General features: G+C 39.0%; 1 protein-coding gene, 1 non-coding gene and 1 pseudogene across 3 annotated transcripts; 2 read left to right on the forward strand and 1 right to left on the reverse strand.

Moving 5' to 3' along the window:
* Positions 1-471: 471 nt before the first annotated feature.
* Positions 472-75,988, reverse strand: ABCD3 (ATP binding cassette subfamily D member 3). 2 transcript variants are annotated; one of them, XM_047084496.1, is made up of 23 exons: positions 75,827-75,988; positions 51,090-51,126; positions 44,148-44,246; positions 40,100-40,188; positions 33,066-33,135; positions 31,645-31,742; positions 31,177-31,300; positions 30,586-30,642; positions 28,477-28,619; positions 25,059-25,128; positions 22,924-22,993; positions 22,737-22,834; positions 22,533-22,624; positions 20,858-20,949; positions 20,701-20,776; positions 20,510-20,573; positions 14,532-14,609; positions 14,360-14,425; positions 14,174-14,263; positions 13,580-13,699; positions 7,018-7,122; positions 4,010-4,066; positions 472-2,047 (listed from the first exon to the last, which is right to left on the reverse strand). In XM_047084496.1, the coding sequence occupies exons 1-23, from the start codon at positions 75,934-75,936 to the stop codon at positions 1,970-1,972; spliced, it is 1,983 nt and encodes a 660-aa protein (XP_046940452.1). In that variant the 5' UTR covers positions 75,937-75,988; the 3' UTR covers positions 472-1,969. The 2 variants fall into 2 exon arrangements, with proteins under 2 accessions (XP_046940452.1, XP_046940453.1); XM_047084497.1 differs by lacking the exons at positions 40,100-40,188; positions 51,090-51,126; positions 75,827-75,988 and having other exon boundaries at positions 473-2,047; positions 44,148-44,232.
* Positions 59,949-60,059, forward strand: LOC124516780 (U6 spliceosomal RNA). Its single transcript, XR_006963177.1, has one exon. It is a non-coding gene; the product is annotated as a U6 spliceosomal RNA (small nuclear RNA).
* A 26,096-nt stretch (positions 75,989-102,084) lies between the features above and the next one.
* Positions 102,085-109,063, forward strand: LOC124514305 (poly(A) polymerase alpha-like; annotated as a pseudogene).
* Positions 109,064-144,179: the final 35,116 nt, after the last annotated feature.

Here is a 144,179-nt window from a genome sequence, read left to right on the forward strand (position 1 = left end):
ATGGTGAGGCGCTTTAAAATGTTTGTTAAATTTTAAAAGGAAGACAAAATTAAAAAAAAAAAAACAATGGTTTTTTGATGGTAAACATCCATTACAGAAGGGATTAGGAGGCAGCTATTAGTAGGTTTAGGGTAATCTTGAAATCTGAAAATCTAAAATTTCCTCCGTAACTTAAAATCTTTCCCAGGACTGATATCTTTTAAGGTCTCCTGGTTATGTGGCAGCATTTGTGAGGTACACTAAAGTTTGTAGTTTAACTTTTTTTTTTTTTTAAGTAATCTCTACATCCAACGTGGGGTTCAAACTCATGACCCCGAGGATCAAGAGTCACATGCTCTACTAACTGAGCCAGCCAGGTGCCCTGATACACTGAAGGTGTCATGGTGGTTTTTCTAAAAGAGAAATTCATTCTGTTAAAATCAAATTTAACAAAACTTTTTTAAAAGAGACATTGGGTGCTAAAAGAGATTTCTGAATGTCAATTTATTTTTGTGTTTTTCAAGTCAAGATTATATGAACTATGTTATGAACTACCCAGTTTTGAGATAGGAGAATAAAAAGAACAAGCAAAGGTTGTACAGGATATCTGATTCTTTTTAATCTGAACAGAAAATAAGTAAGTATACAAGTTTGCCAAAGAGAGTGGTAAAAACTGAAAGTTATGTATTATGGAATCAGTACATCAAGTTTTACTTTGGTAGCCGGTGATTCTCATAGTTAATTCTGCAAAAAACCAAAATCGGTTATACAGAAGTAAGAATATAAAACACCCCTTTCTAAACCCTAGTTTGATAAAACTGATTTCATATCTAGCTTATTGATAATATTCAGTTTCAGTTTTCCCTGTGCAAATAATACAAGTCATTAATGTGGTTTGGTGAGCTGAAATCAATTTCTCTTAGGATAGTTCAACATAATAACCCAAATATAAAAAAGCTATTCAAGATTCACAGAGATAAACCAGTGCCTAAGAAACATAATTCACCCATGTGCATAATCATTTATAACATATTTCTCCAACATAAAATCACGGTCAAAGACAGTGATAACATTGCATACTCAGTGCATTACTTCCTGTAGTGCATTCCTATGGCTCATCCAGAGTTTAATGCCGTGTAACCACCATACTTCTAATGAATGGGTTTCCACCATACACAAATCCATCCGATTCTTTTTAAAAATCTAACACTCTTAAAGACCTTGAGCTTGATATATAAGGACTTTGTGTTTTAATATCCCAAACACTGGGAAGATCAGGTGTGAAACACAGTAACCACCCCTTGTAAGCAAGACTGCACACAAATTTTTGTTATATCACCACAAAGAACCCTCAAAACAACTCAATACTGCAGATTGAGAGGGGCACATTTATGATTTAGCCAAAGAAAATTCAAATGGCTTTCCTGGAGTCAAATGTACCCCAAGACACATATACAAGGAATGAGTGTAGTGGTGGCAGCTAAAGAAATCTGCCACCGTGTAATAAATGCTATTATGCATTGATGTTGTACATTTTGATAATACACTGATTTGTTTCCCACTATCATGGAGCACAAGAAAATGAAACTCAAAACTATCTTGTTAGAACAGGATAAATGATGACCCCAGTTTTTAATAGGGTTCTTCACTGAAGGAAAAGATAGAGCCATCAAAGTCAAATTAGCTGACTTCAAATGGTTTACATCCCAGGATGAATCAGGTTACACTGATTTAAGCCCAATTTAATTTAGGCAGGTTTTTAACCACAAGAATAAGGACATTCTTAGTACATATTAATAATTAAACCAACATATACACAATTAGCAATCTCCTATATAATATTAATTGTAACAACTTGTTCTCAATCATTTCATAGCTAATTTGTTGCTTTGTTTAAAAACAAACAAGCTCAACTTTATTTTACAATGTACTGTAAATTCCTAAGTGTGTTCTGTAATGAATTCATTGAAGCAGTACAGCTCTCTGGATTCTAAGAGCCAAACTCAACTGTATCTTCTGTTATCTGTTTGAATTCATAATTGCCTCTCCCATCCATATGCAGGTAGTACTGTAGGAAAGAAGCAGGGGAGAAAAATCAATGACTAAGAGAATTTCCTTTTTGTCAGCAATTTATGTAGAGGTTATTATGCAAGAGTACGATTGGGAATTACTTTAAGCTTTACTAAAACCGTCAAAAGTTTTATACACAGAAAGGTAATAAGACTAAATGAAGACGTCTTATCTTTTTTAAAAATAGCAACAATATAATTCTGCTTGGAGTGGATATAGTACTTTCCTTTATGAGAACTAAAATACCAGAATTCCTTATTATCTTGAAGGAACCAAATGTATAAGCCTCCTACAAATCAGAATGCTTCTGTAACTCCACAAAAACAAGGATCTGATCTTGGTTGTGTAAAAACACACTGATAACAGGGCAGTCTTGAATACTTCCTTTATCTGGTTTCCTGGATCAGTGTGGGACCTCTAACTTAAGGCTTTTGTTAGTTCTTGGTCTTAGCAGAGGAGGAAAAGAGCTATACAGAGTTCCTATATACCCTATCCACTGAAGACACTTAGGACGGCAGTTACAAAGGCTTCTGTTTTATTTAGTGGCTTTTTATTTACAGAAAGGACTTGTTTTTCCGTCTTCTATGTTGTTATTTCTTAGCTATTGTGGCCTCTGACATCGTAACGTGTCACCCCTCCTTCACATAATCACTTCTTGATGTTTTGCTTGTGTGCACCACCAGAAAAAGAGGGGAAATCAAGCCCAAGTCCTCTCACAGCCCTCTGGCTGTAATGTTTACGAACCCCTGAGAAAACACAAAGGCCTGGACATTTTTTAAACTGCTTTGTTATTCACTTTCTCACTTCATTCATGAAAAAATGGTCAAATTATGTCATAAGATCATAAAAAGAATCTTTAAAAGTCAAGCAGCTATACAGAATTCCATTATTTTTCACAAAACACTTTCATAGAGGCTATCTCTCTGATCCTCATGGTCATCTAGGAGACAGGAAGGCAAGGATAAGAAACTTTATTAATGAAGGAAGCAACTGATGCCAGAAACAGTGGTGCTTAAACCCAGGTTTTCTGACTTTAAATCCCATGCTCTTCATTTGATCATTTGTACACGATCACATAAACCATAAGGTTCTTGGGGGTAAAGACAGTACTCTGTATCCCTCAAGGACATTTATGTAGCCCAGTACTTGGTGAAAACGCTGCTCCATGAGGTATGTATTTTAAGGCACAAGATACCCTATACCATTGTTCTAATTTTTCTCAAACCCGTTCTTCTACCTAAAATGTATCATTTAGAAGAAAAAGAAGGAAGAAAGAGAAAAAGAAAGTAGGGAGGGAGGGAAAATGAATCAACAGGGTTTAGTTTGGGGTGTGATCACCTTACATCAAGAGCTGAAAAGAAGTGCCACACCGAGAATGGCTCTGCTTAAGCACCAGAATAAATAGGGTATTGTACCAGTGCAAACCTCACGCCATCTCTGTGTAAATTATAGCGACTACTTAATGATTCTATTTTGTTACAGTGCAATGGTAAACACAGCCGACATTATTCAGTTTCCCCTTTATAGCCATGATCTCACTAAAAATGTCCCTAAACCTTCTGCCATCTAATCCTCGAGACTCTTTCCCCTCCTGCCAATACTGGGTAGTGAGAAAAACTTTACTTAGCAATAGCTGTGATAAGGGTGTGTAAATTTTAGTCAGTTATTATACAACAGTCATTTATAAAAACAGAGAACCACAAGTGGTTTTCTAGTATCTCTCAAATACAACGAAGGCTTGTTTATATGTATTAGAACTTTCAAAACTGACAACTACAATAATATTTAAGAAAAACCGACTTTATTTTATATACCTGAAATAGAATCACCTTTTGTACTTCAAGGTACGTATTTAAAAGGGAACATACACCAAGAAATCTAAAAGCATATAACCACCTGAATGCACATATTTAAATAAGATAAAATTCCCCTATACCATTCAATGTTAAGAAATACAAACCTCATGGTGTTTCCAAAGAGACTTTCTATGTGACACAGTAAAGAGGGTGATGCCGACCTAATAGAAAGAAAATGATTTAGGTTTACATCAATAACACAGAATCACAAATTAAAGTAGTATATATTTTTAAGCTATTAAAATGACTGTGTTCAGAAGCTATAGTTAAAAATCAATGTGAAAGAGAAAAAATTACAATGGACGCCGATGTTCAAGGTAACGCAAAGTACTGACCACTGACCACATAACAAAAACAAGTATCAATAAAGTCTTTAAAAATAAAAAAACAACAGGTACTAGCATTAAGTATACTATTTTGTATGGAGCAGAAAATATACATCCCAACACATTTCCTATTTTACTGTGAAAAATATATGAAAAGGGTACAAGAACAGTTAAAATAGCAAAAGGTCAAAATCAGGAAAATTAAGTCTATATAATATAGTGTTGTCTACAGTACATCTGTTTTTCAAATACAGGATCATAATCCTTTATTGGAACCCCTGTTTTGGAATAGGTCTTGGAATTCAGATTTTGGAAAAGTAGTAGTATCATCACCGGAGGGTTCTGGGAAAGAATTCTGTAATTAAACACATGAATGTTTCTGTGGCAGGATGTAAGAACACTGACATTGAGACGTCTAAGAGTTTAAATATCTTTTGTTAGTTCAGGCAAGGTTTGGCTACCCAGTTGAGCTTGCTGCAAAATAATGAAAAATCTTGTGGTTTTAAAAGGTTATTGGTTTTCATTTTTTTATTTTGTTTTTAATTTTTTTTGAGAGAGGAGCAAGAGAGCAGAGCAAGCGTGAGCATGAGTGGGGGAGAGGTAGAAGGGGAGGGAGAGAGGGAGGGAAGGAGAGAGGGAGTGAGGGAGAGAGAGAGAGAGAACGAGAGCAAGAGAGAGAGAATATCTTAAGCAGGCTCCACATCCAGCTCGGAGACCAACATGGGAGTGGGGCGGGGGGAGGCTCAATCCCACGACCCTGGGATCATGACCTGAGCTAAAATCAAGAGTCAGATGCTTAACCAACTGAGCCACCCAGGCGCCCCAAAAAGCTTATTGGTTTTTAAACTGTATACAAAGATTTAGACTGTAATAAAGATTAAAAACAAAACACTAATCAATATAACTACATATGCTCTGTATCAGTAGTTCTCAACTGGGGACGGGAGGATTTTTATCCCTTAGAGGACACTTGGCAATGTCGTGGAGACATTCTTGATTGTCACAACTGAGAGAGCTACTGGCATCTAATGAATGGAGGTCAGAGATGCTGCCAAATATCCTATAACGCAAAGGAGAGCCCCCCACAACTAAGGATTATCCAGCCCAAAATGTCAGAAGAGTGGTGACTGAGAAACTCTGCTCTAGATCATGGTTTCCTAAAATGGATCTCTCAAGGCTGACAGAGATAAATGCCAGAATATCCAGAAAATTCCATCATGAGTTCTAATTTTATTTTCATTTTGATAATTTTTTAAAAATTAGCCTAAGTACATTCCGGATCATTTCGACATGAGATTTAAGTGCCCAAGTCTGGATTTATACTTCTGCTGGTACCAAGTGATTACTTAAAGTGACAGCACTTAAAACTTCTAATGTGCCGTGACTTTGGATGTCACGTGGAAAGGTTCTCAAATTGGTCAGACACTGCATGACAAAATAAGTTACTAATAAAATACATTTCAGTGGTACAACATTTATTTAATCTTTGAGAGCTCACTTCAGAAATTATTTATTCTTATGATTCCACAATAATTGGATCAGATCTCAACTTAATGAAAGCATTCTTTTTGTTAGAATTGCTGAAGATACATAAACAAAATTCAAAATATAAGATCTGGACCTCAGACTGTATCTTTCCATAATTAAATCCTAAACCAGTGGTTTGGTTTCAGCAAAACAGTATTTAGAGGTCTCTTTAATGTTACCAAATTGAAACTCTGTTTTGTCTGTACTTAATTTGTGAATGTACTAGTTTTGTGGCTGTAAATCCACTCTAAGTTCAAGGGGCTCATACTTGATTTCATACTTATACATATTCAATTGCTGTTATAGTAGTATAAGTTAAATTATCAACTGGGAATCCCATAAGAATTTTTTTCTTTTAAATGGAATCTATGCTTTATAGGAGAATCACATCTTATGTGGGGACTTACAGCCTACAACTAGATGTAAGGGGAAGTCGCATGGTCAAAACTACCAGCCTCTAAATCATTGATCAAATGGACTATACCTATAAATACCTCCAATACCTATAAATCTGAAAGTTTATATGAACAAATACATAGAGAAATTATAAATGACTGAAACGGATTCAAGAATAGAAAACAAACCATTACAGAAGTAAAATCAGTAATGAAAATCTTCCTACAAAGATGAATGTAGCACATGCATTCCTTTGTCATCATGCCAATGCTTCTCAAACCTTAATGTGCATTTGAGAATTTTGTTAAAATGTGGACTCTGACTTGGTAGGGCCAGAGAGTCTGCATCCTAACAAGTTCCCGGGAGATGCTGCTGCTGCTGCTGGTACCAACACTGATGGGTAGGAATTCACATTGTAAATATGCGATATGACCTTTTATATGTACTATAAACCCCCAAAGAACAGCTACAAGTTGTTAAAAGACTCCTGTACTTCATTTACTTACACAATGCTGCGAATGGTTAGGATATACTGCTAGTAACCACTCAATAGCTACTTAAAGAAAGGGCTACCAAAAGAAACTTTGGTAAGAAAGTTGGAAGTAAGTTTAAATATACTATTAGATTTGAAACAAAGATACGGCTAAAGAATTATATACAGAAATCATTTACAATTCTTTTTCTTTTATTCATATCTACTAATTATCATTTGAAATCTTTATTACAGTGGATACATCCTTCTTTGATAGTAATTTTGTTACTTAATAACTTGAAATCTTCTCTTTGGACAGATATTTCGCTGGACACAGAGTACACAGAGAAGAATGACACAAACCCTAAAACTGAGAACCTAAAGTGCTTACCTTTCGACAATGACTGTAAATGTAGCCTTCCACATCCACACTCACAGCACTTGTGCATTCGTCCAAAATGGCAAACTGAGGTTTATGATAAAATAACCTTGCCATCTGAAGCACAGAAAGAAATATTTTGTGTAATCACAACATGCAAAAACTAGTAAGCTCAACTAGATTTACACTTAGTCTTGTAAAAGAAGTACAAAAATTATTTTAACTCAAAAAATGTTTTCCCAAAACAGAAACAATATCAAAAAACCTGTGTTTACTGTCTTCCCAAACAAAGGGGAAAATGTAACACATGGGAAATACTGTTAAGAGTTCATCAAAACATTTAAGCTGTGATGTGAAATGAAGTTGAGTTTTAAACTATCAGAGAAAGTTCTCTAAACAAGATTAGAGGGTATACATTGTAACCAAATCTTGGAATTCAGACTCTAGATGGTTCAAGTGCAAATATGTGTTTACTTCTAAATATTCTGTTACCTTAGTCATGGCAATTGATATTAAGCTGCCAATTACTATTTCCACCAATTATTTTTGAGTGCCCCCGTTTTATATCCCTGAGGTCAGTACTGGGTGTGCTCATTTTTTAAAGGCTCTGCAAATTTTGTAAGTAAAAATTAACATCAAGATCGTTACAGCTTCCATTTCTTTGATTGGCAAAAATGCTGAACATTTGCTCATTTATTTTCCATACATATTTTATTTTCTGGGAATTATTTACCCTGATCCTTTGTCTAACAGATATTCCAACTGGTCATCAGCCCCCAACAACGATCGCCATGTTGCAAGACCAATGGACACTTTTCCATCCTTACCCAATTTATCTTCTCTGCTACATGCAACTCAGAAGACCACTTCCTCCTCCTTGAGAAAGTAACAGTGAAACCATAGTCTTAACGTTTCTTCTCACTTCTTAGGCTGCTTCCTCAGTTTCTTTTCCAGCATTTTCTTTTCTGCTGGACCACTGAATGTTGGGGTTCCTCAGGGCCAATTCCTAAGTCCTCTCCTCTTTTTCCTACATTGTCTGAGTGATCTCATTGAATCTCATTATCTCAAGTATTATTTACATTTGTAAACTCTCAGTATGTATCTCTTGCCCATCCTTCTAATTACGAGACTGATATATAAATATTCCTCTTTGGGGGCGCCTGGGTGGCGCAGTCGGTTAAGCGTCCGACTTCAGCCAGGTCACGATCTCGCGGTCCGTGAGTTCGAGCCCCGCGTCGGGCTCTGGGCTGATGGCTCAGAGCCTGGAGCCTGTTTCCCATTCTGTGTCTCCCTCTCTCTCTGCCCCTCCCCCGTTCATGCTCTGTCTCTCTCTGTCCCAAAAATAAATAAACGTTGAAAAAAAAAAAAAATTAAAAAAAAAAAATATTCCTCTTTGATATTTCTACTTAGTTATCTGATTTTCCCCTTAAAATCCATTCATGTACTCCACCCCCATCTTAAACATTTCAGCAAATCACACTATCAAACAGCTGCTCAACCTAGAAGGCCATGAGTCCTCCTTGATCTTTCCCTTCTTCTCCTTCCTTCCACATTCCTACCCCTCATTTTTTTAGTCCATTCGAGTAAGTCCTTCAGTCTTTTGTAGTCCACTCACTTTACTGCATCTCCAAAATCATGCCCTCAGCCCAGAATACAATCCTCTCCTGCCTAGAGGACCAAAAATGGCCTAGTTCCTCTTTCACTCCTCTCCAATCCATTTTCCCTGTAACTAGAAGGATTCTTCAGAAATGTAAATCCAAGAATTTCACTCTTCTGCTTAAACCCCTTCAACAACTTCTCAATTCACTAAGAACAAAACCCAAACTCCTTAGCATGGCCCACAGACCCTGCATAATCGGATTCCTACTTACTTTCTAACCTCCACATTCTGGCCAAGGTATGACCAGGACACAGGTGTCTAAGGCCAGAGAGGCTTAGCACATGTCATTTTTCTTATGTCTCAAACACCGCACCGCACTCTGCTTCTCGCATCTTTGAAATTTCTGTTTAGACCACCTCCTCAAACCTACCCTGACCCCTGTCCCACAACCTAAGCAGGTCACTCCTTAACATCTCTGCAGTGCTTCATAGGTTTTGAACTGTGTGTTGTCTTGTTTCTTTGTCTACTCCTCTAGGCTAGTATATTTGCATAAGCAGAGATTATTTTAATCACTACTGTACACTCGATATTTGCATGAAGGAAACATTTAAATATTTGATAAATTAATGGCCAGAACATAAGCAGCTCTCTTGGGGTTTGTATCTATTTGATGAGGTGAGGAAGGGGAAGCATTAAGTATAGACTATGAAGAAGTTCAGCTGTGCAGAGAATGAAAGGTACAGACGACAGAGGTTAAGGCTGAGTTTGCCTTTTAGATCAGGGAGACCTGGAATGTCTTTCTGAAAGAGAAGGACCAGAAGAGATTGAATACAGGGTGTGTGTCTGCACATGTGCATAACCGAAGGAAAGAATATGATAAAGTCAGAGGAGAGAGGGTCCAAAAACATGGAGACACTGAACTTTTCTCAAGAGGAAGGATGACATAGCCTCCAGACAGAATGAGGGAGGTCAGGGCAGCCTAGTGCAAGCTCAATGAAGAGGATTGGTTATCTAAAGGCATTCCACAAATGCCCCTCCTCTGTGTCCCCATGGAAGTCTCTGCATACCTACCTCACCACACCCAGCACATCGTGTAGCGATTTTCTCACGTGTCTCTCTCCCACTCCGCCATCAGTACTTGATCCCACAGTACGAGATCGTGACGTGAATAAGTTCATGACCCCTGCAGCTGTACTGCCATCTGAGCTGGACACGCCACTGCCTATGCCTCGGTGGTCACCTTCACCCCCAGCCTTGTGTGGCAGCACACTTCACTGTGCTATAGCTCACCTTCCTCCAAACATGGGGTGCTCCGCAGTTCCTGCCCCAGGGGACTTGTGAGAATTGAATGGAGAGGGCTTAGCCTACCGCCTATCACCTATTAAGCACTCAATAAAAATGAGCTGTCATCTCACTGACATAACAGCTTCTCTTTCTCCTCTGAGGAGAAGTTGAGCTGTTCTGCAGAGAGACATGGAGTAGGCAATGGGGTAGAAAGCCTGAGATTGGTAGTTTATAAATGATACTCATGGAAAATAAGAGAGAGGGGCAAAAGTAAGTAAATGATCGCCCGACCATGCTGTGAGCCCCTGAAGACTGGAAGCCATGAAAGCGTGGCGGTACCAACCCCCGTCACTCTGATCTTTCAGCTGTGCTCAGGAGCCTATGTACACAAACGCCAATGCAAACAACTGCTCTTGGGCTGAGGTTGAGGTAATAAGAGGAAACAAAAAGTGGGAAAGGAAGTTAAAGGGAAGGGATCATTTGTTCATTCCTTTAAGAAATACTACCTGAGTACCTTCTATGTGTCAGGACCTGGATTATTAAGTTTGTACTGGACAGAAAGGAGGCAGAGTCAGAAGGAGACTTATCAATCATAAGAAAAGGGAGGGGTCAATATTCAAAATATCAGGGTGTCTGAAGCAAGGAGACAGTTGCCAATTAGGTAAAAGAAAAAGAATTGCAAAAATGGATTTAAAAAACACTAAAAATTTTATGACAATGGTATCTCTGGTAAGGGGATTTTGGCCCTTCTTTATACTTTTAAAAATATTCCAACTTTTCTATCATACATACTTTTTCATAATTAAAAAAAAAACTTTACTAAATAGGAAGAACAAGAATAGAGGAGTAGGAAAGATAACTATCAATCAGAGAAGTAAGATATTGCAACTTACGATACTGGGTAGAGCAACCCTGGCTGGTAATGGCTGGGCCCAAACAAGTGCAGGGGAGGTAAGGAAGATGTTACTTGAGACTGTGACAGACAGTGAGAGAAGAGAACTGGACAGACAGCCCACTTGGACACTGGAGGCTGTATCACATATTGGTCAAGAGCAAGAATTCTGGGGGCGCCTGGGAGGCTCAGTCAGTTAAGCATCTGACTTCAGCTCAGGTCATGATCTCACAGTTCATAGGTTTCAGCCCCATATCGGGCTCCACGAGGACAGTGTGGAGCCTGCTTGGTATTCTTTCTCTGCCCCGCTCCCACTCTCTCTCTCAAAAATAAATGAATAAACTTAAAAAAAAAAAAAAAAAAAAGAGCAAGAATTCTGGTGTCAGACCCACCTGCACTTGAATCTCCGTTCTGCCACTCAGTAGCCTGCAAGGCTTTCCCTTGTCTGTACCTTAACTGACAGGGTTGTCAGTAGAGTTAGATAGAGTTTGCCATGCAAAACCAATCCTTCCCTCGTGTTATCCCAGTGCACCTTCCTTACAGCTGTAACTGAAGACTGCCTTGTGTGTGAGATAGCTGAGAATATCTGTATCTCCTCACTCAATTATCAAGGGCAGGCACCTATCTCAGTGCCTGCACAGAGTAGATTCCCAGCTAATAGTGAACTCTGTGAAAATTATACCATAATTAAGGTTTTTTTCACTAAGATCATGGAATAATAATCTCATTTCCCTACATTTATACTGACTTTTTCAAGGAACTTTTAGAAATGTGTTCACCAGACCTCCCTTTATTCAAAGGTATTACTCCATTCCCTCAAATTTAAATGTGACTTTCCTTACCCAAAAGTTCTTTTGGTTCATCTGTTTATACCAACCATCACTCTTACAGATTCATTGTTTGGGGTGGTTAGACCTTTCAAGCTTATTACTCCTAAAAATCATAATTTTTATAACTTATAAAAATTATGTCCTCTCTTCCCTCGTTTACTTTGAAAATTTTCAAGCCTACCCAGAACTGTAGGAACAGTAAAGTGACCACACAAAAACTCTTCGCCCAACTTCACCAACATCAACATCTGTTGCATTAGCCTTCTCTCTCTCCCCACAAACCTCTTGAAGGTAGCAAAGCAATATGCTCGGTTTTAAATTTCACAGTCAGTTCTGCAAACACTGGTCTACACAGAACACACCTGCCAATGGCTTGGTCGTGCAGCCCTGTCATGGGTAAGCTCCTCCATTTCCCAACCAACTCTAGAGTGGCTCATCTGGTTTTATTTTATTTTTTAATTTTTTTTTCTAACATTTATTTTTGAGACAGAGAGACAGAGCATGAATGGGGGAGGGTCAGAGAGAGAGGGAGACACAGAATCTGAAACAGGCTCCAGGCTCTGAGCTGTCAGCACAGAGCCCGACGCAGGGCTCGAACTCACAGACTGTGAGATCATGACCTGAGGCGAAGTCCAACGCTTAGCCGACTGAGCCACCCAGGCGCTCCAGAGTGGCTCATCTGGTTTTACAGGGCTCCTTCTTTGGCCCTTGTCCTCTCCCTAACATATTCTCTCACTCCTCCAGACCTTGAACGTCTTATCTTCAAAGAAGAACTATCCCTTCTGTACCCTACACATAGAGTTCTTAGTTCAGCACATTTATTTTTCTTTCTCTGGATTTATACTGTGTCCATTTGTGAATCTTGGACATCTTCTTTGAAGTCATGGTAACAAGAATTTAAATTTGCTCTACTGACTTGCAGTTATTTCTATAGTCATCTACTAAATTGATTCCAGAAACCCCAATCACTTCAAATTCTCACTCCTACCACCCAATTTCCATTTTGAGTGTGGCTGACATCTCTTTTCTTTTGTTTATGACTCATTCTTCACTCTATCAATTAATCTTATGCTATAGCACTAGCCAGACAAATCACTATTAAGTTCATATAGAATGGGTATGTTTTGGGAAAAATAATATGCAGTATCAGGGAATAGGAGGCAACAGAAAAGGGAGAATAGAATCTAAAGATAATGAGTAAGCAATTCAGCAATAAGCCATTTCTTTTACTGTTTTTCCTTAGCCACAGTTCTAATTTCCACAAGGTTAACACACTGGAAAAAAAATTCCTCTGGATCTGTGCAAACTATGGTATGCAGGGTTAGAAAATGACTCTTTAAAAGTTATCCCTCTTAACAGAGTACTCAAGGTATCACTCTTAATATGCAGTGTCCTGTAGTCAAGTTTGATCAGGAATAAGTTTAGACAATCACAAAATTAAAAGTTCCTTGCAAACCCTTCTTCATATTAGGAAAATGTAAGAAATCTAAATAATTTTGGGTAGCAGATACTGAGCCCTGAAACCAGGACACACATAATGGTAGAGGGAAGGGCAGGAACAGAATAAAGTGGGAACAAAGTTAGAGTGGATGATTTCTACTACCTTCTGATATTTCAGAAAGAACAGCTTCAGTGAGAGGTCAACAGGAAAAAGATATAAGACATCTCGGACTACCATATAACCCAGGATCAATGTGATGGAAAGTTTCCCCAACTTTAATTAATCCCCAATGAATTAACAGTAATATAATTAGAAAATTTATGGATTTTTCAGACTTCTAAATGTACATGCAAGTTATATATTTTCAAGCATTTCTATTATCATTTAAACAAATCCATTCAACAATACTTGCTAAATAAAAGATTAAGATAAAACTGTGCGCCTTGATTAATCAAAATATTGGACTGTAAGAGTGACCCTAAGCAATCAGTTGCCCTGTCATGCAATGTAGTCCAAGAATAACTTACCGCCATTCTTTGTTTCTCTCCACCACTGAGGACATCCATCCAATCCTGAACACTGTCCCAGCCTCCTTCACGTTCAAGGATATGACCCAACTGGACATTATCTAAGTATTCCTTTAGTACCTTTCAGCAAAATGATTAAAGATTAAATCACACTTAATGTAAACCAACATTCTCTAGCTTGCTTTATTTTTTAAACTAGAATTGCTGTAATTCTACTGCCAATATTACTTAAAGGGGCACATTTCACAAAAGAATGTGGCACAAAGATAGCCCTAAATCCTCTACTTCCTATCTATGCTAACTTTGACATATGTGGTAGCTTAAAGAGAATAACACTATTGCATATAATTAAAAGATAAGGGCAATGAAAAAAAAAAAGTAATAGTTTAAAGACAAGGTTAAATTCACCAAACCATATTTAAGCAAAGTAGTTAACATCTTACCTCAACTTGGAAAGTTATAATTAATGACAAGGTTTTAGAAGGCTTTTCAGGCTAGGATAAACTACCTGGCAGTTAAAATGCTTAACTGATTAAGATAAAGAATCTGATATGGAGGATTTCCAGTAGGTCTAGTCCATAAGCATTTCCTTACTAGGTCAGATATCCCCTTCCTTTTCTGATCTTCTCTTCCATCGGGATATATCACTTGGTCTCGAAGTGTTCCAAGGGTCATATAAGGTCTCTGATAGTGGCAGAGCAAAAATGATTATAAGTGAATTCTTTAAAAATAAATGAAAAGATCTTTAAATCAAAGATTACAAAATAAACAAGGTCTTACCTGAGGAACATAGAATAACTTTCCTCTCTCAGGTTTAGTTAGACGTCCTCCAAAAAGAGGCCATAACTATAAAAGGAAAAGGAAGGGGGAGAGGAGCAATTATAAATTTCACCATGTAGTAGATTGTATGGCAAAACAAGACTACAATATCTTGAGGCCAATTTGTACTTACTTCGCCAAGAACACGGAAAAGTGAGCTCTTCCCACAGCCATTTGGACCACAAATTAAAACATTGGCCCCAGATCGAACCTGAAAATCAGTCCATGAATTAATAGGGAATATATACTCAGTGAACATTTCTTTTGAGTCGATTTGTTCTTTGCTAACGATAAGCTTTCTAGTTTGTCTATAAATGTGATAATAGGTAGAAGCAGTGGAGGGTTTGGTTGACCTTTCATTTTTGTTTACTGTCAATATTTACTCACTTTTTTCATTTAAAAGTCAATGACTGCAGCTTATAAATTTTGAGAATTCTTGAAAACAAGTATATGTGTATATGTTTTAAAAAAAAAGCAATCATACTATGTATGTTCTATATGTTATTATTTAATAATATATCACAAATATTCTAAGTCAGTATACTCAGATTCCTCCCATTCTATTTTTAAATGCCTACAGTGTATTCCATTCTAAGAATGCACCCTGATTTATTTAACTACCTCCTTTTTGTTAGGTCTTTTGCATTTTGCTTTGATCTTTTAGATAATACTGCAATGAACTGGAATCAGTGAGTGAATTTATGCATTGGTGAGAAATGTTTCTATACAGATCAGATTCTTAGAAGTATATATGCATTATTAATATTTACAAGTGCCACCAAATCGCTCTGCAATGATGTAAAGTTAAATGAAAAAAGCGTAATCAAGAGTGGTTAAGTTCTGAGCTTATGGTCTCATATAAGTGTTAATCAACCCTGTGAAGAATCAGAAACCTGGGTTAGAATTTCAGCTCACAACATTACAGAGCAATGTATCACAGCAGGAAAGGAGACAACAAAGGTAAGAGTTACTCTAGCTGTGGAACCTGCCTTTGACAAATTTTTTTAACTGTTGAGGCCTTATGTTCTTATTACTTAATTGAATGAATACTTATAGAATGCTCAGTGTCAGGTTCTGCTTTAGGTAATGGAGCTATACTAATGAATAAAAAACAAAACAAACAAAACCTGCCCGTACCAGTTTACATTCTAGTGGGAGAGACATAAAATAAAGAATACACACAATAAATGAGTAAACTAAATAGTATCCTAGAAAATAAGTGCTATGGAAAAAAATATATACCAAGGTAAGGAAATTTGGAAGCGGTTAGGGGAGGTTACGTTTTTAAGGTGGCCAGACCAGGACTCATTGGAAATGACAACTGGGCAACTTTGAAAGGAGTAAATTAGGAGTTTATCTAGAGGAAGACTGCTCTAGCCTAACCCTACCCACAAAAAGCTGGTTCAAAGGCACTGAAGCAGGAATGTACGTATCCTTGTCAAAAAACAGAAAAGATGTTGAGAAAACTGAGAGGGAGGAAGGAGTAGTAGGAAAAGAGCTGAGAGAAGTAAGAGGTTGGTGGAAAGCAGTGCAGGCAAATCCTACAGGGCACTGGGAGCCACTGAAAGGACTGCCTTTTACTCTGATGAAACACAGAGCCATCAGCATTAGCCACAACAGCCAAAGGTGGCAGCAACCCAGAAGGATGAAGGGATAAACAAAATGTAGACTATATGTACAATGGAATAGGATTCAGCCTTGAAAAGGAAGGACATTCTGACACGTGCTACAACATGGATGAAACTTCAAGAAATAAGCTAGACACAAAAGGACAACTGCTGTATGATTCCACTTATATGAGGTCCCTAGAATAGGCATATCCGTAAAGTAGAATAGTAGTTACCAGGGGTTGGGGAGAGTGGGAAATCAGGAATTATTGTTTAATGGGTCCAGAGTTTCTGTTGGTTACGATAAAAATTTGTGGAGATGGTTAGTGGTGATGGCTGCACAACACTGTAAATGAACTTAATGGCACTGAACTGTTTACAAAAAAATGGTTAAAAGAGTCAATTTTACGTTATGTGCATTTTGCCACAATAAAAAAATTTAATGGTAGAAAGGGATAAATTGTACGTTATGTATATTTTACCACAGTAACAAAAGAATGAGCTTCTTTCTAAAAATGGTTGAGAATGACTAGCCTACCACATAACTGATCTACAATAAAACACCACATCTTATGTACTTCAGTGTTAGAGAATGAACTATACTGAATGATTTTTCCAGAAAAATGAACTATCCCATTTTCCGAGAAGTTATTTTTAAAGAATCTTTTTGATGGACTTCCTAAGGAATTACCTATTACCTTTTCCTGTGAAACTGAATATAGTGAATATTTCTGATTATATATAATAATTTTACTTTACTATAATGGTGATTCCTTAGGAGCTCCTAAAGTTCAGGGCTGTTAATTAAATGGTTCCCCACTACTACGCTTTGAGTCATATCAATCATATAGACCTTCTTCTGTTCCTAACTGTTCATTGTGGTTTTCACTGATATCCAATACTTCTCCACTCTATTTGGTGCAATATGCCAGGAAATCCAAAAACCAAATTTATAATGACATGTAAAAATAATAATTAGACTTACAGACATCTGTAAGCACTCTCTTATGCTCAAATGTCTTGGATTCAGCCATAACTTTACCCCCATGGCTTTTGGTAATGGTGGGCAAACTTCCGATTATGACTCAGTCATGATAAGCCAGCGATAATTTTTCCATGGTAAAGATTTATAAAAATGTCCCCCCACCCCAGCTTAAATGAAGACTAAAACACAAGGGTAACTTTCACTTATGGCCTTTTATAGTTACGAAGTTCTTAATAACACTATAATTACTGAGGTTCCAGGATCGGTTCAAGGGGTCAACAAGTGCTCTGTACCACTATATTTTTACCAATAAAATATTCCCCCAGATATAAGACTTCATCAAAAACAGTTATACACATAAATATGATTTAAGTAAAAAAGAGAATATACAAAAGTATGCTGCTTATGAAGATTCACAGGCTTCTTCAAACATTATAAATGTGCCTTACTAAAAAAGTAAAAATCTGAGTAACTTACAAAGTACTATTTTAATGCCTACATTATAATCCACAAGTCTTTAATCTCTGAGGGTCTCTTCAGTCTACATCTGAATGGATAAATACATCTGTGGTGGGGGAGTTTATAAAGGAATGAGGGATAAAATCCCCTACCCTAAGGAGGTATATATTATCTTGTCATTAGGTGACCCAAAAGACAAAATAATCATAAAGCATTAAACATTTATTTTTTGGTGGCCAAGTCTGTTTTATTATGCCTCTTTTCAGGAGAAAGGAATCCTTATTTTCAAGTAAGCCAAATGGGTAGAAAATAACTAAAGGTTACAAAGAAGTAAAGGATGTTTGTTAAATAAAGGAAGGCTACATTAAGGAAAATGACAGAAATAAAGGAGAAAAAGCCAAGTCTAACTTAAAACACCTAACTCAGAGAGAGACAGAAGAGGAATATATTACACTAGGCCCAAAGAGCACAAGTCAAAGAAACAGTTTCCATTGGAAGAGAAAACAAAATAAGAATCAACAGGAGAGATCACAGGTCCTACGAAACATGGTCACAAAGTAAAACACAAGCAGGGGCATAACTAGGGACTCAGAAGACTTTCCAAGTGAAACCAAAATATGAGCAAAAAGTAATGGTCTTTCTGAGACTATAAAAGTGAAGCTATAGGGACTAGCCAGAAGTTTATTAAATCCAAACATAGGGACTTTAAAAAGAAGGGCTTCAGGACTAAAAGGAAAGTGACACCTTTAGCATGATACCCATGTGACAAAGTAGGTAATACCTCAGACAATAATCGGGATCTTTTCTATTCCGTGTATCTGTACGTAAAGATCCCAAATCCATTCTCACTATGCTTAATCAAGTATACATCTGTATTGTTGGTGTAATCTATTTCTGCATCAAGACAAAGTGAGGGAAAGTAGGAGAAAGGGCCAAGAGGATTCTTCACTGGAGAAATCCCATGGCCCTCCTTCACCCTGGTGTAACAAAAATGGGGTTCTGAGCTCTTCTTTATCCCTGAAATCAAGTCAGGTAGGTGGCTACCTACTATGCCAAGGGAGCACATCACAATGAATGACTGGCACACCAAGAATTAAATGAGACACTTCTGGGATACTTGGGAGTCATTCATTATTTACCAATTATATTTACACTTTCCCTATGTATTCTTGTGTTTCCTGGCTTGAAAATAAATATGGTAATATATAATACTCATTGTCAAATAAGTTCAAAGTACTTTGCATAGCTAACATTTTTCATTTTTATAGTTCCTTAAAGAGAAAGTGGGGATGTACTTAAAAAATATACATTACTAAGAGGAACAAAATCGAAGACTTGCTGAAGATTATAACAATTGCAAAACAAATCCAGTAATGATACTTATTTTATCAACTATCAGACATTTCTTTTTTATTATTATTTTAATGTTTATTTATTTTTGAGAGGGAGAGAGAGAGAAAGTGAAGGGCGGGGAGGGGCAGAGAGAGGGAGACACAGAATCTGAAGCAGGTTCCAGGCTCTGAGCTGAAAGCTCAGAGCCCAACGCAGGGCTTGAACTCATGGACCATGAGATCATGACCTGAGCCGCAGTCAGACACTTAACCGACTGAGCCACCCAGGGGCCCCAACTATCAGACATTTCTAAAGTGAAAGTAGTTGAAAAGACACTCCACATAAAACAAATTATAGAAGGCCACTCATGTAGGCATGTGGAGAAGAATTCTAGAGCTGTGCTGTCCAATATGGTAGCCACTAGGTCAGTCACATGTAGCTATTTAAGATCTAACTTATTGGGGCGCCTGGGTGGCTCAGTTGGTTGGGTGGCCGACTTCGGCTCAGGTCATGATCTCGAGGTCCGTGAGTTCGAGCCCCGCGTCGGGCTCTGTGCTGACAGCTCAGAGCCTGGAGCATGTTTCGGATTCTGTGTCTCCCTCTCTCTGACCCTCCCCCATTCATGCTCTGTCTCTATCTCAAAAATAAATAAAAGTTAAAAAAAAAAAATTAAAAAAAGAAAAAAAAGATCTAACTTATTAAAATTAAATTTTGGGGCGCCTGGGTGGCGCAGTCGGTTAAGCATCCGACTTCAGCCAGGTCACGATCTCGCGGTCCGTGAGTTCGAGCCCCGCGTCGGGCTCTGGGCTGATGGCTCGGAGCCTGGAGCCTGTTTCCGATTCTGTGTCTCCCTCTCTCTCTGCCCCTCCCCCGTTCATGCTCTGTCTCTCTCTGTCCCAAAAATAGATAAAAAACGTTGAAAAAAAAAATTTTTTTTAAATAAAATTAAATTTTAAGTGTGGCTACTATATTGGACAAAGCAAACATGGCACATTTCCATCACTGCAGACGGTTCAATGGGACAGTGTTGTTCTAGAGAAATGATATCTAGACCTGGGGAGACAGCCTCCATGATAGGAATTTGTTACTAATCAACAAGATTTTAGATCTAAACTATTCATAAAGTCGTAACAGACATATAACCTAATAGTTATAGTTCCTCAGGTCTGGGAATGTCTTATAAATCACAAAACTATGCATCTTTGCTTCTTCTTTTTAATGGCATCTGCTATATCCCCATTTGATTAACAGACCACACTGACTCAGCAGCACTATTCACTTGGCATGAGATGTTACTGCAGTGCTACTGTGCTGCTCTTCCATGTTTTCAGTTATAACAAATTCTGTATTTTGTTTGTATAGGTATAGACCCTCCTGCACGGTCAAAACAATACCAAACCATATTTTTTTTTAACTTAGAATAAAATTATATTGCATGCTTAAATATTCATTCCTCACTAGAGATTACAAGTAACTATACCTTCTATCGCTTTCTTGAGACAGACTTCATTTGCAAAAGATTTTTTCATAGTAATATAGGAAACTTTAAAGTTCCGACAATTAAGAAAAATAGATTTCTAAGTGTTTCAAAGACTTACTTTTTAAAACAATTTTGCGGATTCAGAGACTAAGACAAGCCTTACAGTTATTTTAAATATTCAGAAAACAGTTTTCCATTTCACATTCTGAATCTGATCTAAGCTTTTATACAATCATTTAAAAACTTACTTCAAAATTAAGGTCTCGAATCAAGATATCTCCATTTGGCGTTGCTAAAGGAACATGATCAAATCTACAGAGGAAATTGATAAAAAAAAATTAAAATTTTACATTAAATACTAAGCAAATGCAGCTGAAAGAGAAAGGCTATTATGCAGTTAGCAAATGTTTATGGTGCTAAAGAACTTTTCAATACATACTTTATAATGTTATCAGCATTGAAGATCTCTCCAGCACCAGGTATCAAGGGAATGACTTGTGTTCCTTCTTCAATACCTTAAGTGGAAAATAAGTATTAAAGCACCACATTATGTCAGCCAAAATTTAAACTATATGGCCCAGTGCATTCATATTTACCCCTTTCTTGTTGTGAGACCATGGTGCGTTCATATTTGCCTTGATTTAAATCCTTTAGTACTTGCATTAATTCTGTAATCCGAGCAGTAAAACTAAAAAAAAACACACACACAAAAAAGTCCTAATGAAAACTCCAAAGGCCATCATATCTCTATTATTTTTGTTATTTATTTGAGATGTAATGACATATGACATTGTGTAAGTTCAAAACTTATTCAAACTGAACTCAAGTTTCCAAAATTATAATTTAGTTTAAATGAAATAACCTAAAAGAAGTCGTCTTATCATCAGAAAGTAAGAGTGCTAATAGTGTATGCATGCTTTATTATGTTTCAGTAGGACAACAGGAACAGGATAAGGGAAGAGGTTTCATAGGATCCCCACCTCAACACATAGTTACTTCTTTTAACAGGTGAGACAAGAAAGTTGTATGCCACTAGAATTTTAAGGAAGTTTCTAGTAGATACTAGACTAGTAGACTAAGGACTAGTACTAGTGCATTCCTTAGACATAGGAAGTATGGACCGAGTTCCTGCTAGAATGAGCTACAATGCCAAGTATAGTTAGCTTCTCCGTCTGAGGAAGGCATTTATTACAAGTATGCCAAAATGCCTGCTACCTTCCTATAAACATGGACAAATACGGAAGATTTCTCTCTTTCCTACTTCAAAAGGGAGAAAAGATGAAGTGTTAATATTAGCTGGAAATCACTGTGGCAATAGAGAGAAATCAAAGCTAACGCCAAGACATTGAGGAAATAAAAATAACATGACGGTCAAAGAGAAAGCAATCTGCATCAAAGAATCAAAAGAGTGAAAATCAAGCAGAAACCTTCCAAAGGAACAGAAGCACCCCATCTACCATGAACCCATAAAGACATGAGAAAAGTTATTAACAAGCAGAAGAGTGTCCGCATTCTCAAGAGAAACAGACTCCTCATAGCAGTAGACAATCTCCTCTATCTTGCAATGAAGCCCTAAACTGCCATAGAAGATAAGGAAAAAGAAAGAAGAAACATGCGGATGGGTCACAGGTCTGGGAAGGATCCGATGTGATCCAATTTCTTCAGAAGTACTTTTGACATGATGGTGTTTTTTACACCATACCAAGCCCTTTATATTAGAGCTTAAAATACTGAAATATTTAATTCCATTTTATGGTCTAAGAACAATTTCACCTAACAGTATGACCATATTTACAACTGCAGCCACAGACACCACGAAGTGACTTTTTACTTTTTACCCATTAAAATCAACTTCATCTGTGTTTATCCTTTGCTAGGTTGCCAGTAACAAGACCTATGGGGAAAAAAAGTACAGAGGAGGACAAAAAAGTTCAAATGCGAAAATTCTCTTCATTAACTTAATTTTCTGTAAATTAAGAAAAGACTGCCATGACTTAACATTTCCCAACTTATCGAATACTAGTGTCTGTAGAGCACACAGCTTGAGAACCACTAATCTGGTTGAAGGCTCAAAACAGCTGTCTTAAGCAAACATGAAAAGTTTACTATCAGAGAAAAATCTTCTTTAAAGGTCCTAAATCAGCTTCCAGGAGTAGGAAACGGGACTTCAGTTGCCCCTTATCTTAACTTCAACTGGGCACAATCATTAAGTATTACACAGTTTTAAAACTTCTCTGCAACTGTTTGTTCATCATTACTAATCTTACTTACCCGGCCAATCTCGTCATCTCACGGCCAGCCAAAACTATCCGACCCAGAGCTTGAGACATTCGCAAAAGCATTCTTCCACTTTGGTAGTAATCCTTAAAAAGAAATAAATACTGGTTTTCACTTATGTTTCTAAGACTAAAAATCAGCTTTTGTTTTTATATTGAAATTTTCCATTTATTATGACAACGGTTACTAATACTTTACCTCTAGAAGTTCTGAATGTGTACTCTTGACATGTCGAGGATGAGACAAATCTAGGAAAGGACGACTGACAACCAGGTAACCGACGACAGTGGCAAGATCTGACACGAAACAGTTAGGATTGAAACATTAATAACACTTCATTTTTTCCACAAATCTCATTCCACTATCCATTTTAAAGCATACTTACATTTGGCAATTATGCTATCAATGAAGCCCATAGAAAACCGAAACAAAATGAAATTATGTAGGTGCTCCACCTGGCAGAAGCAAAAACAAAAACATATATATTTTGTACATATATAAAAATATGAATCTACCCTAAAAATAAAAAAATTATAAGATTTATTCCATGAATATTTAGAGTGCCTACGATCTCTGATTACACTGTACATCACATTTTCTTGAGCACAGTGCTGATCACAGAGTAGATGCCACACAAATACTCTATGAAACCATTTTTATGCAAACAGAATGGAAATCACATATAAATGATAATGTGGTATTATTTGCACATAATATTGTATTCAGAATATGGTCAGATACATATATGCTGAAAATGATCAATAACCAAAACAACAACAACAAAACAGAAGGATGAGCTAATTTAGGTAAAACACTAGCTGCTTAGATTGGCACTCAGTGCTTTGCTTTAGTTGGAGACATCTGGTCTATGCTTTCTCTAAGAATCATATTACACTCTATCTGAACCAAGTGCTAATGTAATCAATGCTGCGCAGCCCTAGTCTGTAGCTTTAATCTCAGTTAAATGCAGTACCTTAAAATAACAAATCTAAAAATGTTTTGTATTCTGCCTTTTTATCAGATTATTCAAGGCCCTGCATGATTTGGCACTGGGCTCTATCCTAAATTTAATCTAAGCTGCTCCTTCTCTCTGAGTTCCAGAAATACTGGTTCCTCAAACATGTTCCTGTCTTAAGGCTTTCCTTCTGTTGTTCTCTTGGCCAGGAATACCATCTTCCTTGATATTTCTATTCTGTGACTAACTTGCTCACTCCATGCACGTCAGGGTGGCTTACTCTTACTACCTCTTGTGAAAGTACAATGACTGGAACATTTATTCACCAAATGCCATGTGTTATATGCTATGCTCAATGCTGGAGATACAACAGTGAATAAAACAGACAAGGTCCCTGAGCTCATGGAGTTTACATCCTCATGAAAAAGACAAACTAGAAAACAAATAAGATAAATATAAATTGCAATATATGCTTTTAAAGAAACAGATCGTTAAATCGGGAAGGCCATTTCACATAGACTAACCAGAGAAGGCAAGGGCACAATAAGCTGTTAACTTTGGGGCTAAAATCTAAGGATAAGAATAAGCAAGCCATGTAAAGAGTGAGCTGGTGAACAGCAGCAGTTCCCTGGAAAATTACCCTAAATGCATTTTATCAGTAAGCACTATCAAAGTTCAGTCACGTTAAATATAAGCAAGGCAAAAATCCAATTTCTGAAATAAGGAATTTAAAAGGAGTTTCCTTAACCTTTTTAAATCACTTCAAATATACACTTAATTTCACAAACTTCCACTTAAATGTAAGCTCCTTACAGGCAGGATTTTGTATGTCACGTCCACAATATTACCAGCACCTGGAATAAGCATGGGCACCTAGATGGCACTCAGTATCTTTTAAATGAATGAATAAAATTCCTTGAATTCAAATTTTCCAAATGGCAAGAAAAGAACTGATGTATGTACAGTTTTCACTAGAAACAATGTTTGGAACCCTAAATCAAGGGTCAACCAACCATATGGCCCAAAGTACAAATGCAGCCTGCCACGTATTTTTGTAAATAAAGTATTATTGGAACACAGTCACACCCACTCATTTACAGAGTGTAGAGTTACTTTTGAAGGGCAGAACTGAATAGGTACAACACAGACCATACGGTCTAAGAAGCCTAAGGTACAGATCTACTATCTTGTCTTTTACAGAAACAGTTTGCCAACCCCAATTCTAAATAATAATCATCATAATAATATCTTCAAGAATGCTACAGAAACCAAAGAATTTATCTCTAAATAAGACGCCTGTGCATCTCTAAAAATACACTGACAATTATTTTAATAAATAAATAATGTTTGTAACGGGAGCCTTAATACACTAATAGGATAGTTTTTATTCTTATATTTTTTATGAAAATACAGCATAAAAATACTTCATAGCTGTTTAAAAATGAAAAGCTTAAGGATTAAAGATATATACCTATAGATTAAAGATATATACCTATAGATACAGATAATCACGGGCCAAAAATAATCTTTCCATAAATACACGAGCCTCAAGCATGTTATCTTACCAGTTTTCGGAAGACTGAGTGGATTGTCTGCTTTTCTCTCTTATTTCCATTGTAAAAGGCAATTTCTTCACTATTAAAGAAAATAATTTAGTAATTAATTTTAATATTATCTATGCCTGAAAAACAACTGAAATAGAGTATTTGATGACTGAATATTTTATTGATATGGACATTTAGGGGGTGCCTGGGTGGCTCAGCAGGTTAAGCATATGACTTCAGCTCAGGTCATGATCTCCTCACGGTTTGTGGGTTCGAGACCCGCATTGGGCTCTATGCTGATGGCTCAGAGCCTGGAGCCTGCTTCAGATTCTGTAGCTCCCTCTCTCTAGCCCTTCCCCACTCATGCTCTGTCTCTGTCTCTCAAATATAAATAAACATTAAAAAAAAACTTCAGTGGACACTTAAGATTATAGGCTTAATGGGTGTGTCTTGCCACAGTTCTGTGCTGGAGATCCTGCTCCAAGCTCAGCTGACCAGAGAGCACAGGAACACACACCTAACCGGATCACAGACTGAACTGCAGCCATATGTTGCATATGCCACCTGTAGCCTGGTTGGAAAATATGTGCCAGGTGAGTCCTCAGAAATTTAATTAATTTCTTTAATAAAAAATAAGAAGGAAGCTGCTATGATATATAGGAAAGCAGGGCTGGGACAGCCATTATAGATGACAAATGGAGTATAGACCCTACACACAGGAGGGAGAGGATAAATAACAGGTAGAAGAAGCTACTGAGCGATGCCATGACATGCAGCCTTTGAAAGACTGAAAAGCAAACCAACTCCAAATGATTTCACAGTGCCAGCTTCCAGGAGGCCCAGCTGAACAGTCATTCTTATTCTGGGAACCCCACCATTTCCTCACAACAACTCTCCTTTTCTTGAGCTGGACTGAATGGGTCCATAAGGGCCACAAGAATCTTGACTAGAAGAAAAAGGGCATTCTTACAGATGAAGAAAGGTTCAGTGCAGTTAAGAAAATCTGTTATCATACAGCTAGCAAGTCAAGCAGATAAGATTGTAAACCATACCTGACCCTCAAGTCTAGTCTTCCCATACATCAGTATGATGTAAACATTCCCAGAAAAGTAGCTCTTACAGCAGCAGAGAAAAGTAAAGATTTACATAGGAGTCTAGAGGGCAGAGTTGAAAAGCCTTCAATAAACACCCAATATTTCCTTAAAGTCTCTTTTTCCCTTAAAAATTTATGTGAATTGCATATTCTACTCCAAAATGTACCTGCATTTTTCCCATTATAAAAACAAGGTAGCTCTTGCCTCAGCCCCTTCAAGTAAAATTAACTTCGTATAAAAATTAATCACGTTTGACCTGTGTTTCACCATTTCCTTGACACAATCATATAGAGCCCCAGGGTATCAGAGTTCCAGTTTAAAAACAATTCTATACCTATAATTAGTTTCTCGCTTACTTCTACCTCCTCTGCACATTTAAGCCCATGGAGGAAGATAAAGTGAACATACCACTGAGTCATTTTAGCCCCAATCTAAAACCTGAAAGGGCAAAAACATCCTAGAATACTATGGCTGGGCATCTACCATTAATTCTCTTCCACATCCTTCTTCCTAAGAGAACTCCAATTTTCTTAGTTATCTATCTACAAGGAATGAGTTCCATTTGGTCTCAGGCAATCACTTTACTGTGACTGCTTCAGACATGGGTAAGTGATAATTCTGGTCAATGAGAGGTGAAACAAAGTCAGCCATGGGACTTCCGGGAAAGTTTTCCTGCTCTCGTGAAGAGATGGCCTGATTTCTGGACTTTTTACAGGGGAGGAGTGCTGGTGACATCTGGAACTGCTTCGCCATCTTGTAATCACAAGAAAACTTAGGCTGAGGAAAAGAGGAACGTACAAAGGAGGGCTGAGCCAAGAGAACATAAAAGAAGCCAGAGCCCTGATCATGCTGTGCCTGGAACAGGCATCTTATGAGTTCTTATGTCAAGTAGTAAATGTCCTTATTGTTACAGCCACCTGAATCAGGGTTTTCTGTTTCTTGTAAAAGAAAGCATTCTAGCTGATACCATCTTCCATTCACTTGGTAAATCACCTCTCTACTCAACCAATCATCTATTCCTCAGCCTCCCTACAGCACAAAATTCTATTTAACATTGGTACCATTTTAGCAATGCAAGGAAATAAAGGAAGAGGGAATTATTAAAAGAGTAATATTTTTAAAATATTTTTTAAGTTTATTTATTTTGAGAGAGAGAGAGAGAGAGAGAGAGAAAGCAGAGGAGGGGCAGAGAAAGAGAGGGACAAAGAGAGAATCCCAAGCAGGCTCCACACTGTTAGCGCAGAGCCTGACCAGGGCTCAAGCCCACGAACCGTGAGATCATAACCTGAACTGAAGTCAAGAGTCAGACGCTTAACCAACTGAGCCACCCAGGTGCCCCTAAAAAAAAGTATTCTGAATAAGTCTGTAAATGCTTATGGGGTACTAAATAAAGATCAGGATTCTCAAAATGAGGTAAGGTTGACAGATTAATATATACATACATTAATACATGAGAAAGTTTACTGAGTACAAACTACATATCAAAACCTGTGCTGGAAGCTTTGTATATATTTCATATTTAATCCTCACAACAGCCCTATATTATCTATCATAAACAAGAAAAGTGAAGCTATAACTAACTTGCCGAAAGTTGTATAATATATAACTGGTAAATGGAGGAGGCAGATTTTGAAACTAGTCAGGCTGGCTCCAAAGCCTAATACTTTTTCTTCCTATTTTGGAAACTATCTGGAAAATAGGAAAATAGAGACAGATGCAGGAAGACTGAATTACTAAGAATTCCCAACAGTCTCAAAAGTATTTGTGGATAAGCTGAGATAGAATTTTCCTTGAAGAAGTATTGTAAGTAAATCAGAATTTGAATTATATTTTGAGCATGTTTAAAGTGAAATGAACAGAAAATTAGTCAATAAAAGATATGAAGAGGTGAACCAAGGATACTACACAGTTAAGAAAAAGAATTAGAAATGTGGAAGATTACTCTTGTATAAAACTGATTATCTTTCATAATGTATATTTTCAAAAGAGGGAAATTCACAAACACAATTTTAGTAACACTGTCTACCACACTTTTTGGAGTTAACTTACATGACATCAATATTCATAAAAACACATTTTTAATACCGCTAAATTCCTTCATTTTTTAATGATTATTATTATTTTTTAATGTTTGTTTATTTTTGAGAGAGAGAGCGGGAGCAGAGGACGGGCAGAAAGAGAGGGGGACAGAGATCTAAAGCAGCCTCTGTGCTGACAGCACAGAGCCTGATGTGGGACTCGAACTCACGAACCATGAGATCATGACCTGAGCCAAAGTCGGACGCTTAACTGACTGGTCACCCCGGTGCCCCACAGCTAAATTCCTTTAATACATTGCTCCTTACCTGTTGGTGATGAGCCGGGAATTAACGTATCTATACTCTCCCTCATACTTTTGCTCAGTTACTGTCATCTTACCAATGGGTCTTCTAAGTCGAGTTAGGAATAGCCCAGAAACAACCAAGTAGGCCATCATACTTGCTGGGCCCTATTATTATTGGAAGAGAGAATATACAAAGTTTAAGGATATCATAATACATTCACCGGATGCAACATGTACAATTTCTATAATTAGCTCCAGTGGCTTTGAGAAAAACTGCTCTTTTGGTTAATTTTTTCCCCTTAACTCTTTTTTGAGAAAGGACACACTGGGCATTTCATCCTTTTAACTACTCATCAACTCTTCCTCCAACACTGTACGGTCTCCTGAATTTGTTCACCCAAAAATTCCTAATTGCAGTCTACACTCTTCCTATAGCATCTAAAACTCTTCTGATGAAACTCTTCCTGATATTCCCTTAAGATTCCACAGAAAGTCTCAGACCTCTTTTTTTTTGCCTTCTCCTGGAATGTTAATATTCCCTGAGGTTTCTTCCTTAGATCTCTTCTCCCAAATTTTTATCTCTACCCCCATCACTCTTAAGAATCCAAGACAATATCTCCAAGTAAGTACCATACACTTAACACCTCACTACTCTGTAGGGCCTCAAGCAAAGTCCCCCAAGCCAGCTCTAATTGCCCTTCCCTCTACATCTTGCCTGCAGCTGCCACAGCTTGTAACTTGGTGAGTCACCACATCACCCACTGACCAACCCAAGGGAGAAGCTTTAAGCTCACCTCTCCAAGTTCATCACAGGTACTCCCTCACTCCCACCTATATCGTATGTTCCGCCATGCTGAAAAAACAACTTCCTGAACACGCCATTCAATGAAGTTGTTCTTATGCCTGGCAAACCTGACATATCTAATGGATGCCTACTCATCCTCCTCAGAGCAGCTCAAATATCACCTCCAATTCTTCCGGACACTAAAGATTTTATTCAAACTTCTGTTACTGAACTTAGCACTCGACCTTATAATAATCTGAATATCTATTCTTCTATTAGATTGTAAACCTTCTTCAGCAGGAACTGTGTCTTATTCATCTTTTTTATCCTTACCACCTAACACAAGATGTGTGGACTATAATGTGTATTCAATATTTTTTTAAATTAAATATGATTGATTCAATGCAGTTCAACAATTACTGCAAGAATGGGCAAAGGAAAGAACTAAAACATAGTTTCTACCTTTGAGAACCAGAATTGGATAACAGGGATACATGGAAAGATTATTTAAGTATAAAAATGTACTAAGTACCATAAAAATATTGGAGCACACAGATGAGAGGCATTAGGCCTATTCACTTGCTTATAGTAAAAACAAACTAGAAGAATGATTAAACTTAGATCACCGGGTAGCAAAAAGTTAGTAAGGTAGATAAGAGAATTCAAATAAAAAACTACTTTCCCAGTATTCTGGAAAAAAAGCTAAATCCACTATAGAAATCATATATTCTCAACTACAAAATGTGTACACATACACGTGCACATATATATACAATGGCCACATTATTACATGGTTGTGTGATAAATATGTAACAATAATGTATTAAATGCCTAAAGTAATACTTCAATGAGAATACTCAGAGAAAATCTAAAGGTCATTCTTACCAACACGAGTATCAGAAAGACAGGGTAATAAGGCTCATGAGATAGTCAACCATTTACATTTTTATAAAATTATATATGATGTAATAAACAGTTATAGCCACTCTAAAGGTATTTCTGACATTTTAACATTCAAGTTTCATATTAAAATAGCTGCCTCCAAATCTCTTCTTATTTAGCCATTACTTTACAACAGTAAGTACATGTATGTCATTGTTAAAGCACTTCCGGTTATAAATGTCACAGAAACTTTCCAAGTATCTGCCTTAAGGAAAATTAAAACACCTTAGAATACTTTCTAAGTCTCTAGTACAGTATGAGTTTATGTACAGTATGAGTTTATAAACTAGACTTTATTAGGTACATGTCATAAAAGCACATTCTTTGAGATATATAAAAACTCCTACAAACACTCCAGCTATTTACAACACCATATTAGAGCAATTTAAAAGAGATTAAACTCACCTGAGCTCCTATCGCACTTGTTAACTTGAAGATATACAAAACTATGTCTAAAAATGGCTGTAACGTAAATATTAGAAGGTAAGGAATTAAAAAGAACTGGAATGCATAGATATATAGCTAACACAACAAATATAAAATACTATTCAACATTTAACACATACTTGTCAACACGCAGAGTTCCCACTATATATAATGTACTATAACAGTATGTAGATCAACAAATACATAAAAGAAACAGTTCTTAAAAACTTAAAATAGAGACAGCATGACCAATGTCTACTGACCATCAAGTGGGAAAAACATGTATCACCTTCCAATAACTAAGGAAGCTCTACTGTGATAATTAACCATGAGTAACTCAGTAGTTTCTCAATGTAGTGTAAAGACACTGAATACAAGGACCTAAGATGGAACCCCAAATCTAGTACCACCTTTTCTGGTTTCTATATATCTGCACCTATAAAACAAAAGGCTCTTTCTACTTGTAATATTGTTTAATTCTATTACTTTATCAAAACATCCATGTGTTGAAATAATTGAATGAACCTATAATTTTCTGATAGTTTAAAAAAAGAAAATAAAGAAACTTACCTTACTAAGATTTGAATACAGATCAACTACACTGTTACAAAACTTTTCTACATCTTGTGTAAGCAGCTGGTCTGGATTGGCTATTCTGTTGTCCAGATTTCCCATTTTATAATATGTGAAAGCTCTATAATAGCAGTAAAAAAATGACATTAAAACAAACAATCACATTTTAGCACATAGTGTAAATTCATAGACACAGAAAAGTCCGGAGCTAGAAGAGTCCCTAAAGATTGTCCTAACTGATTTTAGAAACAAGGAAGAACATCCAGAGAAGGATGACTTGTCGATTAACGGAAAGGCCCGTAGGAGAGTCTAAATTACTGAGGGCTTTCCTTGTATGCTTCTGGGTCCAAGAGCAATTCCCTTGAAAAACATATTCAATACAAAGGAAAAACCTCTATATCTCAATATCATAAGCATTTCTATTCAATTTAAGCATTTTTAATACAAAAATAGGTTATCACTTACTGGAGATACTCCTCATAGAGGTATTTAGTTAGTCTTATGCGGAAGCACAGTTTGAGCTCATTTAACCCAAACTTCAAGAAGTTATTAACCAGAGAGATCTGAAACAAACAGATATTACTGGTTTCACTACATTTCTACTTATAAAATTACAATTTATTTCTCTTTCATTGGGTATGTCCCTAAATCCTATGATTTTTATTACCAACAGTCCAAACTGATGTACTTCAGTTCTGTTTTACTTAGAGTTTACAAAGATACAAAGACAATATGCTAAACCAAATGCAATTGGCTATACTATCGTGATATATTATTAAAACCTAACTTGACACTCAATTTTAGAATATGTTAGTATCATCAATTATGAGAAGCACCTTGCTACTTTTTTTTGTAAACAAACAAAAAGCCTAATCTGTCACCTTTGTATCCAATGTAAAGGAGTCCTAACATTTGCGTTTATATTTTGTTTCCTACTACAAGCACTGACAACCCTAGACAATGAAATTCTATTTTCATTTGCATTTGTTAAAAAAAAGTACTCTAAGTTTCACACCAACTAATACCATTTCCAGAGTATTTCTAGAGTCATCTTTATTTCTCTTTTCCATCATTATATTAAAATTAATAAATTAATTCTTCCACAGTTCCAAACTCATTTATATGAATATTTTCTCAAGAAAACACTGGCTGCCTACTGAATCTCAATCTTTTACTGATATCTATACTACTTATCTCAATTTTTTAAAGGTCTAAAAGCCATGTATGTATATTCCTCAAGCTTTATTAAATCTCTGACATATTTTCTGATTAACTGGATTTTACAATCAAATTTTTCTCAGATATATTTATATTAAAATTCTTATAGTGACAATAAAGAACCAAGCTAAGAAAATCACTTATGATTTAAACCAAACACTGACCTTTATTTTTAATAAATAGATAATAAATTCCCATTTTAAACAAACAAACAAATAAATAAATAAATCCAATTTAACTTAAACTACATCAGTGGTTCAAGTTACTATAAATGGCCTAAAGCAATGGTTCTCAACCAGGGTGATTTTGCCACCGTGCCTACCCCCACCCCAGCCTCCATGGAACATATGGCAATGTCCTAGAGACATACTTGGTCATCAAAACTGGGGGAGGGGCACTACTACCATCAAGTGCAATGCTACTAAACATCAGAGATACCCTGGCCTAAAGGTTAAAAAAAAAAAAAAAATACACATCAATCCAATTTATTTTTCTATCTAGGATAAAGGTTTACATTGAAAGATTCTGCTCTAAGTTACAAAACTAAACTCGGAATAGGAACTTAGTATCATAAATCTTTAAAGTTAAGAAGTACAAACAAATCTTTGAAGATTTTAGTAAGATACAAATTTGTCCGTATGTAAAGACTTTTAAAGAATTACACTTACGAGAGGCATGGCAGCGATGAAGTTGAATAAGTATCTCTTGAAATCTTTCCTGCTACGACCAATGATACCACTGCAAACCACCACATGCAATGCATTAGTTGCAAAAGAAGCAATATTTCACACTAAAAACCCTGTAAAGCTCTAAAATTACTCTTGGAAATTTTTATTGACTCAAAAGAATCAATAAGAAAAAAAGGTGCTGAAAAACATTTTCTTGCAAAAACATGTTTCTAACTTTTGAAATTTAATCATTTTACATAGGCTGCCTGCAAATCCCTCTATAAATGGCAAAATCAAATACGAATAATTTCTTTAGTTCTTTCCTTAGTAAAAATGGCAATTTAAAAAAAAGGCTTAAACTGCCACAAAAGGAGCTTAGATGGCAAAACAATTAACTTTATAGAGTCAGGAATGGGTTATTATGGATGAAATTAGCTAGTATTTCTTTGTTTTTAAATATTTTAATACCATGATTCTCATTTGTATGAACTAATTGCAGAGACAGACTAATGACAGATCAGCAAACTCACTGCAAAAGGTCAAGAGTAAATATTTTAAGCTTTCGTGGGCAGGAAGGTCTCTGTTCCAACTACTCAATTCTGCAGTTGCAGAAGCAAAAACCAAGAATGAGACTGGCTGTGTCCTAATAAAATTTTCCAAAGCAGATGGCAGTGGGATTTGTCCTGTGGAGGCTTGTTTGCTGACCCCAGGACTAAATGATAAATCAGAAAGTAGATTAGTGGGGTTCCTCAGAGCCTCAGGATGGTTTTGCAGAGGCTTCAGAGGTGTTAACACACTTAAACTAAACCAACTCTTCTTTTATGTTCATTTGTTTTACATATTTATCTGTTCTAAAAATATCCATTAAGAACTTATTCAAAGTAAGGGTTCCACTACTTTTTTGAAAACTATCATATAAGTAAAGGATCTCTGAGTACCTTATGTCTGTGATCTACTAAAATAATAGAACTTCTTTGGTCACACACTCTTTTTCTCAAATAGCATTTATTAATATTCAAATATAAGTAAAATATATTTTGAAAAACAATGCACTAAATGATTTAACCTAGCTCCACGGGGACCTGGGTGGCTCAGTCGGTTAAGCATCTGACTCTTGATTTTTTGGCTTAGGTCATGATCTCAGTTTGTGGAATCAAGCCCAGAGTTGGGTTCCATGCTGACAGCACAGGGTCTGCTTGGGATTCTCTCTCTCTCTGCCCCTCCTCTGCTCTTTCAAAATAACTGAAAAAACAGGGGCGCCTGGGTGGCGCAGTCGGTTAAGCGTCCGACTTCAGCCAGGTCACGATCTCGCGGTCCGTGAGTTCGAGCCCCGCGTCGGGCTCTGGGCTGATGGCTCGGAGCCTGGAGCCTGTTTCCGGTTCTGTGTCTCCCTCTCTCTCTGCCCCTCCCCCGTTCATGCTCTGTCTCTCTCTGTCCCAAAAATAAATAAAAAAACGTTGAAAAAAAAAAGAACTGCAAAATAACTGAAAAAACAGAACAAAACAAAACCTAGCTCCACACCACAAAAAAATGATATGGTAATAATTTTATTTTTATGAGGGAATAGGTGAATGATGCCATGTAATGTTACCTGGTCTTTTAGAGCAAAAAAGTTGTATGGTCAAATAAATTTGGAAAATCTGGGCTAAACAAAGCTAGCAAATGTCTTTACAAAAGGTCTTCTCAAAGCTCTTACAGTATGACGTGTTGCACTGAAACTCTTTTGAGACAGTTCTATAGCGTGTAGCATCTCCTCTGTCATACATAGACAGGACATACTTAGGGAAATGCTCCTTTAGACTGATAAAAAATTAATAGTCCAAATTTGATAGAAGTGCTAAACAATTTGTTTTTTAATTTTATGTTGAACTAGAAAAAGCTAAAATAGAATCATATAAAAATGTTTGTAGAAACAAGAAAATTAAAGGGGCGTCTGGGTGGCTTAGTCAGTTAAGCATCCGACTTCAGCTCAGGTCATGATCTGACCGTTCGTGAGTTCGAGCCCTGCGTCGGGCTCTGTGCTGACAGCTCTGAGCCTGTTTCCGATTCTGTGTCTCCCTCTCTCTCTGCTCCTCCCCCACTCATGCTCTGTCTCTCTCTCTCTCTCAAAAATAAACATTAAAAAAATTTTTTTAAAAGAATATTAAAAACAAGAAGCAATTAAGACAGTACAAAAAGTTTAGAGGTTTAAGTTAAAATGACTTGAACCAAACTTTACATAAAACCAAAGTGCTTTAGCTTTAGCCCAAGCTGTGAAACACACAAGATTATAAAACTTGGTAAAGCACATGCTATCATTCAGCAATGGTTTACCATTGGAGTAGCAGCTATAAATTTAAAAAATGGTTTCTTGAATAAAGCCTTATTTCTGCTTATTATTCCGCTGCAAAGGAAAAATAATAATAAAGAATAATTTTACAGTTTATTTACATCATTATTACTTCCAAAACATTTAAGCCTTTTATAAATGATGATTTGGTGATTTTAAAATGCTGCCTGTAGCCTGGGTGAAAATAAAATATATCTTTATGATTCCACTACAGCAGCAACAAGGTATGAAGGATTCTCCTTCAAATCATGGAATTACCAGTCTCTACCTTAAAGAAGGAGTCTGTCCTGTTAAAATGTGCCCATACTCCAAAGCTTTTAGCCACTGCTAACAAATAAACATGTAAGGGATATTAAAATGTACATTACGGACCATCATGAGTCTTTTTGAGACTCTTTTTTTTTTTTTTTTTTTTTAGGAGAAATACATGAATCTAAACCTCCGTGGCAGAGGCAAAAAGGAAAAGACAGATAAACCAATTTACAATGTGGCATTAGTACCGAGTTAGAGGAATGTGTTATTTTTCAAATAAAACTTTCATATTATGAATTCACATTTAAAGATGTTAAATTTAACCAAAGATCAAAGATCTCATACATAGAAGCTCAAAAATATTTATCAAGCAGAAAATTAACAACTTTAAAATGACCATTTCACAATTGATGAATATGGGTTAAGAGTGTAAGGAAGCTCCTTGCACTGTTCTTGCAACTCTTCTGTACATTTAAATAGTATCAAAATAATATGTTATTTAGAAACCCTTAAGTAGTTTTGTTTTTCATTTTTTTTCTACATCTCAAAACTACATTTTAAAACTGAGTACCCAACAAATTGATTACTCTATCTAACAGAATTATAACCTGGCTTATGCCAGATAATAATCTTCCTCCTGTCCATCATCACCAAATAATGTACCACCTACTCTTGGCAATGCATTTTCTCCAGGGCATTAAGTCTGTGAGAAAACTAATATCAGTGTCTATTCAGTTAAAGTTGGAAATCCATAGTTTATAAGATATAAGAGTAAATATTATTTTAGATTACAAAACGTGAAATCACAAAATGTAAATAAAAGGGGGAAAAAAGTTTACGAAATAAACTACTTTTCCTATACTATACCAAGGTTGTGCAAGGTTATTTATAGATAATATGTAACTTTCTACACAGATAGCTAATAAGTTCATAGTGTATATAACCTGCACATTTTTTGCTGTTAAGTATTTAACAATGCTGTAATTGGTGAGACTGTATTTTTATTAATAGATATGGCATTTAGATAATAAAGTCATCAAAGGAAAAACTATAAATTCTACAATCATGTAAAAGGGTATAAATGTCTTCTCTACGTTATACAAAAGACTCAAATTACTTAGGCACACAGCCCATATAAACAGAACTTAGCAATGAAATTGATCCTCCAAAGCTGATATGCTAGCAGCAATGAATAAACACTTATGTTTATGACAAACTTCTTAGAATTTTTTACTGAATTCCTCACTAGAGTACACACACAAAAATGACCAGACTGTCTGTAAAACACTATTCGGGAAGACCAGACCGTCAATAAGCCCTCAACTTGGCTTCCTTCAGCCCTCACTTTTGCTAACATAAACAACAAAGATGAGAACAAAGGGCCAAGAAGGAAACAGAAACAATGCAGGGAGACAGGGAGAGAGTGAGAGTGACAGTGAGAGAGAAAAGACAGAGAGAGAGAGAGAGAGAGAGAGAGAGAAAGAGAAAGAAAAGGAAGGAAAGAAAGGAAGAAGGGAGGAAAGAAAAAAGGAAAGAAAGTCACACACTTGAAAGAATGACTGCTCTAAAAATGAACATCCATACAAAAAGATAACTCTTAAAAATAAAATTATGACAAATACAGATTCACTGGATGATACAGTAAAAGGAAATTTCCTTGAAAATGTCAGAGATGAAAACAGTAGAGAAATTATAAGAATCAGATGATCAGTCTAGGGTTCCAACACTCAAGTAATAAGGATTCCAGAAAAAAGGGAGAGAAAAAAATTTTTCAAAAGCACAAGAAAATATCTCAGAATGCAGAATGAGTTCCTCAAATTGAAAAAAGCTCACCTATGGGGTGCGTGGGTGGCTCAGTCAATTAAGCATCTGGCTCTTGGTTTCAGCTCAGGTCATGATCTCACAGTTTGTGAGTTCGAACCCTGCATCAGGCTCTGTGCTAACAGCGCTTGGGACCTGCTTGGAATTCTCCCTCTCTCTCTGCCCCTTGCCTGCTCGCTCTGTCTCTTTCAAAAATAAATAAATACATTTTAAAGAAAGAAAGAAAAGAACCCACCTAGTGGGACACCTGGGTGGCTCAGTCACTTAAGCATCTGACTAGATCTCAGCTCAGGTCTTGATCTCAGGGTTGTGAGTTCAAGACCCACCGTTAGACTCTGCGCTGGGCATGAAGCCTACCTGGGGAGGGGAGGGGAGAAAAAGGCCCACCTAGTGCCCAGAACAATGAAAAAAAAAAAAAAAAATTCACAGCAATATTCAGTAAAATTCCCAAATACCAGCAATACGTGAACAATAAAAAAAATGATAATAAAAGCTTCCATAGGGACTTAAAATAGATGTACTGCCAAGGAAGGGTAATCTGCACAAGAATGGGCCTCCACACCCAACATGGCAGCTAGACCAGCAGTGTTTAACCATGGGTGCAAATTAGAATCACTGGGATGTTTCAAAAAGTAATGACTAATTGAATCAGAATGTGTAGGGGTGAGCCCAGATATTATTCCTTCTCAAAATTCCCCAGATGATTCAAATCATCCTGCAACCAAGGTTGAGAACTGCCAAGCTCTACAGAAGACAACAAACAGGTGATGTTTTCAAAATTCTAACAAAAAATGAATTCCAAGTTGGAATGCATTAATAGCTAAATTATCAGTCAAGTTTAAGAGGAGAAGAAAGACTATCAGACCTACAAGGAAGGCCTCAAAAATTTACTTCCCTGGTATCCTTTCTCAGAAAAAGACTGCACCTGCCAAAATGAGAAAGTAAACTAAGGAAGAGGGAGACAAAATATTCAGAAAACAGGTTATTTAATGCAAAAGAGAAAGATAAAGGAAATTCCCAAGATCATGATAAAAGCAAATTCAAGAAGGACTGCTATTTAGTGAGCCTAAAGTGCAATCAATACTGAGTAGAGCAGGAAGACAAGAAATTGACAAGAGGTATGACGTGCAGTGGAAATAGAGATAAAAATCAAATCCTGGTGTGCAGGACCATATTACAACACTGTAAAGATTTTACAGTTTGTCAGGAAGTCTGAGCCGAATTAGTAAGAAGTAGGCAAAGAACTAAGGCAAACAAACAAAAACTTGTGATTTTTAAATGCCAGGAAAAACAAAAAGTTGTACATAAAAGAAACTACCAAAGTGCAGCATGTAGCTCAGCGGTAAACAGTCAAAATCACGTAAACAATAAATTCTGACTTAACAATAAATGAGGTAGAACATGAGAGGGTGAGCACGGGTAGGAGTATAAAAGAGCAAATTCTCATCTTCCAAAGTAGGAAATAAATGCATGTTCTCTAACACTGAAAAATCTAGGACAGTAACGTAAGTTACACTGAAACGCAGAGACAGAGATGAAATGGTAAAAACAAAAGAAAAGAACTGACTCTGGGAGCGACAGTTAAAGTGGAAGAATGGGGCACAGGACTGGTGTGTTTATGACTAAGTCCAGTTCATGTACTCCTTTTTAAGCTGTTCACGTACTACTCTGATTAAAAGAAAAAGGGGACTGACCACAGGTTTCAGGGATACCTGTGTCGACTACAAGAGCCCACACAATTACGCATGTTCTAAGACGTGTAGTTGGGGCTTTAGTCCTCTGCAAATGACTTTCTGTATTCTCCTAGAGAGATGAGTCAGAACAAGGGCACAAAGCATTCTTTCTCATCCTATAAATCCTGAGAAGCAAATCGAGAAAGAAAAAAAAAAAAAAATCAACCCTTATTTCAAAATTTGGGAACATTAAAAAATTTTAAGTACTGTCATTCAAAATGAACGTATTAATTTAGATTAATTAAGTACTTTAAGAAATTCTCCGATAAAATATTGCACACTAGGAAATAGAATTCCAAGAAAAATATTTTACTCTGATGTTCAAATTGGTATCATAAGGAGTAAAATCTTTATTAAGATAAATGTTAATATCCCAGCTGTTACTGTTTTTAAATTCAAAATGATCAAATGTAGTGATAATATGCAGAAAGACTATATTGAAAAAAACATAATAAAGCACTAACTTCAAAAATTGAAAATGTCTAAGAATTGTTTTCTTCCTTCCAGTAAACATTCTCAATGTGATTCCCTGAAATGCTCTGATCTTTTCCTCCAAATCATCTGATTAATTTCAAATATCCAACTTGGTGACTTTTTTAAACCCCTATTACAGCATTTAATACACTGCCTTTTAATTTGTTTATTTGTCCCGAGCCCTGTATAAACTGTCAGCTCTGCAGGGCTTGGTACAGAGTCTCTCCTGCTCACCAATATATCCCTATCACAGAGTAGCATGGTGCCTGGCACATGGGAAACACTCATTTAAGTAAACGAACAAATACATCACCTGAGTTAAATATTTATATGTAATTTAGAATCTATTTCTTGCTTAAGATAATGTTATATAGGAGACAAATTAGTATTTTATACATATAGGACGAAGGTGAATAGAAAAGTACCTTTCAATGAGTGTCCCATTTTGAATCATCCAAACATCACAGTATGTTCGAGACACCAGCATAACAGCAATAAGTATCAAGTAACCTGTCTAAAATAAACCAGGCACAGTAAATTAAATTAATGCATTTTTAAAGGTTAAAAGAAACATTACTTTGGTGAAGATTTTTGATTTCTAAATTCAAATCTTTATTCTAGCTTTAATACAGTAGCTGACATTTTACCTACAGGTAATTTTTAAATATAATTTTAAAAGAATTTAAAAATACAAATGAAAAAAGCCTTATAAATCATTCAATCTAACTGTCATCCAGAATTCAAAAGTGAATCCCAGGCAGGTCAAACGACTTCCCTTCATACAATTAGCCAATAACAGAAGGTAGCAGTAGAACTTAAATTACCTGAGGCACAGTGTATTATGATTGTCCTGTACTGTGAATATACAAGTGTAATAAAGAAAAAGGACAGTAACTTTTTAAAGTTAAAGTTACTGAGCCCCTGCCCTCAATTTAGTTATTTACACATAAAAAAGAAATAAAGTAAGATTTACATATAAAATAAGAAATAAAAAATAAGAAAACAGAGCATAGGAGACAAGTATATTTCCATCGCTTCATGTGGTAAGTGGCAGGACAGGAAGGCCTGGGGTGGCAAAAGAGGGTTATGACATTAGGAACAAATCAAACAGACCAAGGAAAACAAAGGAGAGAATGAGGATTATGAGTAAAGAAAGATGAAGGATTTAATGGGAAACAGAAAATAGATTAAAACCGTATGAATAATGGTATTGCATATCCAGCAGAATTTACCAGTATTAAGCTACTGTAAGCCTCTAAGTAGAACAAATGTGAAAAAGTGTCATTTAGGGGACATTACTTAAACAATGCTGTGGAAAACAGATCACCGAGGGGAAAAGATGAGAGACTGAGTGAGGAGTCAACTCTCTCTGCGAGATGAGAGCCTACCCTCCAACCTCCAACACACACACCATTCAAAGCTGACCCCACTTAAATCTTCTAAACTGGAAGAATAATGACAGTAACATAGAAGCTCAAGTCAGGGAAGAGGACATGTGGCAGCAGGGACATTTGTTGGATAATGTATTTAAAGTCAAAGATATGGAGTTGAGTGGCAACTGCAACTATTATTTATGTAAATTTTACAAAACAAATAGTTTTTTAAAAAGGTGAAGGTACTCAAAATACAGCACTTTACGTGAAGACGAGGCAGGGAGTCATAAACACAGAATAACGAAACCACAAGAAAAGACAATGTCAAAGAAAGTCTGTGTAACTGAGCAGTGAAAGCTGCTACCCCAACATCTGCCAGAAAGCAAAGATACCATCTTCCTACACTCTCCACCATCTGAAAGTTAGGTATGCAACTGGCAACAGAAGAATCTCTTCATTTCAATAAACACTATGGGCAGATGTCACTTTAACTGTAATGCTAACTTTTAATTCAGATCTTAAACACAATTTCGATCCTAAATTAATCACTGACATATAAAGGAAACACTAGACAAAGATAGTTTCTTTTTTCCTTCATTTTATGCTCTTGGCTTAATTTTTCCCTGAAATAAGTACCAACCTGACTTGGCTCACTTTAGCAAAATCTGGCAAACTTTGATTACTGACACTCCTGAAGCACCTTTCTACAAAGAAGTCCTTAGAATCACTACTATTCCCACGGTTAATGGGTCTGTGAACATGTCATAAACTAAAGATCTGCACTGATTTAGGCAGTCCTTTACCTCATCATATAGATCAACTTCCATATATTCATATGCAGTATTATCATTTCTCTATTTCCTAAATCAGTTAGTATCTCTATCCCTACTTCCAATCTCCTGTGATTTCTATGGGAGTTTACTTCACTTTGGTGAACTGGGGTTAAACGTGGATTTTTATATTTCTCAAAGATAGTGTGTAAAATGACTCTGCAGCATGGCTAGGCCTAGACAAAGCTGCGAGGTTGGCCAATTTAGGCCCTTCTTATCTTCCTTACTAATTAATTCCCGGAGACCCATCCAATGTCTCACATTCATTTTATGCTCAGCAAACCCTTTCTAAAAGGTCAAATAAGTACTGAACTGCTAACTCATAAGAGGGGAATATACAAATCTTTCCAGAGAAGTTTGTATTTTAAATAAGAATTCTTCAGTCAGGTGGTTGGAGAATGAGAAAACTTCACAAGAAGATACTGACCATGAAGCTACTTTTTATCAATATCTGTTTTTATTGGGGTAGAGGGCAGGATGTCATAGACATGAGGTCATGAAAGCACAAGAGCACAGAGCCTGACTACAAAATAGCAAAGAATATTCTAAGCAGATGATACTGAAAGACAGGTCAAAGTCAGGTTGTGACTTACCCTACAAAACATTTAAAAATAAAGAAAGGAGCAGATTTAAAAAGTGTCAGGGTGATCTCATTTTTATTAAAATATGTACTATACACCAAAATAACAACAGAAGTTCTGAGAGGCTAATAGGCACCAAGAAGAAAAAAATCTACCTGCATTTTCCAATTTTTCTTCAAGGAACATGTATTATCTCTATCTTATTTGGGGGAAAAAATGCTACTAAATTATTTTTTACAGTTGCGTAACGGTGGAATCCACAAGCCACCATGCCAAAGTGAAGTAGAAAGAGAGCAAGTCCAGTGTGACGAAGGAATGTGCATTCTCTTTGGGGATTACAGTGCACTGGGAACTTCCTATCTTTTTCTTGCTATTCACAGATTATAAGGCTAATGGTTTTTAAAATGTGAACAATGGAAAACACGTTTCAAGAAAATAAATTTGGCAGAGAAGATAAAAAGGGGAGCTTCTTTGAAGTGAAACTAACTAAAGAACACTACAATATCCAGGTTAAGAATATTCAGAATGAAAAATGATCCAATCCCAGTGACTGAAAAGATGAATTATGGGAAAGAGAGTGAAAGGTAATGATATTTCTAGTGGTACAGACGGTGACTAAAGATGGAGAACACAGCATTATCTTATTTTTTAATCATTAAAAATACTCCTCAAATAACGATAAAGGTAGTACTGATTAAAAGGGCAAAGGAAAAGATAATAAAAATTTATTCCTAGAACCAGCTCACTTCCTGAAACTACTGGGAGAATTCATGTATCATTTTGGGCATCTCAAAAACATATTTAATCAAACACAAAAGCATAACCCTCAAACATATTCCATCCATAAATCAATGTGACTTGTTAATGTCTCAATGATATAAAAATGTTTGTCTTTCTAAATGTAATCTTGTTTTTATTAACAGAATTTAGCTATAAGAAAACAATATGGGGGCACTTGGGTGGCTCAGTTGGTTAAGCATCTGACTCAACTTCAGCACAGCTCATGGTCTCACGGTCATGGGATTAAGCCCCGTACTAGGCTCCTCCAAGATTGTTTAGGATATTCATTCTTTCTCTTTCTCTTTCTCTTTCTCTCTCTCTCTCTCTCTCTCCCCCCCCTCCCTAGCTCAAGTGCACACGCACCCTCTCTTTCTCCCTCAAATTAATTAAAAATACAACAACACCATTTAAGGTAGCTGCAGTGAAGTACTCTATCTAGCATGTCACACAAAATATAATGAATATTTCATAAATAAGAGAAAACTATTTAAAAACTGGCACCAAACAACAAGAGTACTTACATGACAGGAGATGATTAAAAAAAAATTAAAATTTAGTAGTAGTCTTCACTACCTACACAGAAAACATCTGACCTGTAGAATAACAAAAGCTATTGGTCTGATTTCATGTAACCTCAAAAGTTAAACAATAGGGGCGCCTGGGTGGCGCAGTCGGTTAAGCGTCCGACTTCAGCCAGGTCACGATCTCGCAGTCCGTGAGTTCGAGCCCCGCGTCAGGCTCTGGGCTGATGGCTCGGAGCCTGGAGCCTGTTTCCGATTCTGTGTCTCCCTCTCTCTCTGCCCCTCCCCCGTTCATGCTCTGTCTCTCTCTGTCCCAAAAATAAATAAACGTTGAAAAAAAAAATTAAAAAAAAAAAAAAGTTAAACAATATAATTTCATAAGACTTACCTCTTTACAAAATGTTCTAGGGACCATGATTTTCAGAATCCGTGTGAGTCTTAAAAGAAACACCTTGTCCACCACAGCTCGCTCTTTTTTCCCCTCTTTCTACATTAAAACAAAAAAAGTTAAGATATTTATAACAAATAAGATTAAAGAACCACATTTCATCGAAGTCAGTAATAACAATTATCAAAATGGATATTGCATTCAGAGAGTGCAAACTTGCACTGCTCTTCAAACATGCTTTCAAGAAAATAAAACGTTATCAGAAACTGAATAAAGAAGTGAGAAGTTCTGGGCCACGGGAATACCCGGGAGAACACTGCAAGCAGAAGAAACAGCAAGTGTAAAATGCCAAGGTGAAAGCTCAATTTAGTTGCTTGAGGAACAACGAAATGGCAATCTGGCTGGAACTAGAAGCAAAGGATAGAAGCAGAAGATGAGATCAGAGACACAGCTAAGAAATGGTCAAGTACTTACTATTATCCACTTCCTGATTAACAGCAGAATGTTTTTAAAATCCTGAACAGGAATTTTCCTGGTATTAATTACCGGGAACTTTTAGTTTCCTATATTTATCATTTAGCATTTCCAACATGCAATCTACCAACTCACTCTCTCTTCCTCGTAAACTCTAAGACAAGGTACCTTTACTCCTACAGCTCACATTCTAACAGAAGAAATACAGATAAAAATAAACCAATAAATTGTTACAGGTACACTAAGCAGGACCAGAAGAAAAAGACAGATTCAGGTAGGATGAAAGCAAGAGCTCTTTGGGGAGGTGACATTTAAGCTGCGACATAAAGTGAAGCCATGTGATAACTTTGGGACAGGAGGGTAGTCAAGCACAGGGAACACCAAACACAAAAACCCAACACTGAGAATTAAAATTAGTGCGTACACCAAAGAGCAAGAGTGTAGAAATGCTAAAGCAAAGAGAATAAAAATGAGAAAAGCTGAAGAGGTTGACATGGCCTGCAAAAGACAGACCCCTGAGGCCACAGTAAGGACTTAGAGTTTATTGCCAGTGTAGTGGGAAACCACTGAAGAAACTTAAGAGCAGTGATTAATCTTACCATCCTCAGACATTTCTTCTTTTAAGTGTTCGCAAGGATAAAGAAAATGTAAGATGAACTGGGTATGGTAGAGGCTATTTACTTTATTACCCCTGGACTGTCTGGAAGAATATACAGGAGAAACTTCCTGCAGTAGGCAACACACACCAGAAGGATCCCATCCCCTCCCTAGACCCTTCCCCACTTCCCATAATCAAAGTTACTTATTTGTTAACTACTAGACTCTTGATAAACAATACCCATGGTATAGTAAATTCTATAGTTAAACTTTAGTGTAAATATGTTTCATCTAAGCTGATGAACCTGAAATGAATAGTTTGTATACTGAATTAGAATAATAATAATCTTCCATCTGTATGTCAGACACTGTGCTAAGTGCCTTATATTTATATAATCTTAACAGGCACTGACTGCATTACAGAACTGTAAACCAAGAAAGGAAGTCTGAAGGCACTGTATTTGTACAGTTACATCAGGAAGACTAAGATGGGTAACAATCAGCCTACCATGTTACTGCTAGAACAGAGCTTAGGTCTTTCAAACCTTATGAAGGTTGCAAAACTCATTCTACTGAATTAGAGGCCCAGTCTACTTCATTCACACATACATGCATTCATTCAATAAATACTCAGTCCCAGGCACTGTTCTGAATGATGTGGATACATCAGTAAGTAAAATAGACCAAACGTGCTACTTACAGTCTATTTGTTTTTTTTAATATATTTTTTAATGTTTTTATTTATTTTTGAGAGAGAGCGAGCGGGAATGGGTTAGGGGCGGGAGACTGAGAAAGAATCTGAAGCAGGCTCTGCACGGACAGCAGCAAGCCCAACGTGGGACTCAAATTCATGAACCGTGAGATCATGACCTGAGCCAAAGTGGGATGCTTAACCAACTGAGCCACTCAGACGCCCCCAGTCTATTTACTTTAGCTAGCTTACTCTTCTCAAGCTAAACCCTACAACTTCAACTGAAATCTCCCCTTTTACTTCCCCCAACTGACAAAATATAGGAAGAAAAAAATAAAGACAAGGCAATAGATATCAACTGCCTTTTAAAAAAAAAGTTAAAACTTATACTGTCACTGCCTCCCTACCACACCTCACTGCACATGTAGTCAATACCTTGAATAAATAGAGTAGTAATAAATTAAATGGCCATCTTCTGACTTAAACAGAGGATTACCTATTTCTAGTTGCTTTCAAAAAACGATCTAGGGAAAACAATGAGGACAGTTATAGAAAAGTTATAAGAAAGTCACATTGAAGCACTTTAAAATCTTAACAGCTACTTGGTATATAATTCTTCCTCCTCTTTTATTACTGCTCCTATTGTCACCACTCCTAACCCATAAGCTTTCTGAAAGCCTGACTTGATTTGCATTTCATTTCAAGCCATGAAGGAACTGCATATATACTTCCTAAAGTCATCACTGCATGTTTTGCAAAGAAACCCCTGGACTAGAAGGCTGGCTCAGAAAGGCTGAAGACGTACCAAAATGCTCTACCAGTCTTGACACGTAATAAAACTCATACCTGAAACCAATCTAAAGGAGAGCATCTACAGAGACAGTACATTTCATAAACACTACTAGCCCATCCTATGAATTCACTTCAATTTCACAATTGACTTTCCCCACCTGGAACTTCCCACTATTTCTTTAAAAATACAAAAAAACACTTTGATGTTACAAATTTAAAACTTAAAATTATAGAAAAAGCAAACCATTAGATAAAGACCATTTAAATAATGAAAGAAAAATGCAACCAGAAAATAATGTACCTAACACTCAGGAGGCAACTAGGTCAAAGGGCAAAAAGAAGTTCCAACTGATGTGCCAATCAACTTAGAAAGGTGAGATGAACTAGAATGAACTAAAATAGATGTTTGAAACAGCAAATAAAATAAAGGTCATATGGCGCTGACAAGAGTGTAAGCATTCCGGTATATTGTTGGGAAAGTGCAAATTGATACGACTATCATGTAATACCTATAATAGCAACTAACAAAATGTAAAATGTACACGGGCTGTAAAATGTAAAATAACTCAGCATATTTACTTTTAGGAACTTATCCTATTGGTGTTCCTGCACATATGCTTAAACACATAAATGAAAAACATCTGCACACCGTATATTATCATAAAATCAAAACCTAAATATGCATCAATAATGATATAGTATTTAAATTATAGAAAATTTATGCAATGAAAATTCTACACACCTGTAAAAAAGGAAGCAGCTCCTATTTATACAACAAAATACTACAGAGCAGTTACATTAACTAGATCTTCAGCTATCAACACAGACATTAACATTGAAACTAAAAAACATTAAGCTGAAAAAAAGTAGAATGATACATCCATGATTCAATTTATAGAATTTTTAATATGCAAAATAGTTCTACTTACACTAACATTTATGAAGATACACATACATACAAACACCCCATCAGTATAAAACATGCATGGGAATGCTAAATTCCCCATTTGAATTTATGGTTCCCCATAAACACAGTACTGTGTTTACCTTTATATATTTTGAGTTTTATGTCACGTATACTGCCATCAAAATTAAAGAAGTATTTTTAAATCAACTCAACTATGTCTTTATACTACTGTGTAACTCTATTAAATCTTCTTCTTAAATCTCATGTCTTGTGAAAATTGTACCATCCCACCAAACATTATAAAAAAATTTCAATGAAAAAAACATTCCCTTTTTAACTGCTTTCCCTCCTAAGTAACACATTAACTACAGAAAAATTAAAAAGTCTGAAGAGCAAAAATAAGGAGCCTATACCTATCATTTAGAGACATCAACTACCAGGCAAATATCCCACCAGATTTCATTTCAGCATATATGTATGTATGTGTATATGTGCTCACTTCCTATAAATTTTACAAATGTGGTATAAGTGTGCATACTGTATTATATCCCTTTGTCAACTATTTAATCTAACATAAAGTTATCTTGCTCACACTATACAATGAGCAAATAAGTATATGCTAAAAAAAAGTTATACAAAAATAGAAATTAAAGAATCAGTGAATGAATTTAGCTGTACTGACAAGTTTTAATGATGTCCTAGAACTTGATATGATACGATGCAGATGGTAGATATAACTAAGACAATTAAGGTTTGATTACTCAGATATAATTTAGATATGAGATTATGAAGATAGAAATATGCCAGACATTGAGATACACAAACCTTGTCCCATTCTTCACAGCCAGAGAAAAAGATCACAGAAACCAAAGAACAGCAATTTTGACATCAATCTCTGGAATATTCAGAGAATAGACATTATATGGAAGATCTGGGTACATTAAGAGACACTAATTACTAGAAGCCAGCATGAGTTTACTAGGAATAAGTCATGTCTAACTCTTCCCATTTTCTTCTTTGTTAAGAACATTTTACTAGTATATTAACTGACATGTATAATGTAAGCTCCACAAGGGTCAGGACTTATATTCATATCTGCTGTACACCCAGAGACAAGACCAATAACTAGGCATATATGAAGGGATCAATCAATATTTGTTGAGAGATCGACTTTATAAATGAATCAATAAACTTATCAAGAATTGATGTTCTTAGAAAATTACTGTGGCCCTTAATAAAGAAATATGAACCTGATTTTGCTATAGTTGGATATGGTCATAGCCAAATAAACCATAACCAAAAACAAGCAAACAAATAAAGATTAAGAGATGCTGGAGTAACCTCCTTGGTCCTAATTACATAGTCAATAATATCAGCAATTCTGAAGAACAATGAGAAGGCCAATTTAAATTACTGAAAATGGGGCACCTGGGTGGTCCAGGTCATGATCTCATGGGTCATGGGTTTGAGCCCCACATCAGGCTCTGTGCTGACAGCTCAGAGCCTGGGGCCTGCTTTGGATTCTGTGTCTCCCTGTCTCTCTGCCCCTCCCCCACTTGAGCTCTCTGTATCTCTCTCAAAAATAAACAAGTATGAAAAAAAAATTTTAGGGCGCCTGGGTGGCTCAGTCAGTGAAGTATCTGACTTCGGCTCAGGTCATGATCTCACAGTTTGTGAGTTTGAGTCCCACGTCAGGCTCTTTGCTGACAGCTCAGCGCCTAGAGCCTGCTTCAGATTCTGTGTCTCCCTCTCTTTCTGCCCCTCCCCCGCTCATGCTCTGTCTCTCTCTCTCTCTCTCTCTCTCTCTCTCAAAAATAAATAAATATTAAAATAAATAAATAAATAAAATTTTAATTATGGAGAATGCCTTCTACCGGACTTATCGGACGTAAGAATTACATTCAAAATTACACTAACAGTACAGACATACTATAGTATAGACTAATAGCACATATCCAATAAGCTGCCATGTATAGAAATAAATATTTATTTAAAATAAATCAACTAAGTTACCGTATGATCCAGCAATTCCACTCCTAGGTATTTACTCAAAAGAAATGAAAACACAGGTTCACACAAAAATTTGCACATGAATGTTCATAGCAGCATTATTCCTTATAACCTAAAAATGAAAACAACCTAAATTTCCCTCAACTGATAAATGGATAAATAAAATGTGGTAAATCTATGCAACAGAATATTATTTGGCAATAAAAAGGAATGAAATACTGATACATGCAACAACACAAATGAACCTTGAAAATGTCATGCTAAATAAAAGAAGCAGTCATAACATACCACATATTATATGATTCTTTTTACATAAAATTTCTGAAATAGGCAAATCACAGAAATAGAAAATAGATTAGTGATTACTGGGGTCTAAAAGAAGAGGTTAATGAGGAGTGATTGTTAATGGGTATGGAATTTCTTTTTGGGGAGATGACAATTTCCTAAAATTAGTCCACACAACTCTGCGAATATACTGAACTGTATCCTTGAATGGATAAATCTTGTAGTCTATAAATTACATCTCAATAAAGCTGTTATTAAAGAAGAAATTCAACTGATGAATACAGATGTAGGGAATCTGCCAACAGAGTTGTTCAACAGAAAGTAACTGAAGGAAGGACGCCTGGGTGGCTCAATCAGTTAAGTGTCCAACTTGGGCTCAGGTCATGATCTTGCAGTTCATGAGTTTGAGCCCTGCATTGGGCTCTGTGCTGACAGCTCAAAGCCTGAAACCTGTTTCAGACTGTGTTCCCTTCTCTCTCTCTGCTGCTCCCCCGCTCGCACTCTGTCTCTCTCTCAAAAATAAACAAACATTAAAATAATTTTTTTAAAGGATAAATGAAGGTTACAATCTACCAAAAACTCAATTCAATGTAAACAGCAGTTAGGAGCAAAGACATAAATGTAATTCTAGGCTGAATTTCAGCAATATGGCTTTCATATTAAGAGAGGTAATAGTGCTGATATATTCCATGCTAGTCAAGTGTTCTAGACTAAGAATAATGTCTAGAGAAACTAATCAGTGTAGGTCCAGAAGAATGTATATGGAATTGAAAAAGATTGGAAACCATGACAGATAGATAGAAGATAGATAAACTATCTTCAAACAATATGAAAGTCTATTAGAGAAAACAGAGCAGGCTTGTCCTGTATGGCTACAGAAGACAAAATAGAATCAATCACTAACAGGGTAGAGGGGAAAATTAATCTCATTATGGGCTGGAACTAATACAGTAATGGCTGCCTCCTAGGTGTTACTACTCCTCATCATATGAACAGATTCAAGTAAATACTGGAAGTCACCTATCAAGGAATCTTATTTCAAAAAGAATTCCTATAATAAACAGTGGATTGAATAATAAGTTCCCTTCTAATTCTAATATCATATTATTTTATCCTAATTCAAATTTATGTAACAAAATAAATGAAATACATGAAATCCCAAAGAGTAGGTTATTTAAAATTTTACCTCATTGTTCTGTAATGGTGGTTTTCCATTTTTCTTACTGCAGAGGAAAAAAGAAAAGAGAAAGAGCTTTATTTGCAAACTGTTGCCATCATAAAAATTATTTTAAGACATCAGAAGAATATACCAAATTCTCCAAGTGAGTTCCTTCTCTTTCATATCACACAAAGATAGAACATATTAAATATAATACTCCAGCTGCCCCTTACTAAGTATTATTTAGAGAAAATGCTCAATATGTTAACTACTACTATATCAAGCATTGGATTATTAATTTTTAATACACACACACTCATTTTCCCATGGAGAGGCAGAGTCTATTTCTCCATCTTTGAATCAAGGTTTGGCCATGCAAACTGCTTCCACCAATGGGATATTAGCAAATTAACACAAGCGAGGGCTTGCAAACTATTTGTGCACTGGGCTCTCTTGCTGCTAGGAATCTTCTCCCAGCCATGTGAGCAATCCCAGGTTAGTGGCCTAAAGGAGGAAGGACCATGTGCCATTCCATATTACAAATAGAAAACTGACTTGGTACATAAGTGGCATGGTTCATGCTACTCAAAAGCAATTAATCTGGTAATTACATCTAGGTCTGACCACTAATTTAGGTTACCTCCCTAAACAACATAATAATCAGGCTTAGGTTCTTTTTGTAACACACTATCATAGAACCCTATAATTCTGTACAACACTGATCACATTTTAAATCTCATTTAATGGATAATTCCTCTCTATAAATCAGTTCCATGAGATCAGGAGCTACTGCAGGTTGGTCGCTCCAAAGTAGACATGAGGTGCTGTTTGGGGTACAAAATGTTTACTGGGGATCAATACCTATGAAAGGAAAGCAAGGAAAGCAAGTCTGGACAAAACTCAAACTGTGATGCAGGCCCAATAAAATTTCAACCAACCAGGCAGGAAACCCTGTAGCAAGTACTGTCCATAAGAGTGCTCTGTGAAAGGTTGAAAAGACCAGGTCTTTTTACCTTTTCCTTGTTCAGTCTACAAATGCATGCTGGTCCAGAAAGGTCAATCACTTGGGGAAGGTGACTCTGTAACAAAGGCAGACTCTAAGATGCAGGTAGAAGGGGTCACTTGGTTATCCAACTCCTTATAGCTGGACAGTAAGCCCTTATTTGAGGGGAATGTGGGTAGCATACCTCCGTGTCTACAGGGGGCATATATTGTTCAATCCTCTATGTTCAACACTTAGTGGGGCTCCAACAATCTAAAATGAACACTTTCAGTTATAAGATACCAGATCACTGAACAAGGCTAGCAAGCCAAACTTAACTACAGTTTAGTAAATGCTCTTATTCTAAGAGTGCTTGGGTTTATTATTTTCTCTATTTTCAATTGTATTACAGGATTGCTATTCTGTTTTAAATTTTTTATGAGATTGTAAAACTGTTTTAGAAAATGCCTTTATATGTATGTTCAGGCAGGTGCAATTAATTATGAGCTCTCTTTTACAGGCTTTCTAAATTCCACTTTTTAAAACAATTCTTTAAGGGGTGTCTGGGTGGCTCAGTCGGTTGAGCATCCCACTCTTGATTTTGACTCAGGTCACGATCTCAGTTTTGTGAGTTCTAGCCTGGCGTCAGGCACTGACAGCATGGAGCCTGCTTGAGATTCTCCCCCTTTCTCTGCCCCTCCCCCACTCACACTCTCTGTCTCCAAATAAATAAACTTTTAAAAAAAGAATTATTTAATGTTTTCCATGAAAGTTCTCAATATTGAAGACACTAGCTACATAAATATATGTAGATCATTTAGGATAAGTTAGAATTTTATGATAAATTTTATGATAAATTAGAATTTATTAGAATTAGTATGCCAGAATCCTAATTATTGAGTTACATATTTTCACTTGAAATGTCATGCTACAGCCTGGAGAGAAGTTAATTTACTTCCAAAACATGATCTACTTACCAGTAGGCAGATTCAATTCTAACAAATATTCAGTATTTACCTTTTCTTGATTTTTATCTTATGAAACTAAAAAAGGCTCTACGACAGTCATGTCTTCTACTCTTGTGTATTCTTTGGCTACCAAAAAGATCAACTAACCAGCTAAATGCATTAAAATAAAGGTCAACGTGTTCAAAATATATTGCTGATTTTTACACTAATGGCAAGGTATCTGTAATAACTACAACAGTCACTAGTCAATAGTTGTTACATTTCAGAGTACAACCAAATTCATTTAAAGATAATGTTACATAAATTTTTTATAAAAATAGCTATATTTTCCCAAACAAAAAAGTTAGTTAGGAAAGTGGCACTGTCTTATATTTCGGAAAATCTTATTCATGTCTGACTTAATAGAAGAAAACTGGGTTCTCATATCAGAGTCATTCTTTCTATTGTGATACAGATAGTTGTCAAATGGGAGTACTTCATAATTTTCATAACTATAATGTTACAGTGCAGTATGAAATCAATGAACCTCTTTGTACCCTATACAATAAAATCCATTGGTCTATAGTACATTACTTTTAGTGGATATTTTATCCATGCAAAATTTTGTAATATGCATTTGAGTTTTGGAAAATACTGATTCACTGAGTTGTGTAGCAGACCTTCCAAATGTAATATATTTTATTATGCAATATTTTAAAAATTATATTTGTTAATACTGCCACCAATCTCATCAGAAAAGTTTTTTTTTTTAAATTTTAGAGACAGAGGGTAAGTGCAAGTGGCAGAGGGGCAGAGGCAGAGAGAGAGAGAGAGAGAGAGAGAGAGAGAGAATCTTAACCAGGCTCCATGCTCAGCGTGGAGCCAGACACAGGGGCTCAATCCCTTGACCCTGGGATCATAACCTAAGCCAAAATCAAGAGTCAGATGCTCAAATGACTGAGCCACCCAGGCACCCTTGGCATCTGACTCTTCATTTTGGCTCAGGTCATGATCCCAGGGTTGTGGGATCAAGTGCAGCATCCAGCTCCACCTATGGCCAATTGATTTAAGACAAAGGTGCTAAGATAATTGAATGGGGAAAGAATAATCTTTTTTTATGTAAATTTTTTAATGTTTATTTATTTTTGAGAGAAAAAGAAAGAGAGATAGAACACAAGTAGGGGAGGGACAAAGAGGGAGACAAAGGCTCCAGGTTCTGAACTGTCAGCACAGAGCCCAACGCAGGACTCAAACTCACAAACCACCAGATCATGACCTGAGCCAAAGTCAGATGCTTAACCAACTGAGCCACCCAGGTGCCCCAAGAACAATCTTTTTAACAAATGTACCAGATCAACTGGACAGCCATATGTAAAATAAATTAATCCTACCACTTATTGCACACCATATACAAAAAAGAATTGGAAGTGGAACACAGACCTAAATGTAAGAGCTAAAACTATGAAACTTCTAGAAGAAAACAGGAAAAAAACCTTAGTAACCCTGAGTTAAAACAAAGACTTCTTAGGGGCGCCTGGGTGGCGCAGTCGGTTAAGCGTCCGACTTCAGCCAGGTCACGATCTCGCGGTCCGTGAGTTCGAGCCCCGCGTCGGGCTCTGGGCTGATGGCTCGGAGCCTGGAGCCTGTTTCCGATTCTGTGTCTCCCTCTCTCTGCCCCTCCCCCGTTCATGCTCTGTCTCTCTCTGTCCCAAAAATAAATAAACGTGGAAAAAAAAAAATTTAAAAAAAAAAAAAAACAAAAAAAAAAACAAAGACTTCTTAGATAGGACACACAAAATACAAGCTGTACCAGAAAAAAAAAAAAAAAAAAATCAATAACTTGGATTTCATCAAAATTTTAAATGTCTGTTCTTCAAAAGATAAAGAAAATATTTATAAAGCATATTTCCAGAAGCACCTGGATGGCTCAGTTAACCATGCAACTCTTGATTTCGGCTCATGTGGTGATCTCAGGCTACTAGTGCAGAGCCTGCTTGGGATTCTCTCTCTGCTCCTCCCCACCTCATGTGCTCTCTCTCTCAGAATAAATAAACTTAAAAACAAAACAAAACATATATCCCAGAAAAAGGCATATTCAGAATACATAATAATCTTAAGTCAAATAAGAAGACAATTCCTTTAAGATTTAAACAGACACTGTGCCAAGGAAAATGTATGGATGGAAAATAAACACATGAATAATGCTCAAACGTTCCCTTAGTTCTTAGAGAAATGCAAATTAAATCACAGTGAGACACCACTACACTCATCCACTAGAATGGCTCAGATTAAAAAGACTGATCATACCAAGAATTATCAAGGATGTGGAACAACTGGAATCTTCCTATATACTGTTGATGGGAATATAAAATGATACAATCACTTTGGAAAACAGTTTCTTAAAAAGTTAAACAGGGGCGCCTGGGTGGCTCAGCTGGTTGAGGGTCCGACTTTGGCTCAGGTCATGATCTCATGTTCTGTGAGTTCAAGGCCCGCGTTGGGCTCTGTGCTGACAGCTCAGAGCCTGGAGCCTGCTTCAGATTCTGTGTCTCCCTCTCTCTCTGCCCCCCCCCCCCGCTCATGCTCTGTCTCAAAAAAAAATGTTAAACATACACATACCATACAACCTAGCCATTCCTATTTGCTCAAGAGAAATGAAAGCATACATCCATACATATACTCTACATAAATGTTCACAGCAGCTTTATTTTTAATGGTCAAAAACTGGAAACAATCCAAATGTCCATCAACAAGCAAGTGGTATATCCATAAAAGGTACTCAACAATTTAAAAAACAAACTATTGATACACACAACATGGATGAATCTCAACAGCAATATGCTGACAGAAAGTAGTTAGACAAAAAAGTATGTAACGTATGATTCCACTTAGGAAATTCTAGAGCAACTAAAACCAATCTGTAGTTACAGAAGGCAGATTAGTGGTTGCTTCAAGCTAAGAGCAAGGAGGAGACTGACTACAAAGGGTCACAAGGAACTTTGGGATGATGGAAATGTTCGTTACCTTGATTACAATAATTATTTCAGAGGTGTTACATGCCAAAACTCATCAAGTTGTATATTTTAAATATCAGCAGTTTACTGTCTATCAATAATGTTTCAATAAAGCCATAAAAAAAAATACTAACAGATACCTAGGAAAGATTCTTTCCTAAGAACATAAGAGAATAGTGCATTTTGTTTGTTCTTTATTTTTGGAGAGGTGAGGGAGGGGGAAATGGAGTTAATTGTTCCTTAATACTGCTGGCAAAACATATAAAATTAACAGGCAGGACGTTCCCTAAAGATGGGAAGAGACAACTAAAGACTAGGAAAAAGAAACTGTCAAGAATTAAAACAAAGAAGTTTTTAGATAAGAGCTTTCAAACTAAAAAAGGAAGAAAACAATTCTGAAAACCTTAATCAGAATTTATTTAACCAGAACAGTAATTTTGTCCCTAAAGCTTTTCTCACCTAGTTCATTCTTCCAGGCCAGTATTTCTCAGACTTGGGATAATGTATGAACCTCTTTTGAAGGAAAAAAAACAAATTCTTACAGATCCCACCATTGGCCTTAAATGAAACTGGTGCTTCCTTAAATATGTATAAGCATGAAATTAAGCATATACTACTTTTTTTCTTACAGTTCTTCTACAAATTTACCATTTAAATACAGGCAAAAATTTTAAGGTCAATAAAAATGGAATCAACATTCATTTAAAGTGATAGGTGAAATAATATTGCTACAATTCATTACCAGTGCTGGGGGTAAAAGAGTATAAAGAATTATTTATTCCAGTTAATGTCCAAGATTATTTTATATTATTTTTCTTTTGTAAACAATGAATTGGTTTTAAATCACTGCTTCATTAGTGTTGATGGAATAATCAATTTATTAGTATATTCCAAAATAAAATTCTAAAAATTAAATAATATTTAATGAATACTTCTAAACTTACTTTTCTACCCCAAATCTAGTCTTTCATCTTCTCATACTGAACCCGGGCCCTAACTCAGTGAATGTACCTTCATCTAAGCTACCACCCAAACCACAAACTTGGGAATTATTCTTAAGTATTCTCCCTTTCTCATACTCTTCATATCCAATCGCTCTCTTATGCTCTTCATTTCATCTGTACTTCCAGGACTTCAATTCAGGCCATCAAAATTTCTCACATGAAGTACTATACTCTTCCTACCTACTTTCTAAATGTTTCCTTATCATCTCTAAGCTCTTTCAATTAATTTCCATAGCCACATCAAATTGTGTGTGTGTGTGTGCGCGCGCGTGTGTGTGTGTGCGTGCGCATACATGCCATACACCCAAATGAGGTTAATTAGGGCCCGAAGGTGAAGACCTGAACATAGGCGGTGGCTATCAGAATGGAAAGAAAGATAGGGAAACTGCTAGAAATGACAGAGTGAGGGAATAGATCAGAGCTGGGACTACAGCCAACCCTTAACAATACAGGTTTGAACTGTGCGGGACCACTTACACACAGATTTTTTACAGTATGAGACTGTAAATGCATTTTTCTCTTATGATTTTCTGAGTAATAGTTTCTTTTCTCTAGCTTACTTCACTATAAGAATACAGTACATAATGCATATAATATACTAAATATGTGTTCATCAATATTTATGTTATCAGTAAGGCTTCTTCTGGTCAGTTAATAATAGGCTATTAGTAGTTAAATTTGGGGGAAGTCCAAAATTATACACAGATGGTCAAATGCGTGGGAGTTCAGTACTCCTAATCCCTACATTGTTCAAGGTTCGAATGAATATGGAAAAAAGTGGAGAAGAACATAGACTTTAAAAACTGTGTAAAGATAGAGGAAATAGTAGAAACCATCAGTTCCAAACTGATGCCATGAAAGGCAAAGATCATTTTCCTCAGGTTTCACAAACAACTACACCGTGAGTGACTGGAGGACAGTGATTCTGTTAGCCATAAAAAAAAAATAACGGTAGAAAAAGCATTCAGAGGGGCGCCTGGATGGCTCAGTCGGTCAAGCATCCAACTTCAGCTGAGGTCATGATCTCTCAGTTCCTGAGTTCATGCCATGCGTCAGGCTGTGTGTTGACAGCTTAGAGCCTGGAACCTGGTTCGGATTCTGTATCTCCCTCTCTCTCTCTGCTCCTCCTACGCTCATGCCCCAGAGTCTGTCTCCACCCCCCCTTCTCTCTCTGTCAAAAATAAATAAACATTAAAAAAAAAAAAAAAAAAGAAAAAGCAGTTAGGGAAATAAGTGGACTCACTGTAAACATGTTCGATTTCAAGTCCCCATAAGATAACTATATGGAATTGTCCAGAAGACAATTTTTAAAAATTTTACATTTGAAGTTCAAGAGTAGAGTTATTGATTTGAAAGGCATTGTTAACATGACAATAATGTGGACACATAATGATATGACTCCTCTGGGAAACAAAAAATATGGACTCTGAAATGCCAGTTTTGTGTTTATTAAAATGCTGTACTAAAAATTTTAGACTGGGGTGCCTGGGTGGCTCAGTTGGTTGAGCATCCGACTTCGGCTCAGGTCATGATCTCACGGTTTAAGTTCAGGCCCCGCATGGGGCTTTGTGCTGACAGCTCAGAGCCTGGAACCTGCTTCAGATTCTGTGCCTCCCTCTCTCTCAGCCCCTCCCTGCTCATGCTCTGTCTCTCCCTGTGTCTCAATAATAAATAAACATTAAAAAAAAAAAAAAATTTTAGACTGTGCTCTTAAGGAATTTGGTTTAAGTTGAACCTGAACGATACCTGAATGATAATGCCTCCAGGTACTGTAAAAAGCAAACTTTCCTCTTAAAAGAGAAGTATGTTTACTATAAGCCTCAAAACTATTCCTACAAGTAATTTTAGTTTTTTTTAAGTTTATTTATTTATTTATTTTGAGAGAGTGAGAGAGACAGAGCACATGAGTAGGGGGAGAGGCAGAGAGAGAGAATCCCAAGCAGGTTCCAAACTGTCAGCACAGAGCCCAACACAGGGCTTGAACCCACAAACTGTGAGATCATGACCTAAGCCAAAGTCAAGAGCTGGACTGTTTAACCAACTGAGCCACCTAGGCACAACCCTGTAAGTAATTTGAAATAAAATGTCCAGACCATAACCAAAGTAACCAAGAACACAGCAAACGGACTCCATAAACAGGAGCCAGAAGAAATTAAAGAAAACAGGAGACCCAAAAAGATTTCCGACGTTGAACTGCCAAACACATCCTAAAAGACAATGCAGACTGTCTTAAAAAAAATTTTTTTTAACGTTTTTTATTTTATTTTTGAGAGAGACAGAGACAGAGTGAGAGCTGGAGAGGGGCAAAGAGAGAGGGAGACAGAGAATCTGAAACAGGCTCCAGACTCTGAGCTGTCAGCACAGAGCCTGACATGGGGCTCAAATCCACGAACTGTGAGATCATGACCTGAGCTGAAGCTGGCTGCTTAACCGACTGAGCCACCCAGCCTCCCCCAGACTGTATATAAAGAAATACACAAAGGGGCGCCTGGGTGGCTCAGTTGGTTAAGTGTCCGACTTCGGCTCAGGTCATGATCTCACAGTTTGTGGTTCAAGCCCCGCGTTGGGCTCTGTGCTGACAGCTCAGAGCCTGGAGCCTACTTCAGGTTCTGTGTCTCCCTCTCTCTCTGCCCCTCCCCTGCTCATGCTCTGTCTCTCTGTCTCAAAAATAAATAAAAACATTAAAAAAAAAAAAAAGAAATACACAAAATAAAACAAAGATATCTACCAAACCAAGTAAATTATAAAAAGCAACACAAACCTAAGAGAACCAAATGACATTTAAAAAAAATAACACAGAAACAAATGAAATTAAATATTTAATAGTTTTAGCAGATTTCACACAGCTGAAGAGACTAGTTAATAATCTCGAGGCTAAATCAGAATTTACTATCCAGAGTGTAATAAAAAGTAAACAAAAAAAAATGGAAAACAAGAGAGCGCTCACGTGAGCAGCACATGTACTAAAATTGGAATAATACTGAGAAGGAAGATCAGCATGGTCCCCACACTAGGATGAAACACAAATTTATGAAGTGTTTTAAAAGAAAAAAAAAAAAAGTAAGAGACTGTGGTTATAACAAGACTATCTTAGTTGGTGTCCGGGAAGAATAAAGAGAACAAGGTATATGGCTGAGAATATTCCAAAATGGAAGATGAACCAATCCACAAAGTCAAAAAGGCCCTGGGAATCCTAAGCAGGGTAGATAAAAACATCCACACCTAACCAAATCATATTGAGCTCCGGAAAAGTCAAAGATAAAGATAAAACCCTAAAAGTTAGAGCTAGAGGAGAAAAAGACCCATTACCATCAAAGGGGCAACAGTTATAAACTGATAGCTGACTTCTCAATATTAATAATGGAAATCAGAAGATGGTGGAATCAAATCTTCAGTGGAAAGACAATCACTGCCAATCAAGAATTAAATATTCTAGGGGCACCTGGGTGGCTCAGTTGGTTAAGCATTTGACTCTTGGTGTAGGCTCAGGTCATGATCCCACAGTTTGTGGGATCAAGCCCTACATCAGGCTCTTCGCTGACAATGCAGAGCCTGCTTGGGATTCTCCCTCTCTGCCCCTCCCCTACTTGTGCTGTCTTTCTCTCTCCCAAAATAAATAAAGAATTAAATATTCAGGGGAAAAACACTTCCACGAATGAAAGCAAATAAAGATATTATCTGACAAAATGCATAAAGTTCATTATCAGTAGATTTGTACTAAAGATCATATTGCTGGTGGCGGGGAGAATGATTCTAGTTGGAAGGTGCAGATTGCAAAAATGAATGAAGACTAAAGAGTAGTAAATATAACTCTAAATGAAAATTACATAAAACAATAATAATGTCTTTTAGTACTTTAAAAAAAAGAAAAACAACACCACACCAAACGCATATAAATCAGGAGGAAACTAAGAGGAGCCACTGCTCTAAAGTCATTTTACTGCTTACAAGGATGATAAAGTATTATTAATGTTTAACCTTGAAAATTTTAATATATGTTAAAATTTCTAGGGTCACCAGTAAAAGAAAAAATTAAAATAAAGAATAATTTCCAAACTACTAGAAGGAATAAAAATAAAATAATGAAAAAAGAAATACTAACTACAAAGCAATTGTGCTGTTAATCAATAACACAAAGAAAAAATAGAAGAAAAATTTCCAAATGTCCTGAAATTCTGGTAAATTAAATATGAGACATATTCTTTGTGTTCCTCCTAAAAAGGAGGAATCTGTTTTCTCATCCTTGATTCTGGGCCGAGCTTATGACTTGCTCTAACCAAAAGAATGTGGCAAAAACCTTTCTTTTACTTTTGCCTCTTGGAATATTGACCTGAGACTACCACATGAGGAAACTGGTCAAGCCTACTGGATAATAAAAAGTTACTTAGATGAGAACCAAGGCACCTACTACCCAAGCCACCAGCCAGCAACATCAGCCAGAAAGAAGTAAAGCCATCTTGAATCTTCCTGTGCAGCCAATCCTCTAGTTGAATGCAGCCTCACAAGCAAACCCAGACAAAACGAGCCACCCACAGAATTGTGGCAAAAAGCCATTCAGTTGTGGGGTGGCTTTTTATGCAACAATAGATAACTGACATAAATAAAGAGATACACTTGGGAAAAGTCATGGGTCAACAAAATAAAAATATTTTTGAAATGTATAATAGACATATCAAATACATTTACAAAATGGTAAAGTTTATACATCAAAAAACCTGTGTGCTGCAATGCAAGCAGTGCTTAGAGAAGACTTTATAACCTTAACTGCACACTCTAGGGAAAACAAAGTCTGGAAATTCGTATCTCTCAGAACATTAGAAAAATAAAATTAACTGAAGAAAGTGTAAAGAATAAAAGAATACAGAAAGGAAAACAATAATGAAGAAACAGACACTAAATAGAGGTAAAGCAAAACTGAAAGCTGGATTTTTTTTTAAACTTCACACATTTTACAAACTTATGGCAAGACTAATCAAAAAAAAAAAAAAAGGCAATCATACACTGATCCAGATTAGAAGCAATCTTCATCAAAATCCCAACATGCTGCTCTTAAAATTTATATAGAAGTAATACATAGTGGAAAGAGTTGATAACTGAGGCACATTTTATATTTCATTTATAAGATCCACTACATTCATAAAATAGAGTTCTACCAAAGCATCTATAAAATAGCATTAAATATTTACTTGTGGTAAATCAATAGGTTCATAATGACACTTAAGAACAACTCATTGGTCACCTTCAGAGAACAAGGGAACTGACGGATTATTTTGAAAACTGGTAAATTAAGAAGCATGTATCTATCCTACCTTTCCTAATTGAATTGTACCACTGGGTAACCAAATAGTAAAGAAAAGTTTCTTATTATGGAAGCATTCCACCTTACAAATAAAGAATGACAATTCAAATATCACCATATTACAAGCCATAATAAATGCACTGATCAAGGCATCAGGCAACGATGGCTGCTAAAAATCACAAAAATAAACAACCAGACACTACATACATCTTGATGGAGAGTATCCCTCAACACCTAGAAGTATTCTTGTCCAAAAAAATAAAAAATAAACAAAATCTAAACTTTGATGAAGCTTTTAGATCCAACTACTAATTTACAGGAAATACAGAGAATGAAGAAAAATGTTTGCAATCAGTGCAATCTACAAACTGTAAGAAAGGGGCAAGACAAAAAGCAAGCAGGACATGTAGATTAAGAGAGACAAGAAAACACACAACAATGCTTAGGAATGCACCTTTGGGCAATAAAATTAAAAAAGAGACGTACAGATGCAATTACTATAGAAGTCAGGATAGCAATTATATAGCAAGGGAGAGGAATGGGCTGTGATTGGAAGGGGCACATGGAAGCCTTCTGGAGTGGCTGGCAAAGATTTATTTCTAGACCTGTGTGTAGGTACAAGGGTGTTTATCTTAAAAGCAAAAAGTCATTAAGTAATGTATGTGTTTTTATGCAGTTTTCTTTATCTGTAGGGTAATATACAATAAAAAGACATTAGAAATCTTAGACTATTTCGTGATGATTCCAGTATTTTAGTATCAACATTTCCCATAAAATTTTAACAATTAATTTTGCACTGAACCTCAGACTTTTTTTTTTTAACTCCTGAGTGACTACTGACTGACTATTCTTTTGAATCTAAGCCCACCTGAAGGATTTGATAAAAATGCTTTATTCTGTCTTTTACCTTCCACATGGCTAATTCAAACTGAAACACTCTCATAATCAGGTACCATTTTTACCTGACTCATCACTGGTAAAACGAAGATAGTAAAACAACTATCCCAAAAGACCATTTGTAAGGAATAAATGTAAAATACTTAGAACAATGCTGAAAATATGGTAAGTGCTCAATAAATAGTTAATAGTCATACCTCCAGCTTCATGTCTTCACAGTCTGTTCTCAAATCATAACTCCATTAACTCCATGCCCTTGCTCATGCTGTTTTCCCCACACAGAAGACATTCTACCCCTACCCCCCCCCCCACCCATTAGCAAAACACTAAAATCTCTTAAAGTCAGACTCAAATGTGAAGTCTCCCAGGGTAACAACAGATACCAAATTAGCTGAATATGCTTTGATGAGCTTTATTTTCAATTTTATACTAATTTAATTGCATTCATTCAAAGCTGTTAATCTAGCAAAAGGATTACTAATGCATGTTTCTAAACAAACAAAAAAAAACACTTAAGGGCCCCTGGGTGGCTCAGTCGGTTAAGCCTCAGACTTTTGGCTCAGGTCATGATCTCATGATTCATGAGTTCAAGCCCCGTGTCAGGCTCTGTCCTGACAGCTCAGCCAGAGCCTAGAGCCTGCTTCAGATTCCGTGTCTCCCTCTCTCTGCCTATACCCCACTTGCATGCTCTCTCTCTCTCAAAAATAAACATTTTATATAATAAATAAAAATAAACCATTTTTAAACACACTCACTATGGTTGTACTTAAGAAGACTTCAAATGCTCTTACTATGTACATTAGTTCCCACTGAAGAGCACAACCGTCACTTAGTAAAAGAATTTTATCCTTGCATTTATGCAAGGCTGGATCATTGACATAAATGCCTAAAACAAAAGTGATTTCTTCATAAAAAGACTGTCATAATGAGAGCAATGTTCTTAAGCAAGGGCCTGATGTGAAATTTTTTGTAGAAATGACTAGAAATGCCATTTTTAAACAACTCTAACATTCCATGCAAATCATTGCAAAAGAAATAACAATAGAGAAATACAGTACCCATTTTTATAAAATTCAATTTGGCATATATAATTGCAAAGAAAACTGTAAAGAGCCTATCTTTCTTCTTCATAATTCCAGCTTGTATTTTATTGTAATAGATTAGAAGGTAATGATATTCTTCAGGTCATGGATGAGAGTGACAATGATCGGGGGCGGGGGGGGGGGGTGGAATTACAATTTATCCAAATGGACAACATGGTATCAGTTATCAGAAATGGTAAATTCTGGGGTGCCTGGGTGGCGCAGTCGGTTAAGCGTCCGACTTCAGCCAGGTCACGATCTTGCGGTCCGTGAGTTCGAGCCCCGCGTCGGGCTCTGGGCTGATGGCTCAGAGCCTGGAGCCTGTTTCCGATTCTGTGTCTCCCTCTCTCTCTGCCCCTCCCCCGTTCATGCTCTGTCTCTCTCTGTCCCAAAAATAAATAAACGTTGAAAAAAAAAAAATTAAAAAAAAAAAAAAGAAATGGTAAATTCTAAGAACAAGCACAAGTTCACCAAAAAGTCATGTGGAACCAAATTCATTCCCTTCTCTGAAGGGATCATGAAAATTCTGTAACCTTTGTTTACTATGCTACAAAGCATTTGACGATGGCCCAAATCAGGAGTTCTCCACCTTTTCCACGCAAAAGAAACCAATGCCACATACAGCTCTAAGGTCTCATTTTCACAGCTCCATGACCAGAAAAGAAAGACCCTCCAGCAGTAACAACTTAAAGGACTTTAACTGGCCCAGTATGGATTAGATTCCTTGCCCTACTGTCAGAGTGCCAGGTCATTACTGGAAGGAAAGGTGTGAAAAGTGCTCGGTAAGTTGAAGATGAGAACCAATCCAACACCCAAAGAGTATCAATTAAAGAAAGGTTACAGAGGTATAAATCCACTGTTCTATACTTGGTCCTATCCAATAACTTAAATTTATTGAGAAAATATACAGAAGGAATATTAATTAAATGAGCAGGATCAAAAAGAAAAAATTTAGAGTAAGTGGTATGTCCAAAGATAAGCATAAATACCTGCACCCAGTTTTAATTAAAAAAAAAAAATCAAATACAACAACAGGTTAAGGAAGGCAAATGGAGGGAAAACAACTGTGTAAAGCTAAATATGAGTGAAGAGCATTGATGACTGTCACAAAAATAAATGTAATTCCCCTGATTTTAACAAAGCTTAGGATCACTAAGGAGATAACAAGCCATTCCACTCTGTGTCAGTCAGACCACACTTAAAATAATAAACTGAGTTTTAGACTTCTTCTTTAAGAGGTGGAGAAATGAGTATCATATTCAGAAAGCAGCAACGGAAAAAATACAGAGGCCTAGTAACTTAAATACCTTCCAAACTCTGAGAGTAAATGATTCTATCAATTCAAAAAGGCTTCTTGAGGAGATTTCCAGGGGCACCTTTGAGGAAATTTTTAGGAAGGCTCGACAGTTTTTGAGAACCCAATAGTGGCATGAACTAAGAAAAGTTCATAAGCTTTAATTGTATAATCGCATTTCTGGCAACTTATTCCAAGGAAATAATTCTGCAGAAACAGAAATGTTTACCTGCAAATATATCTAGTATTATCTAGAAAAATTACAGAAGCAAACTAGATGCCCAAAATAAATTATGATACAGTCACAGGAAAGAGTATTTATGTACTTCTTTAAAATTATAGTTATCGGGGCGCCTGGGTGGCGCAGTCGGTTGGGCGTCCGACTTCAGCCAGGTCACGATCTCGCGGTCCGTGAGTTCGAGCCCCGCGTCGGGCTCTGGGCTGATGGCTCAGAGCCTGGAGCCTGTTTCCGATTCTGTGTCTCCCTCTCTCTCTGCCCCTCCCCCGTTCATGCTCTGTCTCTCTCTGTCCCAAAAATAAATAAATGTTGAAAAAAAAAAAAAAAATTAAATTATAGTTATGAAGTTAATGATGAAACATAGGGAAGATGTCTACATGTTAAATGAAAACAGCAAAACACATACATTATAATTATGTAAAACTATATACATATAAATGAGAAATAAGAGGTAATAAAAACAATATGTATGTTATAGTGATGACATTATGGACAATTTAATTTTTTTAATTGTCTTTAATGTTTCCACTGTATTGTTCCACTGTATTGTAACTGTGAAAAACAGATTATAAAACAATAATACCATTTTTATAAATTTCTAAGACTTGTTTTACCAATGCATATAAAAGGGGTCAGCTCCTAAATGGCTCATAATATACTTAAAAAGACAACATTCATAGCAAGAAAAATTTGTTATTTAAGATAAAAGTAACCACAGCCCTAAGAAATGAGCATCTCAGAAACAGAGTCATTCAACAATTTTTATCTGAGCCTACTATATGCCAGACATAGTTCTAGCCACTGAGGTTGTATCAATAAACAAAACAGACAAAAATTGCTGCCCTCATGGAGCTTACATCCTAAAGGCAGAGACATATAATAAACAAGATAAATATGTAAAATAAATATCACATTTTGACTGATAAGGAAAAGCTGGGAAAGTGGACAGTGTGTGTATCAACAATGCTTTTGTAAACTGAATGGCATTGGAAGGTCTCCCTGAGAAGTTATCTGAAGAAAGACTGAAAAAGGGGAGGGAGTTAGCAGTGTGGTACCTGGGGAAGAGCATATCAGGCAAGGCAACAGCAAGTACAAAAAGCCTTGAAAACGAATGCCTGGCCAGTGATGCTAATGTGCCAGAAACTGAGAAGTGTAATTAATTAAAGAGTTTGTACTCAGTCCCTGCCCAATAGACCCCAGACAGCTCTACTGTTCTGAGAACACTGCTTCTGGACTTGACCTGCATTAGTTGGTTTCAGTACACAGATGCTTTTCTTGGCAAATTCCTTCAGGTCTTTCGCTTAACCACCATCTTTTTATTCTGAGGTTCTAAATGGGGCCTAAAAACTCCATTCATAGTTCATCCCAAGAGTCTTATGCAGCTCCAGCCCCTCACCTGACTCATACTTGAACTTTGCAAAACATTTAGTGGGCCTGTCAAACTGAGCAAAGGGAAGCCAGCCCCTTCTAGAGCTTGATTTGAAAGGAACAGATCTCAGGAAGGAAAGAAAGCTGAATTTGAAGTATGCAGGAAAGCTGTAAAGTTAGTGGGGAGGGAGTACAGGGAGTAGAAGCTAGAGATATGAGAATATCCAAAAGGTACAGAGAAGATCTAGCAACAGGCCACATGGCTGAGGCTCAGGGAAAAATAGTCAACAAACTTAAAACAGTGGAAATATCAAAGGAATTTATAAATAAAAGAATGTCTCCATTTTAAGCTGTTCGCTATGCTAAGATATAATTCCTGCCACCACTCCCAAATTTTCAATAAAACTCTACCACAATTACCTGCTTTGTGGCTGATGCTTTATAGGAATCAAGGCAGATACTAAAAAGACAGGTTCAAGAGACAAGATGAAAAAATAAAAAAGAGAGACCATGTAAATGGGATCTAAAACAGCTTTTGCAAAGTGAAGGAAACTATCAACAAAACAAAAAGGCAGCCTGCTGAATGGGAGAAGATACTTGCAAATGATATATCTGATAATATCCAAAATATATATATAAAAAAAAAAAAACTACAACTCAACAACCAAAAAAAAAAAAAAATTAAAAAAAAAAGACAAAAAACAAATAATCCAATTAAAAATGGGCAGAGGATCTGAATAGACATTTTTCCAAAGAAGACATACAAATGGCCAACAGACACATGAAAAGATGATCAACATCACTAATCAGGCAAATGCAAATCAAAACCACAAAGAGGGGCGCCTGGGTGGCTCAGTCAGTTGAGTGTCCAACTCTTGATTTTGGCTCAGGTCGTGGTCTCACAATTTATGTGTTCCGGTCCACATCTGGCTCTGTGCTGGGGGTGTGGAGCCTGCTTGGGGTTCCTTCTTTCTCTCTCAAAATAGATGGATAAACATTTAAAACAAACAAAAAACAACAACAAACCACAATGAAATACCACCTTATACCTGTCACTATGGCTAAAATCAAAACAACAAAAAATAACAAGTGTTGTCAAGGATGTGGAGAAAAGGGAACCCTCAAGCATTGTTGGTAGAATGTAAACTGGTATAACCACTGTGGAAAACAGTATGGAGGTTCCTCAAAATATTAGAAATAGAAATACCATATGATCCATTAATTCCACTACTGAGTATTTACCCAACAAAAACAAAAACACTAACTCAAAAATATACATGCAGGACGCCAGGGTGGCTCAGTTGGGTAAGCGTCCAACTTGGCTCAGGTCATGATCTTGTGGTTTGCGGGTTCAAGCCCCACGTCCAGTTCAGAGCTTGGAGCCTGCTTCAGATTCTGTCTCCCTCTCTCTCTGCCCCTCCCCTACTTGCGCTCTCTCTCAAAAATAAACATTAAAAAAAAAAAAGGATACATGCACCCCTATGTTTATTGCAGCATTATTTACAACAGCCAGATATGAACACAACCTAAGCACCCACTGATAGATGAATGGATAAAGTTGTGGTAAACACACACACACACACACACACACACACACACACGAGTATTACTCAGCCATAAAAAAGGAGATTTTACCATTTGAGACAAAATGGATGCACTCAGACAACAGTATGCTAAGTGAAATAAATCAGGGAAAGACAAAAACCATATGATTTTACTTATATGTGGGATCCCCAAAAAAACCACACAAATAAACAAAAAGCAGAAACAGACTCATACACAGAGAGATCTGATGGTAGCCAGAGGGATAGGGGTGGAGTGCGGGGGATGGGTAAAATGGGTGAAGGGGAGTGGAAAGTATAGGCTTCCAGTTATGGGATGAATAAGTCACAGGGATAAAAGGTACAGCACAGGGAATATAGTCAATGGTATTGTAACAGCATTGTACTGTGACAGTAGCTACACTTGTGATGCAAAGCATAACTAATAAACTTGTAAAATCACTATGTTGTAAAACAGTAACTAATGTAACACTGTATGTCAACTATACTTAGAGTTAAAATATATATATGTATATGTGTATACGTATATGACATATACATATTAGAGGTGCCTGGCTGGTTCAGTTGGAAGAGCATGCAACTTTTGATCTCAGAGTCATGGGTTTGAGCCCCTCATTGGGCATAGAGATTAATTACAAATAAGACCTTTAAAAAAAATAAATTAAAAAAAAAATGAAAATATATATTTTAAAATTAAAAAAATAAATAATAAAATAAAACAGAGCAGAGACAAAAAAGTGAAATAAGGTGTAATTAAGAAAAACACAATCTCCCTGAAACTCCTGAAAAATATTTGGGGGAGGAAACAGTGTTCCCACCATCTATATAGACTGGGCTCTGAAAAGGATAAAGGATCACTCTATAACCTGGTTTACTTAGCTATACCCTGATAGCTGACAACTAGTTCACACCCAGTCAAGCAATTAAAAATGCCTCACCTTTTGCACATGTGAAGCTGGAGAGATTCCCAGCCAGGCTTGCAGATGTCAGATATCACTGTGCTCCCAGCCTAATGACCTTTTGCAGAAGCCCCTCAATAAAATGGTTTGATCCAAAGGAAAAGGTATGCTAAATTCATGCTTCAGAAAGTTAAAAGAATCATTATTTAGATCATCCAGAGTTGCTGAATGATACTTCACGAAAAGGGTGACTCTAACCTAAACCTTAAAGGATAAGAGCTGAAAAATAGAAAATATAGAGATATTCCAAGGATGGTTAATATGAATAAAGCTTCAAAACCTAGAATGAGTGTGGCCTGTTCAGAGAACAGTGCAAAATTGCCTATTTGGAACACGGAGTACTCATTGGCAGGCAATGGCAGATAAGATTAGCCAGGTAAGGTGAGACCAGGTGAGGGAGGGCTCTGAAATTCAGGATGAGAAATCTGAACTTGACAAGCATTCATGGGAAGGGAAAGAAACTGCTTTGTTCTGTTTTTGTTTTTTGTGGGGTTTTTTTTGTTTGTTTGTTTGTTTTAAGATCATAAAATACTACAGCAGTGCAGACTGGTGTCTCTGTCTGCCCTCTAAAATTGGCTTATAATTTCCCACTCATGTAATTTCTACTCATGTTTTTACTGGTCCTACATCTCCAACTGTCTATCAGACAATTACACTTAAAAATTCTTCAACTACCCTATGTAATTTGTGTACCCCATAAAACACTTAATTGTCTATCCTGTAACATATGCAAACTAGGAATTTAAGAATGACACAGTACATGCCCTCAAGAGACTCAATATGATGCAGGCAGAAGCCAAGAAAACAAACTACTACAATACAGAGTGCAGAATGCTAACTACTAAAGTCGAGAAATGCTTAGAGTATCATTAGAGCAAAGGACAACATCAATTTGGAAATCAGGAAAAGACAGAAAACACCTAAGAGAAAGTGTTAACTGGACTGAGTTTTGAAAGAAAATAAACACCAAAGGGTAGGGGAGAAGTAGTGGGGATGACAGTTATTGCAATCAAACTGCAAAGGCTGAGCAAACTCTCCTACTCAGAACTGCTATTCCATTTGGCTGGATGAGGATAAGAAGCAGTACGAAAGAACCAGATCATGAACACGATTTTCTCATGATAAGAACTTTGCATTTTAGAGGGGCACCTAGGTGGCTCAGTTGGTTAAGCGTCCAACTTCATTTTTTTTTAATTTTTTTAATGTTTTATTTATTTTTGAGACAGAAAGAGACAGAGCATGAATGGGGGAGGGTCAGAGAGAGAGGGAGACACAGAATCTGAAACAGGCTCCAGGCTCAGAGCTGTCAGCACAGAGCCTGACGCGGGGCTCGAACTCACAGACCGTGAGATCATGACCTGAGCCGAAGTCGGACGCTTAACCGACTGAGCCACCCAGGTGCCTCTTAAGCCTCCAACTTCAGCTCAGGCCATGATCTCACAGTTCGTGGGTTCGAGCCCCAAGTCTGGCTCTGCACTGACCACATGGAGCCTGCTTGGGATTCTCTCTCTCCCTCTGCCTCTCACCCACTCGTTTTCTTTCTCTCTTTCTCTTTCTCTCTCTCTCTCTCAAAATAAACATCAAAAAATTTTTTTTTTAATTTTAAAAAAGAATTTTGTATTTTAGAAGAGCCAAAAGACTTTAATGAAGGAATAACATGATCATATTTGTGTTTCTTAAAAAGAGTTCTGGTGGCAGTGGAAGCTGGATTAAAAAGGAACCACAAAGCATCTTCATATCACAAAATGCAACAAAAATCTGATAAAGGCTGCTATTAACGTTCAATTTATCTGCAGTTATCCATTCCTACCCCCTTTCTGGGCTTAGCTCATATTCTTCATAAAACCTTCCCTAACTTTTCTCAAACACATTAATCTCCCCTTTCTCAGAACTTCTAAGGCATATCTGTCTGTACAATGCATTCTGTAACCACCTTACATTTTTAACTAACTTGCATTTAAATTTCTTCTCCCTAACAAAAATGTATCCTTTCTAAGATGTCATATATTTTTTGAAGTTTATTTATTTAGTTTGAGAGAGAAAGAGAGAGTGCAAGCAGGGGAGGGGCGGAGAGAAAGGGAGAGACAGAATCCCAAGCAGGCTCCACACTGTCAGCACAGAGTCTGACACCGGACTTGAACTCACAAACCATGGGATCATGACCTGCATCAAAATCAAGAGTCAGGGGCGCCTGGGTGGCGCAGTCGGTTAAGCGTCCGACTTCAGCCAGGTCACGATCTCGCGGTCCGTGAGTTCGAGCCCCGCGTCGGGCTCTGGGCTGATGGCTCAGAGCCTGGAGCCTGTTTCCGATTCTGTGTCTCCCTCTCTCTCTGCCCCTCCCCCGTTCATGCTCTCTCTCTCTGTCCCAAAAATAAATAAACGTTGAAAAAAAAAAATTAAAAAAAAAAAATCAAGAGTCAGATGCTTAACTGACTGAGCCACGCAGGCATCCCTGTCATACATTTTTTTAATGTGTGTGTAATACATACACACACACACACACACACACACACACACACACTCTCCATCCCACAACATTCTGAAACCCATTAACTTCCTTTCAACTGATTATGCGTTCTCCTTTATCCATAAAGATTCCACTATTCCCCATAAATAATAAATAAAATAAAATGTATGACTAAGCAAAATTAAGGTGAAAAAAGTTAGTATACTGTAGTGAGGAATGAACACAAGGCAACTTTCTAGGAAGATGAAAATGTTCTCATTTATGATAGGGGTATGTTACACTGTTGTACTGCATTTACGTAAAAAATGTATAAGCAAGATTTATACTGTTCAATATATATATTTACCTAAAAATCTATAAAAATAAGGAGTGGGAGGCAAGGGGCTATAGACAAAACATGAATGGCAGAATGTTGATGGTACTTCTTCAGTGAAGTGTATATATAGGTAGTTATTCTGCCTACTTTGAAAAAACTGCATTAACAAAACTAAAAAATAACTCAGGAAGTTAAATTACTTGTTCTCCTAATGTTTGGAATAATGTGACATTATAACTTTTAAAGTGGCTTTTCTAGCTCTATTACCTATTTGATTCTAAGGGATATCTTCTAAGACAAACTTATTATTAAAAGCACAGATGAGGGGCGCCTGGGTGGCTCAGTCGGTTGGGTGTCCGACTTCCGCTCAGGTCATGACCTCGCGGTCCCTGAGTTCGAGCCCCGCATCGGGCTCTGGGCTGACAGCTCGGAGCCTGGAACCTGTTTCAGATTCTGTGTCTCCCTCTCTCTCTGACCCTCCTCTGCTCATACTCTGTCTCTCTCTGTCTCAAAAATAAATAAATGTTAAAAAAAAAAAATTTTTTTTTAATAAAAAAAAAATAAAAGCACAGATGAAAAAAGGTCAAGCAGCCACAGGTTCCTTAATTAAGCACCAGATAGGAAAATAAATTAGCCCTGTTACAAACGATGCCCGAAAAGCCAGTAAAATATAAAGGCAGAATTTTCTAATCTTCTAATCTTCAAACTGTGCAGCCAAAGATAGCATGTGAGGGGCGCCTGGATGGCGCAGTCGGTTAAGCGTCCAACTTCAGCCAGGTCACGATCTCGCGGTCTGTGAGTTCGAGCCCCGCGTCGGGCTCTGGGCTGATGGCTCAGAGCCTGGAGCCTGTTTCCGATTCTGTGTCTCCCTCTCTCTCTGCCCCTCCCCCGTTCATGCTCTGTCTCTCTCTGTCCCCAAAATAAATAAACGTTGAAAAAAAAAAAAATTCAAAGATAGCATGTGAAAGATCTCCAAAAGTTTCTGGAAATATAACATCTACAAAAATAGACTCAATGCCATTCTTAATGGTTTTAAAGTAATTCACTTACTTTATCTCAGTAATTTAAACATCATGCTTATCTGCTCTTAATTTGCATTCTCCTCCCACAAAATATTTAATGTGGAAAATAAAGATTTTCCTTACTCATGCCAAAACACAAGGTTAACAATCTTCTGTTCAGTAAATTAACTGTTGCATAATTTAATCCCCCAAAAAGTTTACTAAGTTTCTCAAAAAAGATAGTTTTAACGCATTTTACAATAAAATGTAAACGATAAAAGCACCTAAAATTCAGTAAAACCATTTCTATTGTATTGTTTTGCTACTATTTCCCAGGAGATTATATTTAAAACTTTCCTTACTCGGGGCCCCTGGGTGTCTCAGTCGGTTAATTGTCCGACTTCGGCTCAGGTCATGATCTCACTGCACGTGGGCTCAAGCCCCGCCTCAGGCTCTGTGCTGACAGCTCAGAGCCTGGAGCCTGTTTCTGATTCTGTGTCTCCCTCTGTCTCTCTCTCTCTCTCTCTCAAAAAATAAGTAAATGTAAAATAAAATAACATAACATAAAATAAAATAAAACTTTCCTTACTCAATAATCTATGGTCTTATAAATCAGGAGCCACCTAAACTGTAACTGTAAAGGACATGAAGAGATGCTGAGATGCTGATAATATTCTTTTCTGGGTACAGATCTGAAGGCTGATTACATGCATGGGTGAGTTCTATCTGTAAAAATCTTGAAGCTCTCCACTTATGTGTACTTTTCTATATTACAGACAAACACATTACACATGTAATACTCTGATAAAACAAAGTAAGCCAGATCTGTTAGAGCTGTCCTCAAATCCCCTACCTGACACTAAAATACCTGTTCTATGCACTGAAACATTTCTCTAATAAAATTCAACGCTATTTTATAGCATTTAACATTTTGACATATTCCAGATAACAACTTCCATTTCAACTGGGAGCTCAGAAAGCATACAATCCAATAGAAAAAAAAAAACTGTTTATATTTTCCAGAATAAATCATTTTAAAAGCAAATTGAATAGAAGAAAAGTAAATTGGGGCTGTATTGTCTGGACAAAGATGCAGATCATTTTCAACTTTGTTAATCAAATTTAGAAAGGAAAAGAAAGACCATCACTTCAAACCTTAGTAAGATAGGGAAGACTTCTAGGAGAACGTTAGTAAACACTTCATGAAAGGAAGGTCACTTCTTAGTGATTTAGTCCTAAGTCTACTACTAGTCAGACATTTTAAGCAAAACAAAAACAAGAGGCAACAGTACCTGCCCAGGGAGATGAATGAAATAAAATACATGAGAGCGGTATGCCAAGATTTAACATGGAATATCCAATGAATGGCAAGAAAGCTTGGGAAGTAACCTTTCCTCATTCATTTGCTGAAGCCAAGCGTCTCCCAGCTAATAAAAAATTATGTCTGTAACCCCACAACAGTAACTCAATACTCTTTTCCTTCCTCTTATCTTACAATCGCCCAAAGTTAAAGCTAAACCTTAAGATTCTCTCGAGGAGAAAGCAGCGGAACATAATCAAAAAGGATCTGGATCCCCAGCTAAATCACACTTTGACCTTCCACCTCAAGAGCCAGGGGAGGGAAACTTGCTCTCCAAATACTACGGAACCACTTGAGCCTTTCCGGATGAAATGCCAGGGAGTTCACTGACCCACCTCCATGGGGAAACCACTTTACAAAAGTATCTTGCCAAATGGACCCAGGATAGTTGGCAGGAACCATCATCACGACTTTCAACAGCAACTACTAGGGAATGGTGTCAAACCCCAGCTAAGTGACTGAGACAACAGCCTCCAGCCTGGCGAGTACAATCCTCAGTCTCAAATCATACATACACGTCCACAAGGCAAACCCACGGTCTCTCAGGAAATGAGATGACAAAACTAGAACATACCCAGAAAGTTGGCACAGCAGGTGGGCTGGAGGCAACAGCCTCGCGGCCGGGGCACAAGAATGCCAGCGGGCGCTGGAGAAAGATTCACACTCCTGGAGGCAGTGAAAAGGCACAGAGAGCACTGGAAACGAGGCCCCGGGGCAGAGGCACAGGTTTGCTAGAGGGTGTGGGGAGTCACATCCCGGGGGCAGAGTGCGGGGCGCAGGGAACACTGGGGACAACGGCGCCGCAGGGAAACCCAGACACCCTGACATTGGAACCTGGCAGCAGCCGTGGCCGGCCTCTACGCTTGACCCCGCCGGGCAAAGGGACCCGCCACCCGGCGCCAGGAGAGAAGGGAGAGCGCGCGGGGCGCGCCCGCTCGGGCCCGGGAAGGCGGCGCGGCCAGGGGCCTTCTTACCCGTGCAGGCCGAGGGCGCGGCGCCTCTTGTGAAGCAGGCAGAGCAACAGGAGCGCGGCCCCGGCCAGCGTGGAGTTTCGCGCAGTCAAGTACTTGCTGAAGGCCGCCATAGCACCGCCAGTGCAAGCGAGCCGGGAACGGGGAAGCGGCGGCAGCGACGGCGGCGGCAGCGGATACCCTGCAGGAAGCGCGGGGCAGACTGGGAGGAGAGGGGCGCGCGGAGGGAGGGCGGGGCCGGCCGCGCAGGACCGCCCCCTAGCGCGCGCCGCCGCGTCGTCCGCGCGCTGGAGCCCACCACTGACTTCAGCTCGGCGGGAGCACGCGCCGGCGCCACGGAGGCCGGAACAGTCCTGGGATGCTTTCTGCGCACGCGCGGACCCCAGCAGGGTCGCCGGGATTGCCGGCGCGGAGACGCTGTGGGTCCTTGGTCTGGTGCTCGTTACTTCTCCCCGGCCTGGTTGCTTCCCTTGCCTCACCTCTACTCCCACCTCCGCGCACACCGACCTTTCCCAAGAACTGGAAAAGCGAGCCTGCCCTGCACCGGACCTGGTGGGACCTGTCACTCCACCTCCCCTTTTCCCCCCCTGCACGGTGAAGGGCCGTTACCACCCTCTTAAAGGAGCGCAGGAAGAAGGGGAATGGCCTCATCACAGAACATTTACACAAAACCGAAGGCACCGTAATTATTCAGACGAAAATAACCGTCGGAAACTCCGAAGAGATATAGGAAAATGTGGGAAGAATGACTACAAATCGAGAACCTTTTTACAAGCCAGTTTTTCTAAGCCAAGGGTTATAATCTCTAGGGGACTGTGGAATCAGTTTGGTAGATTGAGACCATCTGTGTGTCTATGTGTGTTGGAGAGAGATCGGTAAGGATAGACGACAGAAAAATCTCATAGTGCATCACATGTAAACGAGTTGTTTTGAGAAATTTTTATTCCAGTCTTGTATCCATGTGTCCCAAGCAGTGATAAAGTGTATTTCTTTAATGTGGGTCTGATCAAACAAAAAGTTTGAGAAACACTGTTCTTTGCAAAGGGACATTCAGAAATAACAATCGTGCGTTGTGGGAGCGTTGGCCTTACTCCCAGAATCAGAAGGGCATTACAGATTACAGCATTCTTCTGGCTGGCACTATGCTGCAGAAATCATTATCCCTAGCATTTAGACTGGCATATGTACAGTAACTTAGTGAATCCTTGTCTTCGGTTAAAGAAGCTGGAGTCAGAAAATAAATGCATAAAACCTTGCATAATAAAAACATATTGAAGTAGTCTACGTGTTAAAGCAGCCCACAAAACTTTTCCTAGGTGTTTTCCCAGTATAAACTGGGAGATAACCTAATACAGATTACAAGAATCACAAAGGGGGTGGGGGGGTTAACTGTTTACATTTTTCGAAGGTGGAGCTTTCTACTAAATTCTCCATTTGGCATGTAGACATTTTCATTACCTCATTCAACAATTAGTCAATTTGGTACGCACAGAGGATACAAAGATAAACAGATCACAATCCCTGTTCTCCAAAGGCTGGTAGAGGAGGAAAAAATATGAAAAAAAATATTTTTTTAAATCTTTTTTAATGTTTTATTTATTTTTGAGAAAGAGAGAGAGAGACAGAGTGTGAACAGGAGAGGGCAGACAGCATTGGAGACAGAATCGGAAGCAGGCTCTAGACCCTCAGCTGTCAGCACAGAGCCTGACATGGGGTTCGAACCCACAAACGGTGAGATCATGACCTGAGCTGATGTTGGATGCTTAACCGACTGAGACACCAGGTGCCCCTGAAAAAAATTATAAATATGTAAGTGTCACATTAAAGGTATGGACAAAGCACTATGACAGCATGAAAAAAGAAAATGTTTAGTTTTGACAAGGACTTTCAATTAGGGCTTGACAGAAAATGATTTTGTAGCTGAATCCTAAAGGACCAGAGAAAGAGCCATGCAAGAGGACAAGAGGGAATATTACTAATTCACCAATAAATTGCATAGTAACATAAAAGTGTTAGGAACCATAAGAGAAAGTGACATATTATCTTGAAGTTTGTAGCAATGAAGGAAGGGCATGCAAGTTTAGAGGAAAGATATATTTAGGAAATAGACTACAGATCAGAGGAAAGATAAAAATGACTCATTGGGCAAGATATTCTAAAAGGTACCCTTGTTCAAAAAGCATAAGCGATTCTAAAAAAATGAAATCAGTTAATGTGTGTTCAAATAATTTTAGCTGTTCATAAAGCCCATCAGGTAAAACCAACAAACCTGTAACCCAACAAAGTTAAGTTTATTAACTTGCTACAGAGAGGATGCCACACAGCAGAGGAATTACGGGTGTGTCTCCCAAAAAAAAGGAAGAAATGGGGGTCATTATACTATTAGAAGAAGGGAGTTTAGATAAAATCTAAATGAAACAGTATTTAATAGACTCAGAGCAAATCAGATCTGTATATAAAGAGTTAATAATCAGACCTGAGTTGAGAAGTCTACTCTGGGTTCTATTCCCTTAGTAACTTAAATTTAAGAGCAATGTAGAATGTTGTGTCCAAAAACCCCTTTTCTGAAACTCAGAGGCAGCTTCTCCAAGTCAAAGTGACTTACTTCGATGGTTTACATCTCCCTCTCTCTCACTAATATGAGTTTGAAACAACAGGGTTTCTGACAACTTGAGATTTTAGAGAACAAATTTCCTCAGTACATGCCCTCTGATAATTAACCAAAGCAATTTTTCAGGTCCACACTTTATAATAGTTAATAATTAAGAAAAATGTGATTTTATTGGAAGCTATCCAAGAGCTCTGATTTTTACATCTCCGTTAACAATCAGGCAATTTGGTATGCACAGGATAGCGGACAGAGAAAAGAAGGGCACAGGGAGTTAGAGAATCTGGAAAGCCTCTTGAAGAGTTGTTATGTTAGCCATACTCCATTATCCTCCCCAATGATCCTTGCTTTCCAGTATTCATGCCCTTGTGTAATCTCCCTCACATCAGGATTAGTCTTTGTGACAGAAAGAATGTGAAGGTGACAGCATGTGACTCCTGAGACCAGATCATAAAAGGCATTGTGGCTTCCACCTTGGTCTCTTGGATTGCTTGCTCTCAGGGAAACTACGAAGCACACTCAAACAACTCTAGAGAAGAATTATGGATTCCCACCAAGAGCCAGTACCTGCTTACCAGCCTTGGAAGCAGAATCTTCCACCCCCACGGGTGAATGCAGCCTTATGAACGATCCGGAGCCAGAACGCTCCACCAAGATTCTCCAAAATAACCCATAAAAACTGTGAGAGACAATAAATGTTTACCATTGTTTTATGCCACTAAGTTTGGGGGTAATTTGTCATGCAGCTGATGTGATTGGGGCCAAGCCTTGAAAAACAGATGGAAGGAAGGGGCTTTAGGAGAAGAACTGCCTGGGTGGCTCAGTGGATTAAGCGTCCGACTCTTGGTTTCAGCTCAGGCCATGACTTCACAGTTTGTAAGTTTGAGCCTTGCCTCAGGCTCTTGCGTTGATGGCACAGTGCCTGCTTGGGATTCTCTCTCTCTCCTTCTCTGTCTGCCCCTCTTACATCTCTCTCTCTCAAAATAAATAAACTTTTTTAAAAAGGAGAAGATATAACAGAAGCAAAGATACAAAGACAAGAAGGCACAAAGCAAGATGATTAAGTCTGGTGTTGGGTGGAGGTTCATGAAAGGGTGTGAAATAAGAAAAAAGCTTGAAATGTTTAATGGAGGTCAAGGTGGAAGATCTAAAACACCCATTCAACCAGGTAGAATTTTATTCTGCATGTAAGAGGGAGGAGTCCAGGTTTGGGGGAAGAGTTATGATCTCAGCTTTTATTTAAAAAGACCATGCCAGTGGCAGCGTGTAGGATGGATTGCAGGAAGAAATACCAAGCAGAGAATCCAGTCTGAACACTCTTGAAATAATCTAGGTGAAAGGTTGTAAGCACCTGAGTCAGGCAGCACAGAGCAAACAGGAAGGAAAATGCTTTGTGGGTTCAAATTGAATGGGGATGGTGAGATTGTTATTTAATGGAAAGGAAAGTTTTAAATTTACTTTGAGATTTCCTGGTTGAGTGCCTGAGAGGATGACATTAGTTACCTGAAGTCAGGAGCACAGAAGTGGAACATTCTTGCCAGGGAAGATAATGCAGATGACTGATTCCTCACTAGTTCCTAATCACCAAGGTAAATTCCAAATCCGCCTTGAAGCACCTTACACAAAGCTAGTTATGACATAAGCCCTGCCTACCTCTCTGAATTCCTACCCTGGCACTCCTCTCCTGGAAAAGACATAGTCCACCTCTGCCCTAGGAGATAAATACACACTGATATTCCTCCTCTGTGGTCTTCCCTAGAATATTCTATTCCTTCTACCTGAAATACCAACCCCATTCTCCCCTAATATCCTCACTCCCCACTCAGTTCATCCTTTAAAATAAAGCTTTGATGGTCTCCTCCTGCAAACTGTCTTTTCTGACCACATTCCCCAACTCCCCAACCTCCTGCCAAGTTAATCATTCCCTTTGTGCTACCTCTGTCTCATATATAATTCTATTAATGAATAGTTGCATGTTTTTTAAGAGAAACTAGCATTCATTTCTCTAACAAGGTAAACACCTCAAGTCACCAGGAAAAATTCATCATTTTCATCTTTGCTTAAAAAAGAATCACTTGTTGGTAAGTTGCATTGTTTGTAGGAATGCAAACTGGTGCAGCCACTGTGGAAAACAGTGTGGAGTTTCAACAAAAAGTTAAAAATAGAACTTAACTTATGGCAGAGTGCTGCCCTAAGTCATACGGATTAAAACCATATGCACTTACTATTGTGTTTTCTGTTATTTAGAGTAAATATATCCTCAGGTCCTATACAGTGTTAGCCAGAATCTCAGTAAGTGTTTGTTAAACTGAGCAAATTGATTTTGAGGAGCTAAAAGGAATACCTGGTGGAAATGCTCAGCAAGTAATCAAAAAATTAAGAACTAGTTTTTAGGAAAAAAGATCAGTACTAAACATTTATTTATATGAAAATATTTATTAACGACTTACTATATGCCAGGAACTGGGACCAGTGGTGATAAAAACAAAACAGTCTTCATGCAGAACAGTCTAGTAGGGGAACACATACTAATCAAATACTCATAAATATAAAATCCCAGATATAATAAACAGTTTTAGTTATACACTCAGAAAAAAATGTACATGGACTTAGAGGTCTTCATATACAAAAAAGAGAATATTTGGAACTGAAAAAGAATTAGAAAGAAGAATGGGCAGTTGGGAAGTGAAATATAATCCTGTAGAACACATATATTTGATCAATGGAGGAAAGAAAACAATCCAGGACAGTGAGAATAATTAAAGAGGCAATATGGGAATCTGGAGTCATGAGGATCACAGAAGTCACGATGGAAGAGTTTCCAGAAGGGTATAGGAATGGTGATTGAGATTGTCAGTAAGTATTGGATATCTATTTCTTTATGAAGCCTTTTCTGGACTCTGTTTTCCTTCCCTTGGTGTCCCCAAAGCACTCTGTTCAGATTTCTGTCACAGCTTCTATAATGCTTATTTATTTAAATGGAAGGAACCATCACAAGGGAAGAAACCAAGTCTTATTTTTCTCTAATCCCGAATCATCTGAAAAATGACTATGATCCATACATACTTCATTCTCCAAACAGAATAATTTCCAAATTGCTCAAAGAATGAACAAAAAGAAAAAAAAATTAAAGAAACCATAAAACTATGAGAAAAAAAGAGATGAAAGAATTCTTCATGAAATAATTATCTTATAATCTTGGTATGGGGAAGACCTTCACAAATATTAAAATCCAGAAGCTATTGAAGAAAAAAATTAATAAATTTGGCCTCTTAAAAATAATTTATTGAGGTACCTGAGTGTCTCAGTTGGTTAAGTGTCCATCTCTTGATCTCAGGGTCATGAGTTCAGCCCCACATTGGGCTCCATGCTTGGCATGAAGCCTACTTTAAAAAAGTTTTTTTCATGACAAAAACCACTGCAAACAGAGCAGAAAGAAAACTGTAGGAGAAAAATTGTACTTCATTTCATAGACCAGTGGTTATTTTCCTAAAAGTACCTTCAAATCTGTAAGAAAAAGGCCATAATCTGAATTTTAAAAATGGGTAAATAATATGAGAAATATAGTTCATATAATAAAAAATTAAAATTAATAGGAAAAGATGTTTTTCTCACACATAGAGAAAATAAAGCCTCACTTAGATACTACTCTCACCTATCAAAATGGCAAAGATCCAAAGTTTGATAACACATTATGTAATTTTTTATTAACATTTCTGGGAGGCATGTAAATTAGTACAAATTGTAGAACAATTGATCAATAGCTTAAAAATAGTTAGAAATGCACACATCCTATGACTCAGTAAATTACTTCAGGGAATTGACTCTTTAAATGTACTCTCAGGGGCGCCTGGGTGGCGCAGTCGGTTAAGCGTCCGACTTCAGCCAGGTCACGATCTTGCGGTCCATGAGTTCGAGCCCCGCGTCAGGCTCTGGGCTGATGGCTTGGAGCCTGGAGCCTGTTTCCGATGCTGTGTCTCCCTCTCTCTCTGCCCCTCCCCCGTTCATGCTCTGTCTCTCTGTCCCAAAAATAAATAAAAAACGTTGAAAAAAAATTTAAAAAAAAAATAAATGTACTCTCAGGCAGTGAAATATCATAGATATAAGGTACCTTTGTAAAAGCAAAGAATTAGGAACATTCTTTAAGTCCCACAAGTGGAGGACAGGTTAGATGAATGTGATGGAATGTTGATTATAGGTACTAACATGAAATGATCTCAAAATATAACATTAAGCAGAAGAAAGAGCCAGGAGCAGAATAGTATGTTAAATATGTTACCATTCATAAAAAGAGTAGAAAGGAAATAACATATACTTACTTGCTTATGGGAAAATATAATATCTTTAGAAGGATATTCATGAGGTTGATAATATTGACTGTAGGAAAGGTAACTGAGTGGGGGTAAGATGCAGAAAGAAATATTTACACTGAATAAATTGGTATCTTTAAGTTTTTAACCATGTAAATACATCATATATTACATTTAAGAAAAATTCTAATGAGGTGAAGTTCACATAACAAAATTAAATATTTTAATCTTTTTAAAAACTTTTTTAATGTTTATTTTTGAGAAAGAGAGAGAACAAGAGAGAGAGAGCTCAAGCAGGGAAGGGCCAGAGAAAGAGGGAGACACAGAATCCAAAAACAGGCTCCAGGCTCTGAGCTGTCAGCATAGATCCAACACCGGGCTTGAACATCATGACCTGAGCCAAAGGCGGATACTTAACCAACTGAGCCACCCAAGCACCCCTAAAATTAAGTCTTTTAAAGTCAACAATTCAGCGGCATTTAGAACACTCACAAGATTATTCAACTACCACCTCTGCCTAGATCTAAAATATTTTCATCGTTCCAAAAGAAAACCCCATACCTATTAAGCAGTTGCTCCCCACTCTCCCTTGATCCCAGCCCCAGCAACTACCAATCTGCTCTCCATCTCTATGGATTTATCTATTCCAGATATTTCAAATTAACGAAATCATCCATTGTGTGACATTTTGTGTCTGGATTATTTTACATAGCATAATGTTTTCAAGGTTTATCCACATTGTAGCATTTATTAGTACTTCAATCTTTTTATGGCTGAATAATAGTCTATGTTATGAATCAGCCACTTTTTTTTTCAACTTTTGTTTTGTTTTGTTTTGTTTTTTATTTATTTTTGGGACAGAGAGAGACAGAGCATGAACGGGGGAGGGGCAGAGAGAGAGGGAGACACAGAATCGGAAACAGGCTCCAGGCTCCGAGCCATCAGCCCAGAGCCTGACGCGGGGCTCGAACTCACGGACCGCGAGATCGTGACCTGGCTGAAGTTGGACGCTTAACCGACTGCGCCACCCAGGCGCCCCAGCCACTTTTTTTATTTACCCACTCATCAGCTAATGGACATTTGGACATTGTTAATAGTGCTGCTATGAACAGATATGTTGAAGTATTTGCTTGAACACCTGTTTTCAATTCTTTGGGATATATACCTAGAAATATAATTACTTGGACATATGGTAATTCTATGACAATTTTTTTTTTTACATAAGCTTTTCATGTAACGTGAGTCTTGAACTCACAACCCTGAGATCAAGAGTCACATACTCTACTGACTGAGCCAGCTAGATGTCCTATCTATGTTAAATTTTTTGAGGAGCCACCAAACTCCTTTTCACATCAACTCAATTATTTTATATTCCCACCAACAGTGAATGAGGGTTTCAACTTCTCCCTGTTCTCATCAACACCTATTATTTGTTTGTTTGTTTTTATTATAGCAATCTTAGTGAATGTGAATTGTGGTAATGATTTGCATCTCCCTAATGACCAATGATGCTGAGTATGTTTTCATGTGCTTGCTGGTCATTTGCGCACCTTCTCTGGAGAAATGTCTTTTCAAGTCAAGTAAAGTTCTTTATGTATTCTGGTCATTAGATCCTTATCAGATACATGATTTGCATATAGTTTTTTCCATTCTTTTTTTTTTTTTTTAATTTTTTTTTTCTTTTTTTTTTTTTTTTGCCAGTACTAGTTTTTATTTTTTTTTTATTTTTTTTATATGAAGTTTATTGACAAATTGGTTTCCATACAACACCCAGTGCTCATCCCAAAAGGTGCCCTCCTCAATACCCATCACCCACCCGCCCCTCCCTCCCACCCCCCATCAACCCTCAGTTTGTTCTCAGTTTTTAACAGTCTCTTATGCTTTGGCTCTCTCCCACTCTAACGTCCTTTTTTTTTTTTTTTTTTCCTTCCCCTCCCCCATGGGTTCCTGTTAAGTTTCTCAGGATCCACATAAGAGTGAAACCATATGGTATCTGTCTTTCTCGGTATGGCTTATTTCACTTAGCATCACACTCTCCAGTTCCATCCACGTTGCTACAAAAGGCCATATTTCATTTTTTCTCATTGCCACGTAGTATTCCATTGTGTATATAAACCACAATTTCTTTATCCATTCATCAGTTGATGGACATTTAGGCTCTTTCCATAATTTGGCTATTGTTGAGAGGGCTGCTATGAACATTGGGGTACAAGTGCCCCTATGCATCAGTACTCCTGTATCCCTTGGGTAGATTCCTAGCAGTGCTATTGCTGGGTCATAGGGTAGGTCTATTTTTAATTTTCTGAGGAACCTCCACACTGCTTTCCAGAGCGGCTGCACCAATTTGCATTCCCACCAACAGTGCAAGAGGGTTCCCGTTTCTCCACATCCTCTCCAGCATCTATAGTCTCCTGATTTGTTCATTTTGGCCACTCTGACTGGCGTGAGGTGATACCTGAGTGTGGTTTTGATTTGTATTTCCCTGATAAGGAGCGACGCTGAACATCTTTTCATGTGCCTGTTGGCCATCTGGATGTCTTCTTTAGAGAAGTGTCTATTCATGTTTTCTGCCCATTTCTTCACTGGGTTATTTGTTTTTCGTGTGTGGAGTTTGGTGAGCTCTTTATAGATTTTAGATACTAGCCCTTTGTCCGATATGTCATTTGCAAATATCTTTTCCCATTCTGTTGGTTGCCTTTTAGTTTTGTTGGTTGTTTCCTTGGTTGTGCAGAAGCTTTTTATCTTCATAAGGTCCCAGTAATTCACTTTTGCTTTTAATTCCCTTGCCTTTGGGGATGTGTCGAGTAAGAGATTGCTACGGCTGAGGTCAGAGAGGTCTTTTCCTGCTTTCTCCTCTAAGGTTCTGATGGTTTCCTGTCTCACATTTAGGTCCTTTATCCATTTTGAGTTTATTTTTGTAAATGGTGTGAGAAAGTGGTCTAGTTTCAACCTTCTGCATGTTGCTGTCCAGTTCTCCCAGCACCATTTGTTAAAGAGGCTGTCTTTTTTCCATTGGATGTTCTTTCCTGCTTTGTCAAAGATGAGTTGGCCATATGTTTGTGGGTCTAGTTCTGGGGTTTCTATTCTATTCCATTGGTCTGTGTGTCTGTTTTTGTGCCAATACCATGCTGTCTTGATGATGACAGCTTTGTAGTAGAGGCTGAAGTCTGGGATTGTGATGCCTCCTGCTTTGGTCTTCTTCTTCAAAATTCCTTTGGCTATTCGGGGCCTTTTGTGGTTCCATATGAATTTTAGGATTGCTTGTTCTAGTTTCGAGAAGAATGCTGGTGCAATTTTGATTGGGATTGCATTGAATGTGTAGATAGCTTTGGGTAGTATTGACATTTTGACAATATTTATTTTTCCAATCCATGAGCAGGGAATGTCTTTCCATTTCTTTAAATCTTCTTCAATTGCCTTCATAAGCTTTCTATAGTTTTCAGCATACAGATCCTTTACATCTTTGGTTAGATTTATTCCTAGGTATTTTATGCTTCTTGGTGCAATTGTGAATGGGATCAGTTTCTTTATTTGTCTTTCTGTTGCTTCATTGTTAGTGTATAAGAATGCAACTGATTTCTGTACATTGATTTTGTATCCTGCAACTTTGCTGAATTCATGTATCAGTTCTAGCAGACTTTTGGTGGAGTCTATCGGATTTTCCATGTATAATATCATGTCATCTGCAAAAAGCGAAAGCTTGACTTCATCTTTGCCAATTTGGATGCCTTTGATTTCCTTTTGTTGTCTGATTGCTGATGCTAGAACTTCCAGCACTATGTTAAACAACAACGGTGAGAGTGGGCATCCCTGTTGTGTTCCTGATCTCAGGGAAAAAGCTCTCAGTTTTTCCCCGTTGAGGATGATGTTAGCTGTGGGCTTTTCATAAATGGCTTTTATGATGTTTAAGTATGTTCCTTCTATCCCGACTTTCTCCAGGGTTTTTATTAAGAAAGGGTGCTGGATTTTGTCAAAGGCCTTTTCTGCATCGATTGACAGGATCATATGGTTCTTCTCTTTTTTTTTGTTAATGTGATGTATCACGTTGATTGATTTGCGAATGTTGAACCAGCCCTGCATCCCAGGAATGAATCCCACTTGATCATGGTGAATAATTCTTTTTATATGCTGTTGAATTCGATTTGCTAGTATCTTATTGAGAATTTTGGCATCCATATTCATCAGGGATATTGGCCTGTAGTTCTCTTTTTTTACTGGGTCTCTGTCTGGTTTAGGAATCAAAGTAATACTGGCTTCATAGAATGAGTCTGGAAGTTTTCCTTCCCTTTCTATTTCTTGGAATAGCTTGAGAAGGATAGGTATTATCTCTGCTTTAAACGTCTGGTAGAACTCCCCTGGGAAGCCATCTGGTCCTGGACTCTTATTTGTTGGGAGATTTTTGATAACCGATTCAATTTCTTCGCTGGTTATGGGTCTGTTCAAGCTTTCTATTTCCTCCTGATTGAGTTTTGGAAGAGTGTGGGTGTTCAGGAATTTGTCCATTTCTTCCAGGTTGTCCAATTTGTTGGCATATAATTTTTCATAGTATTCCCTGATAATTGCTTGTATCTCTGAGGGATTGGTTGTAATCATTCCATTTTCATTCAACGTTTATTTATCTTTTTGGGGACAGAGAGAGACAGAGCATGAACGGGGGAGGGGCAGAGAGAGAGGGAGACACAGAATCGGAAACAGGCTCCAGGCTCTGAGCCATCAGCCCAGAGCCTGACGCGGGGCTCGAACCCACGGACCGTGAGATCGTGACCTGGCTGAAGTCGGACGCTTAACCAACTGCGCCACCCAGGCGCCCCAGTTTTTTCCATTCTTTAGGCTGTCTTTTCACTTTCTTGATAATGTCCCTTAATGCACAAAAGTTTTTAATTTTGTTCAAGTCAAATTTATCTATTTTTTCCTTTGTTGCTTGTACTTTTAATGACATATCAAAGGATCCACTGCCAAATCTAAGGTTATGAAAATGTATCCCCTGTGTTTCTTCCTAAGTGTTTTATAGTTTTAGCTCTTACATTTGGATCTTTGATCCATTTGGAGTTAAGGTTTTTTAATTTTTTTAATTAAAAAAATTTTTTTAATGTTTATTTTTAAGAGAGAGAGAGACAGACTAAGTGCGAGGGAGGGACAGAGAGAGAGGGAGACACAGAATCCAAAATGGGATCCAGGCTCTGAGCTGTCAGCACAGAGTCCGATGCAGGGCTCGAACCCATGAACCACAAGATCATGACATGAGCCAAAGCCAGAAGTCAACCGACTGAGCCACCCAGTCACCCCTTTGTTTATTTTTGAGAGACAGACAGAACACGAGCAGGAGTGTGGAGCATAGAGAGAGGGAGACACCGAATCCGAAGCAGGCTCTAGGCTCTGAGCTGTCAGCACAGAGCCTGATGAGGGGCTCAAAGTCACAAACCTTGAGATCATGGCCTGAGCCAAAGGCAGACGCTTAACTGAATGAGACACCCAGGCACCCCTACAGTTAATTTTTGCATATGATATGAAGTATTTGTCTAATTTCATTCTCATTTCATTTGTCTCATTTGCATGTGGATCTCCAGTTATCCCAGAACTATTTTGAAACTGTTATATATTTAAAATGAAATTGAAATATAAAACAAATAGATAAACTTAGTCTTTTTTCCTTTTGGGATGGAGGGTGTCAAAGTTCTGGAGTCTAACACTTCACAAAGGCTTTGTAGAGGCCCCTCCATTTATCAGTCCTCTGCACTCACTGTGACTGGAGTGTCATTGTCTCAGCCTGCACAGTTCCCTTCAAGTCAGGAGATCTTGGATGAGGCTAGGTGTTCTGACCTAGCCTCCAGCTGGAGCTGGTACACTATACAGTTAAAGAACCCCTGTCTCCTGCAGTCTCTGGCAGGACCTTTTCATTCTCCTCAAACCCCAGGCTCCCTTTAAGCTTTGATGATCAAAAGTCATGCAGCCCTCGTACAGAGCCCAGCTGAGGTAATGATGCATAGAACTTGCTCCCTGAGTAGGAGAAGGGAAAGGGAAAACTGATGAGAGAAAAAAAAAACTGATATCTTAAGAAATTATCCTGCTACACGTGTATGGGGAATCTATAGGAAAAGGTGGGTGAATTCTTCTATAACCTATGTATCAGAAAAGGTGTTCTAACTATGACTAACAAATCCTGATGCAGCAAAAGAAAAAAAATAAAAAATATAAGTAATGAAAATTTTTAAGCTTTGATATGTCAAAAAACAGTGTAAGCAATGTCAAAAGATAAATGACAAACTAGAAGAACATATTTGCAAACTGTTTTGCAGATAATGGGCTAATCTCCCTAATTGATAAAGAATTTATAAAACTTGGGGGAAAAAACAAAGAAAAATGGACAAATGACAAAAAAAGACAATTCACAAAAAGAGATATAAAAAACGGCCTTTAGATATATTGAAAGATGTTCAACTCCACTCATAAGAGAAATGAAAAATAAACTCTACTGATATACATTTCTTACCTGTAACATCGGCAAAAATTGAAAAGCTTGACAATGTTACTCTGTGAGAAGACTATGGGGAAAACAGACACCCTCATACATCACTGTGAGAATGAAAAAAGTATGGGGAATTTGGCAATATGGAAACAAATACAAAACCATACATGCATATATGCCTCAACCCAGCAATCTTACTTCTAGGAATTTAGATACACAAGGAAGTAGGTACACTCCAGAAATTTAAACAAAACAAAACAAAACAAAAAAAAAACATATAGGCACAGGATTACTTCTTCTTGAAGCATGATTTGAAGTTATGAAATAATGGAAACTAATGAAAGATTTAAATATAGGATATGGATTGAAAAATCTTTGGCACAGACACACAATGAATTCTATGCAGCTGTAAAAAATAACAGAGCAGATGTCTAAAAACTGCAAGGAAGTTATTTCAGGAGGTACCCTTAAGATTTTAAAAAAAGCATAAGAGAGGAGCCTAGGTGGCTCAGTCAATTAAGCATCCAGCCCTTGGTTTTGTATTGGGTTATGATTGCAGCCCTTGGTTTTGTTTTGGGTTATGATTGCATGGCTCATGGGTTTGAGCCCCACATTGGGCTCCATGCGGACAGTGCAGAGTCTGCTTGGAATTCTCTCTCTCTCTCCCTCTCTCTGCCCCTCCCACCCCAAAATAAATAAATAAGCTTAAAAAAAAATAAAGCATAAGAGCTTAAACAGGTCCTACCTTTTACATACAAAAGAAGGGAAAATGGGATATATACATATATTTGCTTATCTTTACAAAAAGAAACGCTAACCAACAAACCAGATAATGAAATTGGTGGCATACAAAGTGTGGGAAGAAAGAGGATGGGAAGGGATGTGAAGGGAGTATCACTTTTCTGAGAATATCTTTTTGCAAAATTTTGGATCTTGAAAGCATATTTATGTCCTACACATTCAAAAATTAAATTCAAACGCTAAGAATGGGAGGAAAATAAAAAACTCTAAGCAAAAGAAAAGACACGAACCTAACTGTATTTCAAATGAATACCATAACCATACTGGAAGGAAAAAGATTAAGGAAGAAAAGAACCAAGGAAGGAAAGATGGAAGGAAGCCAAGTAACTTACAGATAAATGTTTGACTGTACACCCTTAGTCTTGGGCAAGGTGGGGAGTAGAAAAGAATTACAAGTGAATCTTGGACTCATTTTAGAGATTCGTTTATTATAGTAGTGTCAGCAAAGTGATTCTAAGTTACGTTAGAGTGTATTACAGGACTGAGCAACATACAGATGTTGTTGGGAGCTAGATATCTTGTGGAGAGAGGGAGCATACAAATAAGGAATGGAAGAAAATGAGAAAAGGATGCTGAGGGGATGGATTGGAATTGGAGATCTCAGGCATGAATTTATGACTTCTAAAATATGTATATGGTGTGTGTGTATAAGTATGTATGTGTGGGAGGCCGGACCCCGGTGCCAGGCTGAGACCGGGTCGAGCAACGGCTCCCTGTTGACTCAGCCAACCCGGTGGTTCCCCCTCCCATTCCCCCACTTGCAAAGGCATACGAAAGCCTTGTCAAGGCTGAGAAAGCTAATTCCTGAAGCCTGTGGTCTGTGGGTGTTGGCAGTAATGTTACCCCCCTTTTTGTACCCCAAGTCAAAGAGAAACAAACATGGGAACTGTGTTTTGCTAGCAATCTATCAACAAGGTCTTGTTGTGACCCGTTTAGAAAGTTCAAGGTACACAGAACTAAATGTTTTGGCTGGCAGCGATCGTGTGAAACCTATTTATTCTTAGAATGACCTGATCCATAAGAGTCTTGATATAAAAGATTGTGTACAGCAACAATAAAGCCATCACTTGGGCCATCAGCCCAGGGGACCCTCCTGTTCCCAAACTGGCTTCTCTTCTTTTCTTTCTTACATTCCCCTACCCTCAGGACCCTGATCTCAGTGTTTGTTGCGCTGGTCGTGACATGTATGTGTATGTTTTTGCAGGTGTACATGCGTATATATGTGTATACATTTGTGTATTTCTTAATTCTGTCCACTGAAAGGACCAAGAAGCAAAGATGCTGGTAGCAATGATCATGCCTAGTACCTATTAAAGATCTTGGTCTTTAATATCATTCTTCACTAAAATGAACGAGGGCCCCTCAAAGACATGGCTAATTCTAGGCATGGAACAAAGTGAGTACAAGTCGGAAAGCGCTACTTATGCCAGAAAATAAGAAGTGGTTAAAAAAAAAGATGAAGCATGTCACAAAAACACAAGAGCCTTCTTGAAGAGACTCCTCTTGGCCAAATCTGGGATAATTTGGGCACCAAAATAAGCACAGTAACGAATTATAAGCCAATGAAGAAACAGAAATTAATGAGTTCATATCTATAATAAATAAATAAGGAAGCAGAGGAGAGAGCTCTTAATTATAGTTCAATGCTGAGGACAAACTGGTAAATGTGGAGGAGTACACAAGTTGAAAGATTACCATTTTGCAATAATCATAGTAAAGATTGAATCAGGCAAAAACCACCAATGGATGCTAAATCCAGGAGGAAATTTTGATAAGGAACAGGATATTTTCATAATCCTAAATTATCTTCCCATAGACCACCTATTAATTACAACAGTAAAAAAATGGTGATTTTAGTGAATAAATTGGACAACATCTTGACTAAGCAATTCAAATCAACAACACCAGGGTGGGACAGATGGATATCTTATGCCTCTAAATGTGCTATTCTGAGGATACAACATCCCCTATGCAGTATTTTGGTCTAGAATGCATAATGTGAATCTAACCAGGAAGATACATCAGAACAACCCAAAATGAAGAACATTTTTTAAACAAGAGAGGGGTACTGCTGTTGTGAAAAATGTCAGTGTCATAAAAAGAAAGGCTTTAAAAACATTCCAGATTAAAGGAGGCTAAAAAGAGGTGACAATTAAAGCAGTAGATAACCCTAAACTGGATTTTGTTGTTTGTGGGATGAGGGACAGCAGAGGATTTCCTTAAAGATGTTATTGGGTCAATAATTGGGTTAGTAACTGATAAAATTGGAATATGATTGATGGCTTGGAGTATTATATCAATGTAAAATTCACTGAAATTGCTAACTATGTAAATGGTCCCTGAGTTACGATGGTTTGACTTACAATTCTTCAACTTTATGATGTAAAAGCAGTACACATTCAGTAGAAACTGTTCTTTGAGTTTTGAATTTTGATCTTCTCCTAGGCTAGTGATATGCGGTACAATCCTCTCTTGGGAGGCTGGGCAGTGGCCACCAAGGTTTCATCAGCCATGCGATCACAAGGGCAACGACAGATACACTGACAACCATTCTGTAACCATACAACCATTTTGGTTTTCACTTTCAGTACAGTACTCGATAAATTACGTAAGATTTTCAACAAATAGGCTTTGTGTGTGAGATGATGTTGCTCAGCTGTGGGCTAATGTGAGTGTTCTAAGCATGATCAAGGTAGGCTAGGCTAAGCTATAGTGTTCAGTAGGTCATGGGGTATTAAATGCATTTTCAATTTACAATATTTTCAACTTCTTTTTTGTTTTTTAATTTTTTTTATTTATTTATTTTTGAAAGAGAGAGCGAGCAGGAGTGGGGGAGGGGCAGAGAGAGAGGGAGACACAGAATCCGAAGCAGGCTCCAGGCTCCGAGCTGTCAGCACAGACCCCGACGTGGGGCTCCAACTCACGAACCATGAGATCATGACCTGAGGTGAAGTCAGACGCTTAACCGACTGAGCCACCCAGATGCCCCTACAATATTTTCAACTTCTGATGGGCTTATCAGAATGTAACCCCATTATAAGTCAAGGAATATCTGTACTGTGATTATATTAGAGAATATCCATATTTTAAGGAAACCTACACTGAACTTTGTAGGAGTAAAGGGCCATCATTTTGGGGTAAAGGGCCTTCACATGATTCAAGAACACACACACACACACACACACACACACACACACACACAAAATAGCACACACACAAATGATAAAACAAAAGTTAGATATTTACAATCAATAAATCTGGATAAAGGGTATATGTGTGATTTTGTGTCATTTTAATTTTTGTAACTTTGGTAGCTGCAAAAATAATTTTTGAAATTATTTCAATTATGAAATTATTTGAATAATTTTGAAATTATTTCAAAATAAGACTTTTTAAAAAAGAAAAATAGGGGCGCCTGGGTGGCGCAGTCGGTTGGGTGTCCGACTTCAGCCAGGTCACGATCTCACGGTCCGTGAGTTCAAGCCCCGCGTCAGGCTCTGGGCTGATGGCTCAGAGCCTGGAGCCTGTCTCCGATTCTGTGTCTCCCTCTGTCTCTGCCCCTCCCCCGTTCATGCTCTGTCTCTCTCTGTCCCAAAAATAAATAAACATTGAAAAAAAAATTAAAAAAAAAAAAAAGAAAAATATAGGGGCTCCTGGGTGGCTCAGTTGGCTAAGCTTCTGACTTCAACTCAGGTCACGATCTCACAGTTCATGAGTTTGAGCCCCACATCAGTCTCTCTGCTGACAGCTCAGAGCCTGCTTGGGATTCTCTCTCCCTCTCTCTGTGCCCCTCCCCCACACTCTCTCTGTCTCTGTCTCTCTCTCTCTCTCTCTCTCTCACACACACACACACACACACACTTCCTCTCTCTTTCTCTCTCTCTCTCAAAATAAATAAATAAACTTTAAAAAATAAACTCTTAAAAAAGAAAAAGGACAAAAGAAAGACTAATTCAAGAATATCTATAGCAGCCTTTCCCATAACAGCCTTAAACTGGAAAACTCCAGTGTCAACAACAGAATGTGTAAACAGATTATGGCATAGCCACATGATGGGACACCATTCAGCAGTAAAAAGGAAGAACTTCTGGTAAGTACAGCAACATGGATGAATCTCAAAAACACTGAATGAAAGAATACACACACACACACACACACACACACACAACACACTACTTGATTGAATGAATATGAAATGTAAGAACAGGCAAAATAAATTTATGATGGAAGTCAGAAAGTGGTTGGATTTAGAAGTGGGGTAAAACTGACTGGAAGATAGCATAAGGGAAATTTCTGATGATGAAAATGTTCCATATTTTGTTTGGGGTGGTGGTTTCATGGATATTTACAAATGCCAAAACTCATCAAACTGAACATTTTAGATCCGTGCCTTAAATTGTAACTCCAATTAAATGATGAATAAACAAACAAGCTATTTTTTTTAAAGGAGATATCTAAAGGTAAATTCAGGTTGAAAGAGAAGTTGCATCCACTTAAATGTCCTTGGAATTTGTTCCAGTGTTAAGGCTGTCATGTCCTGAGAAAGATGTGGAATATCTAAAAATATGAATGGGACATAATTTATTTTATGAAGACCTAGGGTATTTAAAAACATTCAAGGGAAATAATTTATCTTGCCATTCACTCAGATAAGCTTTAGAATATTTAAGAATGCCCTGTGAGATGTACAGTTAATTTCACACATAAAATAGTAAGTTTGTAATCCCGAAAAATGTATATATTTCTACACTTGGAAGGATTTCTGGATTTTGCTGCCTGGAGCTTTTGTTTCATATATGTAAGAAGTGGCAGATCTCCATGGAACTGGGGCCTGTTTGGGCACCATCCTCTCCTGGGGATGTTGTCCTGGTCTGCCGACGCTGGGCAACAATCAGGGCTCTAAGCACACGTTAGTGAGTTCCACCCAGTTCAGACATCTATCTTTAACAGAATAAAGGAGTTCTCTCTTTTTTTTTTTAAGGAGTTCTCTTTACTCAAGCAATAGAAGGATTAGTTCAAGGCAACTAAATTACACAATGGAAATAATGTAAGTTGAGATAGCTGTGCCATATTTCAAGTACATGTATTATAATCACAGTATAAATTTAGTGTTGCACAGCTCCCGTGCTCTAGATGCTGGTGGAGCCTTCAGCCAGGTAGCACTAGGGTGACTGATGTCCTGTGCCGGTCCTGTGGCAAGCAGCTCTATGTTTTTGGTCAGATTGGTTCTTCTCATTCACTCCTTGACTCCTTTCGCTCCAGAGTGCCACATTGGTCCTTTGGTGGGGTGGGTGGGGGAGGGGTGTGCTTCCGTTTTCACAGTTATACATATTCCAGAGTTTCTCATTCTCTTCAGTTCCTCCAAGTCCAGTTTCAAGGGCACAGATTTTATCAATGATTCTTTTATTGTTCTAGAATCTGTGCTTCTAATTGCTACTGCTTAAATCTTTGCAAAACAGGGACTTCCATAAGAGAATCTTTGCTGATGCCTTCTGTCTATGAGCTTCTCTACAAATCCCTATCACATACCTGCTGTGGCCAGAGTGGAAAGATTTTTTTTATAGTCCTCCATGGCATAACTTAGAAAATAAAAATCATCTGGATTTAGACACACACACAAGTGTCCCTTTGTCTACAGCAGCAGCAACTGACGTCAAAGCCGCCTACTTACTACCTCATGGGTGTTTTCAAGTTATCCGATTCACATTCATCTGCATTTGGGTGGCAGGTTGATCCGAGCTCATGCCTTGAAAAAACACCAGGATGTGGAAAGAACAATGGACTGGGAGCCTTGGGTGTGAGTTCCACCTCGTGTGTTGTCATAAATAACTGCATGACCTTAATTTCTGGTTCTCAACTTTCTCATATGGGAAATAAAGGGCTTCACACTGGTTACTTCTGAGATTGGGGCTTGGAACTATTACTACCATGAAAGACTTCAGATTTAAAGGTCCAAGACTGTGCCAAAAACATACCGATAGACAAGCTCTTACATCTTCACACATGCTAACTACTGAAGGAGGATTGTTTTTTATATTGTGGCTTTCTCTACCTGTAAACAGAAATGTGTATACAGTACTTTCATAACTTTTTTAAATACCAAAAATTATAAAATGGAAAAGTTTAGGACAAGTTGGTTCCTAACATTCTTTATCACTTAAAAATGCTTATTTTTGAGGGGCGCCTGGGTGGCGCAGTCGGTTAAGCGTCCGACTTCAGCCAGGTCACGATCTCACGGTCCGTGAGTTCGAGCCCCGCGTCAGGCTCTGCGCTGATGGCTCAGAGCCTGGAGCCTGTTTCCGATTCTGTGTCTCCCTCTCTCTCTGCCCCTCCCCCGTTCATGCTCTGTCTCTCTCTGTCCCAAAAATAAAATAAACGTTGAAAAAAAAAAATTTAAAAAAAAGCTTATTTTTGAAAACACTATCATAGGGTATTAGGGTAGGGGAAAGGAGTTCAGTACAAGGAGCAGCACAAGGGAATTTTATGATGACAAGACTATTCTATGTGGTACTGTGGTGGTGAATACATGACCCTCTGTGTTTGGTAAAACCCACTGAACTATACACCACAAAGAGTAAACTTTTTTCCTCTTTTACTGCATGCAATTTGAAAAGCTAACTCAGGATTGTTGGGGAATCCCAAGATAGAATGAAGACCAACCACAACAAATGAATCTAACTATATGAGAAAGTATGACATAACTGCATGGGAGTGGGGAGGAAGAGTTGACCTAAGTAATTTTTATTGGAAACTATAAGACTAAAGACAAAAAGAATGGACAAAAAAACACTGTAGTCTACTTAGTAACCATGTTTCACACGAGAGGACAGATTAGCAATTCTGATAACTGCTTTACAAGGATACCAGGGTTGAACAAATATGTAAATAAATTACAGATGATGGAAGTCATATGTCTTGCTGTCAGGGAGAGTAAATTACAAACAAGTAAAGACAGGAAGGCTAGAAAGAACCCTGTGGAGTTGAATGAGTCAAAGATATCAGTATGAACCCATGTAGATAGATGGATGGTACAGAAATAATAAGGAGTTTTCATTGGCCAAACTCGGAACAATTTGCACAACAAAAAGTAATAACAATAGTATTTGATTATGACCCAAGAACGGAATAAGTATCTATTAGTCCTTAATTGATATAAACAAATGATGAAACAAATAAATGGGGCAGAAGCAAATCCTTCCTTACAGAAAAATTCCAAAGTTCTGAATAATAAATATAGAAGGAACGAGGGCAATAGAAAAGTTACCAGTTGAGCACCACAGCAATAATTATTGTGGGCAAGATTTGGGATGAATGCTAAAATTAGTGGGTGAAACTTTAAGGAGGAACCGAATAGTTGCATAGCCTCAAAGCATCTCCCCCAAAACATTTATTAAATGTTTTGGTGTTTTTAATGTATGTTCACAAATGTTTTGATAATCCTACCTCTAGGAGGAGTCATTTATTTTCCCGGTTCTTGAGTGTTAACTGGATTTAGTAAGTGACTTCTAATGGACAGAGTATTAAAAGGGGGAGGGGGGAACCCAGTAATATTACAGTAGAGAAAACTGACAGACACATACCATCTTAACCAAGTGGTCAAGGTTTACAACACTGTAATAAGTTGATTAGCACATGTTGATATCATATATCCCTCATATGATGAAATGAGAAAGGCATTTCATCTCTGTGACATTCTAAAACACCCATAAACTCCAGTCTGGTCATTACAATACATCAGACAAACCCAAATTGAGGGACATTCTACAAAATATCTGGCTAGTGCTCCTCAAATGTGTCAAGTTCGTGAAAAACAAGGAAAGACTGAGAAACTGTCCCAGTTTGGAGGAGACAAGAGAGATATGGTAATCAAATGCAATGTGGTAACCTACTGAACCCTGGAGCAGAAAAAAAAAAGTAGGTGAAAGACTGGTGAAAGTTCAATGAAGTCTGAAGTTTAGTTAATAGTGCTGTACCAATGTTGATTCCTTAGGTTTGGTAAAGGTACCTACTTACATGCAATGTAATAACATTAAAAGAAGCTGCATGAAAACTATCTAGGTATATCTAACTTTCTTATACTTCACAGATCTTGCGTTTTTGCTTTTGTTTTTGTTTTTACAAATTGGAGGCTTGTGGCAACCCTGTTTTAAACAAATCTGCTGGCACCATTTTTCAAACTGCATTTGTTCACTTCATGTCTCTGTGTCACATTTTGGTAATTCTTACAATATTTCAAACTTTTCATTATTATTCCATTTGTTATGGTGATCTGTGATCAATGATCTCTGAAGAACAAAGCAATGATCTGTTACTATTGTAATTGTTCCGGGCTGCCACAAACCGCACCCATATAAGATAGCAGACTTAAGTGATAAATTTTGTGTGTGTTCTCACTGCGCCACCGATGGACCATTTCCCCATCTTTCTTCCCCTCCTCAGGCCTCCCTATTCCCTAAGACACAACAATATTGAAATTAGGCCAATTAATAACCCTACAGTGGCCTCCAAGTGTTCAAGTGAAGGAAAGAGTTACACATCTCTCACTTTAAATCAAAAGCTAACGATGACTAAGCTTAGTGAGGAAGGCACGTCAAAAGCTGAGACAGGCCAAAAGCTAGGCCTCTTGCACCAAACTGGTAGCCAAAGTTTGAATGCAAAAGAAAAGTTCTTGAAGGAAATTGAAAGTGCTACTCCAGCGAACACACGAATATAAGAAAACAAAACAGCCTTATTACTGATTTGGAGACAGTTTTAGTGGTCTGGATGGAAGAGCAAACCAGCCACATTTCGCTTAAGCCAAAGCCTAATCTAGAGCAAGGCTCTAACTCCTCAATTATATGAAGTCTGAGGGAGGTGAGGAAGGTGCAGAAGAAGAATTTGAAGCTAGTAGAGGTTGTGTCATGAGGCTTAAGGAAAGAAGCCATTTCCATAACATAGAAGTGCAAGGTGAAGGAGCAAGTGCTGATATAGAAGCTGAAGCAAGTTATCCAGAAGATCCAGCTAAGAGAATTCGTAAAGGTGGCTACACTACACAACATATTTTCAATGTACATGAAACAGCTGTCTATTGGAAGAAGCTGCCATGTAGGACTTTCATCACCAGAGAGGAGATGTCAACGCCTGGCCTCAAAGCTTCAAAAGATAGGCTGACTCTCTTGTCAGGGGCTGACACAGCTGCTAACTTTAAGTTGAAGCCATTGCTCACTTACCATTCTGAAAGTCCTAGGGCCTCAAGAATTTTGCTAAATTTGGTCTTCCTGTGCTCTGTAAATGGAACAATAAAGCCTAAATGACATACATCTGTTTACAACATGGTTTACTGAATATTTTAAACCCACTGTTGAGAACCACTTCTCACAAAAAATATTCTTTGTTAAATATTGCTGCACATTGACAATGAACCTGTCACCCAAGAGGTCTGTTGGAAATGCACAACAAGATTAATGTCACTAATGTCTGCTAACACAACATCCATTCTGCAGCCTATGGTTCAAGGAGTAACTTTGACTTTCAAGTCTTACTATGTAAGAAATACATTTCATAAGGCTATAGCTGCCTTATAGATAGAGGAATCATAGATAGTGATTCCTCTAAAGGATCTGGCAAAGTTCATTGAAAACCCTCTGGAAGGATTTCACCATTCTAGATGTGATTAAGAACACTCATATTCATGGGAAGAGGTCATGATATCAACATGTGCAGGAGTTTGGAAGAAGCTGATTCCCATCCTCGTGGATGACTTGGAGGGGCTCAGGACTGCAGTGGAGGAAGTAACTGCAGGTGGTGGAAATAGCAAGAGAACTAGAAGTGAAGCCTGAATATGTGACTGAATGGCTGCAATCTCATGATAAAACTTTCACGGATGAGGAGTTGTTTCTTATGGATGAGCAAACATAGTAGTTTCCTGTGATGGCATCTACTCCTGGGAAAGATGCTGTGAAGACCTTTTTGAAGTTGAAATGATAACAAAGGATTTAGAATGTTATATCAACTTAGCTGATTAAGCAAAGGCAAGGTTTGAGATGATTGATTCAAATTTTGAAAGAAGTTCTACTTTCAGTAAAGTGTTATCAAACAGCACTGCATGCTACAGAGAAATTGTGAAAGGAGGAGTTGACTGGTGCAATAAACTTCATTGTTGTCTCTTTTTTTGAGAGGGGGGGAGGATTATGTGTGTGTGCTAATGAGTGGGGGAGGGGCAGAAGGAGATGCGGAGACAGAATCTTAAGCAGGCTCCACTCCCAGCATAAAGCCCAATGCTCAAGGTGGGGCTCAATCTCAAGACTTTGATGCTTAACTGACTGAGCCACCCAGTTGCCCCACTGTTGTATTTTAAGAGATTACCACTGCCACCTACCATTCAGCAACCACCGCCCTGATCAGTCAGCAGCCATCAACATCGAGGCAAGACCCTCCACCAGCAAGAAGATTACAACTCACTGGTAGCTCTGATGATTGGTTAGCATTTTTTAGCAATATTTTTTAATCAAGGTATATACATTCTTTTTTTTTTTAGATGTAATGCTATTATACACTTAATAGACTGCCGTACAGTATAAACATAGCTTTTACATGCACTGGGAAACCAAAACATTCATTTGACTTGCTTTACTGTGATATTCACTTTATTTTGGTAGATCCAGAACCAAACCCTCAGGATCTCCAAGAAATGTACATATAAGAATTAATTCTCTAAACTATCTTTGTAACCCATCTCTGTGCTATCTTTCTAACTCATCTTTGTACTATCTTTTTTTTAATGTTTATTTTGAGAGAGAGAAAAAAAGCATGTGCACAGACGTGAGGGAGGGAGAGGCAGAGAGAAAGGCAGAGAGAGAATCCCAGGCAGGCTCCACTCCATCAGTGCAGAGCCCAGCATGGGCTTGATCCTGGGAACCATGAGATCATAACCTAAGCCAAAGTCAAGATTTGGATACTCAACCGACTGAGCCACCCAGGTGCCCAAATAGTGCACAGTGTAGTATCTTTGAAACATCTGTAAATCTAAATTGTTTAAAAGAAAAAAAAGTTTAGAAAAATGTTAGGATAAAATGCATTCAGTGTTGGGGCACCTGGGTGGCTCAGTCAGTTAAATGTCTGACTTCGCCTCGGGTCATGATCTTGGAGTTCATGAGTTCAAGCCCCGCATCAGGCTCTGTGCTGACAGAACAGAGCCCCAGCACAGAGCCTGGGGCCTGCTTTGGATTCTGTGTCCCCCTTTCTCTCTGCCCCTCCCCACTCTCTCTCTGTCTCTCTCTCTCTCTCAAAAATAAACATTAAAAATGTATTTTTTTAAATACATTTAGGGGGTGCCTGGGTGGCGCAGTCGGTTAAGCGTCCGACTTCAGCCAGGTCACGATCTCGCGGTCCGGGAGTTCGAGCCCCGCGTCAGGCTCTGGGCTGATGGCTCGGAGCCTGGAGCCTGTTTCCGATTCTGTGTCTCCCTCTCTCTCTGCCCCTCCCCCGTTCATGCTCTGTCTCTCTCTGTCCCAAAAATAAATAAAAACGTTGAAAAAAAAATTTTTTTTTAAATAAAAAAAATAAAAAAAAATAAATACATTTAGTGTTGCAGTTAAAAATATATTTGCCCAGTCAGGAGCCTTATTGTTGCATCCAGAGATCAAGTAAGAAACTAGTATAAATAAATAACTCTTTTTAAAAAAATGTAAATAGAGAATTATAGACCACAACACTCTTTTTTTCTTGAAATACCGGCCAACAACATCTTGAACCTATCAACAAAGCCCGGGCATACACCTTGCACATCATGTAAGACTAGAACTCATTATTTCGTCATTAGTTTCCAGTTCATATCTCTAAAAGAACCTCAAGAGATCATCTAGTCCTGGGCTGGGGAACCATTTCATCCCCATCCAGGCTCACAGACACATAGAAAACATTAGCATTAGTACAAAGCAACTTCATGCCATTTCAGTTGTTGGGAGTTTTTTTCATATAGCGAAATGTGTATCATTATATTTGTGTGACTTTAAAATTAAGAATTTACGTAAAATTGTTCCATAAATATGGGAAAAATCCACAGAAATTTGTTTCCTCATTAGGAACAGTTTAAGGAATGAGAGAGGTTGAAGTTGAGAAGCGAGATGAGGAGGAGCTGCCTGATACCCCTGCGGGGCCATTGACTTCATGGCTAAACCTGTCATGGCATCCTAGAGCACGAGGCTGGATGAGGGGTTCATGGGAAGTGGCCCAGCATGAGAAGCACCTGAGAGTAACTGCAGTCGGCGTCCCAGTGGAGGATGAGTGTCAAAGTTCGGTATCGAGACTTTGCTGTCAGGTCCAAGTGGTGAAAAAGGAAAAATTGAATTAACAACTAGAGCTTCCACCTACAGTGGCATATCCCGTTCTATTCTCACACGAGCTCTGTGAGGGAGGTACTGTTACTAGCCTCCGATTCTAACTGGGGAAATTGAAGTTAAGGGACACTAAGGAACTTGTCCCAGGTCTCACAGCTGGTGACTGGCGAAGCCGGCATTGGGACCCAGGTTTATAGGACTTCAGAGTTCTTAGCCACAACACAGAAAGAGTAAAATCTGAGCAGACGCAGGAACCACGGAGAGAAAGAAAGGCAGGAATAATGTGAGAAAGTTTAGCATTTACCTCAAGTATCTGAGAGTCACTTTTAATGGTTGCTGGAGTCGGTTTCCAGGTTTAAAGACCCAACAATGGAGCAAACAAGGAAATAGCAATGGAGACAAAGACATGAAAGTGTTCTCTCTCCCTCTCTCTGTCTCTCTCTCTCTCTCTCTCTCATATACACCCACACAAAGAGAAATATTAGACTCACGGAGGAAATGGAATTGGAGCCACTACATGTGACCACTCACATCTATGTCTCTTCTGGACTCTTCTGGGGCCAGTTTTCCATCTAGCTCTATCCTGTGTGGGCCTAGAACTCAGCAGAGTCAAGGCTGGTGGGCTAGTGATTAGGTGCCCTTTCACAGGTGTGGTATCTGGAAGTGGTCTGCTGCCCTCACACCTGCCCACTAATGATCGTGAGATACATTTGTTTCCCTGAGAAGTCTTCCCCGACTCTCCAGATTAGGTAGGGCCCTGGTATGTGCTCTGATATTGCCAAAGAGTTCTCCATGGCACATTTTACTGTATTAATTAATTAACCATTTGGTTTTTTTTTTAAGTTTATTTATTTATTTTTTTAATGTTTATTTATTTTTGAGAGAGAGAGAAGAGCGTGAGCTGGGGAGGGGCAGAGACAGAGAGGGAGACACAGAATCTGATACAGGCTCCAGGCTCTGAACTGTTAGCACAGAGCCTGACGCAGGGCTTGAACTCGGGAACCATGAGATCATGACCTGAGCCGAATTCGGATGCCTGACCAACTGAGCCACCCAGGTGCCCCTTTTTATTTATTTATTTTGAGAGAGAGCATGCATGCGAGTGGGGCAGGGGCAGAGAGCGAGGGAGAGAGAATCCCAAGCAGGCTCCACACTGTCAGCCCAGAGCCCCACCTGGGGCTCTATCTCACTAACCATAAGATCATGACCTGAGCAGAGATCAAGAGTTGGATGCTTAGGGGGCGCCTAGGTGGCTCAGTCAGTTAAGCGTCCAACTTCGGCTCAGGTCATGATCTCACAGTCTGTGGGTTCGAGCCCCGCATCGGGCTCTGTGCTGACAGCTCAGAGCCTGGAGCCTGTTTCAGATTCTGTGTCTCCCTCTTTCTCTGACCCTTCCTGTTCATGCTCTCTCTCTCTCTGTCTCAAAAATAAATAAATGTTAAAAAAAAAAAAAGAACAAAAAAAGAGTTGGATGCTTAGCCTACCGAGCCACCCAGGCGCACCTAACTAATTAACCATTTGAATGAATGTATCTGACCTCTGCCTTCCTTGCTTCTACCCAAGCTCTGTAAAGACAGGGATTTTTTTTTCTTTTTTTCAAACATCATACCTCCAGTTTTCAAGACAATACTTGACACATGGTAACGCTCAGTATTTGTGGATTGACAGTGTGCTACATGAGCATTGGGCTGCTTTCTGTCTATCTAACCATTGGCTGGAAGAGGCTCATCTCCTTCACCTTCTGTACTGTTACCAGATAGAAGTAGTACCCAGTCCTGAACACTGGCCTAACAGGTTGAAGTTCTTACCACCACCTCACTACTTTTCTACTAAGTCCCGTCTCTGAACCTGGATCCTGCTTTCCTCTAAAAATGGTGATCAAAGCATACTGATCAAGACTGATAATTGGATCCTGATGATGAAAACAACTCAGCTCAGAAGCTCTTGATTTGTCCTTCTGCCCTTGCTACCCTGGTATCAAATTGTCTCTTACCTGAGAACCATTTTCCTCCAAGGAGTTCCAACTGCCTCTTAGAGCACACATGTTATGAGTCACATAGATGCTAAGGGGCCAGAGGACCATACTGTGCTGGATATTGTCCATGTTAGATGGTAGCAACCATGTTCTATGCTAATTGACTATTTCTCTTCTTTTTAAAAGATCTACAGGGTTTTTTTTATTAAATATTTTAATTTTGGGGGCGCCTGGGTGGCTCAGTTGGTTGAGTGTCCAACTTTGGCTCAGGTCATGATCTCACGGTTTGTGAGTTCGAGCCCTACATCGGGCTCTGTGCTGACAGCTCAGAGCCTGGAGCCTGCTTGGGATTCTGTGTCTCCCTCCCTCTCTGCCCCTCCCCCTCTCATGCTCTGTCTCTTTCTGTCTCAGAAGTAAATAAAAACATTTTTAAAAATTTACAAAAAAAATAAATATTTTAATTTTTTTAATGTTTATTTATTTTTGAGAGAGACAGAATGTAAGCAGGGAAGGGGCAGAGAGAGATGAAGACCGAATCTGAAGCAGGCTTCAGACTCCGAACTGTCAGCACAGAGCCCAACGCGCAGGGCTCAAACTCACCAACCTTGAGATCGTGACCCAAGCCAAAGTCAGACACTCAACCGACTGAGCCACCCAAGTGCCCTAAAAGATCTACAGTTTTATATGAAGAGCACCGATGGCTGGTGGTGGCCAATGTCTTAGGTTTCAGGTGAGAATATTACTGCATTGTTAACACCCAGGAATGCTATACTAGCTGATGGGACTCTGGGTATGCACCCTGTTTGGGGGAAATGAATTTTTCACCTAGGGGAGAAAAAAAAAAAAGACTAATGGTGGATGCTGATGGGGAAAAGGGAAGAGGGTTGACTGAGGGCAGAGTCTTTATTTGCTCTTTCATATCCATTCACCATCTTTTCACACTCTGCTCTGTGCCCCTGACTTTTATCAACAGCATTAACCAGATTTCCAACTGGGACGGGCCAGAGACCAGAAAATGAGAGGGCAGCGAAAGTGTGATGGGTCGATTCCCTTGACTGCCTGTTTGTGAAGTGACAGGTTATGCATTCCTACACCTAAGGCCACAGCTCCCTCGCTCCCTGCTACTACTGCATTCTCACTGGTTTCAGCCATCCCTCCCTCTTCTTGCTTTCCCCAGTTTAGAGACCGTAGGCTTCCTGCTGTTGCCAGCCCTGTAGAACTCCTCCAGCCTGTATAGTTTCCCTATATCTTGTCACACATTGTAAGTAGTAATCTCATTAAATTTTCTTTAGTCATCTTTTTGAGGGTTCCATCTCTTTCCTGCCAGGCCCCTGACTGATCAAGCAATTAAAGGGGAGTGGGATGGCTCCAGGAAATGGAACACATAAATAACCTTCCTGCTAGGGAGAAATGGGGACACAGATCACTCATAGCATGGGACAGAAAGGTTAAAAGTGAGGCACTAGAAGACCAAGTGGGAATGGCATTTAATGGCAATGGTAGGTACAAAGATTGTGTGGATTGGGATGGCCATGTCTTACAACCCTGAAGAGCATATATAGAAAAAAAGGGTAAAATGTAAGGCATTTAAAGCCCAATGCAGGGCATGGGTGGATAATCAGAAAGCATCATGTTTTTAAAGTAATCCCTTGGATCCTATAGGCACGGGGCAGATGCAGCTGAGAATTAAACACAGAACCTAACTGTAAAAGTTGCAGAGTTTCAGTGTCCGTTAAATGCACAATACCATTAAGGCTCTTATGCTCAGTTAAGACACTAATAGGAAAGGAGTAGGAACCTAAGACTTTTAAGCAGAAGAGATGGGGCTGAGAACTTCAAATCCCCATAGCCTCTGAGTTTTCACTGCCAGCAGCAACATCACCTCCCCTTGCTCCAAGGGAACCAGACTCCCCCTGCATAAAAACCTACCAATGGCTTCAGTTTCCCACTCACTGTCCATCTAGTTGGTGGCAAAACCCAAGGAAGTCTCGGAGGATAACTGTGGAATTTTGCAAGCCTTAATTAGGTAATGATGTCATTTGCAGTCTGGCTCTACCATGCAGATACTGACCTAGAAAATGCTTTTATTCATTCGCTATTAGTAAAATTTCAATCTTAATATCTCACACATTATCACATTGGTCCATTACATTGGTTACATTGTGCTAATTCTGCCTGGTGAGTGGGAAAAAGAAAGCATTAGAAAAATAAAGCATCACAGATAGATGCTTTAATGAAAAACATGGGTGCTAAAGATGGAGCTAAATTCTGAGAGTTCAGGGCTCTGGCACACCAGTGAGTGTCTGTGGGTCCAATGTTAAGATATCACCTCAAAATGTTATAGACAAGTTGTACCTGGAATGTCCCACCACAAGGACAAGACCTTTTTGGACATACCATATTTAAGCATGGTTTTCTGACTCTTTTAGTAGTAGCACATGAGGCATCCAGTCCTGAGTGGCATCCAGATCAAGAAAAGGCTCCGCATTAGGTTCAGGCTACTTGGACCTTATGATCTCATAGGCCCAACGGTGTTGGAAATGTCTCTATCAGATGGATGTTGTAAGGAGCCTCCTGGTTAAGATAGATACACTTTCTTTCTGCAAATGAAACTATTCTGATTATATATATATATATATATATATATAGTCAATACACTTTATGAATTTTAAAACTCCACATACTCTTCCTTCTCCCTCTTTCACTTGACTGTCTTTCCAAATAAGTATATATTGAACATCTATCAGATTGTGCTAGGCATTCTAGTCTTTAAGTTCTTTTTTAAAAAAAGTTTATTTATTTATTTTGAGAGAGCAAGCAGAGGAGGGGCAGAAAGAGAGAGAGAATCCTACACAGGCTCTGAGCTGTCAGTGCGAGCCCAGAGGTGGGGCTTGATTCCACGAACCCTAAGATCATGACCTGAGCCAAAATCAAGAGTTGGTTGCCCAGCCAACTGAGTGACCCAGGTGCTCCTAGTCTTCAAGTTCTTTAGTCAAAGAATTATGACAACCATCTGGACTCTTAGAGACAGATTCTTTTCTCAAAGCAGCACAATTCTCTTTATAAAAACCAAATTTGCTTTGTTTTCAGGTTTTAGGCCAGAGTGCAACTATTTTTATCACAATTAAAAAGTGGTCCTCTTCTATCTGAGATTATCTTGTCTTTGGGAAAGATATATATGGAACAGGAACAGAGGGAAGGTACAATCACATGAGGTGATCAGGGGAGTTGCAGATGTCAAAGTCCAATCACTGACAAACCAGCAGTCTTTTCAATGTGAGATGGATAGAATGCTTCTGAGATTAAAGCAAAACATTAAACTGGATAGACTGCAGTAATAAGATCTCACTGTCTCAAAATAACAAATATAATTTCTTGCTGAGGTCTTTTTTTTTTTTTTTTTTTTTTTTTTTTTTTGTCCTGCTGTGGGCACTGTTCTCCTTACACAAAGACTCAGGCTGATGTAACTTCCACCATCTGGTACTTTGCATGTCACTGCGGCAGGAGGGAAGAAGCATAGCCAACGGTGCCCTGACTTTTAAAGGCTTCCACTTGCAACAAACACAAGTCATTTCCACTCCTGTCCCATTGGTTAAAGCTATGATTGACTTCAAGAGGGTGGAGAAATAGAATTCTGCCATATGCTTTCAAGGAGAAATATTGTACAACAGCACTACACAACATCACAAACCAACTCAACAACCCATTCAGCCCCTACTTCCCTCCAGGATTCTGAACGCAATCACCTAAATATAATACAAAATGTTTCTGTCAAGATAAAACATTACTCGCGTTACCGTGTTAGGACAAGGGGGAGGAAGGAGAAGCACTTAAAGTGGCGGGGGCCGTGCGGGAGTGAGGTTGGACCCAGACCTGTGGCGTCCCTACCTCCCTCTCTCCTGGGAGCTGGGGGATCCTGAGTTGGGCGGCTGCGGCGGCGGCGGGCGGCGTGGTGGGAGGTGGGGGGGGGGGGCGAGGTGAGGGGCGGGGTGGGGCGGAGAAGTGACCGGGCGCTGCGGCCCCTGGACCGCGTGCTGTTTCCAGGTAAAACCTCAGGAATCACAGCAAACACAGGGACCACAGAGGCGCGTGACATCACCTCTTAGCAGCCCCCAAAGAGACTGACTGCGAACTTACTCAGAAATTAATTGAGACTGTGAAGCCCTTTGGGGTTTTTGAAGAGGAAAAGGAACTGCAGCGCAGGATTTTAATTTGTGAAAATTAAATAATCTGGTAAAAGGGTGGATCCGAGGAATCAGTGAAAGCAAGAATCTTCCACAATCTGTAATTGAAAATGTTGGAGGAAAAATTGTTACATTGGGATCTCACAAGTTGAGTACATACAAAAGGCTGTTGAAGAAGCATCAAACTGTGTTTTGATCGAATAGAGATTTGTATTTGGTTTGCAGGTTTAGCACTGCAGGCTATTCCAGAAGACTTGGATTTATGAGACGACAATCTGCTTAAGAATTTAGATATAAGATGCATAAGAAGCCTTAACAGTTGCAGGGTAACCAATGAAATTTTACATCTAGTACCAAACATTGACAACTTCAGTTGTCTCTGAGAGCTATCAAACTGGGGGCCACAGCATCTATTCCAATATTTTAGGTTTCCTCGGAGATGTTTCCTGGACTATACTCATAGCAAGAATTTGTCAGCTTTATCCAAATGAAATAGCATCAACTCTTGTACATAAATTTTTCTTGGTATTTCCTAAATGGTATGTGTTTAGATTATATTAGTATAAAATTGATTGTAGATGTTGGAAAAAATATTAAAAATTATTCAGTCATTAAATATTATAATGATGGTTCCAAAATACACATAGGGGGTGAATTTATACACAGTGAAACTATAGGTGCTTTTTTCTTTTCTTCTAATTTTTTACTTTTCTGACTTGTGAATTTCCTAGAGTGACCAAGTAGCATCTTTTATAATGGAAACCACCAATAAACTTAATTGTGTAAAGTATGTTTATGAGACTATAATAACTTAGAAAAGATGCTTATGATTTTTTAGTGAAAAAATTAATACATACAATTGCATCTATGTTGATACATATATCTGTGGTCAGGGACAAAAGAAATAGATAAAATGTTAGACTGTCTGGGGGCGCCCGGGTGGCTCAGTTGGTTGGGCATCTGACTTAAGCTCGGGTCATGATCTCACGGTTTGTGAGTTCGAGCCCCACATCGGGCTCTGTGCTGACAGCTCGGAGCCTGGAGCCTACTTCGGGTTCTGTGTCTCCCTCTCTCTCTGCCCCTCCCCCACTTGTGCTCTGTGTCTTTCTCTCTCAAGGATGAATAAACATTAAAAAAAAATTTTTTTTTAATGTTAGACTGGCTGTATTTTGATGAATTTTAAAACTCCACAGCTTTTATTTATTTATTTATTTATTTATTTATTTATTTATTTATTTTAAAAAGTTTCACATGCTCCTCTGACTGAGCCAGCCAGGTGCCCCTTTTTTATTTTTAAATGTAAAATAAATAAGGGGTGCATGGGTTGCTCAGTCAGTTAAGCATCTGACTCTTGATCTCGGCTCAGGTCATGATCTCAGTTTGTGGGTTTTGAGCCCCGTGTTGAGTTCTGTGCTGGCTGTGCAGAGCCTGCTTAAGATTCTCTCTGCTCTTCCCTCACTTGTGTGCTCTGTCACTTTCTCTCTCTCTCTCTCTCTCCTTCTCTCTCTCAAAATAAATAAATAAACTTAAAAAAAAGAAAAGAATAGGGCAGAAAGTATGGAGGAAATGTTATTTTCAAGCTCTGCCTTTATTTCTGGAAAAGCATCCATCTATTATCCCCAGGGAGAGGACATCCTCTGTCAGGTATAGCAGGACAAACAGAGGGCCAAGAACAAGGAGACCTAGTTTGTAATTCTGACTCTATAGCTAACTGGTTTGGGATTTTGTTTTATTCATTTAACCTCCCTTGGCCTTGTATAGTCATCTGAGAAGTGAAGATATTGATCAAGATGATCTTTTTCATTTCCTCTGAGTTCCAAAATTCTTTAGGCCACATGAGGTACAAGGGTCCTAAATCCCTGTACTGTGGAACATGAATTGCCTTATAAAATAGTTGCTTCATTCTAGCCCCAGTGGCCAGCATGATAATGTTAGTACATAACAGGCATTTAATAAGTGCTTGATAATCAAAATTCAATTCACTGAATAGTCATGATCATCCTCCAGAGTAAGATGATCTTATAGAGGTTGAATTTACATGTTTAATAAGAGTACCAGGATCTGTCTGCTCCGAAGTTAAGGCACACTTTCTAATACATAAAGCAGACTAATTTCAACATAGAGTATCTGTTAAAATTCTTAGAGACTGGATCAACTTTAAAAACAAAACTAGAACATTGTTATGGTATTCTGAATTATGGAAAACATTTAGTCATTGACTGTTTTGTAAGACATAGTAATTGGTATTGTGTTATTTATTGAATAATTAGTACTTCGGCCTCCCGTTGGAAGGACTTACCTTTTAGCTGAGAAAAAGGTTGTGCATATGTTGTCTAATTTAAACTTGTCCAGGCACTCAATGTGCAGTAAGCCAATGGCTGAGACACTGGTTTTGAAGCCAAAGGAAGCTTTATTATCAGAAAGGCAGCCCAACAAGAAGACAGGGGATCATTGCCAAAGCTGCTTTGCTTTGTTGTGCTTAAGGACAGCTTATCCACATGAGAGGACTTCTTGAAACCTTAGAAGGAGGGCCTCAAACAATTTGGAAGTACGCATTCTTCTGGACAATGAGGCTATTTGGGGCCTGATAAGATCAGGTACTAGATAAGTTGGGAACAAAATGGTGTGTGGAGCTAAGTTAGTAATGCAACTAATACAACTATAGTTCTGCTTATGTTTTCAAAGCAGGTCAAGAAAGCAGGTGTCTGGCCTCACATTTGTGAACCATGAAAAATGCATATAAAACATATTACAAAAATACGCAAGATTATAAGGCAAATGCTGATTATCTTTGAACTCCTCACCCTTTGCAGATGCCAGTGATTAGATCCATGATTGATCGCCTATTAAACTGCTTTCACTAAAAGAAAAAACAATATTTACTTTGTACTATATATTACCCTGTAATTACCCTGTAATTACACTTACGTCTTTCCTTTGAATCGTAGGCCCACCTTTGTTCCAGATACTGTGTCAGTCCCCTCTTTGTTCCAAATTTCTTTTTTTTTTTTAATTTTTTTTTTTAACGTTTATTTATTTTTGAGACAGAGAGAGACAGAGCATGAACGGGGGTGGGGCAGAGAGAGAGGGAGACACAGAACCGGAAGCAGGCTCCAGGCTCTGAGCTGTCAGCACAGAGCCCGTCGCGGGGCTCGAACTCACGGACCTCGAGATCGTGACCTGAGCCGAAGTCGGACACTTAACCGACTGAGCCACCCAGGCGCCCCTGTTCCAAATTTCTTAAGGTAAGGGTTATTTCACCCCATCCCTATTCCAAGCAAAGAATTTAACTACCTGGGTAAGTTCTCGCCCAGGGTCAAGCCTTAGGGATCTGATTCCCTCTCATCAGGAAAATGCTTAAGATGGTGTCACAATTACTGGATTCTTTCTGTAGAGGGCCTAACTGTTCTCAAAACAGTAAATCCAAATAGCTTTGCTTAAACTGCTTGCAGTACAACTAAATTATTGAAAAGAATATTTTGGGGCAAATTCCGCAAATTCCTCAGTCCTGAATATTTTCAATTAAAATACAAATGATGCTTTTCTTCCCTAAGCTAGATTTAAAAATTTTTTTTTCAACGTTTATTTATTTTTGGGACAGAGAGAGACAGAGCATGAACGGGGGAGGGGCAGAGAGAGAGGGAGACACAGAATTGGAAACAGGCTGCATTGCAGGCTCTGAGCCATCAGCCCAGAGCCTGACGCGGGGCTCGAACTCACGGACCGCGAGATCGTGACCTGGCTGAAGTCGGACGCTTAACCGACTGCGCCACCCAGGCGCCCCCCCCAAGCTAGATTTTAAATCAGAAGATTTCAAAAAAATCATCACACACACAGAATTCTAAATTCACTAATTTTTTTTCATAGCCGCTCACCTGTTCACATACACAGACCAATCACAGCGTCTGCGCATGGTTGGGAATTACCACAGGTTGGAGGACTTTTTCAGTGCTACAGTGGAGGCAAGGCAACTGTGACTATCATTTCAATGAAAAGCACTAAAGATCCATTTCTAAGTTTTCTTTTTTCCTTAGCCAAAAATCTAAAACAATGCATCTAAGCTCCTCTGCTTACTCAAGGCCTTCTCCTTATCTGCCTGTATTGTGTCCTGACTTCAGGCTACATGTTCTGAATAAAATGTGACCAGTATGAACTCTGCTTCAAGGTGTACTTAGTCCTATAAGTTTGGTATCCTCTTTTTTGGGGGGAGTATTTAATAAACTTGAATATAAATATTTCCTTTGTTCTTATGTTAGAATTTTATATTCTTTTTTTTCCCTAAGATTTTATTTTTTAAAGTAATCTCTACACCAACTGAGCCACCCATGTGCCCCAGGATTTTATATCCTTTTATGAACTTCCCACATGGCACAAACCTGGCCAGAAGGTATATAGACCATCCCTGCCAATGTCAGTCCATTGGAGGAGAGCTAGCTTCTCACAGATCTACAATAAATGAAGTGGACTACCTTTTTCCATAGTGGCAACTGAGACCAGCTCTCTATTCACTAGCTCTTGACCTTTGTAGAAGAGAGCAACTTCTCCCGGTCTGGAGACATTTGAAAGATCACACCTGAGGCAGGTTTTTCTCTAGATAATACTTTTCTTCCTCAGGCTGACTACTACAGTAAGACTTCATAGCCCCCTGAGCAGAAATACCGTTCTTGTGCCAAGAAGAAGGGCTTATGAGCCCCAAAATTGTAGGACCTAGTTAACAGGAATATTTTAGGAATCTGGGGGACACATGTGCAGGGATCTTGAGCATACTGGATTGAGGATGGTGGTGGGAGGCAGGAATAGAAAGCTGGGTGGAGTATAGCTTATTGATATTGGGAGTACTTCTCCATGACTTGGAACTTGGTGTTCTGTCAAGGACACCAGTAATGTGTCCAACATGCTGCTGAGAAGGCTCTTTGAAGCTTGCACACTCTGATAGCCTAGGATAAATGAGATGGAGGTGCTGAAACTGACTTGGCATAGTGCTGAGGAAGGGGTCTGAAGATTGGGGGATATAAGAATATTAGAATGAGGTTATTATCTGTGATCAGAGAAACCGATACTTGACAGCGTTCCCCAGGAGGAACCAGAGGACCCTTCTCTCACTAACGCGGTGAGGAACACATTGCTAAGGGATACCAGTTAATTTGAGAAGCTCTGTGACAGCTGTCTTGTATAGGCTGGGGTTGACAGAAGATGTTGCCATGAAACTGAGATTCCTACTATCGAGGAAATGGTAGGATTCTGGAATGGCAGACACCAATGGCAGTGTTTACCTGTTAGAATAAAGGGGGCATACGTCCTAATGGGCAGCAAGGCTATAGTAAGTAGTACTCAGTATGCTTTGACCCTCAGGAATTAGCCAACAAACCATGGTGTTCCTAGGGGTGAGCCAGATGGAGAGCCAACCAGAATGTTACTTGACTTGTATAATAAAACAGAAAAATCGAGAGCTGGGGAACAGAAATCTTCACCAGCTCTTACTTCAGAGAAAAAGAGCCCTTTACCCAGTTTCTAAGTATGTCACTTCCCAGACCCAAAGCCCATTCATTGAGGGAGAGGCAGATCCCTTTGAGGAAAGACAATGCAATGCTACTGCAAATATATATGATAAACACTACCATGATCCTTTCCCAGAGGGATATAAGACTGTTCATCGGGTAAATATGCACTGGCAAAAAGGAATTGTCAGACTTTTTAAGAACTGTTGAATATAGGGACCAGGGCTATGTGTTCGTACTGAATCAAGAGACCTGAAGTACCTTTGTTATTCTCCGCTTAAAATGGGGTCATAGGGAGGCCAAGTGATAAATGGAGTCCTAGCTCAAATATGTCTCACTATGGGTTCAGCAGATCTGTTGGATCCACCCTGCGGTTATTTCTCTCATTTATGAGCGTATAGTTGGGACACATATAGTTAGTAGCTGACAGTGCCTTCACATTGGTCCCCCAACCTGCGAAGTAAGAATCTCTAGGTTTCTTCCTTCAGCCAAGTTAACAAATCAAAGTAATAATACATGCTGGCAGAATTGAGTACCAGTTACCCACGGTGATTGCCAAATCAATAATGCGTCATGGAATTTTAGGGTTATTTTTTTTCCTTTCCCTGTCTTATTCCTCCAGACTCTCACTCCTACTCCTTAGGATCCCTTCTTAAACAAACAACCTGCTTGCAAGACTGCTTTTTCGGAAACTCAGGCCAAGATGATTCTTCAGTGGCTGTATCTGTGTTACTCCACTTATTTAGAGGAACTGTACCTCTATCTTCTATGGCCACTTGATCCAAATGGAGCTGCATATTCTTAGGGAGCTTTCTTTCCTTGGCCACAGTGGTCAGTTATGGGATAAACAAAGTAGTTAGTTAAGACACACAAAATGAGCCAAGTAGAGTGCTTCTCCAAATTTTCTTTATGTGGAGCTATTGGAAAAAATAGCCTCCAAGGCTGGGCACTACTGGTAGAACAGAGAGTCTGACCAGATCTGCAAAAACTCACATTTGCCCAAGCCATCGTATCTGCCTCTCTTTTGGGTGAATTCCCTCAACCTTCTCTACCGTTTCCAAATTATCTTGAGTGTATCTTATTGGCAGAATTTAAATTGCATCCAGAAATGTAGTTCCTAACCTCCAGTCCCTTTAATGCCAGGGAAAGCACAGAAGAGGGTGGAAATAGATGCTGTTTTGCTAATAAGCAATATCAAACACAGGGGATAATGCATACTTCATAGGATTGGCGATAATTAAATGAGATTCCATACAATGACTGGGTCAGAGTAAGGATTAAATATATGATAACAATATTCAACTCAAAAAACAGGTAAAGTGATACTGCCATGGTGAAAAACTGTGATCTATCTGGACTGTTTATTATTAACACCTCTACGGGGATAGGATAACCATTCATTTCTACACATGTATAACATAAAAGATAGACTGAGACCATCTTTTCTGCCATTATATTACTTTATCTGTATTACTTAATCTATAGAACAACCATGTGAGATAGATACTGTTGCCTCCATTTTACAGATGCAGAAACAGGCTTTGCAGAACTATGTCATCTGCTCCAGTTTACATGGTCAATAAGTAGCAGAAACAGGCCTTGAACCTACTGTTTTTTGGCTACAAGGTTTGTAGTTTTTACTCTGTACCATAATGAATAAACAGAAGAGGAAATCCGGGAAGCATTTTGGAAGAAGCAAGATTTAGGTCTTTGAAGAATTCAACAGGTGACTATGGGGAAGGAAAAGACATTCCAGGTGGAGGACAAGCCTATAGAGAGGAAAGCCTAAAGCATACCTGGCTAGCGATGAGTGATTTGGGGCTACTGAATTCAGACATGCAGGGGAACATATTCCCGAAGAAGCCCAGTGAGGCCAGCAATTATGTCTGGTGTTGCTCACCATTAGGGCCCAGCAGAGCACCTTGCACATAGTGGACTTGATATTTTTGAATAAATTGAAGATGAGTCTGAAAACATGGCTGAGGTCAAGATTTAAAGGGCTTTGAATACAAGGTTTGAACTTCATTCTATATGGGATAGGAAGTCATATGAGGATTGCAAAGACAACAACCATACTGTGGAATCTATGGAAACACTTTCCTAGGCACCATGTGTAGGAGAGGACCAAAGGTGAAAGGAGATCTATGCATGAGGCCTGTGTGAGGGTAGTTGCTATGGTGGTAAGAGTAGAAAGAAGGGAAAAAATTCAAAAGGCATTTTGGAGATGGAATCAACAAGTTGACAAGAGATTTTAGAGAAACCTGGAGATTACACAGATTTCAAGTTTGATTGACTGAGAGGATGGTAATTACTCAAGGTGATTGCCACAGGAGGCAGAGTAGAATAGGAACGCTAGCTGGGGGTGTCTGGGGTCAAAAGATGACTTCTGCTCTGGATGGTTTGGTTTGGAGATGCATGTACACCAAGGGAAGATGTTCAGCAGGAAGCCAGCAGATGCTGCCCTTAGGGGATAAATCAGAAATACCTACTTGTGCATGATTCAGGTGGAAGATATAATTGAAACTGTGGGACTAGAATAAATAACCCCAGATCATCAAATGAGGAAGTGTAGATTGTGTAAACACCTGAGATCAAATTCTTGCTCTGTACATGGACTGTACTTTCAAATAAACGTGGTGATGAGGTGCCTAAGTGGCTCAGTTGGTTAAGCATCTGCCTCTTGATTTTGGCTCAGGTCATGACCTCACAGTTCATGAGATCAAGTCCCATGTGAGCTGATAGCACGGAGCCTGCTGGGGATTCTCTCTGCCTCTCTCTGCCCCTCCCCCGTTAATGCTCCCACTCTCTCTCTCTCAAAATAAATAAATAAATCTTAAAAAAAAAAGTATGATGAGCTGTAAGAGGGAAAGTTAAAGTCATTCCACACATTCTTTTTCCATAAACATCTGAGGAAGATCTTGTAAAAAATATAATATGCCAACATATACTTCACAAATCAGTATTTTACTAATAAGTTCTTCCCTAAAAATTATTTTAAAATGCAAAACATCTTTAGAAAAACTTAGCATACACCCAGAATAAATTGCTTACAAATTATTTTGCAGCTACCTTTGTATGAACATGGATTATCTACAAAAAGTGAATATCACATACCTTTGACAATGTCCAGCTGACACCTTCATCCATGCAAAATACAAGTTGCTATTTTCTCCTGTAACGTTTGATGAATACCTGATCCTATATTTGCATTGTGAATTGAGTATCTTAATTGGTAAGGCTTTGCAAAAGTAAACCAAAAACTGAGTTTGTGAAAAGGGTTCAAGAAATGGAATTGTTCTTCGTAATAGTAAAGTTTGGAAATCTTCAGGGAACCCTGAAGGGAAGGGGTGGAGTGAAAGGGAGAGCTGGGAGGAGCAAGAATGCAAGAGAGACAAGATAAGAGCCTGGTGTCATGCTTGGTGGAACAGAGGCTCCAAGAACTTATAAGAACAGAAATGACTAACTTTCAGTGTCTTTTTTTTTTTTTTTTTTTTTTTTTTTTTTTTTGCAGACCACCTCTTCTAGTCTCTGGCAAACCAACAGTGAGTAGTAGATGACATACACTATCACAACCACTCAAGGCCTATTGTTAAATAAAGGCTCAGAAAAATGAAGTAAGTGACCCATCCAAGGTGACAGTGGTAAGCAGTCGCATCAGTAGCATGCCCACACTGTCTTACCCAAGGGCTTGACAGACACATTTGGGAGGGCATCAGACTTTCCTTAAATTGTGAAATGGAGATTTAATCTTATCTTAACAGAATAAGTTTCACATAGAAAAAGGTTTTGGAATATAGAAGCAAAGGCAAATAATTTATCTGAGCACATCTACTGAGAAGAAAATGTTAGAGAATCAAAGAATGAGTTACACTTCAGAATAATCATTACAGACTGAGATGCTTAACTCTGAAAATTAAATCAAATGGAAATGTTACTCACTGAAAACCTTACTTGTTCCAGTGAATTTCTTTAATGGTTAAAGATTTGATTGGTTACTTAGAAAACCCAAATAGTTATATTTATAATCTTTATCATGACTCCAAAGTATTAAATGTATAAAATATTATTATGGACATCCTACAGCATTTGACTGCCTTTGATGAGTTGACCATATTCCAAACTGTGATATTATTATTTGTGTACTTACATTTTCTCTTCCACTGGTTTGAAGTTCAGCTTTGCATTTCTTCAAACTGCCTCGTCTATAGTAAGTGATGAGTATGCGCTGAATTGAATCGACAGTCTTCCCAGGGCTAGTTACATATAATAGAAGAGAATAAAATCTAAGATATCTTAGTAATTTAACATTTGCTTTGAAAAGGATAAACCTGTGTTTATGAAACTTTTAGGCTTTTATTGTTTCTATTATCAAATTAAAATATAGTTTAGGATCTCTTGAATTGATATCGCACCTTTGTCCTGAGGAACTCATTGCTCACCATGGACTTCAAGGCCATCATTTAAGTCATAGATGGCCATCGCCAATCCCACAAAGATTTCTACCCAGGCTCTGGCCCACAGGGAGGTATTCTGCTTGGAAAGGAGAAGGACCTCCTGCAGAGAGAGGCAGGGGGAGGCCTGGGTGAGGAGAGAGAGATTGATTATAAAAGTAACTTCTGCACTTCTAAAAATTCCTCACTTTCTTAAAATTTGAAAACTACAGATATATATTACATGTGAAGAGACAATGAATATAGCTTCTGTCATTTTGGTGAATATCCTTCTAGTCCTTTTTTTCCTGAAATTTTTTCTTTCTTCATTTTTTCTTTTTCTTCTTTTTTTAAGTAGTCTCCACACCCGTCATGGAGCCCAACATGGGGTTTGAGTGCACAACCTGGACATCAAGACCTAAGCTGACATCAGGAGTTGGATGCTTAAACGACTGAGCCACCCAGGTGCCCCAGAACTTTTTTCTTAATTGTGATTATGCACTATAAATGCTATTGGAATCTGTGTGTGTGTGTGTGTGTGTGTGTGTGTGTGTGTGTATTTCCCCACTGTTTATGAAAATTTCCAGATAAATGCTTAGCAACATAGGTAAATGTCTCCTGAAGTTGGATTAGGGTGACATTTCTCAACTTGTGGGTAATGATTGCTCCAAGATTCATAACTTACACATAGGGGTGCTGAAATATAATGGTTTTGGAAGATTATTATAAATATTTTCCATGGCCAGGAAAATAGAATCCAGAATGCCTTTGTGCCATCAGGCACTTTTTTTGTTAAAACTTGCCATTTTAGTCATTTTTAAGTGCACAGTTCAGTGGCATTAAGTACATTCACATTGCTATGCAGTCATCACCACTATCCATCTCCAGAACTTTCTCCTCATCTCAAACTGAAACTCTGTACCCCACAAAAAATAATCCCCTTTCTCTCCTTCCTCCAGCTCCTGGTAGCTACTATTCTACTTTCTGTCTCCATGTATTGGACTATTCTAGTTACCTCGTTTAAGTGGAATCACACAGTATTTGTCCTTTTGTGTCTGGTTTCTTTCATTTAGCATAATGTCTCAAGGTTCATCCACATTGCAGCATGTGACAGAATTTTGTTCTTTTGAAGGGCTGAATAATATTCCTTTGTATGTATCTATGACATTCTGTTTGTCTATTCAGCTTTTGACGGGCGTTTGGTTGCTCAAGCACTTTCCTAGGAGTTAATTTAACCTGTGGGGTCTATCTCCATTTTCAGATGAAGAAACTGAGGCTGAGATAACTTACCCAGTAAGTGATGAACTTGAATCCAGAAGCCTAAGCAACAGCCTGAAGTCTTAACCGTTATGCTGTGCTCTTCCTATGTTTTTGAGTGAGGGTACAGGAAGTTCCATTCTGTACTACGGGGGAGGAAACCCCCCACAGGCTGGAAACCCCCACAGGCTGGATTGGGATAGGAGGGCTTTGCGGCAGCTGTGGCTCTGGCTCTGACCCTCAAAGGAAATGAAAGATTTAAATAAACTGTGGGCTGCAAGAACCGAGGTGTAAAAGGGCAGGGACAGGATTTGCTTTGAGGGGAATGGTTATGTGAGGGCCTGTTGGACCAGACGTTTTCCAGGGAGGTCGTGTGCCAAGCAAAACACCTGTCGAGAAAGTTAAGGCGAACAGCGACCCAATCAGTTCCCCATAGCCTGTGCCACAGGACACAGTCTTGTCAGGACTGAGCTTCCTTCAACTCGGCCATCGGATTAAAGGTTAAAACCGAATGTGTGTTTCCCCCCAAAACCTGTAGCACGTTAAACTTGTTAAATCAAATGATACCTTAAGTGACCGAGAAGGATCGGCTATTTAAAGAAACACGTCATTTCTTGTTAAAGCAATGTGGAGTACAGACTGTTTTCTCACGTTATACTCCACCAAGTCATTCATCAACACCGTGGAAAGACAATCCATCTCTTCACGGCTTTACCTCCTCTGCTGAGGGTGAATAGGTGAAGACAACAAGAAACGTGAGCAGTTAAGAATTAAACTACTGTTTAAATGGTAGCACTTGAGGCTTTAAGATCGTGAGGTGCTTGAGAGCAAAAACCCCTGTCTTGTTTTCCTCTATCCCCCTCGGAGCCTAGCACAAAGTAGCCACCCAGACTTTGCAAATACAGTCTCCTGAACAGCAGGGAACCAAACGGCAGGGACCGCTTGGAGTGAAGAGGAAACAGACTCCTGGACTGGACCCAGTCACCTTGGTGGGGTGACCACTGGCAAATTATTAAACGTTCTGGGCATCGGTATCCTTATTTGAAAAATGGAAATCATAATGCCTAGTTGAGTTAAATAAATCAGTTCACATTTAAAAACTCATTTTTAAGAGCCCTTATTAAGAACCGTGGGGTTGACCCCATTTCAAGATAATCATAAGTGGCATTGGAGAATTTGGAGACTTCTATCCTAAGATTCATTTCAGAGATTTCAGTCAGAAAATAGCAATATCAAGAGGCATCTGGTAAGTGATGGTTTGTCCAGTGAAGTAAGAACTTGCCCTTTGTACCTTAAATGCTTGTCCTTCTCAGGTGCCTGGCATAGTCATATCAGCCTGTCACTCCATGGGACAAAGTTCATGTCCTTGTTTTAGCTGTCTTTCCTCACAGTCTGTGTATTAAAACAAACATATGTACCAATGTCAGTGCTCCAGAATATGTAAGAAAAAAATTGATAGAACTGCAAGGAGAAATAGACAGGTTTACAGTTACAGATGGAAATTTCAAGGTTCCTTTCTTTTTTTTTTTTAATGATTTTTGAGAGAGAGAGAGAGACAGAATGTGAGTGGGGGAGGGGTAGAGAGAGAGAAAGAGACACAGAATCCGAAGTAGGCTCCAGGCTCTAAGCTGTCAGCACAGAGCCCAACATGGGGCTCGAACTCATGAACCATGAGATCATGACCTAAGCCAAAGTTGGATGCTCAACCGACTGAGCCACCCAGGTGTCCCAAGGCCCCCTTCTTAACAATTGATAGAACAACTAGACAGAAAATTAGTAAGGATACAGAAGAACTCAACAAGAGCATCAGCCAATAAGATCTAAGAGACATTGATACGACACTCCGCTCAACAAGAGTAGAACACATATTTTTGACAAGTACTTGTGAAACATATGCCAAGATAGACTGTATCCTAGGCTATAAGACAAATCTAAACTGAAATCACACAAAGTGTCTCTCCAAAAACAATGGAGTCAAACTAGAAATCAATAAAGATGACAAGAAAATTTCCAAACACTTGAAAACCAAACAACACACTTAGGTAAGACACAAGTCAAAGAAGAAGTTGCAAGAGAAACAAACAAAAATACATTGATTGAACTGAATGAAAATGGAAATACAGCATATCAAAATTTGGGTACATGGCTCAAACAGTGCTGAGAAGGAAATATATAGCACCAAAAACATACATTAGAAAAAAGGAAAAGTCTTATATTAATAATCTAAGCTTCCACCTCGAGAACCTAGAGATGAAAGAACAAAATAAACCCAAAGCAAGTAGAATAAAATAAATAATAAGGGTAAAAGCAGAAATCAATGAAATTGAAAACAGAAAAACAATAGAAAAAATAAATAAAACAAAGAGCTGGTTCTTTGAAAAGATCAGTAAAATTGACATACCTCAAGCAACACTGACAAGAAAGAAAGAAAGAAAGAAAGAAAGAAAGAAAGACATAAATTACCAATATCAAGAATGAAACAGGAGATATCATTAAAGACCCTACAGACATCAAAGGGATAATAAGAAAATATCATGAACAACTCTACATACATAAATTTGACAACTTAGATGAAATGGACCAATTCCTCAAAAAGCTCAAACAACCATAAATTAGTCAATGTGAAATAGACCATTTGAATAGCTCATAACTATTAAGGAAATTGGCTTTGTAATCTTGAAACCCCCCCAAATGAAATCTCTAAGTCTATATGGTTTCACTAGATAACTCTACCCAACATTTAAAGAACAATTAACACTCATTCTATATAATCACTTTCAGAAAATAGAAGAGGAGAGAGTATTTTCTAATTCATTTTATAAAGACAACATTGTCCTGATACCAAAACCAAATTAAAATGGTACAAAAAAGGAGAACCAAAGACTAACATCTCTCTTAAATATGGATACAAAAAGTTTAATAAAGTATCAGCGAATTGAATTCAGCAAAGAATTACACAGCATGACCAATTGCAATAAGTGGGGTTTCTTCCAGGGATGCAAAGCTGATCCAACATTCAAAACTCAGTTAACATAACCCATTACATCAAGGACTAAAGAAGAAAAAAAATCACATTATCTTGTCAATAGACACAAAGAAAGCATTTGACAAAACCCAACATCTATTCGTGATAAAAACTCTCACACACCAGGAAAAGAGAACTTTTTCAAGTTGAATTTTTTTTAATCTACAAAAAACCTACAAGTAAAAACTAGAAACTTTCTTACTAAGATAAGGAATAAGGTAAAGATGTCCCCTCTCACCATTTCTTTTCAATATCACACTTTAAGTCCTGGCTAATGCAATAGGACAAGAAGATAAAATAAAGGGTATACATATTGGAAAGGAAAAAATAAAACTGTTTTTTTTTCATTTATGACATGATTATCCATGCAGAAAATCTGAAAGGATCAATAAAAATCTCCTGGAACTAATAAATAATTACAGCAAGGTTACAGGATGCAAAGTTAATATATAAAAGTCAGTTGCTTTCCCATACACCAACAACAAACAAATGGAATTTACAATTAAAAGCACAAAGATCATTTACATTAGAATAAAAAAATTGTTAGGAGATATTTATATATTTCTTAAAATTTTTTTTTTAAATTTTAGAGACAGAGAATGCAAGTGGGGGAGAGAGGCAGAGGGAGAGACAGAGAATCCTAAGCAGGCTCCATATTCAGCATGGAGCCCAATGCAGAGCTCAATCCCAAGACCCTGGGATCATGACCTGAGCTGAAATCAAGAGTCTGATGCTCAACTCACTGAGCCTTCCAGGCTCCCCAGAACCAATTTTTTAAATATTTAGGTATAAATATAACAAAATATGTACATGATCTATATGAAGTAAACTAAAAAACTCTCATGAAAGAAATTTTTAAAAAACTAAATAAACGGAGAGATATTCCATACTCATGGGTAAGAAGACTCGATATTGTCAAGATGTCAATTCTTCTCTACTTCATCTGTAGATTTAATGAAATCCTAATGAAATTTCCAGCAAGTTATTTTGTGGATCTCAACAAACTGATTCTGAAATTTATATAAAGAGGTGAATGACCTAGAAGAGTCAATACAATATTAAAGGAGAATAACAAAATTATCCAACTTCTAGACTTACTATAAAGTAACAGTAATCAAGACAGGGTAGTGCTGGAGAAAAAAAAAAGTAAGGTAAATGAAACAAAATAGTTCAGAAATAGACCCACATAAATATAGCCAATCAACTCTTGAAAAATGAGGCATGGCAATACAATGGGGATAAGATAGTTTTTCAGAATTAACGCTGGAAAAACTGGACATCCACATACAAGCAACAAATGTATCTACACACAGACCTTATACCCAACAAAAAGTTAACTGAAAGTGGAGCACACAACTGAATATAAAATGCAAAGCTATAAAACACCTAGAAGATAACATGGGAGAAAATCTAGGTGACCTTGAATTTGGCAATGACTATTTTAGACCAAAGTCCTGAACCATCAAAGAAATAATTGATAAGCTGGACTTCACTAAGATTAAAAGCTTCTGTTCTGCAAAAGACATTGTCAAGAGAATGAGAAGACAAAGGCCTAGAGCAGGAGAAAATATTTGCAAAAGATATATCTGATGGGGACTGTTATCTAAAATATAGAAAGAACACTTAAAACTCAACAATAAGACAATGAACAATCCAGTTAAAAAAATGGGCAAAAGATCTGCACAGACACCCTCCACCAAAGAAGATATACGGTTGGCAAATAAGGACATGAAAATATGTACAACATATCCTTAGGGAGCTGCAAATTCCAACAACGAGATACCTCTATACACCTATTAGAGTGGCCCAAATCCAAAAAACTGACATCAAATGTTGCCAGCATATGCAGCAACAGAAACTCCTCAGAATGGTTATGTACCTGGGCCCTGGAAGCAGGCAGCCTAGATCAAATCCTGACTCTAGCACTTAAGAAATGTGCAACCTTGACCAGGTCATCAGCCTCTCAGAAGCACAGACTCCCCATGTGCAAATGGAAATGGTAATAACTATATTCTCATAGACTTGTTGCAATTTTGAAGCTACACTGAATTTTCACAAACAACACACCCATGTTAACCAGCCCCTCGGTTGTAAAACAGAACATTTCACTGACTTTTGACATCCTCCTGGTGCTCCCTTTCCGTCATGATGCCCCAAAGTACTTACCATCCTGATGTCTAATGGCATAGATTAGCTTTCTCTGCTTTGTACTTCTTGTCAATGAGTCATGCAGAATGTACTATTTTACATCTGGTATCTTTCCGAAACCCAATATCCTGAGATTGATCTATTGCACGTAATTGTAAATTGCTCACTCACATCATTATGTAGTATTTCATTGTGTGAGTATTCCATAATGTATTCAGCATTCAGTTCTTGTTAAGCATTTAGGTTCATAGAGTTGTCTTAGGGACTAAGTCTAATAGAATGCACAGCCTTTCATCGTTGTTCTCCGTCTTTTTTTCTGATACCTATGATCATTTCTCTCTCTCTCTCTCTCTCTCTCTCTCTGGTCTAGAGAAAAGAGTACTTGGATTTTTAAAATATAAAATAAATACTTTCTTCACACATTGAAAAATCCCAACCCTCTATTAGCATTCTCTTCTTCAACTATCCATGTGAAAAGGAGACCTCTCAAGACTCTGACCTTTATCTTCAAAGTCCAGTGTGAATTACAAAAGAGACTTTCTAGTTTTTTGAGCTCCAAATTCAGATCAGTTTGAACCATCTGCTACATTTAAGATCTTTTTTAAAGGAGGCTTCGGATGTTTATAATACAAAAGCTTTTAGGGGAAAAAAGCCAAGTTCTCCACATGTAGCTCTAAGGAAATCTTGTAACATTTAAGAATCTCTCAAAGGTGAACTCTTCCTATCTCCATTTCCCTCAAGGGCACACCCCTTGTGGTTCGGAGAAAATGTGGAAATGAGTTACTCAACATTTCTGTCGTAAAAATGTTAAGCAATAGAGCACTCCTGATTTAATCAGACAGATCCACCCACTGATACCCTCTGTCCCCAGCCTTAGAACACCTTTCACTTTTGCCCTCATTTCTCCAGTGATTTAAAAAAAAAATTATTTTGGCAATTTATCTGAAACATTACCGATAATAGTGATGGAGAGAGGTGGGGCAGGGACAGTGGGCTGCAGAAGTGTCCAGTGCAAAGTCCAGATTTCCCCTTAATCACAGGCTGGGAAGAATGTGACCAGTAGCCAGAACAGTCAATGAGGAGAGGAGAAGGGACTTCCAAGACAAAAGGAAGGGGAGCAAAGGTAATTGCTATCTGGTAATTGCCCCATGTCATACATGGTGAGTAACTGTGCTGTGTGCATGTGTGTAGATATATGTGTGCGTGTGTGTGTATGTGTATATATGTGTGTGTGTATATCCCTGAGACAGGCTTGAGAAGCTGCTTGTCTGTTTCCTCGACGGGAGTAGGGCAAATATAAGAGCTCCCAGTTACTGCCAGTCAGTAATTGGCATTATTTGGTCAATACTGCAGATGCCCTTTGAACACGTTGGTCATATCAAGGTGCTTAAAACTGTTAAATAAGAAGTCATGCATTAACTTTGGGCTGCCTTCCTAGGTGTTCAAATAAGAGATCAAGTTAGATATTAATGTTGAATCTCTTCTTCTGGGCAAGCAGTGGGCCCTGAAGGTGGACATGGGAGGATGAAACTGGCTTGCAGCTGTGAGCTTGGAGGTCAAAGGGGTCCAAAGCCTAAGTGTCAGTTGAGGTAGCCTTGAGAAGCAAAGAACAGTTAGTATCAGTTGAAATGCTTTAGACCGCAAGTAACAGCATAGTGAGAAGTGCTAGATTAGTGGTTATATCTGTAGCTTCTGAGCCAGATCTGGGTTCACATCCTAGCTTTGTCATTTAAGTAGCTGTGTGACCTGGGCAGGATATTTACGCTGTCTGTATCTAGGTTTCCTTGTCTTCCAAGTGAAGAAAATAATAAACACATAGGTTTGTTATAAGCCTTAACTACACACGTTCATTCAAGGTACTTAGAAGAGTGCCCAGAACTTAGTTCACTGTATGCTAACAAGTAATAGAATCACATACTCAAGAAGACTTAAACATTTAGGAAATGCATTATCTCCCAAGGGAGAGTGGGATTCACAGTTGATTAAACATCACGACATTATGGTCGTCTCTCTGTTCTGCCATCCTGAATGGTGCCTTATTTGCAAGCTGGGATCAAATGGCTACAGAAGCTCCAAACCTCCCGACTGGAAATAGGATGTGCTTCTTTCTGTGGCTATCTTTTAATAGAGAAAGGTAACTTTCTGAGAAGCTCTTCCTCAGATTTCCTCTAAGATCTCACTGGCCAGAATAGATCTCCTGGCAAAGAGAATGAATGTGTTGCTGTTATACCACTCAATTCCACGTCTGAAGCTGGGGACAGGGTTCGCTTCCCCTGGATGCTTTGAAATATGTCTGAATGGTATTGGGCTCCCACAGGAGCTCCAACTGAAAGGATGGGGGAATGATAGACAATGGATACTAGAGAGCCAACCAACAATGGCCACTATAACTAACATGGACAAAGAGAAGAAACGGGCTGCAGGGGTGAGATAGGATGGCACAAGAGAGAGCAAGAGGCAGAGCCTGGAGCGATCCATTGAGGTCATTTTACCCCTGGGAGAGGGCTGTTTAAAGAGCACGGGCAACCCACAAATGGGGAGAAAGCTGTGAAGGACACCAAACATCACCCTACTCCTTCATTAGTTCTTCCTTTGTGGGTGGAGAGGAACAGGATTATCCTAGATTTACTTGATGGAAAGCTTTAATCCATTAGGTACAAAACAAATAGGACAGATTAATGTCGAAAACTGTGAAGAGTGGTATTTTACCCCACTCACAAGTTAAGAAGTTAACCCGCTACAATTTCATGGATCCTAGCAGAAGACCTGAGACTCCAGGGTCAAAGGCTGAGGACTTTCTTACTCGCAAAGTAAATACCAAAGCATGAGTATTTGTGCTTCAATTCCCACAGGGTGACACAGAAAGGGCCAGGTGACACATGTACATATAAAGGGAAGGAGCCCTGAACTTAGAGAAACCAAATATTTCATAATAAAAAGAAGTTACCCTGCCGGCTCTTTGCTCTGAAAGTAAACTTTATCTTTATTATATTAGAAGATAAGCACATCTATCTACACTCTCTTATACTCTGGAAACTTTTCTGATGGGTCTACCACTCCATTGGCTACTCTAATGAATCTGACCAACAGAGGCTGAGACCAAATCTGTTCAATTTGTACAGTACAACATCTAATTAGTCTACTATCAGTAGGACTCAAACCAGTAGGCTGAAACCAACCTGTAGAATTCACCCCAACCATGCCTCCCAGGGTTCCAGATCCAGGCAGTTGAACAAATCCCATATATCATCAGGTTCTACCTTAGAAAGTCAGGGGATTTTCTCCTTATATTTCTGTATTGGTGTTTCCACTTGGCCTGAGACATTAATTCAGGTACTACAGGATGTATCTGTGATGGCACCGGCTCTGCTTGGCCCTCCAGGAGGAAGTTTAGGGCAATTCTCTCATCTGTAGCAACCTTACCTGCTGAGTTGAGGCCCACTTGAATGCTTCCCGGGGATGAGGCACTAGCACTGATCACCTCAACCACAGTCAGGGACTAATTTTTTGTACCACTTTTTCTAATCGGATGAGTCCTGATATAGGGATAGGTATACACAGGGTGCACAAAAATAACAAGTCAGTTATCTCTTGGGGAATCTCTCCTGAGAACCAAGGGTGGCATCTTTTGGGAGAGATCTCTTAGTTGTGAGGGCTTCGTGATTTACTAGTGTTGCTTCCCTAACCACTTGAAGATTTCTTATGACCATGGCAAAGCTGCAAATCATTGTGTTTTCAGAAGGCAGGGAGCTTAATGTCCTAGTTCCACAAAGCAAGTATAGTCCCAAGGGCATATGTACATCATGACCATGAAATGAAAGTGTTGTTTATAGTTGTGGGAGTTGCTAAGTAGGACCTATATCATTTAAAGGGAGACATTGACAGAACATCCAACATTACCTCTTGGCCAGCTGGTAAACCTTGAACTTCCCCGGCTGAGTTTAAATAATTGAGTTTAGTCTTTCTTTATAGAAGGACTGCCTGAGGGCAGTTGGGGGGCATTTATCTATAATAGATATCTATTATCTATTATTGATGGTTGTAAGAATAGGGGTGAAGATATCTGGATGTGTTAACAGGTATTATCTTTGTGGGAGGTGCAGGAGCTAGGACCATCCTCTGCCTCTTCTGATTGACTCCCCTGTAAAGGTAAGGTGACTAGTGGTCAAATCACAATCAGAGTCATCAGGCAGATGATGACAAAATCAGGCAGTCAGTCAAATCAAAAGCCCTTGGGGGGGAAAAAAAGTCCTTGCAATGGTTTGGGAGAATCTCACCAGAGGTTTTCCTTCATGAGGAAGACTCCAGAGGTGATTTGGAAAAACAAAGATCATTCAGATCTCTCTCTCTCTCTGTCTGTCTATCATGTGTCTCAGGGTCTGAGATGCTCCCATCCCAGGTGCTACTGTTGCCTGTCCTCCATTGCCTCAAATTTCTGCATCCACTTTCGGCGTTGATCATTTCACCTTTGCTTCAATCACCCCCTAATCATACTCAGACCTTTTATTCAGAAAAAAAAAGTAACTTGGACATTTTAACAAAAGTTACACAGACCCATTGCGGCCTCCACATTGGCCTGTGATAGGGGATTGATGATGGTGTCCTCAACCAAATGGCAACTATCCTTATGATCTGGGACCGTGTCAGTCCAGCCAGAGAATCCAGGTGGCTGAACCAGAGTTAAGTCTGAATCTCCCAGGCCCCATTTTGACGGGGCTGCCATCTGGAGGATGTGCCAACCATGCTGGCCTGGAGTCGCTGTTAGGGGAGAGAAAGACATACCATGCCCAGGAATGGTCATGGAGAAATCTCAGATTTTCAAAATAAGTCCCTATCACCTCATCCCTTGTGTCCTGATCATTACCCAGAAAGCAGCTAGGAGGAAATGATCCCTTTCCGAGGACAGCTGTATTCAGTGACCAAACCTGATTTACTTATGTGCGTGGACTAGGATAAGGGGATGGGAGCAGAATCAGAAATTTTGAAGGTCGATGCCAGATGCCTGTGGACATTATGGATCCTGGAAGGTCCATAAAACATCCGTACTAACATCAGCTGAGGCAACGGTAGAGGGAAGAGGAAGGGTTCAGGGGGACACAGGACGAAAGAGCTTCTCCTGGCCAGTAAGGCTTTATATTTACTTTTACTTTCAAGCAGTATGGTGTCTGCTCATGGCTCAACCAAATGAGCTTGCCGTGCTTTTGGCTGGTTCAACAATTTAAATTGGGTGAAAATCCTCATGGCTAATACCACCCGTTTCAGCCTTAGGAACCCCTTGACTCAGTAGCCATGCCACTTTATATTCTGGCTGGTGTTGCTGGGTTTGCACCTTTTTGCTGACTTGGGCATGGCTCACACGGCAGCAACTTTTTTTTTTTTTTTAAAGGAATCTACCTCAATCTGGGGCATTTGCTGCCCATTATCAAAATAACATCTCTTGAGACTTCATCTAGTTCCAGTGTAAGTTTTGGCGGGGTGAGAACTGACCATAAGAGTTTATGTAGAATTCTTCGGGTCAGTTTCTCATTCTCCAGCAGATCACCTGCAGCAGCATTGTAAATCCAATCCCAGGAACTCTTACGAGTTCAAATATTAGATTTCTTCTGTGGCTTCCCATGGAAGCTGTCTCAGGGATATCTCCCCCAAAGAAACATGATAATGGCTGGGACCCACTGCAAAGCCGCTGAGACCCTTTGCTCTTGTCTGAACGAATCTGAGGGTGGAATGATAGACCATAGGAGGGACTAATGATCCAGTTGTTGCCATTCTTCTAGAAAAAGGCCCGGGACGCCTGGGTGGCTCAGTCGGTTAAGCGTCCGACTTCGGCTCAGGTCATGATCTCACGGTCTGTGAGTTTGAGCCCCGTGTAGGGCCCTGTGCTGACAGCTCAGAGCCTGGAGTCTGCGTCAGATTCTGTGTCTCCCACTCTCTCTGCCCCTTCCCCCACTCGCACTCTGTCTCCATCTCTCAAAAATGAATAAACGTTAAAAGAAATTTTTTTAAAAAAAGGCCCAAAACTCCTGCTCATCCAGGATTAATATTAGCACTAGTTGTTACAGCAGGGCAGACCTGAAGCTGCCTGCCAAACTGGTGAGGGTCTCCCTACACCGAGATGAATTAGCAATGCTCCAAGCCCCACTTCACACAGCTGACTTTGAACCTACCTCCTAGTCCTCAGCTTGCTTCAATTCCTCCTTATAATTGGCAAAAACATGGAGAACCATGCCTCATTGATCAAAAACTTGGTCAACATGTTCACTGCCAATTCCCAGAGACTTCCCTCGAAAATCTGCTAATTAGCTTCTTTGTCTACATCCCCTCTTGGTACCAAGATTGTCAAGAACTGTGAAGAGTCTGAGATTTTACCATCCTATAATCTGAGTTAGCCTGCCACAGTTTCATGGATATTGGGAGAAAACAGAAGACTCTTGGATCATAGACAAAGGACCTCATTATAGCAGTAGGAGTAGCCAAATATCAGTACTTGTGTCAGTGTCCCAAGCCCCAGCTCCCACAGGGCAATGCGAAGAGAGGCAGATAACACCTGGGGATGCGGTGGATTGTGTTCCAAGAGTCTAGGGAAGCCTCTGTCCAGCTAATTACCTCTTCATGAATCTGTTAGTCCAGCTCAGCCTACCAGCATCTAGCTTTATGCAACACACACACAGACACACACAGACACACACACACACACACACACACACACACACTGATATCTTCTCCTTTCAACAATGTAACACAGCCTGTTTTACCTGTCTAACCCATGCCCAGATCCCATCCCCCTTTCCTTTGGCATTCTTCCCTCATGAACAGTCAGCCAAGTCCAATTCTGACTTTACATTTATATCCTTAAATAGTAAAGAACTGATTTAAAAGGTCAGGTAAAGAGAAAGACTTTGTGTTTGCTCTTAAAAGACAGGTAATCCTTTCTATGACATCCCATTAATCACATACTTCCCAGGACAGGGAGCTTCTGTGTTCCAAAGTGTCCCGTTCCATTGTTGTAGTAACAACTGTTAGAATCTGACTGTTGGGCCTGTCGTCCTTTAAGGAGACAGAGTGAAATGGACCTCTTTCTTTTGTCTCCCATCTGCCTTCCCCTCCCTAAGACATGTAGCCAAGACTTCCTCCCTCCTTTTCCCCCAAACTGAGGGTAAGCGTAGCCCCTGGTTAAAAATGAAACCCCATCTTTTCACAAAAGGTGCTTTCAAAGCTGCTGTGGGGTTGTATGGCTAAAGGAGTGGCCCTTTATGGTCCATTTTTTACTCTGTGAAGCCTGAAGGGACACAATCGGAAAACAGGAGATCGAGAACCGAAATGAATACATTCGAGAATGGGAAAAATGAAAAAGGGTCTGCAGCTTCTGCAGGTCGAGCTTCTTCAAAAGGGACTAGACTCGGGCTGCCCATCCTAGACTCTTCCATGGGGTTTGGAGTACCTCCGCACACAGTTCTGGGGGACTTTTGCAAAGGCAAGATTGTTCCATTGATGTACTGCTGGAGCTCCTCTTTCACTTCACTCTGCTAAGGAAAGTTTAACACTAGAGGTAACAAAATAATTCTAGGGGCAAGACTGACCATGTGGACAGGGAACAACATTTCTCTGGGAGGTTCAGGAGAGGAATCCAGAGAGGAGGGGTTAGATGGTTAGAAGAAAGATACCAGGATAAGGAGTGATGTTAGTGACCAGGTGTGCCCACAAGGAACTCCCTATGAATAACCGAACCTCCTACATGTACTTTGGGAAAAATCGTATTAGACCCTCAGTGTAAGTCTCCTTCCTCCACCATCCCATATTATAATCATTTCCACCTCAATTGCAATGCACCCTCTCTTTCCTCCCACCCCCAAAGCCAAAGTCTGATTAACCGTACAGGCTCATGTAATGGTATCTTAGAAAGTAAAGGGAGTATATGATAAACAAAGCGTGGCGTGCCCCACATTCACTCCTCCACCGGTACAAGTAGAGGAGCCTTTTTGGTAGGGGACCATGCCTAAGAATTCCAGGCAGGATGCAGCCATGAGCAGAGGAGGAAGCACATGACATTGAGGAACAGCATCTAGTAGACAAGTCAGGTGGAGTACAGACAAAACCTTTCCATATACTTGAAGAGGAAAGTAAACTTTTAAGGAGGGCAAGATGATATTTGGGGCACAAATGGATTAGGATCCGACATTTCATCCCACCCCAAAGTGGAGAAGTGAGTTGCAATGGATTTGTCAAGGTCAAGGCCACATTCTCTAGGGTGGGGCCTTGGGTGAGGATATAAAAATATTTACACAGAAATCATCTTTTTGTTTAACGTTCATTTATTTTTGAGAGATAGAGAGAGTGCAAATGGGGAAGGGGCAGGGGGAGGGGACCAAGGATTTGAAGCAGGCTCTGCTTTGACAGCAGCAAGCCATATGTGGGGCTCAAACTCACGAACCTTGAGATCATGACCTGAGCCAAAGTCAGAAGCTCTACTGACTGAGCCATGCAGGCGCCCCTACACAGAAATCATCTTAAATAAAACTATTGAAACTGAATAAAGGAATCCTCCTAAAATGGACCCAAGGCCAAAAGGAATTCTCAAGCCCCATCACTCATGGTCAATTGCAGACCCTAACAGGAAGAGATTTATACACTTTCCCAACAGGAAGGAGCCGATTTTACTACTCCAGCAGGAGTAGAAAGCAAAGGGAGTATTTCTTCTTGCCTGGTAGCAAACTCAGCCAATAAGAAAATGCCACAACTCAGCCAATGAGAAACCATCACCAGCCTGAACTCATGCTTTCCTTAATTGGACTCTCGCTCAAAGCAGCCCCTTCCAATGTTTACCTTTCCTCTATAATGTTTCTCTCCTTTGATCTCTGCACTTGCCTATGGTTTGCCATGGCATACATGTCCTGAAATGAAATTCCTCTGCTATTCCCAAATAAACCCATTTTATTCATAAAGTAACTGACTGTTTTCACTGTTTTTTTTAATGTTTATTTACTTTTGAAAGAGAGAAAGACAGAGTGTGGAGTGGGGGAGGAGCAGAAAGGGAAGGAGACACAATCTGAAGGAGGCTCCAGGCTCTGAGCTGTCAGCACAGAGCCTGATGTGGCGCTCGAACTCACGAACCGCAGGATCATGACCTGAGCCAAAGTCGGGCGCCCAACTGACTGAGCCACCCCGGCACCCCACAGCTGTTTCACTTTTAAGGATGATACTAAAAAATAATAAACCAAGATAGATGCTTCCACATCAAGTGACAAAGAGTTATGACCTCAACATACAGAATGCCTACAATTCAGTGAGAAAAGACAACATAATAGAAAATCTAAAATAATAGCACACTCCAGATAAAGCAAGGAGGCTTCATTTACAAAAGACTATTTGTATAGTTGTGTGTATAGGACAGCCACAGTTACCTGAGGCTATTGGCAGCCAATCAGGAATCATTTCTATGTGTGAAAATAGGAGAGAAAAATTACAGGAGCCTAGAAGAAGAGAGGGTCACCTGAGAAGAACAATGACCTTTTTTCAAAGCCAGTCAGAGTAAATACTTGGAGTTTATTTTCTTCCCACCGCTAATCTCCTGCCAGGTTCTCCACTGGCTAACCCCAGCAGGGAGCCTTAGAGCACTGGGGCATTGCTAATGAAGGACAGAGAAGTCAAACTTCTAGGAGACAGTAGGGCAGAGTAGGAAGACTGTGAATCCTCAAGCAGCAGACAGAAGGCACCCAGCACAGAAGGAGAAAATATGAATATGCAATTACAGGAAAAGAAATACTAAGAGTATAATGGCCATGTGAGACTAGGTCAAATTTCCCCAGCCATTTATTTTTTTAAGTTTATTTATTTATTTTGAGAGAAAGAGGGAGAGTGCAAGAGCAGGGAAGGGGCAGAGAGAAGACGAGACTGAGAAGCCCAAGCAGGCTCCATACAGTGAGCTCAGAGCCCAACACCTGGCAGATCCCAGGAACCATGAGATGATGACCTGAGCTGAAATCAAGAGTTGGACGTTCAACCAACTGAGCCACCCAGGCTCCCTCACCAGCCATTTAAAGATCAGATTCCTAAGTGAGACTTCCTGAGAGTACCTGGTCTACTACTTAATTATGTACTCTTGATTAGGTCTTGTTCTCATCATTGGGGTAATAAATGGGGTCATAATAACACATCATAGAGTTACCCTAAGTATCAAATGGGAAAAGGTATGTCAAGCACTGAGCCAGGGCTTGACATGGGGTAAGCAGTCAATACATGAAACCTTTTTCTCCCCCTTTCAAATTGGTAAATGATAAAGATCTATAATACTTGGTATTGGCGAGGTTATGGGGTAAAAAACATATTTTATTGGTAGTACAAATCGGTATATAACTTTTGGGAGGGTAACTTGACAGTATTATAACTTAAAATAAGAGTAAACAATTCTATGTGTAATAATTTATCATACACAACTTCTTTTAGTAATGCGTAGGGACATATGTCTAAAGGTGTTCAGTGCCATACTGCAGTTGGGAAAGGTTGGAAACAACCTAAATTTACGTAATGAAACTCTACGTACCCATTTGTGTCAGTTATCTATTGCTGTGTAACAAATTACCTTTGGAAACTTCAGAAACTTAGCCTCTTAAAAACAAGAATTTATTATCTCATAGGTCATGCAGGCAGGAATCCCTGCGTGGCCTAGCTGGATACCCCAGATCAAGATCTTATAAGGTTGTATTTCTACTGACCAAGGCTGTGATCTCATCTGGTGGCTCAGTAGAGGGAAGGAATGTAGAGATAGAGATATGCATCTTTTATTCCTGCATTGGATTCCCCATCTGGTTCAGACCGGCATAGATATCCTCTCTTCCCATTGGAGTGGTAAGACTCACAACAAGGGTTTGCACTTTGGGGTGGAAGCAAACAGAGGAGGCCTTCTGTTTGCCTTGATGCTAGCTCCTCCAGGACAGTCTGCCTTGGGTTAAGACCCCTTTTCTTTTGAGAGGAAGCACAGTGATCTAAAGCTGAAGTCTGAGCTAATCACAAGGTCTTGCCTTTCCTTGCTTTGTTCTCTGTGAATGTATTTCCCCCTAGTACCTTAGGAGAAGGGATTGGCACCTACAGCAGAATTAAGAATATCTTGTATTCCAGCAGGTGTTAGCCAAATCCATGTCTAAACACATCATACTGTTCAAATATGAGGCCACATCTATCATGAAGTTGTTGTCCCTATCTCTTATCATTTTCCCTCAAATGAGGTGTTGTTTTTGTTTTTAAGTGTATTTATTCATTTTGAGAGAGACAGAGACAGTGTGAGTGGGGGAGGGGCAGAGAGAGAGGGAGACAGGGCATCCCAAGCAGGCTCCACACTGCTAGCACAGAGCCTGACGCATGGCTCGAACCCCTGAAACTGTGAGATCATGACCAGAGCTGAAACCAAGAGTCAGACGCTTAACCGACTGGGCCACCCAGGTGCCCCAACGTCGGTTTTATAGCCATGATCATTTAGTTGACTTTAAAGTCATTGTATGGTGCTCCCTAAATATTTGACGAATGAATTTATTGATTCAATAATAAACATTCTAATTGATCAGTGTCCTTAAATCATCACTAGGGCACAATAGCATTTTAAGGGCAGTGTATCAGCTAGGATGCTTTGGATTGCACAAAAAAGAAAAACTGACATCAAGCTGACTTAAACAATAATGGGATTCATCAGTTCACGAAACAAGGAATCCAGAAGTTGTAGAGATGCAATGGCTTCAGAAGGAGAGATTCACATGGTGGTGGAGGCCCTGGCTCTACTTGTCTATTATGCTCTCTGCACAGCTTTCAGACTTGGTCCTCAGGCTGGAGTCTCTCCTGAGAGCAAAGTACCTACAGCTGTTGACTGTAAGGCAAGTCATGCCCACCCACAGAACAGAGCTTCCTTTTCCCTGACCACCAAGCCAAAGGAGTGTTACCTGTATCAGACCAACTTGAGCCACCTTCCCAGCCCTGAACCAACCACTGCTTGAGCTGTTTGACTTGGACTTGGGGAAGTGCCCCTTTAAGCCAATGACTGATGGCAAGAGGATGGGGCTTCTAGGCCAGTCAAATCCTCCCTCCACTCTATCCCGGTACGGAGAGGTGGGAAGACCTCACCCAGATCCCATGGCTGGGAAATATAGATACTGCTAGGGTAAGAAGAAATGGAACTTGACTCTTCCATTATGTATTCAGCTGGTGTTGACTCAGTCCTGACTAGACACTCTTCCACACCCAGGGAATACAACAGAGAACAAATGGACAAAGTCACTGCTGTCATGGAGGGGAGATGAAAAAGTAGCACAGAGGTAAGTCAGGGAGGGTAAGAATTCCCGGGATCACAGAGAGCTGCTGTTCTACAGAGGGTTGTTGAAGAGATGGGTGGGTCAGAAAAGGTGACATCTGAGACGTAATTTGGAGGAAATGAGGGAGAGTGAAGAATACAGGGAGCCACTAAGTCAGCACAAGGCCTGAGGTGGGAGAGGGCATGTCCTGTGTGATTCACAACCACGAGGGCTGTGTGGAGCCTGCTAAGCCATGGCAAGGACTGTGAGAATGGGGCTAGGGATGACATCAGCCAGGTCTGGTTGTTAACTGTGGTGGCCTCACTGTTGGTTGCTCTGACCCTGCTGTCTCTACTTATTCCCTACCACAGAGCTCATCTCCATGAAAGGCTGCAAATACCAGATGCCTGCCTTGCCTGCCTTTCAGTCAACGCATGAACGAGTCGTTCAAAAATCCCCACAACGGTTCCATAAGTTGTAGTTTATGGCCAGATAGATGGGAAAAGGGAGAGACCGCAAGTCATGAGCCAGTCAGGAGGCTTTCACTGGATTCTAGAACAGAGGTAAGGTATGTCTGAAGAGCAGTAATGGTCATAGGACAAGAGATATGGGTTGAGCGAGGCAGAGATGACAGACATGCAAGTGACAGGTTCTGGGAACTGGATGTGAGCAGAAAGGGAGAGAGGAGTCAGCTGAGGAGGTGGTGAGTGGGAGAGTGACAGAACCTTCTGGAGCAAGGGCCACAGTGTGGCTAGAAAAAAATGAATCTGGTGAGGTGGTGGCTGTGAGGTGGTGGCCATTAGTTCGACATGGAGTACATCAACATGCAGGGGAAGGGAAAAGATTCCCATCTTGAGAGACTATCTAAAAGGCAAGAATAGAAACTCACCAGACTCGTTCACAGATCTGGTCTATGTATAGGTTATTCATTCTACCCCCCCACTTCCTCCACCTCCCCCCCACCACCCCATGCTCTTTGCCTGGAAAACTCCTATTTATTCTTCTACACTCAGATTAATTCCCAACTCCTCAGTGAAGCTTCCTTATCCTACCCCGACACAGAATTTGTTCCTTTCCTATGTTCCCAGAGCCTTTTGTGGACACCTGCATCCTATCATTTGCCACACACAATGCATTGTCATTTCCCTGCTCCCTCCCTCTTCAGTGTTAGACTGCAGGTGCCCTCCCTAGAGACCAGCTTAATGCTTTTTGTATTCCTGGCATTTAATACTGTGCCTAGAAGATATAATAGGTAATCACCAAATGAGTGATGAATGAACGAGTGAATAAATGAATGAAATATTGATCATAGAAAAAAAGGTAGAGGTTAAAAGTGTTAGCAGAGAGTGATGAAATTTTGAAACATTTAAGTTAGGATATTTTGACATCCATGGAGAATGGTGGAGTAGATGAGGTTATCCTTGGAAACTCTTAGATTCTATATGTGGAAGGAGGAGATCTAAATCTGAGCTGACATCAGATATGAAGAGGGATTATAGTCATTACCTGAGAATAGCTCAAGAAGGGTGCTGAGAAGTGAGTGAAATATTTGATGAAGGTGAAAGCCAGAGCCCGCAGAGAACCTGAAGGTCAGGAAATCAGGAGAATTAGTCTTTAGGATTTTCTGTAAACATAGCAGTCACATTTTATGATGCAATCATGGCAATGCAATCATGGAAATCTTACATACTCAACATTGGTTTTTCCATAGGACTCAATGTAAGGGGGGGTGTTCATTCTCGGCTGTCAGGTGTATAAACGTGATAGTTTTGTGTCATTTTTCAGGGGGGGTTGATCTTGCAGCCAGGCCAATGGCATTTTTTTCATTGTTTCCATTCTTCTCCCCCTTTCTGAGGACAATTTGAGAAGATTAAAGTTATGCTGGCTATAATCCTTGTATTTTCTCATTTTATTGCAATGATTTCATAGTATATTCTATCTCAGTTGTTCTCAACCCAGAAGAATCTGAGCCTCTCTGCTGCCTCCACCACCACCAAAATGGAAACATTTTGATCATCACAACTGGCATCTAATGGGTAGAGGAGATCAGGGATGCTGCTAAATATCCTACAATGCACAGGAGAGCCCTGTGTGTCAATAGTGCCCCAATGTCAATAGTGCCAAAGTCAAGAAACCCTTAGAGTCTCCCCTATATAAACAGCACAGACATTATGGCACTTGTTTGGCTGGCCAGCTTCAAAATTTTGTGGTTCTTCATAAATGCAGAAAAGGTAGAGGGATTTCCTTTATTTCCATTTTGGAGACTTTGTTGACAGCTAATATTGCACTTCAAATTTTATCACACCTTTAGTCCACGTTCACATCAAGGGTGGATTTTCAGTCACTTTTTTTCAAGACTAACACTAACATCACCAATTTAACAAGCACTTAGGTGACATTGCTGAAGGGCTATAACAACAGGAAAAGTTAACGCAGAATGACAATAGTCACTAAAATCACGCCCAGAGTCTTAGTAGAGTTAGAGGAGGTGTGAAGTAGGGGTTGGGGACACAGCCTCTGAGGGAATGATCTGGCCACATCTCAGCTCTGGCACTTTCTTGTCAGTCACTGGCCTCTGGCAATTGCCTTTCTGGGCTTCAGTTTTCTCAGTGGGGGATAAGATTATCACAGAGTCCTTCCTCTTAGAGTTGTGAAAATTAACTACTGACACACATAAAGAGATTAGAGAGCACAATAAGGTGCCCAGGATGGCAGGCGCTTCTCTTTACCAAAGTGGGCCTGCTTGCATGACCATCGCACTGATCAGCTTTAAAATTCTGTGGTTCTTGACAGATGTTAACATGTTGGAGCAAGTCCCTTTTTATTTCCATCTTTGAGGTGAAAATGAGACATGGTCGTTCTCATATTGTGCTTCAAAGTCACACAAAGAGATCAGTGAGTGTGGCTGCGCTGTAAGTCTTCAGGGAATAATAGTTATAATAGCAGGAGCAAAAGTGTTCCCCGTATGTGAGACAAGGGGCATTATTCGGTAGCTGTTGTTTTCTTCAGTTCCACGATGCGCCACAAGAGAGTTCCAGAAGACCGTTTTAAAAAACTTAAAGAGGGCTGCTTTTGGTTCTGTTTAAATTGTACCATAAATGGTCACAAGACGGTGCCAAAAGATTCCTTTTGAAAACTTGATTGGTCAGTTCCTTCTTTGGTTGTTTAAATTAGACCAAAAAAATAGTACATGAGTATATTTAATTGGAACAAAAATACAACACATGGGGTTAAGTACAAACATTTCAATTCAACATACACCATATTTTTTTTTCTTTGTTCTAGATTCTAGTCATAGAAAAACTCCTGGAAAAATTTTTCTGTTTCCATTAATCTATTGAAGATTTAATGAAAAACTTTTCAAAAAACATTACACTTCACTGGTGGTGATTTAGCACCCCCGTCGCATAGAAAAAAAATGGGGTTCCTGAGATCTGCTATAAACAGCCCCAGTGCCCTGCTTTGACAGATTACTGTGAAGGCAGAGTTGCCGTGGTGACTCCGGGTTTCTCTTCCAAGTTCATACCTGAGCAAATGAGAGCCAGTGCGGGGAGCATAGCAGCATGGCTTTCTGGGGTGCTGGGCTCTGTTAAAGGAAAGCTCCAAATAGGATTTTCAATCACAAAAATTAACAGCACACAGGGTCTTTTTTCCCAGTCCCTGTCTCCTCCCTGGAGGGGAGGGGTGGGGGAAGGGGTGGAGCCTGAGGAGCCTCTTACCTTAGCGCTCCAAACCCCGTCCCGTCCCGCCCCTGGTTGTCCCCAGGAGGTGGAAAGAACCTACTTAGAAACACACTTTCCAAATGGTGCATGTGCACAATTTTCGAGAGCATGACGTAATAGCCCCGGAGAAAAGGCCCTTGAGGTCTTTCAGACGTCCCAATAGGACTATTCAAATAACGATAATTCCTTGGAAATTGTTATTTCACTTTCTCTCTTTCATACTTCTGTAAAGTACAGACTTAAGAACAATAATGAAGTAAGAGCCCTGAAGTCTGGAGCCAAAGAGTCCCAGTTTTGGCAGCGAAGGGAAGAGTAGAAGAGGGAGGAGGAGAGAAGAAGGCAAGAGGAAAGAGGTGGTGAGGATCGAATGAGTGCTCAGTGCCGGTGCTGTGTGAGCACCTACCCTCCGTGCCCACTCATTTAATAATCAAAAGAATTCCACTGATTTGGTGCTTTTGGCTTCACTGACAGGCAAAGAAAGAATTTGAGAAGTGACTTTTACAAGGTCACACACCAGTAAGGGGTGAAATCAGAAGTCAAACCAGATAACTAAGAGATGCCAAATATGTGGGTTTTTAATAAAAGCCTACTATTAACCATCCACAACCTTTGGGGTTTACTCTGTGGTGGTGGTTGTCGGAGCAACATACAAAAAACAGGTTGTTTGCCCTCTGTTGCTTTGACTGAGGGGGCAATGACCACAGAGGATACCCATTTGACTCAGACGCTCTTGCTGGGAGGTCCCCAGTGTAGAGCAGAAGAAACTCCTTCATGCTCTGGGCCGTGGCCTGCCTGGTAAAAACTTCCTGGGTCCCTCCAAGGTGGTAGTTTCCCTTCTACTGTTTATTGATGCGCTACAAAAAGGAAAGTGCTTGTAAACAACTTGAGTGCATGAACAAGTTAATTAAAATAATTAATAGCTTGTGAAAAAAGTAGTAAAACTAATTATTATAGATTGGCCCTGTGGGAAGAGGAAAATTGCTGACATTCTTCAGGTCTAAGCTGATCCATCTGAGACAGAAAAGCACAGTTTACCAGGTCCCTTCAGAGGATATGGTTCCTTCCCAGCCCAGATTCAAACTCTCCTGCTTCTCATCCCAACCTGTAATTTCCTTCTTGGCAGTTCCTCTATGCAAGTGACCCTCCAATGATCCTCACTCCAAACTGTTCCCTCTAGGCAAGCATCTGACTTTTCTGTTTTTAACTTAAAGAATCATGAAAGTTTTGACTCTGAGAAGCACGGCATTGAAGGACGCTGCAGACCTCTAGTAAAATGACCCATAGGATGCATGACTCCTTTTGCGAGTGTTTCCACTTTCCACTTTTCCACTTTCCAGTTTCCACTTGATGGCTAGCCAGTCTTTGCGTGAGCACCTCCCAGTGACAAGAAATGACAGCTGTGGCTGCTCTGACTGCTGTCAAATACCTCTTGCTTTTCTTTCGAGTTATACTCTGTCCCTTTAACGTCCCACTATGGCTCATTCTATCTCTTGGGGCCTTAGAGAATAAGAAAAATGCCTTTTCCAAGCATTTGAAGGCAGAACTGTGTCAGCTCATGCCTTCCCAGTGTCCAGTTCTACTTCCAAACTTGCTAGGTGTTCTACCCCCAGGAGCGGAGCACCCGTTGAAACGTTCTCCAGTTTACCCAGGAGAGGTGTTTACCTGAAATGGCCAAAAGCAGCCCTGAGCAGGGGAGGATCAGAGTCGTCTCTGGGAAAAGCAACAGTCATAGCTGAGGGGAAGTGGAACACCAAGTCCAAAGTAGATCGGGGAACAGAGGAAGGACATCAAACAATAAATTTGTTAGCTCAGAGGGTCAGGAGTAGAGGAGAAACAGGAAGAAGAATAGGTCCAGAAAGGCAGTTCAGAACTAAGACCACGAATAGTAAATTTTTACAGGAGCTCCCCTTTTACATAGCTATTCACATGTGTCCCATGGCCATGCAGGGCCAGACACCCTCAGTTAAACACTGGGAGTTCTTCAAGTATTTATTATACAACAGGTTATCGAAACTGCCTTTACAACACATTCGAGAATCTTGTTGAACATCCCATCAACTCACTGGTCATTAGTTGGTAGAATCACCTGACACATTGGGGTAACAGGGTGTCTGAGAGGTGTTGAAAATGTACACCAGGGCATGGAGCAGTCTTTCTTTGCTCAGGAAAAGTCTCTTTAGTGGACTCTTTTAATTAGGTAAACATAGCTTGATAGAGTGCATGGGAAGCACTTAGTGTAGCCAGTAAGACCAGCTCTCTTCATCTCTCCTCTTAGACTGAGTGAGTCTCAGCGTTTTTGGACAATGGGAAGTAAGTGAGGCAGAGGTGGCCATGAGGCAGAGAGATACAGATCATCTTGCAGAATGAAGCAGTTATATTAAAAGTAATGTAAAAGTGATCATACCGTGTTCAGACTGTGAGTGACCAAAGCAGGTCATCTTGTTTGAAATGGCACAATGGCATTGTTCCATACCTAGTTCACAGCTGTTCCCCTCTTCCAAATTTCTTAGTGGTCACTAACTGGTGACATCATTCACAGTTCATGGAGGATCTAACATCATTCACCCAGATCAGGAAATTTGTGTGCACTTAGAACAGCGGATTTTGTTCATTCAGCTAGCCTCTCCAGCTTCCTCTTTGCCAGGCCCTGCGGCAGGTGCTGTGGGTACAGCTGCAAGCTCTGTGAGTGCTCTCTCACCACCCTCCAGTTCCCTTGGAGCACATCATGAGCTTCTTGCTTTGTACCTGCTCACACACAGCAAAATGCCTGGAAAGTTCTCTAGCTACTAAGGTTAACTTATCCTTTAAGATTAAAATGAAATGGAAAGCCCAGCTTCCCTCTCCAAATCTCTAGATTATTCTTTTCCTAATCACTTCTGGGCTCAGCTTCCTGCTTCTGTTAATTCTCAATCCCCACTCAACCCTTCACCTCCTGTGTGCATGGCCTCTTTTCCACACCATGTTACCCCACTGGGGAAAATGCTCCAATTCCTGCACCCCCACACCCTACTGTCAAGAAAAACAACACACTGTGTCAGTTCATTTCCTCTGAGATTTGGTCACCAGGACAGAATTAGAAATGCAAGAGATTTCTTGAGGAAATCTTGAGATTTCTTGAGGGAAGAGTGAGAGAGAGAACGCGCATGCACACACACACACACACACACACACACACACACACACACAGGAGTGGGCAGGGAAACCTTAGAACATGATGCAGGTCTGACACCTGTGACGAGAGAAGGGGAAGGAAGAGGATTTGTAAGAAGAGCCTCAGAAGACAGTACAGTTCTGGGAAAGTCCTGAGCAGGCAGATGGGAGATCTAGAGCAAAGATCGCCCAG

The sequence above is a fragment of the Lynx rufus genome, unplaced genomic scaffold (assembly GCF_022079265.1).
Source record: "Lynx rufus isolate CCGP_SWC_20201006 ecotype Redwood Valley unplaced genomic scaffold, mLynRuf1.p SCAF_2, whole genome shotgun sequence".
Taxonomy (NCBI): Eukaryota; Metazoa; Chordata; class Mammalia; order Carnivora; family Felidae; genus Lynx; species Lynx rufus.

What these genes read in the sequence shown, in the direction of transcription:
- ABCD3 (XM_047084496.1), bottom strand. Translation starts at nt 75,936, where the DNA reads ATGGCGGCCTTCAGCAAGTACTTGACTGCGCGAAACTCCACGCTGGCC. An exon ending in TCCCGGCTCATCACCAACAG is followed by an intron (nt 25,129 to 28,476) that starts GTAAGGAGCAAT and finishes TTTCTTTAATAG; the next exon opens with TGAAGAAATTGCCTTTTACA. An exon ending in ACTCAGTCTTCCGAAAACTG is followed by an intron (nt 22,994 to 25,058) that starts GTAAGATAACAT and finishes TGCTTCTGCCAG; the next exon opens with GTGGAGCACCTACATAATTT.